Source organism: Nicotiana tabacum, chromosome 14 (genome assembly GCF_000715075.1).
Source record: "Nicotiana tabacum cultivar K326 chromosome 14, ASM71507v2, whole genome shotgun sequence".
Classification (NCBI taxonomy): Eukaryota; Viridiplantae; Streptophyta; class Magnoliopsida; order Solanales; family Solanaceae; genus Nicotiana; species Nicotiana tabacum.
Window position 1 is genome coordinate 110,992,093 of NC_134093.1, and position 111,680 is coordinate 111,103,772.

The 111,680-nt window shown below is 36.9% G+C and overlaps 4 protein-coding genes across 4 annotated transcripts; all 4 read right to left on the reverse strand.

The window, feature by feature from the left end:
- Positions 1-10,903: 10,903 nt before the first annotated feature.
- LOC142169091 (uncharacterized) lies at positions 10,904-50,729 on the reverse strand. The gene is made up of 3 exons (XM_075230298.1): positions 50,404-50,729; positions 11,063-11,279; positions 10,904-10,957 (listed from the first exon to the last, which is right to left on the reverse strand). The coding sequence occupies exons 1-3, from the start codon at positions 50,727-50,729 to the stop codon at positions 10,904-10,906; spliced, it is 597 nt and encodes a 198-aa protein (XP_075086399.1).
- Positions 50,730-81,557: 30,828 nt separating this feature from the next.
- On the reverse strand, positions 81,558-86,986 carry LOC107772960 (eukaryotic translation initiation factor 4E-1-like). Its single transcript, XM_075229869.1, has 5 exons — positions 86,622-86,986; positions 83,830-83,995; positions 83,584-83,718; positions 81,857-81,922; positions 81,558-81,778 (listed from the first exon to the last, which is right to left on the reverse strand). Exons 1-5 carry the CDS (start codon positions 86,867-86,869, stop codon positions 81,728-81,730), a joined length of 666 nt encoding a protein of 221 aa, XP_075085970.1. The 5' UTR covers positions 86,870-86,986; the 3' UTR covers positions 81,558-81,727.
- Positions 86,987-89,900: 2,914 nt separating this feature from the next.
- LOC142169092 (ABC transporter B family member 9-like) lies at positions 89,901-101,468 on the reverse strand. Its single transcript, XM_075230299.1, has 4 exons — positions 101,424-101,468; positions 91,581-91,700; positions 91,072-91,332; positions 89,901-90,545 (listed from the first exon to the last, which is right to left on the reverse strand). The coding sequence occupies exons 1-4, from the start codon at positions 101,466-101,468 to the stop codon at positions 89,901-89,903; spliced, it is 1,071 nt and encodes a 356-aa protein (XP_075086400.1).
- Positions 101,469-102,067: 599 nt separating this feature from the next.
- Positions 102,068-107,777, reverse strand: LOC107773302 (eukaryotic translation initiation factor 4E-1-like). Its single transcript, NM_001325156.1, is given in 5 exon segments — positions 102,068-102,417; positions 102,489-102,554; positions 104,441-104,566; positions 104,678-104,843; positions 107,470-107,777. Coding segments are annotated over 5 exon segments (657 nt in total). The 5' UTR covers positions 107,718-107,777; the 3' UTR covers positions 102,068-102,366.
- Positions 107,778-111,680: the final 3,903 nt, after the last annotated feature.

Genomic DNA, 111,680 nt, shown 5'->3' on the forward strand with positions numbered 1-111,680 from the left:
ACAGCAGGTGCAACTGCTCGGGCTCTGGACTGAGCTCTACCTCGGCCTATAACACGACCTCGGCCTCGACCTCTACCCCTGGCCATAGTTGCCAACGGGGGTTCTAATCCATGTCCATTGGTAAAGGTATTACGTGTTCTCAACATCTGCGAGAGAATAAGAGTAGAATGGTTCAATCATCGCTGATAGAATACAATCGCACGACATAATAAGAAAGAAGTGATATTGTTCCTAAATTTCATAACCTCTGAGAGATAAGTATAGACATCTCCGTACCGATCCTTTAGACTCTACTAAGCTTGCTCGTGACTCGTGAGACCTATGTAACCTAGTGCTCTGATACCAACTCTCATGACCCGAAATTCCCAACTTCGTACCGTGATGGCGCCTAACATTTCACTTGCTAGGCAAGCCAACGTTAGAATAATATTAACCATTTTAAAAATAATTTTAAATTTATTACTAACAAGGAAACAAATGTGGAAGCAAAGTTTGAAATATAGTGAAATAATTTATCAAAATAACGGTGTCTAAATACCATCCCAGAATTGGTGTCACAAGTGCACGAGCTTCTAGAATAAATACAAATAAAGGTCTGAATAAAATAAAGTTGTCTGAAAACAAACACACATCTAAAGTAAAGTAGACGGGGACTTCAAAACTGCGAATGTCGTGCAGTTATACCTCAAGTCTCCTCTGAATAGCTGAAATCCGAGCAAGTCTACCGTACGCCGCTAGGACTAACTCCAAAATCTGAACAAGAAGTGCACAGTATAGTATAAGTACAACCGACCCCATGTACTGGTAAGTGCTGAACCTAACCTCGACAAAGTAGTGACGAGGCTAAGGCGGTTCACTTACATTAATCGGTATGCAGTATTAATAACAACCACAAATAATAAAAATAAATCACATAACTCGTTTATTATAATTGAAACCAACGTAGCAGTCATAATCAATTATCATTTCCATCAATTCTGTTGTAGCGTGCAACCCGCTCTCATAATATATTCACTTTCGGTTCTGTTGTGGCGTGCAACCCGCTCCTCCAATATATTCATTTTAATCAAGTCTGTTGCGGTGTGCAACCCGATCCTCCAATATATTTATTATAATCAATTCTGTTGCGGCATGCAACCCGCTCCTCCAACATATTCATTTACGAATTCTTATAGAAGAAATTTCCCAAATAATTGCAACAATTTATATAAAATTATAAGACTACAAGAATACAATAATTATGATTTAATTATGAGATAAACAATGACAATTAGTAATTTATTATAGAAATCAGGGAGAAAATAGGCAGTTTAATATTTAATATGCTAAATGTCAAATAACAATTAAAACACATTAATTCAAATAGCATGTAACAATTAATGCAGGAATTCAAGAATTAATATTTTGACAAAGAATAAGAGAGAAACAATTATTATAATAATTAATTTATGATTAAAAATAATTTGTAATTTTTCAAGTAAACAAGCAAACAATTAATTTGACGACGTATAGACACTCGTCACCTCGCCTATACGTCGTTCACATGCAATTTACATAACAAATAATTTAAGGGTTCTATTCCCTCAAGTTAAGGTTAATCACGACACTTATCTCGCTTTGCAAATTTCAATCAATTACTCAACCACAGATTTTCCTTTAAATTTTCCTCCAAAAGCTTCAAATCTATTCACAAACAATTCGATATATTCAATACGAATCATAGGAATTAATTCTATATGAATTTACAAATTTTTCGGATACAAATCTGAAATTTATTAAAATATTCGGCAGTGGGACCCACGTCTCAAATCCCGAAAAACTCACGAAATCCGAACACCCGTTCCGATACGAGTTCAACCATACAAAATTTATCCAATTCCGATATCGAATGGACCTTCAAATCTTAATTTCGTTTTTTGAAAAGTTTTACAAAAATTCCAATTTCTTCCATCTAAATCCGAAATAAATGATGAATATAGATATGGATTTGTGAAATATAATTACTTTTGGTTAAAGAACACTTACCCAATTCAAAGTCGTGAAAATCCTCCTTGAAATCGCCCAAATCCGAGACTTAAAACTCAAAAATGAGTAAACATATCGACTTCCGAATTTATGGGTTCTGCCAAGTCATTTTCGCATCTGCGGACAAACGTTCCGCATTTACGGACTCGCATTTGTGAGACAAAGCTCACATTTGCGATGCCAGGCTGCCAGGTGAAGTTCCGCATCTGCGGACACCCCTGTCGCACCTGCGCATCCGCATCTGCGCAAAAGGGACGCACCTGCCAAGACCGCATCTCCGATGGAAGTCTCGCTTCTGCGAGCTTGCACCTGCGGTCAAAATTCCCCAGGTGCGGTTACACCAGAACCCAAAATTTCAGATTTTGCTTAAGTCCAATTCTTGTTCCAATTTCGATTCGAATCACACTCGGGGTACTCCGGACCCAGTCCGAATATACCAATAAGTCCCATAACATAATACGGACTGACTCGGGGGTCTAAAATCACGTCAAACAACACTGAATTTACAATTCACATCCCGATTCGAACTTTGAGTTTTAAACTTTCAATTTGCAAATCTCGTGCCAAAACATATTAAGTGAATTCGGAATGACTTCAAATTTGGCACACAAGTCATAAATGACATAACAGAGCTGTTCAATTTTTCAGAATCGGATTCCGTCTTCGATATCAAAAAGTCAACCCCGTGGTCAAACTTGGAATATTTAGCCTATAAATTGCTAGTTCCGTTAAAAGGTCATAACTTGAGCTAAGGACTTCCAAATTAAATTTCGGGCATACGCCCAAGTCCCAAATCACGATACGGAGCTACTGGAACTATCAAAATATTGATTCGGGTCCGTTTGCTAAAAATATTGACCAAAGTCAACTCACATAAATTTTAAAGCTCTATTTTATATTTTAATTTATTTTTCACATGAAAACTTTCCAGAAAATTTTACGGATTGCGCACGCAAGTCGAGGAATGATAAATGGTGATTTTCGAGATCTTAGAATACAGAATTACTTATTAAATTTAAAGATGACATTTTGGGTCATCACAATGATATTGATTTATGGCCGCAATTGCCTTTGATTATTATTGTGATTTTCTTAAAGTTGAAAAGAATTCTGTTTTGTTTCCACGAGGTATTTATTTGCCATTATTTGATTTAATTAAATGTGACATACTACTTGATTCATTTTTATTGTCATTTTATCTTATAATATTGTTTAAATATTTTACCATGCCATTATTTATTCTCCAGTAGGGACTGACCTGACCTCGCCACTACTACGCTTCTGCACATATTTTTGTGCAGATCCAGGTACATCTTATTAGACGCATCAGTAAACTTGTTGTACGAGGAGACTTCGATGTATATCTGTCAGCGTCCGCAGACTCCGGAGTCCCTTTCTATCTTACTATGTTGTCTTTCTTATTTTCTTTAGACTATGATGTATAGAGACATAAAGAATAAATTCTTAGAAGCTTGTGACTTATTTCTACCGGGTTTTGGGAGTTGAAATTGTTTGAATTATAGTTTAATTATTTCAGATAGTTATTATTATTCCGCATTTATAGGCTTACCTAGTATTAGAGATTAGGTGCCATCACGACATCCTACGGAGGAAATTTGGGGTCGTGACATTTACCCTTTTAAAATAGTCTTCACAATAGACAAAATTGTAATTTAATTTATATTTTTCTAATATTTAGAACTTTGAAATCAACTAAAATTTTCATTATTAAATCTTTACTTATTTTGAAATAAAATTATTGTCATAATTATATTTGAACTACTATCCTTTTGTGTATGAACTATGTATTATGTAGGACTTTTTCGTTTCCTTATAGTTTCTCACGGCAATTTCTATATAAAATATGTTTAGACATTCATTCTTCTTATAGGGAACTTATTCTTATAAGGAGAAACTTCTATTGATTGTAACTATTAAAAGCAAGAGGTATGTACTAAATTAATTTTTTTTTTAATTATTGAATGTAATTTTGAAATACTATTCAAAAATTAATTAAAAGAAAAATAATTGTTTGAGAAGTAATGGAGTTAAAAAAATTATCTATATTTTCTAAGTTATTTTAAAAGTACAAAGCCCCAATGCAAAACAACAAAAAAAATATTTGAATTAACTAATTAGAAAAAATCTTATTCAATTCTTTTCAAAATCTTCATTTAAGTAAAATTATTTTTTAAGTTGATAAAACTCCTAAGTTACATAAATTTAATTTCACAAGAAGAGCATTAGCGGTGAAAGAAATTAGAAAATAGAGCAAAATTAGCTATATCATAGTATTATTTGTTTCTTGTTTTCAGTATTAGGTAACAAAAATAACAATACTTTTCATCATATATTCCTACATAAGTCATCAAAAATCATAATAAAGCATATACGAATTTTTACATGGTAATATTCATTATTTATTGAACTATAAATTAGATCAACATTTATCAATTTTAGGAACTTATATTTTCTTTTAATAGCCCAACACATTATTTAATAATAATTACTTAATTTTGTAAGACCGTATAGTCACTTATATAGGGTAAACGCGCAAAACGCGTACCCTAAAACTAATATATATAAAAGAGGTAATTAGACAAGCTTACTTGGCGCCGTCTAAAGCCAAGAAACCTATTTATCTTTTTTTCTCCTTTTTTTGGTCTTTTCTCTTATTTTTTCTACTACTCTACCTTTTCCAGCCATTTGAAGAAATTAATTTTGCTCAATTAATATTAATATGATAACTGAAAACACTTCACCACTTAATGATATGGAAGTTGAAATGATACATCACCTTAAACATCTATGTAACCGACACTATATTGATCCTTCACACCTGTTTTTGCTATTTATTTTTGAGAATTTAATTACTTCTCCATTAAACTCCCCGTTACTCTCTCAAATGTAGGTACATTTATCTTAAACCTATAAAGAGGAGCATTATTTAGTGATGCAATAGTAGTACGACACATAACATGTCGTAGTGAAGTTATTGAGAAGAAGGCAGTAGAAAATGATCTTACTGTTACGATTGTAACAATATCATTTTTGGTATTTTTTTATTGATAAAATTATAAGTTTTCTTCTTTAACTATTCTCACAGTCTTCATCTCAACAACTTTTTTTTTTCCTTTTTTCTATTTCATGCAATAGTTCCATTTATATGATATGCAGGTTGTTTGGATGAATATGTTGCCTGTGTATCCTCTCCACAGAAGATAACATCTGAAGCAGGAGTGCAAGTAATTGACTTAAACAGTTTGAGGGAAGTCATTTGATAATTCTGTAATCTATTAACAAAAAGCGAAAAAAGATGATATAAATATGTAATTGTGTTGAGTGAGATAAGTAATTATTGGGGATTCTTCTTTGCTTCTTGTACCCAGCCAAAGTCTGTTGACATGTATGTAGTCCAATATATTTCAGAGATATCGAAAAATACAAACAAGATAATTTTCATTCTTTCAAGTTGCTTACAATACATATAGTAGTGCAATAGACTTCTCAAGTTTTATAGATACCCTATTATAGTTAGAAAGTTGTAAAACTAAAGAGTTTACTTTTCACTAAAATATCTTTAGCTGATTATTTCAAATATAAATATTATATAAAAACTATGGTTAGTAAAAGTACTTTAGTTGATTATCCATATATGAGCAAACGTTTTAACCGTATCTAAACTTTTTGTGCCTTTTTGTTTTTTTGGCTATTGTTGCAAAGTATTTTTGGTGCTTTATGTCAATACCTATAATTTATCTTTAATTTCCTCTATTGCACATATCTACGAGAGGAGGACCACGCTGGGTTGCCACATGCCGAAGAAACATGCAATTTAAAATAATAATTTAAGAAAAATGGGAAATTGAATCAAACATGCACAAACTCGCGTTTTGCAAACTTCTTCGGCTTCTTGCAATGATATATATATATATATATATATATATATATATATATATATATATATATATATATATATATATATATATATATATATATATATATATATATATATATTGTGTTAAAAATGTCTATCCTTATTAGGGTTTACTACTTTTAGTAATTTAGATAATTTAAGTCACATACATATATATTAAACTATGACTTTATTGGAAAAAATTCATAACCGCGCGAAGCGCCACTACAATATTTTAGGCCTATGTTTACCCGAAAAATGGATAGAGTTGAATTTATACGTAGTTTCAAGGATATGTGGCGTAACTTAATACAAATTGTAAGGATAAATATAAATATAAATATGGATTGCAAAGAATGCAAAATAGATAAGGTTGTAAAGAAAATGAATCTTAGGACTCAACAAGTAGAATCAATTTAAGAAACTTGAAAGAACGATTCTTTACTATGGGAGAATATAGTGTTTTTATTACAATGTAAGCCTGCGAGAACTTGTCTTTTCATAAATGATAACCATACTCTTTATAGTAGAGGGACCTTGCTCTAAGCATAATAAAAAATACTCAGTGGGAGACCCACGATAAATCAGCTTTTCCACAATTTCTGCCAAGATTCTCGCTAGTGGGATTGCAACGGCTTTTGTCTGTGAGCTCGATCTTGCCTCAAGCCCTCGATCTTGGTTTGAGCTCGATTCTGACTCGAGCCCTCGATCTTGGTTCGAGCTCGATTCTGACTTGAACTCTCGAATTGATTTGGGGTCAATGTTTGTTGGTCTCTGGATCATAAGCATGATAGCTTTACTTTGCATCATAGTTCTATTTGAATTCGAGCTCGATAACGATGTCGAACTCGACATGGATCGGCCCCTCGGGTTCGAGGCTTGTCTGTTCCATCTTCGGAATCTCACTTTCATCGATAATCGTTCGAACTCGATCGGACGAGCGAAAACCGAAATCTATTTCGACCGTATACAGCCCGCGATCACACTTTTTTAAGTTACGCTTAAAAAGTGTAACCAATAATATCTATGAGACCGTTTTCCAAGTGTGGCCTTTGGTTAGAGTCTTTGGCCACGAGTCCTACGCTTACAAAATGTTTTTAAAAAGTTTAAAGACTACGTTTTTTAATCGTTGCTAAATCATAATATTTTTAGCAACACTTCTTACTTATATGGCAACGTTTTTTCAGCGGTACTAAATTGTATAAAGTGTACCCTAAAGTTTCCTAAAAAAAATTTACCTTGAAAGTTTACCCCAATATTACGCGCGCGGCTATTCTCCCCAATTCTAAAAAATAGCCAGTAGAAAGTACCTTTTAGGAATAAGCCAAAAAAGAAATTAAACCCTAGAATTCAATCTTTTCCCAATCTTAGGTCCAAGACGCAAATACCTTCATCTCTTTCTGCAAATTCTTCCAACCTCCCATTGATTATGACCAATCATCTTCCCCGTTTTATTTAGATTTAGAGGGTGTTTGGCTAAGCTTATAAGCTGGTCAAATTGGTTTATATGCACATTTTGATTTATCTATGCGTTTGGTAATTAAATATCCAAAGTGCTTATAAGCTAAAATCAGTCATAAGTCATAAGTTGGTCACCCCCAACTTATGGCTTTTCAGCTTATACTACCTATGTTTCAGTTTATATGAACTTATTTTCTTTTTGGTCCGTTCCAAAAAGAATGACCCATTTCTAAATTTGAAAACAATATTGCTGAAACTTACAATTATACCCTTAATGAGAAGCTTTTATAACTACACAAATACTCTGGACCCCTTTTTGAATTGTTTGAACCACAAATTACAAAAGTCTTTATTTTTTCTTAAACTTCGTGCCTAGTCAAATATGTTCACATAAATTGGAACGGAGAGAGTAAGTACTTTTAGTTTGACCAAGGTTTTTACTAGTTTATCCTTAATAATATTTCTTAATTCACAAAATATTTTTCCCAAAATATGTTTTCTAACTTTCTTTTCATTCCATATTCTTTGTTCATCCTTTTCTTTACAAAGAAACTTTTTAATTTATAATCTTTTCTAAAGTTTTTAAGGATATTTTAATTATTTTAACAAAAGAACAACTTATCAATATTTTTCTACTAAACACATCAACTATTTATTATCAGTTTCAGCACACATATCCAGACACGTAAATGCTTATTTAAAAAATTAATTTCAGAACTTAAAAATATTTTTCAGCACTTCAAGCATATCAGTTATTTATAATCAGCTAATCCAAACAAGCTCTTAATACACAAAATTATGCTTATATAAGCCATCTGATTGAGAATATTCATTTTATTTTTCTTTTGATATATGATGCATTTGATTTTAGTTTACTACGGCAGAGGGGACAAGAAGATTGTCAAAGGCAAACACTTCAATCTCTCCTTTAGGAATGTAAGTTTTCCTGAGTCGAACTTTTGATTTTGCAGGTTTTCATATTTTGTTTTAGTTTAGGTTTTTCAGTGTTCTCTTTTTCTTTTTTTTAATTAATGGGGCTGAAAAGAAAGTAATTTTTGGTGTTGTATCAATTTTGGGTATCTTTGTATAGTCACACACATATACACACACACACACACACACACAAAGTTTTCAACTTTATTTTTTTAATTTCATATTTTTGGGCTGAAAAGAAGTACTAATATTTAAATTAAATTTCCGGGCATCAAAGTTTTCAACTTTTTCCTAATTTCGAATTCTTGAACTGAATGAAACTAACTTTTGTTGTGTAATTTGAGTATCAAATTTTTTAACCTTTTTCTCATATTCATGGACTAAAAAAAGTAATCTTGTATTTTAACGAATTGGCAATGTATAGAAATCTTAATACTGAGAGATGAAGGTTATTCAGTCAAATTGGTTCTTTTATATTTAATATGGATAAATATTATCTTAATTATTTGATATTTCCTTGAATATGGGAATATAGAAATTTGACACTGCTATTTGCACATTTCTTGCCTTTTCTTTTTATTTTTTCTTTTGGTTTCATGTTTACTATTTTTCCAATTCCTTTGAATACTGATGGGAATTTGATCCCATTATGTTGGTATGATAAATGCGATTATTTTATCTTTCAGAGGGGTATCTATATTGGATTTTTATTTTTTAAATTCGTCAATAAAGCTTATTAATTGGTGGATTTTGGACTAATTAGTATGTATACAGTTGAGTAATATCTTAACTCTTTGCCGAAAGAAAATTATATTACTTCCTGTCTTTGTTGTGCGGATCCTAATAATTTTACTTCTTTTGTCGAAGAAGATTAATCAATACACGTGAAGTTGGGTTTGGCTTTATTGAGTATAGTTATTATTAATACATTCATTATTGTATTGTATAATGTATAAGCTAGCAGATTTAGTTAGTGTTTAGCCTAGTTAAGTGGTTAACTTAGTCAATAAGTGGTTAGCTTAGTCAACATCTATAAATACTTGTACGGTTAATGAAATCAATACAAAGTTCTCATTACACAAACAATGTCGGTGTTTTCACTCTCTCTATCTCTCGCTCCCTTTCTTCTCTTCTATGAGAACACTCTAGAGAACTCCATGGAAGCCCTATCATTCTGAGCTTGCATGCAAAATTGTTAGGCTTAGCGTAAATGTCACGACTAAGTAAGAAAGTCTTATCATCATTTTACAACACATTATTTTGAAAACTTACCCTTGACTTTTAGGATTTATTTGCACAATATAGTTAATACATAATTACTATTATATATTTATTTTTAGGAATTCAAATGTTCCGTCCAAGCTAAGTAATAGTAAGTCGTGCTGCAAACGAAGTTCTTAATAGCTACCCAAAGTTGCAATAATAAGTCGTGCTGCAAGCTAAGATCTTATTATTATATTTCCATTCTCTTTAGCCGAAAAATACTTTTTGCGGAGGTGCTACATGGACAATTCTTGTTTGTTATTATGATTCTTCCGTTCAAAGCTTTCTGAATCCTTTGCATTAGCAGTTTTATGAAGGAATTATTTCTATGAAGGAATAAATGAAGGAAATGAGGAGAGAAGAAAAGCGAATTATTTTTAGTCAATTGATACACAACAATCCTGAATTTAATATTTTAGATATTCTAGGGTGTGCGGGATCTAACCTTCATTCACCTGTTGATGCAAGTAGTGCACGGAATGTGAGAGCACAAAATTTTCCCCATTCTTCTAGCTCAACTCATGCACCGGAGCTTGAAAAGGTATTTGTATTCCACGACCACAAAATAAACAATTTATCTTAACTTATACGAATATGCTTTTCTAAAATATTTGCTTTCGAAATATTAAAACAATTCAAAGTGTGCTTGATTCTCAATTTTTCTTAGTCTGGGGTTGCTTCTCTTGTTGTTCACCTACTTCTATTTTTTAGAGTTGAATTTATTTGATGTCTTCTTGGAAAAATTACATCTTCTCTAAAAAAATGTAAAGTGGAGCTATTCTCCCTAGTTTCTTGCAAGCAGGTCAATGTTGGTATCATTTTAGTATTTGTGACTTTTTTTTCTCTCCCTTTTGATTTTTAGCCCTCAACTCCCTACATTTATTTCAATACCAGTTTTATCTTTAAAAGGTAATGGTTAGGCATTTCTCTAAGTTTAAATTGAAAAACAACTCAATAAATCACTTTTGCTCAGTGATATGAAATTCTTAGTTATCAAGTAAGGTTTAACTCATGTTTTACTTTTCACAGCCATTTACTATGATCTGATGTGACCAACTTGATTTTGTTGGCAAGAGAATCCTGTTTTAATTACTTGGATTTGTATAGTTTGACTTGTGTTTAAATGAATTTATATCTACTCTAATGTTTTTGTCTTGGCATTATTGGTGCAAATCTATACGGCAAGGCTTAATTATTTCTAAGCAATTTAAAATTTAGGCATTAACTATAGAATCTTAAATTTTTAACAATCAATTTGTAATATTTATCTCTGAAAATCAAGCTTGGAAATCTCTTGCTTTGCATTTAGAGATCACGCTCTAGTACTTTTACTCTCTCAAGTTGTTTCAGCTCTTCTACCTGCAAGATACAAGCAAAATATTGATTTGAGGTTTATAAATCTGGTGAGAGATAGGCGGCCACTTCGCGATATTGTGCCAATTCCAGTTTTGAACTACCGCAGACTTGTTTCATAGTTTTCAACTGAGCGACAGACCCGACGCGACTGACAGATAAGCCGACGTTAATCGCAGGTCTAATTCCACGATAAAAGAGCTCTGTTTCCAAACAGATTTGTCCATCAGTAATGGGGATCACATTGGTGGAAATATAGGCCGATGCGTCTCCAGCTTGTGTTTCAATGACGTGTAAAGCGGTCAAGCTACCTGCAAGAATATCTATCCTAGTAGGAAGATGGAAAGAATATACTATACACTATAGGAGAGTCAAAGAATAGGCCTGTTGGAACTATATCAAGATGCAGAAATCATAAGAGAAGAAAAGTTCACAGAAGGTTGGGAAATAGTACGCCCGGTTCACCAGGTTCTACCACTGCAGGGCGTCTTTTTAATTCTTTTCTTTCTTTAGTTTCTTTCTTAAGTAGCTTATCCAGGAGTATTTAGTTTCTAAGATACAAAGCTATAGTTAGATGACTTTATAGATATGAAAAATTTAAAAGTGACTTTAGTGGGTTATTTTCATAACTTAGATGATCATTTAAAGAATTAATTCCTTTCTCTGTTATGAGCTCTTTTGCAAGTTTGATTTCAGTCTTTTCCAATTGAAGATGTTGATGTTGTTAGTAATGCATTTGACTTCATAAACACCATACATAGTTAAAGAAGTTTGTAAACGAAACTACTTGTAATCACACCTACGTATTTTTAGTAATGAGATAGATATCTTAACCCAATAAACAAAGTTGTCCACTTACGTTGTAGTTTTTGTCATAGTTTTATTAGTTCCTAGTAAGTCGAATATTGCTTCAACCAGTACTTACTAATATATTGGTTTCTTTCTAATTTTTACTTTCATTTTGAATGTGTAGGAAAATGCGGGTGATACAATTGAAAATGGCAGCTAATACTCAATTTGATCTTTTGAAGTAAATGATGAAGAATTTTTGAAACACGTGATATTTATTAGTCATGAGACTATATGAATGAATTCATTTTTGTATAAATCCTTGCTGTGCGTATATTGGAACATTACTTTATTAGTATGGATATACACAAAATATGTTTCTTTTTTGAGATTTATTGCAAGCATATGAAATTATTATTTTTTTGCTATATATTATCTAATTTAATGCTTGAGATTATAATATCTATGCGTGAAATAGATGTGATTACAACAGTTATGGCTCATACGGTAGCATATCGACAAATGTCATTATTATTACCTTCAAAATGTGACCATAGAGAGTACTAAAGTGGCATGTAAAATGACAAAATCGATGCTTCAAAATTGTTGCTTTAGAAGCCACGCTTCAGAAGCGTAGCCTGTAAGGTAACAAAGGTTACACTTCACAAGTGTAGCTTTAGGCCATGGAAAACGTTGCCATATGAGGTAATACAAGCGTGGCTTTTGTACCTTATCGGTCATATTTTTGAAGCGTGGCTTTTAAAGCAACACTTTAAAAGTATGGCCTTAGGAAAAAGGTTACAGTACTTTAGGCCATTCCCAAAAAGCGTTACTTTAAGATCGAAAAGTGTGGCCTTTGATCAAATGCCACAATTTTTGCTACTTTAGGCAACACTTTATAAGGGTGGCTAAAGACCTAAAATATTGTAGTGTGCGGACATATTTACTAGTTGGTTAAAAGGGGGGGGGGGAGAGGGGAGGGGGGAATTAAAAAAATAACCAGATTTATAACTGGTAATTTAAAAATAGTCGCAATTTCAAAAGTAATCAAAATCTAGCCACTTTTTCATGTAAAGATAAAATCTATACAAAAACACCCTTAAAAATCCGAAAATATTCCAACATATTATGCTGGTGTTTGAACTTTTTACATATGAGCTTCCAGCATAATGTGCTGGAATTTCATAATTTGTTGGAGTTCCAACATAATATGTAGGAAGTTTATATGCAAGAGCTCCATAATCTAGCATATTATGTTGGAACTTTCCGTGTGCTGGAATTCCAATATAATATGCGAGAAGTTTATACGCAGGAGCTCCATATATTATGCTAGAACTTTCCGTGTTTCAGCAAAACGGTGACTATTTTTTAATGATGTTGTAAACGCTAGCCATTTTTCTATTACCAATTCAAAAACTAGCTAGCTCGTGATATTTTCACTTAAATGAGGAATTATAAACCCAGATAAAAATGTAGGATTATTTCATCCTACGTTTGGTAGAATTCTTAGTTCTTATATTAGTAATCCCAATCCAAAATTGTTTCTACCACAATTATGATCTCTCTCATTTTTAGAAACATTTGTGGGGAAGTACAATTGGAGTACTTCCCAACATGTTAGCATATATTTTTTTTCTTACCTAATTTAGCTTATTTTGTATAAAATTTGAAACATCTCTTCACCTATTACCAGTGTATTAAAAAGATATGTGTTAGAAACTTATTTGTCTACCTGCACAAGATAGGGTAAGGTTTCGTCTATACTACCCTTCCCAAATCTCATTTGTGAAATTACACTAGGTGTGTTATTATTGTTATTGTTGTTGTTAGAAACTGTTTTGAGTGTATTTTTTATGATTATCATCATAGATTTAAATATTGTTGGGTGAATTAAAGTGAAAAACTAAAAAATCAATTATTGGGGTTTTTAAAAACTTGAAAACTCATAATTTGATTTTGTGGTTTGTGGAAATATTGACAAATTTGTGACCGGGGCTCGTTGGGATGTCATTTTGAAGTTGTGGTTAACCTTTGAACATGTTCGGTGAAGATTTAAGCTATTTGGTGATATTTTTGGTGAGCTGCAGGTCGTAGGAGACGAAACTTGTTAGGATCGGGAATACGGGTAGTGCGAAATTTAGCCAAACGACGGTATAATGATAATAACAAAGACAATGGAAGTTGATAATAACGGCAATTAAAGAATATAAAGAAGACACAAATTTAACGTGGTTCGGTCAAGGTGACCTACGTCCACAAGCGGGATGAGCAATTTTACTATACCAACAAGAGTACAAAGTTAGAGTAAATACTCTAATTAATCCCAAATACCCCAAGAGAATAACCTCACAAGATCACTCCAAAGAAAGGGTTCACACAAGTGTTTCCCAACACTCACTCTCTTACAAAATACTCTATAATGAAATAAAGGAGGAGAAAGAAAGACAAGAGTGAAAAACTATTGAATTGGTGTGTTTGCAAATGGGGAGAAACTCCTCTATTTATAGCAAAAAATCCTTGGCCTAATAATAGATATTATGTCATGAACCATAAATTTGTTATAATAGATATTATGTCATGGCAAATGTCATGAAAATTTGGCCATATTACAAAACTCAATTTTTCATATAACATTATACTGCATTATAATAAGTATATATAATATTGTATACCTGGTGTATAAATACTATTGCAAAAAAGGGGAGGTTATGTAGCTATAAACTTAACTATATGGCTACGTGAGTACAATATAATGTGTTGAGTTATACTTTTGTGCAAATCTCTTATATCGCAAAGAGAATGTGTGTTGTCCACTGACTTTATATCGCATTCGCCAAGATAGCAGGTGTTGTACCCATACAACAACACCAACAACACCAACATATCCGGTATAGGTGCTGTACTCATTTATCTATACTATATTAAAAGCATGAAAACCCTTAACGAAATATCGTTCGCCTTTTATATCCTTTAAAAAATAATTTCACACTAGACATAATAGTCATTTAATTATTTTTCTAATTTGTAGAATTTTGAAATCAACTAAAGTTCTACTTATTATACCTTTCCTTCTTTGGGCTACGTAAAAAGTATACCTCAGCCAACATGTAACTAACGTGTATATTTTATCATCCAAAGCAAAGCTAAACTTCAACTGATAGATATTCTTCAATAAATTTAAAAGCAAAAAAAAATTAAAAAAGACTTTGAATTGGATATTACATTACTTAATTTAATTTTAAAAATATAAAATCAGTAAGGCCCTTAGAGAAATAATACTTGCCTTTTATATCTTTTAAAAATAAAATTCACATTGGACAGAATAATCATTTAATTATTTTTCTAATAATAAGAGTTTAAAATTAGCTAAATATTGACATTATTTTTTTTTAATATTTAGGAATTTGAAATCAACTAAAATTTTACATAAATAAATATTTCCTTAGTTGAACTTCTATATAATGAGTCCTACATGCAAGCTATAACATGACATGTCAAAACAATTTTCTTTTCTGAGGGAAAAAAAAACATAAGGTTTCGTTTATCCTAATTTTGAAAGAAAATATTCAAATTAAACTAATTTATTCTACTCACTATTACAAAAGTATGAGGAAAAAAACAGGAAGACCAACAATTAATACTGTGATTACAATTAGTGTTAAGTAGATGCATATTTTATTAGCATATTGAGCATGAAAACCTAACAAAGCTAACGAATATAATGCTAATAAATTAGCATTTTCTAATTCCTTATGCTATTCAACGAGAATACAAATCATACTTGTCACGACCCCAAATTCCCTCCATAGGATGTCGTGATGGCATATAGTCTTTAATACTAGGTAAGCCTATCAATGCGGAATAATAATAAATATCTGAAATAAATAAACTACAATTCAAACAATTTCAACTCCCAAAACCCGGTAGAAATAAGTCACAAGCTTCTAAGAATTTATTCTCTATATCTCTATACATCAGAGTCTAAAGCAAATAAGGAAGACAACATAGTAAGATAGAAGGGGACCCCGGAGTCTGCGGACGCTGGCAGATATACCTCGAAGTCTCCTCGTACAGCTAGTTTGCTAATGCGTGGTCTGATAAGATGTAATTGTATCTGCACAAAAAGATGTGCAGAAGCGTAGTATGAGTACACCACAGCGGTATCCAATAAGTGCCAAGCCTAACCTCGGTAGAGTAGTGACGAGGTCAGGTCAGGCCCTACTGGAGAATAAATAATGGCATGGTAAAATGTTTAAACAATATTATAAAATAAAATGACAATGGAAATGAATCAAGTAGTATGTCACATTTAATGACACCAAATAATGGCAAATAATTTCTCATGGAATCAAAACAGAATTCCTTTCAACTTTATGAAAATCACAACAATTAATCGAAGGCAACTATGGCCATAAATTAATATCAACAAAGGCACTATCGAGGTACCACCTCGTAGTCCCAAATCATAAATAAATTCACAGTATCTCATTTCCTTATCTCACCGCGGGAGCCTTCATAATTTGTTTGAAAGAAAATATTTTTTCCGAAATAGCATCCCGCGTTTTAGCCATCCTTATCACACCGCATGACTTCTAGTAGTTTCCCCCTACTAGCCACGCATAGCCACCCTTATCTCACCGCATGCGTTTCATTACCCAGACCTTATACCACCGCATGCGTATCAATATCACAATATATCATAATTTGCACCTCAGGTGCTCAAATAATTTAACTTGCCAAAATAATTCAACAACAATATTTTTTCACAATAAAAAACTCACGGCTCATGTCAAAATAATTCAACAATAATATTTTTTCACAATAAAGAGCTCACGGCTCATGTAAAAATAATTCAACAATAATATTTTTCCACAATAAAGAGCTCACTGCTCCATCACAATGAGTACGAAAATCTTACAAAAATATTCAAAAGTAAATAATTCAGGAAAATAATATTTCAAAATATTTAATATATTGCTTCAATATCAAGTTTAAAAATGTCAAATACTTCATATTAATAATATTTAATTTAAAAAAAATCATCCTTCAAATAATACACAGAATAAAAGAAACCAAGTTCCAACTAAACAGATAAAATAATTAGCAGGAAAAGGTCAAGCAAATTTAAAATATAAATATTAAATCAATAATAAAGAATATAACAAAATGAAATAATTTAATTAATGCGCAACAATGATCTACACAATTTAAAACATAATCTTTCACATTTAGCCCGTGTACACACTCGTCACCTCGTGTACACGACTTTTCACACATTACAATTATCAATCCTAGGGGGGATTTCCCCCACACAAGGTTAGACAAGTCACTAACCCCGACTTGCTCCAATTTAACCAAGTATTATGCTTTTTTCTCGATTTTCCGACTCCGATCGACTCGTATCTAGTCATAATTAATTCGATACAGTCAACAAAAATTATAGTAATTAATTTCATAAGAAAATATTATATTTTTCAATAAAATCCGAAATTAGCTCAAATTTTGCCTGTGGGGCCCACATCTCGGAATCCGGCGAAACTTACAAAATCCGATAACCCATTCAATTACAAGTCCACCCATACCAATTTTACCAAATTCCGATAACAACTCGACCTCCAAATCTTAAATTTTCGTTTTTGAAAATTTTTGCAAAAATCATGATTTTTCTTCCATAAATTCACGGATTCATGATGTAAATGAGTATGGAATCATGAAATATAATCAATATAGGATAAGGAACATTTACCCCAATGTTTTCCCCTGAAAATAGCCCAAAAGTCGCCCAAGAACCGTGCACCAAAAATCCAAAACGAAATAAAGGAAATGATCATTTTTGGTCCTTAAGTTTCTGCCCATCCGTCACTAAAAGTTCATTTTTCATCACTAAAAGTCCACAAGAACTTGCTTGTACCAGCCTTCCTTCAATCAATCATAACTTTATGTACAAATGTCCAAATGATGAATGATTTAACTTTCTGGAAACTAGAATCAAACAAATACAATTTTCATGTTTTGAAACTTTTCCGATTCCTTATGAATTGCTAGATATAAGCTTCCAAAATCGGTTGCACGTATCAGAAATTTCTGGCGAAACTGCTCTACCAGCCTTCATTCATTCCATCATAACTTTCTATACAAATGTCCACATAATGAATGGTTTAACTTTCTGAAAACTAGAATAAAAAAACTACAACTTTCATGTTTTGAAAATTTTCCGATTCCTTACGAATTGCGAGATATAAGCTTCCAAGATTGGCTCCACGCACCAGACATTTGTCCGAAATCCATTCCGTTTACCTTCCGAAATCCACCCGAGACCCTCGGGATCTTAACCAATTATTACAACATATCCCAAAATACAATACGAACTTAGTCGAGGCTTCAAACCATATCAAACAACATTAAAACGACGAATCGCAACTCAAATCAAAATCTATGAATTTTGAACTTTCAAATTCTATATCTTGTACCGAAACACATCAAATCAATTCGGAATGACTTTAAATTTTGCACACAAGTCATAAATAACCTAACAGACCTATTCCAATTTTCAGAATCGGATTCCAACCTCGATATCAAAAAGTCAACCCCCCGGTCAAACTTCCCAAAAATTCAACTTTTGGCATTTCAAGCCTAATTCCACTACGGACTTCCAAATAAAATTTCGATCACGCTCCTAAGTCTAAAATCACGATACGAAGCTGTTGGAATCATCGAAATTCTATTTCGGGGTCGTTTGCACATAATTTGACATCCGGTCACTATTTGAACTTAAACTTTTAATTTTTCATCAAAATTCCATATCTCGGGCTAGGGACCTCGGAATTTGATTCCGAGCATACGCCTAAGTCCCAAATAATGATACAGACCTACCGGAATGGTCAAAATACTGATCCGAGTCTGTTTGCTCACAATGTTGATCAAAGTCAACTCAGATGAGTTTTAAAGCTCTAATTCACTTTTTAATTCATTTTCACCTGAAAACTTTTCAAAAATTTTTACGGACTGCGCACGCAAGTCGAAGAATGATAAATAGTACTTTTCGAGGTCTTAGAACACAAAATAAATTATTAAATTTAAAGATGACATTTTGGGTCATCACATTCTCCACCTCTAAAACAAACGTTCATCCTTGAACGGAGTTAGAAAAAGTACCTGAGCTGGTGAATAAGTGTGGATAACAGCTACGCATATCATGCTCGGTCTCCCAAGTCGCCTCTTCGACCGGATGACCCCTCCACTGAACCTTCACAGAAGCAATGTTCTTTAACCTCAACTTTTGAACCTGCCTATCCAAAATAGCCACTGGTTCCTCAACAGAAGATAGATCCTTGTCCAACTGAACCGAACTGAAGTCTAACACATGAGACGGATCGCCGTGATATTTCCGAAGCATGGAAACATGGAATACCGGATAAATCGCAGAGAGACTAGGTGGTAGTTTAAGTTTGTAAGACACCTCCCCAACTCGCTCAAGAATCTCAAAAGGCCCAATATACCTAGGGCTCAACTTGCCCTTCTTCCCGAACCTCATCACACCCTTCATAGGTGAAACCCGGAGCAATACCCGCTCACCAACCATGAATGCAACATCATGAACCTTCCAATTCGCATAACTCTTCTGTCTAGATTGGGCTGTACGAAGTCAATCCTGAATGAACTTAACAATTTCCAAGGCATCCTAAACCAAGTCTGTACCCAATAGCCTAGCCTCGCCCGGTTCGAATCAACCCGCTGGGGACCGACATCGCCTACCATACAAGGCCTCATACGGAGCCATCTGAATGCCTTGATTGGCAACTATTGTTGTAAGCAAACTCCGCAAGTGGTAAGAACTGATCCCAACCACCCCCAAAATCTATCACACACGCACGAAGCATATCCTCCAGTATCTGAATAGTACGTTCGGACTGCCCGTCCGTCTGAGGGTGAAATGTTGTACTCAACTCCACACGAGTACCCAACTCTCGAGGTACAGCCCTCCAAAATCGTGAGGTAAACTGTGTATCCCGGTTAGAGATGATAGATACCAGTACATCGTGAAGTCTGACAATCTCACGAATATATACCTGAGCCAGCAACTCTGAAGAGTAAGTAGTAATCACAGGAATGAAATGAGCTGACTTGGTCAATCTATCCACAATCACCCAAACTGCATCGAACTTCCTCTAAGTCCGTGGGAGCCCAACAACGAAATCCATAGTGATCCGCTCCCATTTCCATTCTGGAATTTCCAACTTCTGAAGCAATCCACCCGGTTGTTGATGCTCATATTTCACCTGCCGAAAATTTAGGCATCGAGCTACATATTCCACTATGTCTTTCTTCATCCGCCTCCATCAATAGTGATGTCTCAAGTTTTGATACATCTTTGCAGCACCCGGATGAATGGAGTACCGTGAACTGTGAACCTCCTGGAAAATCAAGTTGTGCAAACCATCTACATTTGGCACACATAGCCTGCCCTGCATCCGTAATACATCTTCATCTCCAATAGTGACTTCCGTGGCATCGCCGTGCTGAATTGTGTCCTTAAGGACAAGCAGATGGGGGTCATCACACTGACGTTCCCTGATACGGTCGTAAAGAGAAGACTGAGAAACCACACAAGCCAAAACTCGGCTCGGCTCGGAAACATCCAGTCTAACAAACTGGTTGGACAAGGCCTGAACATCCAAGGCTAAAGGCCTCTCTGCTACCGGTAAATATGCTAAGCTGCCCAACTCTCCGCCTTACGACTCAAGGCATCGGCCACTACATTGGCCTTCCCAGGATGATAGCGAATGCTGATATCATAATCCTTAAGCAACTCCAACCATCTCTACTGCTGCAAATTAAGATCTTTCTGTTTAAACAGATGTTGTAGACTTCGGTGATCGGTGTAGACCTCGCAATGGACACCGTTCAAATAATGCCGCCAAATCTTTAAGGCATGAACAATAGCTGCTAAATCAAGGTTGTGTATATGATAATTCTTCTCATGCACCTTTAACTATCTGGACGCGTAGGCAATCACCCTACCGTCTTGCATCAATACTGCGCCGAGGTCAATACGCGACGCATCACAATACACAATATAAGACCCTGAACCTGTAGGTAATACCAACATTGGGGTTGTAGTCAAAGCTGTCTTGAGCTTTTGGAAGCTCTCCTCGCATTCCTCGGTCAATCTGGTCTTAATAGTTGTTCATAATCAATTACAAAATCGTCAATTAACTTCATGTTAACAAAAATCTCATTTCAAACCTTCACAATACTGATAACGAGATACGAGTCATGAAGACCTCATAATTATTTACCCGAATTAATGAGTCACATTTAATGTCACTTGGGCGGGAACCTACCTCGTAGGTTAAAACTCAATAATTACAACACAAAATTGGCAAGTATGCAAAGAGAATTTCATATAGAATTTTCAAATAAACCTAACAGGCATGACTCCCTATTAGTACTATAGTACAAATTAAAATTCACAAGGGAGAACTTAAACACAAGAATTTTCCTCACAAGGATCTCGTCCTTATATAACTTCCACCGCAGCTCGTAGCCCGGTTTAAACATATCAGTTTATATTAAAATGCGAGGATCTCGTCCTCGGTTCTGAATCACAAGTAATACGCACATCGTGCCAATCAAAACTTTTCATTTGCTCCTTCTAAATAATTTTCGGTAAACAAAATCACAACACATAATGAACCCCACACCGGTAGGGCATATAATTCACAATTTGTAATTAATTATCCGTAAATTACCTAAAAACTTACCGAAATGAGTAACCGAAATCCACATTTAGCCTCACAGGTCTTATTAGTGACCAACATGGAATGATAGGTGTAGTTATCTCCATAGAATCTCCCAACAGGAGTAAACACATAAGTAGATTATAGAATTATGAAACTCACTCATAAGTGGAGCACAATAGGAGGACTCGACTTGATACTCAGAACCGAATCAAGTTAAGGAAATTATTCCTTTCTATTATATCAAGGTCGTACCTGTAACAATACCAACTGATGTAGCAACCTCCGCCATACCATAAAACAAATATATCAACAGCTGGGTCTCCACCTCTAGGACGTCTTCTACCCGTCTGTCCTCCACCCCTAACTGGTCGTGTGGGTGGTATAGTAACTGCAATAGGGCACGTAACCTGAGTGCTTTGATGAAATAAGTCTCTCCCAAGTTTGGGACAATTTTCTCATGATGTGCCTAATATCACCGTATTCATAACAACCCATTTGCGGGTTAGGCTGCTCATATTGAGTCTGTGCCAGATAACTGGAATAACCATTGTAGGAACTCATGTCGGTGGTGCATTAAAAGAACTTATTGGAGCACCCCGAGTAATCCGATGTGCGGACTGGGCTGGCCGACTGCCCGAGCCCCCGCCATAATGATTTATACTTGCAGAGTAGAATCCACTGAATCCCCCAGAACCTCGAGACGTCTTAGTCTCCTTAGTTTCCTTTTTTTTCTCACCCCGAACACACTCTAATATCTTGGCAATTTGTACAACTAACATAAATGAAGTATCAGCTTGTAGCTCCCGAGTCGTACAAAATTTTACGATAATAATTGAGTCCTTTAATGAGTCTGTGGACTCGCCCTCTGGTTGTAGGAAACAAAGTCGGAGTATGACAGGCTAACTTATTGAACTTGATGGCATATTCTGACACCGTCAATGGTGACCTGGCGCAACCATTCAAACCCTATGCGCCATGCATTATGGAGTGTTCGGGAAACAAACTCTTCCAAAAGTGTTTCTGAGAACTAAGCCAAGTGGGCGGTGTTGCATTGGCTGGTCTGCTCTCTTCATAGGCTTCCCACGAACACCGGTGGAGAATTATCTCTCCCAAGGCAAATTTCTTCTTTTGTTATGCTAACTCAACACTATTGAGCTGACCCATTTCTTAACATACTCTTCGATTCTTCTTTGGGGTAACTCTTACCCCTATTTATATACAACGATCACAAAAGTAGAGCTCCATACAGACAAATCTTGTCACGAACCACATAGTCCAGACTCTCGTCAACAAGTGTACTTCCTCCGAAGCACCCCAAAATCCGCGATAGTGACGTCCATGCTGAGTAGACCTTCTACAAATTTAGAGTTGTTTCTATAACTCCTTTGGTATTGAAGTATAGGATTATTAAAGAGGCGGACATACCGCAAGTCCCAACCTTATCCTCTACAAAATCTCACGCCTTAAACATGTGTAAATGTTAGGGATATAATACATGACCCCGCAATCCACCCATTGATAGTGGATGGCGTGAAGTCATAGGTCACAACGTCTGATGATCCACAATAATAACCTTCACAACTCGTATAAATCAACCAGATGCCAATGTCTGTTGCACCCCGCACATGATTCACTAGGTGATCTCTCAATACGCCCGCATCTTTAGTCGGAACCACATGTTAAGGCAATGTTTGAGCATCTCTAGCTCCCTCGTAGTCCATATGCGGCATCACGAACCGTTGACGCACAACTCATACCGAGTGCGCAATGTCATACACGAGTGGATACAAAGGAATATGAGATATATGTTTCAAGCTAAATCAATGCCGCACGATAAGGAATCAAAGAAGTGAATATTTTCCTAACAGTTCCATAGCCTCCCGAAGATAAGTATAGATGTCTCCGTACCGATCCACAAGACTCTACTAAACCTGCTTGTGACTCATAACACCTATGAACCTAGAGCTCTGATATCAACTTGTCACGACCCCAAATTCCCTCCGTAGGATGTCGTGACGACACCTAGTCTCTAAGACTAGGTAAGCCTATCAATGCGGAATAATAATAAATATTTGAAATAAACAAACTACAATTCAAACAATTTCAACTCCAGAAACCCGGTAGAAATAAGTCACAAGTTTCTAAGAATTTATTCTCTATGTCTCTATACATCAGAGTCTAACGCAAATAAGGAAGAAAATATAGTAAGATAGAAGGGGACACCGGAGTCTTCGGACACTGGCAGATATACCTTGAAGTCTCCTCGTACAGCTAGTTTATTGATACGTTGTCTGATAAGATGTAATTGGATCTGCACAAAAAGATGTGCAGAAGCGTAGTATGAGTACACCATAGCGGTACCTAGTAAGTGCCAAGCCTAGCCTCGGTAGAGTAGTGACGAGGTCAGGTCAGGCCCTACTGGAGAATAAATAATAGCATGGTAAAATGTTTAAACAATATTATAAGATAAAATGACAATGGAAATGAATCAAGTAGTATGTCACATTTAATGACACCATATAATGGCAAATAATATCTCGTGGAATCAAAACAGAATTCCTTTCAACTTTATGAAAATCACAACAATTAATCGAAGGCAACTAAGGCCATAAATCAATATCAACAAGGGCACTATTGAGGTACCGCCTCGTAGTCCCAAATCATAAATAAATTTACAATATCTCATTTCCTTATCTCACGGCGGGAGCCTTCACAATTTATTTTAAAGAAAACATTTTTTCCGAAATAGCATCCCGCGTTTTAGCCATCCTTATCACACCGCATGACTTCTAGTAGTTCCCCCTACTAGCCACGTGTATCAAGCCACCCTTATCTCACCGCATGCGTTTCGATACCCAGACCTTATACCACCACATGCGTATCAATATTACAATATAAAATAATTTGCACCTCAGGTGCTCAAATAATTTAACTTGCCAAAATAATTCAACAATAATATTTTTTCACAATAAAGAGCTCACGACTCATGTCAAAATAATTCAACAAACGGCTTATGTCAAAATAATTTAACAATAATATTTTTCCACAATAAAGAGCTCACTGCTCCATCACAATGAGTACGAAAATCTTAAAAAAAAAATATTCCGGAGTAAATAATTCAGGAAAATAATATTTCAAAATCTTTAATACGTTGCTTCAATATCAAGTTTAAAAATATCAAATACTTCATATTAATAATATTTAATTTAAAAAAAAGTAGCCTTTAAATAATGCACAAAATAAAAGAAACCAAGTTCCAACTAAACAGATAAAATAATTAGCAGGAAAAGGTCAAGCAAATTTAAAATATAAACATTAAATCAATAATGAAGAATATAACAAAATAAAATAATTTAATTAATGTGAAACAATGATCTACACAATTTAAAACATAATCTTTCATATTTAGCCCGTGTACACACTCGTCACCTCGTGTACACGATTTTTCACACACATTACAATTATCAATCCTAGGTGGAATCCCCCCCCCACCACAAGTTTAGACAAGTCACTTACCCCGACTTTCTCCAATTTAACCAAGTATTATGCTTTTTTCTCGATTTTCCGACTCCAATCGACTCGTATCTAGTCATAATTAATTCGATACAGTCAACAAAAATTATAGTAATCAATTTCATAAGAAAATATTACATTTTTCTATAAAATCCGAAATTAGCTCAAAATTTACCCGTGTGGCCCACATCTCGAAATCCGGCGAAACTTATAAAATCCGATAACCCATTCAATTACGAGTCCACCCATACCAATTTTACCAAATTCCGATAAAAACTCCACCTCCAAATCTGAAATTTCGTGTCTTAAACATGTGTAATTTTTAGGGAATCTTTCAGTACCACATATATACATTTCAGGCCAAAACTGATATAACACATGACCCAGCAATCCACCCATTGGTAGTGGACTCCCCACTCGGTGTGAAGTTATAGGTCACAACGTCCGATGATCCACAATAATAACCTTCACAGCTTGTATAAATCAACCAGACGCCAACGTCTGTTGCACCCCCCACATGATTCACTAGGTGATCTCTCAATGCGCCCGCATCTTCAATCAGAACCACACGTTTAGGCAATGTATGAGAATCTTAGGCTCCCTCATAGTCCATCTACGGCATCACGAACCCTCGATGGACAACTGATACCGAGTGCGCAATGTCATACATGAGTGGATACAAAGGAATATAAGATATATGTTTCAAGCTAAATCAATGCCGCACGATAAGGAGTCAAATAAGTGAATATTTCCTAATAGTTCCATAGCCTCTCAAAGATAAGTACAGACGTGTCAATACCGATCCGCAAGACTCTACTAAACCTGCTTGTGACTCATGACACCTATGAACCTAGAGCTCTGGTACCAACTTGTCATGACCCCAAATTCCCTCTGTAGGATGTCGTGATGGCATATAGTTTCTAAGACTAGGTAAGCCTATCAATGCGGAATAATAATAAATATCTGAAATAATTAAACTACAATGCAAACAATTTCAACTCCCAAAACCCGGTAGAAATAAGTCACAAGCTTCTAAGAATTTATTCTCTATGTCTCTATACATCAGAGTCTAAAGCAAATAAGGAAGACAACATAGTAAGATAGAAGGGGACTCCGGAGTCTGCGGACGCTGGCAGATATACCTCGAAGTCTCCTCGTACAGCTAGTTTACTGATGCATGGTCTGATAAGATATACCTGGATCTGCACAAAAAAATGTGCAGGAGCGTAGTATGAGTACGCCACAGTGGTACCTAGTAAGTGCCAAGCCTAACTTCGGTAGAGTAGTGACGAGGTCAGGTCAGGCCCTACTGGAGAATAAATAATGGCATGGTAAAATGTTTAAACGATATTATAAGATAAAATGACAATGGAAATTAATCAAGTAGTATGTCACATTTAATTACATCAAATAATGGCAAATAAATACCTCATGGAAACAAAACAGAATTCTTTTCAACTTTAAGAAAATCACAACAATAATCAAAGTCAACTGCGGCCATAAATCAATATCAACAAGGGCACTCCCGAGGTACTGCCTCGTAGTCCCAAATCATAAATAAATTCACAATATCTCATTTTCTTATCTCACCGCGGGAACCTTCACAATTTATTTTAAAGAAAATATTTTTCTCGAAATAGCATACCACGTTTTAGCCATCCTTATCACACCGCATGACTTCTAGTAGTTCCTCCTACTAGCCACGCGTATCAAGCCACCCTTATCTCACCGCATGCGTTTCAATACCCAGACCTTATACCAGCGCATGCGTATTAATATCACAATTTGCACCTCAGGTGCTCAAATAATTTAACTTGCCAAAATAATTTCTCAACAGTATTGTTCCACAATAAAGAGCTCACGACTCATGTCAAAATAACTCAACAATAATATTTTTTCACAATAAAGAGCTCACGGCTCATGTCAAAATAATTCATCAATAATATTTTTTCACAATAAAGAGCTCACGGCTCATGTCAAAATAATTCAACAATAATATTTTTTCACAATAAAGAGCTCACGGCTCATGTCAAAATAATTCATCAATAATATTTTTTCACAATAAAGAGCTCACTGCTCCTGTCAAAATAATTCAACAATAATATTTTTTCACAATAAAGAGCTCACGGCTCATGTCAAAATAATTCAACAATAATATTTATCCACAATAAAGAGCTCACTGCTCTATCACAATGAGTACGAAAATCTTACAAAAATATTCAGGAGTAAATAATTCAGGAAATTAATATTTCAAAATCTTTAATACGTTGCTTCAATATCAAGTTTAAAAATGTTAAATACTTCATATTAATAATATTTAATTTAAAGTAAATCAACCTTCAAATAATGCACAGAATAAAAGAAACCAAGTTTCAACTAAACAGATAAAACAATTAGCAGGAAAAGGTCAAGCAAATTTAAAATATAAACATTAAATTAATAATGAAGAATATAACAAAATGAAATAAATTAATTAATGTGCAACAGTGATCTACACAATTTAAAACATAATCTTTCACATTTAGCCCGTGTACACACTCGTCACCTCGTGTACATGACTTTCCACACATTACAATTATTAATCCTAGGGGAATTTCCCCCACACAAAGTTAGACAAGTCACTTACCTCGACTTGCTCCAATTTAACCAAGTATTATGCTTTTTCCTCGATTTTCCGACTCCGATCGACTCGTATCTAGTCATAATTAATTCAATACAGTCAACAAAAATTATAGTAATCAATTTTATAAGAAAATATTACATTTTTCAATAAAATCCGAAATTAGCTCAAATTTTGCTCGTGGGGCCCACATCTCGGAATCCGACAACCCATTCAATTACGAGTCCACCCATACCAATTTTACCAAATTCCGATAACAACTCGACCTCCAAATCTTAAATTTTCGTTTTTGGAAGATTTTGCAAAAATCTTGATTTTTCTTCCATAAATTCACGGATTCATGATGTAAATGAGTATGGAATCATGAAATATAATCAACATAGGATAAGGAATACTTACCCCAATATTTTTCCGTGAAAATCGCCCAAGAACCGTGCTCCAAAAATCCAAAACGAAATGAATGAAATGACCATTTTTGGTCCTTAAGTTTCTGCCCATCCGTCACTAAAAGTCCATTTTACGTCACTAAATGTCCATTTTTTGTCACTAAAAGTCCACCAGAAACTGCTCTACCAGCTTTCCTTCAATCGTTCATAACTTTATGTACAAATATCCAAATGATGAATGGTTTAACTTTCTGCAAACTAGAATCACAAGACTACAACTTTCATGTTTTGAAAATGTTTCGATTCCTAATGAATTGCGTGATATAAGCTTCTAAAATCGGCTCCACGCATAAGAAATTTCTGGCGAAACTGCTCTACTAGCCCTCATTCAATCCATCATAACTTTCTGTACAAATGACCAAATAATGAATGATTTAATTTTCTGGAAACTAGAATCAAACTACTATAACCTTCCAAAGTTGGCCCCATACACCAGAAATTTCTGCAACAGAAATTTCCAGCAGCCTTCTTTGTCCGAAATTCATTCCGTTTACTTACCGAAATCCACCCGAGACCCTCAGGACCTTAACCAATTATACCAACATGTCCCAAAATACAATAAGAACTTATTTGAGGCTTCAAACCACATCAAACAACATCAAAATGATGAATCGCACCTCAAATCCAAATCTCTGAACTTTGAACTTTCAAATTCTATATCTTGTGTCGAAACACATCAAATCAATTCGTAATGACTTTAAATTTTGCATACAAGTCATAAATGACATAACAGACCTATTTCAATTTTCAGAATCGGATTCCGACCTCGATATCTGAAAGTCAACCCCCCGGTCAAACTTCCCAAAAATTTAACTTTTGGCATTTCGAGCCTAATTCCACTACGGACTTCCAAATAAAATTTCGATCATGCTCCTAAATCCAAAATCACCATACAGAGCTGCTGGAATCATCAAAATTCTATTCCGAGGTCGTTTGCACATAATTTGACATCCGGTCACTATTTGAACTTAAACTTTTAAATTTTTATCAAAATTCCATATTTCGGGCTAGAGGCCTCGAAATTTGATTCTGGGCATACACCCAAGTCCCAAATCACGATACGGACCTACCGGAACTGTCAAAGTACTGATCCGAGTCCGTTTGCTCAAAATGTTGACCAAAGTCAACTTAGTTGAGTTTTAAAGCTCTAATTCATATTTTAATCCATTTTTCACATAAAAACTTTCCGAAAAATTTTATGAACTGTGCACGCAAGTCGAGGAATGATAAATAGTGCTTTTTGAGGTCTTAGAATACAAAATTAATTATTAAATTTAAAAATAACATTTTGGGTCATCACAATATGAGTTGTCATTAATAATAATAATAATAATAATAATAATAATAATTATTATTATTATTATTATTATTATTATTATTATTATTATTATTATTTCCAACAAATGACAACGCCCTATATTTATATATGTTAAGTTATTTGTTGTAAAATATTAGATCAACATTACTCATTTTTATACTTTATATTGTTACTTATTGTCACACCTCCTTCTTCCCGAGAGGAATATGGGAGTTTTTTCCAATTAAAGTGGCATTAATTGAAATGGGATTAATTATTTAATTTAGTGTCGCCACTTGGAATAATTTTATGGTGTCCCAAGTCACCGGTTTATTTAAAAATCCCAAATCGAGAAAATTGACTATATTTGTAGTCTGCGAACACAGAAGACCTGGTAAGGAATTCTGTTAACCCGGGAGAAGGTGTGAGGCACTCCCGGATTCTGTAGTTTTAGCACAGTCTCTTTAATCATACCTGGCTTAATCGATTTATTTAATTACGTATTTTAAAACCTAAGTGCATTTGACCTTTTACCTCTTTTAATTATGGCATTTATGGATTTAATCTTTGAAAGAGATTACATGTGTGTAAGTTTGCTTTGTTTGAGGCACTAAAATCATGTCACGCGAACGTGTACACAATTAATTGCATTTGATTAATTTAAGATTGTTTGGCCGAAGTTGCACGAACGCATACCTCGAATTAATTTTGGATATCGGGATCATGTCACGCGGACATATACATAATCACGATAAAAATCCGCGCCTAAAGCATTTCTACGAGTGTTTAATTAAGGCATTTTATTTACTACGATTGTTTGACCATGGTCGCGCGAACATGTACCTTAGTTTGTTTTTGACATCATAACTATGTCACGCGTGCGTGTACATAATTGTAATAATTAAGTTGATTATAAATACCTTAAGTTATGCTTACATCTCTAAACTAAATACTCTATGTCATATGGCTAAGAGCAAAGGTTCGATACTAGGTGATATATTTGTTTGTATTAGATAGGGCCATCCTATGTTTTATCTGTCAAGTAGGCCTAAATTTAAAGTTTGAGGCCTGATAAGGACTGAGTCCAAATGAACTCTAGCCCAAGACATATATTTGGGCCTAGCAAATGAATTCAGTTCAAAAGAATTTTGGCCCACTTGAGTCTAATTGACTTTGGCCCAATGCATATTTTAAGGCAGCTAGATGAATTTAGTCCAAACGATCTGGTGTCACGACCCGAAATTCCCACCTTCGGACCGTGATGGCGCCTAACATTTCACTTGCTAGGCAAGCCAACGTTAGAATAACATTATCCATTTTTAAAATAATTTTTAAATTTATTAATAACAAGGAAGCAAACACGGAAGCAATTTTGAAATAATTCATAATAATAACAGTATCTAAATACCATCCCAGAATGGGTTTCACAAGTGCACGAGCCTCTAGAATAAATACAAATAAAGGTCTGAATAAAATAAAGCTGTCTGGAAATAAACACACAGCTAAAGTACAATAGACGGGGACTTCAGAACTGCGGACGCCATGCAGTTATACCTCAAGTCTCCTCTGATAGCTGAAATCCGAGCAAGTCTATGGTATGCCGCTGGGACCAACTCCAAAATCTGCACAAGAAGTCGCAGAGTGTAGTGTCAGTACAACCGACCCCATGTACTGGTAAGTGTTGAGCCTAACCTCGACGAAGTAGTGACGAGGCTAAGGCGGTTCACTGACATTAACTTGTACGCAATATTAGTAACAACAACAATAATAGGAATAAATCAGGTAATTAATTTATAATAATTGAAGGCAACTCAGCAGTCATAACCAATTATCATTTCCATTATTACTGTTGTAGCGTGCAACCCGCTCTCACAATATATTCAGTTCTGTTGCGGCGTGCAACCCGCTCCTCCAACATATTCATTTTAATCAAGTCTATTGCGGCGCGCAACCCGCTCCTCCAACATGTTCATTTTAATTAAGTCTGTTGCGGCGTGCAACCCGATCCTCCAATATTGACTTTTAATAAGTTTGTTACAGCGTGCAACCCGATCATCTAATATTGACTTTTAATAAGTCTGTTGCGGCGTGCAACCCGATCCTCCAATATTGACTTTTAATAAGTCTGTTGCGGCGTGCAATCCGATCCTCCAATATATTCATTATAACCAATCATGTTGCGGCGTGCAACCCGCTCCTCCAACATTTTCATTTACGAATTCTTATAGAAGCCAAATAAATGTAACAATTAATATAAAATTACGAGACAACAAGCATACAATAATTATGGTTTAATTATGAAGCAAACAATGACAAATAGCAAATTATTATGGAAATCAGGGAGCAAATAGGCAGTTTAATATTTATTATGTTAAATGTCAAATAACAATAAAGGCACATAATTCAAATAGCATGTAACAATTAATGCGGGAATTCAAGAATTTATATTTGCAAAGAATAAGAGAGAAACAATTATTATAATAATTAATTTATGATTAAAAACAATTTATGATTTTTCAAGTAAACAGGCAAACAATTAATTCGACGACGTATAGACACTCGTCACCTCGCCTATACGTCGTTTACATGCAATTCACAAAACAAAAAATTTAAGGGTTCTATTCCCTCAAGTCAAGGTTAACCCCGACACTTACCTCGCTTTGCAAATTCCAATCAATTATTCTACCACAATTTTTCCTTTTAAATTTGCCTCCGAAAGCTTCAAATCTGTTCACAAATAATTCAATATATTCAATACTAATCATAGGAATTAATTCCATATGAATTTATAAATTTTTCAGATAAAAATCCAAAATTCATTAAAATATTCGGTAATGGGACCCACGTCTCAAATCCCGGAAAAACTCGCGAAATCCAAACACCCGTTCCGATACGAGTTCAACCATACCAAATTTGTCAAATTCCGATATCAAATGGACTTTCAAATTTTAATTTTTCGTTTTTGGAAAGTTTTACAAAAATTTCAATTTCTTTCATCTAAATCCGAAATAAATGATGAATATAGACATGGATTTGTGAAATACAATCATTATATGATAAATAACACTAACCCAGTCCGAAATCATGAAAAACTACTTAGAAATCGCCCCTTAGCCGAGTTATATTTGAGGGTTTGTGAAAAATGAAAAAAATCCCGTTTTGGTTCTGTTTTAAGACACAGGGTTCAGGCCTTCTTCGTGTTTGCGAAGGGCCTGTCGCATTTGCGATGAGTAGCAGCCCGTGGCTTTCGCGTTCGCGAGTCCTCCTTCGCGTTCGCGAGTCCTCCTTCGCGTTCGCGAAGGTTTCCCTCCCCTGGCCTTCGCGTTCGCGAGGCATTGCTCGTGTTCGCGATGAAGGAATGATCGACCCTCCCCCAGGTGTGCCTAACACTACGCATTCGCAAGGAGCTCATCCCGTTCGCGAAAGGGTAATGCCCCCATCGCTTCGCTTTCGCGACCAAGCCTTCGCGTTCGCGAAGAAAAAAACTTCAGCTGCCCAGTTTACCCTTTGCGTTCGCGAGAGTACCTTCGCGAACGCGAAGAAGAACATGCCAGAACATCTGTTGCAGCAAAATACCAGATTTTCAATGTCCAAAACATCCAGTAGCCTATCTGAAACCCACTCGAGCCCTCGGGGCTCCAAACCAAACATGCACACAAGTCCTAAAATATCATACGAACTTGCTCGCGCGATCAAATCGCCAAAATAACACCTAGAACTACGGATCGGACACCAAATCAAAGGAGGTTTTCAAGAAAACTTTAAAACTTATTTTTTTACAACCAGACGTCCGAATCACGTCAAATCAACTCCGAATCTCACCAAATTCGGCAGACAAGTCATAAATATTATAGTGGACCTATACCGGAATACGGAACCAAAATACAGACCAGAGGTAAATAAATCCAACATCAGTAATTTCTTAAAAATCATTAAGCTTTCAAGCTTTTAATTTTTCATCAAAATTCCATAATTCGGGCTAGGGACCTCGGAATTCGATTCCGGGTATACGCCTAAGTCCCAAATCATGATACAGACCTACCGGAATTTTCAAAACACTGATCTGGATCTGTTTGCTCAAAATGTTGACCAAAGTCAACTTAGTTGAGTTTAAAGCTTTATTTCCTATTTTAATCCATTTTTCACATAAAGACTTTCCGGAAAAATGTACGGACTGCGCACGCAAGTCGAGGAATGATAAATGGTACTTTTTGAGGTCTTAAAACACAGATTTACTTATTAAATTTAAATATGACATTTTGATTCATCACATTCTCCACCTCTAAAATAAACGTTTGTCCTCGAATGGAGTTAGAAAAAGTACCTGAGATGGAGAAAAGGTGTGGATATTTCTCCGCATGTCCGACTCGGACTCACAGGTAGATGCCTCTACCGGATGACCTCTCCATTGCACCCGAACTGAAGGATAACTCTTTGACCTTAACTGTTGGACCTGCCGGGCTAGAATAGCCACCGGCTCCTCCTCGTAAGTCAAATCTTTGTCCAATTGGAGTGAGTTGAAATCTAACACATGGGACGGATCACCATGATATTTTCGGAGCATAGACTCGTGGAACACCGGATGAACCGCTGATAAACTAGGTGGTAATGCAAGCCTGTAGGCTACTTCACCCACCCTTTCAAGAATTTCAAAGGGTCCGATATACCTAGGGCTCAACTTGCCATTTTTTCCGAACCTCATTACACCTTTCATAGGTGAAACCCGGAGCAATATTCGTTCTCCAAGCATGAATGAAATATCACGAACTATACAGTCGTCATAACTCTTTTGCCTAGACTGAGCTATGCGAAGTCGATCCTGAATAATCTTGACCTTATCCAAGGCATCCTGTACCAAATCGGTACCCAACAACCGAGCCTCTCCCGGTTCAAACCAACCAACTGGCGATCGGCATCGCCTTCCATATAATGCCTCATATGGAGCCATCTGAATGCTCGACTGGTAGCTATTATTATAAGTAAACTCTGCAAGTGGTAAGAAATGATCCCAAGAACCTCCAAAGTCTATAACACAAGTGTGAAGCATATCTTCCAGTATCTAAATAGTGCGCTCTGACTGTCCCTCTGTCTGTGGATGAAATGATGTACTCAACTCCACCCACATGCCTAACTCACGTTGTACAGCCCTCCAGAAATATGAGATAAATTGCGTACCTCGATCTGAAATAATAGACACGGGCACACCGTGAAGGCGGACAATCTCACGAATGTAAATTTCAGCTAACCTCTCTGAAGAATAGATATAACTGTCATTGGAATGAAATGGGCTGACTTGGTCAACCTATCCATAATGACCCAAACTGTGTCAAATTTTCTCTGAGTATGTGGGATCCCAACAACAAAATCCATAGTGATACGCTCCCACTTCTACCAGGTCTTTGATGCTCGTACTTAACTTGCTGACAATTTAGACACCGAGCTACATGTGAAACTATATCCTTTTTCATTCTCCTCCACCAATAATGTTGCCTCAAATCTTGATACATTTTAGCGGTACCTGGATGAATAGAATACCTGGAACTGTGTGCTTCTTCAAGAATTAATTCATGAAGCCCATCCACATTAGGCACACAAATACGGCCCTGCATTCGCAGAACTCCATATTCCACCACAACAATCTGTTTGGAATCACCGTGCCGCACCGTGTCCTTAAGGACAAGTAAATGAGGATCATCATACTGCCTCTCTCTGATGCGCTCATATAAAGAAGACCGAGCGACTGTACAAACTAGAACCCGACTGGGTTCTGAAACAACTAACCTCACGAACTGATTAGCCAAAGTCTGAACATCTGCAACTAATGGCCTCTCACCAACCGGAATATACGTAAGACTGGCCATACTCACAGCCTTTCTACTCAAAGCATCGGCCACCACATTAGCCTTTCCGGGGTGATACAAAATGGTGATATCATAGTCTATCAACAACTCCAACCATTTTCTTTGCCCCAAATTAAGATCTTTTTGTTTGAACAGATACTGAAGGCTATGATGATCAGTAAATACCTCACACGAGACACCGTAGAGGTAATGCCTCCAAATCTTCAGCGCATGAACAATGGCTGCCAATTCTAAGTCATGAACATGATAATTCTTCTCGTGAACTTTCAACTGCCACGACGCATATTCAATTACCTTGCCATCTTGCATTAATACTGCACCAAGCCCAATGTGAGATGCGTCACAATATACCGTATACAATCCTGAGCCTGTGGGTAATACTAATACTGGCGTCGTAGTCAAAGCGGTCTTGAGCTTCTGAAAGCTCAACTCATACTCTTTTGACCATCTGAATGGAACACCCTTCTGGGTTAGTCTGGTCAATGTGCTTGCTATAGATGAAAACCCTTCCACGAACCGACGATAATAACCTGCCAAACCAAGGAAACTCTGGATCTCTGTAACCGAAGTAGGTCTAGGCCAATTCTGAACAACCTCAATCTTCTTAGGATCCACCTTTATGCCTTCTGCCGATACAACATGTCCTAAAAAGGCAACTGAGTCTAACCAAAACTCACATTTTGAAAACTTGGCATATAACTGATTATTCTTCAAGGTGTGAAGCACACTTCGAAGATGCTGCTCATGCTTCTCTTGACTGCTGGAGTAAATCAAGATATCATTAATGAATACAACCACAAAAGAATCCATATAAGGCTTGAACACCCGATTCATCAAATCCGTAAATGTTGCTAGAGCATTCGTCAACCCAAATGACATTACTAGGAACTCGTAATGCCCATACCGAGTCCGAAAAGCTATCTTAGGGACATCAGATGACGTAATCTTCAACTGATTCTGTTGTCCCTTCTACAAATATCCGCTGTCAAGAATTCCTAGTGATGTCCATAGAAGGGACATCCGCACTGGGATCGCGAATATAAGCCAAATAGGCTAGACATCCTTTCTCTACCATACGCCGAGCTTTCATATAAGATATAACCCTGCTGGCAGAATGGCCAGGAGTTCCTTTCCACTCTAATCGAGGTAACCCCGGCATAGCTAGGGTCACTGTCTTGGCATGACAGTCCAATATAGCATGATAAGGAGACAGCCAATCCATACCCAAGATGACATCAAAATCTACCATATCAAGAAGTAGAAGATCCACACTAGTTTCAAGATTACCAATAGTAACCACACATGAACAGTAGACATGATCTACTACCACAGAGTCTCCCACCAGTGTCGATACACACACAGAAGCACTCAGAGAATCACAAGGCACAACCAAATATGAAGCAAAATAGGAGGACACATAGGAATAAGTAGATCTTGGATCAAATAGAACTGAAGCATCTCTATGGCAAACTGGAATAATACCTGTGATCACAGCATCAGATGACTCACCCTCAGGCCTAGCTGGAAAAGCATAAAATTTGGGCTGGGCCCCACCACTCTGAACTGCATCTCTAGGATGGCCTCTAACTGGCTGGCCTCCACCTCTAACGGTCTGACCTCCACCTCTAATGGCCTGACCTCCACCTCTAATGTCCTGACCTCCACCTCTAGCTGCCTGACCCCTACCTTTAGCTGGCTGAGCAGGCGGTGAAGCAACCGGTTCCGGTATGATGGCACGAGAATCTTACCGAGATCTGTTACTCGCCAATCTAGGGCAATATCTCCTGATGTGACCAATGTTCCCATTCTCATAACACCCATCCTGATGTTGTGGCTACTGAAGCTGAAGCTGACCAGATGAGCCGGATAACCACTGTAGTAACTCTGGAGTGGTGGTGCACTGATAGGAGTTGAATGTGCACTGAATACTAGCTGCCCAGAGTAAGGCATAATAGGACCGTGATTCCCTGAAGCACCGGGAGATACATGAAGTGCTGAATGAAATGGTCTGGGAGGAAGACCCCTACCAAAATTACCCCGGCCTCCAGACGAGGCACCACTGTAACCACCAAACTGACGAGGCCTCTTATCGAACCTCTGCCCTCTTTCCTGTGCAAGAACCATCTCGATCCTCCTTGCGACATTAGCAGCTTCTGAAAAGAAATATCATTTCCGGTCTCCTTGGCCATCTGAAGTCTGATAGGGTGAGTGAGTCCCTCAATGAACCTCCTCACTCTCTCTCCCTCCGTAGGTAGTAAAAGGAGAGCATGATGGGCCAAATCTACAAAACGGGACTCATACTGAGTAACAGTCGTACTGCCCTACTGTAGACGCTCGAATTGCTTTCGGAATTCCTTTCTCAGTGTGATAGGGAGGAACTTCTCCAGAAATAGCTGAGAGAACTGCTCCCAGGTAAGTGCAGGCGATCCGACTGGTCGGGTCAATGTGTAATCTCTCCACCACCTCTTGGCGGAACCCGTCATCTGGAATACAACAAAATTAACTCCATTGGTCTTAACTATACCCATGTTTCGCAAGACCTCATGGCAGTGTTCAAGATAATCATGTGGGTCCTCAGAAGGTGTACCACTTAAGTGAAATAGAAAGAGATTAGTGAACTTATCCAGTCTCAATAAGGACTTAAAAGACATGGCGGGCCTATCACCGGTCTGTTCCCCAACAACTAGCTGAACTACCCCAACTGGAGGGGCTGCTGGAGCCTGATCGTGGGGAGCCATCTGCTCCGGAGCGGGAGTAGTGGGAGTTTATGCTCCTCCCCCAGCCTGTTAGATGGCTGGTGCCACTAGAAATGTACCATTATGGGCCACACCCTCCATAAGACTCACCAATCGGACTAGAGCGTCCTGAAGCACTGGAGTGGCTATGAATCCTTCCGGGACCTGAACTGGTCCAACTGGTATATTCTGAACTGGAACCTCCCCCTGAAGGTCCACCTGAGGTTCTACAACAGGTGCACCTGCTCGAGCTCTGGACTGAGCTCTACCTCGGCCTCTGCCTCGGCCCCTAGCATGACCTCGGCCTCAACCTCTACCCCTGGCCATAGTTGCCACCGGGGTTCTGGTCCCTGTCCATCGGTAGAGGTATTACGCGTTCTCACCATCTGCGAGAGAATAAGAGTAGAATGGTTCAATCATCGATGATAGAATAAAATCGTACGGCAGAATAAGAAAGAAGTGATATTATTCCTAAACTTCATAGCCTCTGAGAGATAAGTACATACGTCTCCGTACCGATCCTTCAGACTCTACTAAGCTTGCTCGTGACTCGTGAGACCTATGTAACCTAGTGCTCTGATACCAACTGTCACGACCCGAAATTCCCACCTCCGGACCGTGATGGCGCCTAACATTTCATTTGCTAGGCAAACCAACGTTAGAATAAGATTATCCATTTTTAAATTTTTTTAAAATTTATTAATAACAAGGAAGCAAATGCGGAAGCAATTTTGAAATAATCCATAATAATAACGGTGTCTAAATACCATCCCAGAATTGGTGTCACAAGTACACGAGCCTCTAGAATAAAGACAAATAAAGGTCTGAATAAAATAAAACTGTCTGGAAATAAATACACAGCTAAAGTACAATAGACGGGGACTTCAGAACTGCGGACGCCATGCAGTTATACCTCAAGTCTCCTATGATAGCTAAAGTCCGAGCAAGTCTATGGTACGCCGCTGGGACCAACTCCAAAATCTGCTCAAGAAGTGCAGAGTGTAGTATCAGTACAACTGCCCCCATGTACTGGTAAGTGCTAAGCCTAACCTCGACGAAGTAGTGACGAGGCAAAGGCGGTTCACGTACATTAACCTCTATTGCAATATTAGTAACAAAAACAATAATAGGAATAAATCAGGTAATTCATTTATAATAATTGAAGGCAACTCAGCAGTCATAATCAATTATTATTTCCATTATTTCTGTTGCAGCGTGCAACCCGCTCTCACAATATATCCACATTCAGTTCTGTTGCGGCGTGCAACTCGCTCCTCCAACATATTCATTTTAATCAAGTCTGTTGCGGCGTGCAACCCGATCCTCCAATATTAACTTTTAATAAGTCTGTTGCGTCGTGCAACCCGATCCTCCAATATTGACTTTTAATAAATCTGTTGCGACGTGCAACCCGATCCTCCAATATATTCATTATAATCAATCATGTTGCGGCGTGCAACCCGCTCCTCTAATATTTTCATTTACGAATTCTTATAGAAGAAATTTTCCCAATAAATGTAACAATTAATATAAAATTATGAGACAACAAGCATACAATAATTATGGTTTAATTATGAAGCAAACAATGACAAATAGCAAATTATTATGAAAATCAGGGAGCAAATAGGCAGTTTAATATTTATTATGCTAAATGTCAAATAACAATTAAGGCACATAATTTAAATAACATGTAACAATTAATGCAGGAATTAAAGAAATTATATTTGCAAAGAATAAGAGAGAAACAATTATTATAATAATTAATTTATTATTAAAAATAATTTATGATTTTTCAAGTAAGCAGGCAAACAATTAATTTGACGACGTAGAGACACTCGTCACCTCGCCTATACATCGTTTACATGCAATTCACATAACAAACAATTTAAGGGTTCTATTCCCTCAAGTCAAGGTTAACCCCGACACTTACCCCGCTTTGCAAATTCCAATCAATTATTCAACCACAACTTTTCCTTTTAAATTTGCCTCCGAAAGCTTCAAATCTATTCACAAACAATTCAATATATTCAATACTAATCATAGGAATTAATTCCATATGAATTTATAAATTTTTCGGATAACAATCCGAAATTCATTAAAATATTTGGCAGTGGGACCCATATCTCAAATCTCGGAAAAAATTGCGAAATCCAAACACTCGTTTCGATACGAGTTCAACCATACCAAATTTGTCCAATTCCGATATCAAATAGACCTTCAAATCTTAATTTTTAGTTTTTGGAAAGTTTTACAAAAATTCCAATTTCTTCCATCTAAATCCGAAATAAATGATGAATATAGACATGGATTTGTGAAATACAATCATTATATGATAAAGAACACTTACCCAGTCCGAAATCGTGAAAAACTCCTTAGAAATCGCCCCTTAGCCGAGTTATAATTGAGGGTTTGTGAAAAATGGGAAAATCCTGTTTTAGTTCTGTTTTAAGACACATGGATCAGGCCTTCTTCGCGTTCGCGAAGGGCCTGTCGCGTTCGCGATGAGTAGCAGCCCATGGCTTTCGCGTTCACGAGTCCTCCTTCGCGTTCGCGAAGGTTTCCCCCCCCCCCCCCCGGCCTTCGCGTTCGTGAGGCATTGCTTGCGTTCGCGATGAAGGAATGATCGACCCTCCCCCAGGTGTGCCTAGCACTACGCGTTCGCGAAGGGTAATGCCCCCATCGCTTCGTGTTCGTGAAGAAAAAAACTTCAGCTGCCCAGTTTACCCTTCGCGTTCGCGAGAGTACCTTTGCGAACGCGAAGAAGAACATGCCAGAACACCTGCTGCAGCAAAATACCAGATTTTCAAAGTCCAAAACATCCCATAGCTTATCCGAAACCCACCCGAGCCCTCGGGGCTCCAAACCAAATATGCACACAAGTCCTAAAACATCATACGAACTTGCTCGCGCGATCAAATTGCCAAAATAACATCTAGAACTACGAATCAAACACCAAATCAAACGAGGTTTTCAAGAAAACTTTAAAACTTATTTTTTTACAACCGGACGTCCGAATCACGTCTAATCAACTCCATTCTCACCTAATTCGGCAAACAAGTCATAAATATAATAGTGGACCTATACCGGGCTCCGGAACCAAAATACGAACCCGAGGTAAATAAATCCAACATCAGTAATTTCTTAGAAATCATTAAGTTTTCAAGCTTTTAATTTTTCATCCAAATTCCATAATTCGGGCTAAGGACCTCAGAATTTGATTCTGGGCATAAGTCCAAGTCCCAAATCACGATACGGACCTACCGGAATTTTCAAAACACTAATAAGTTAACTTAGTTGAGTTTTAAAGCTCTATTTCCCATTTTAATCTATTTTTCACATAAAAACTTTCAGGAAAAATGTACGGACTGCGCACGCAAGTCGAGGAATGATAAATGGTGTTTTTCGAAGTCTTAGAACACAGAATTACTTATTAAATTTAAAGATGACATTTTGGATCATCACATCTGGGCCTAGTGATCATGGAGTCCAAATGGCCCTGGCCCAATACCGTGTTATTAAGCAATCAATCAACTAAACATATTTAATTCAGAAGGGTTTGGGCCTGATGATTGAGTCCAAATGACTTTGGCCCAATTTGTATTTTTATGAATAAATAAATAAAATTAACTAAATACATTTGGGCCTGATGATAATGAGTCCATGTGACTCTAGCCCAATTTTTATTTTTATGAACAAATAAATGAAATTAACTAAAGACATTTGGGCCTGGTGATAATGAGTCAAAGTGACTTTGTGTGATGACCCAAAAGGTCATCTTGTGTTTTAGAACTCGAATCTGCACTCTTAAGCCTTAAAACTCTTATTTTTGACCCTCCTCGATTTACGTGCGCAATCCGGGCATGTTTCTAGAAAGCTTCTATGTTGAAAATTGATGAAAATAAGAATTTATGCCTTAAAAGTTGATTTTAGTTGACTTCGGTCAATATTTTTGGTAAACGGGCTCGGATCCGTGTTTTGACTGTCCAGGTGGGTCCGTATCGAATTATGGGACCTGGGCGTATGCCCGGAATCGAATCCGGAGGTCCCTAGATTGAGTTATGAATTTTATAAAAAAATTAAAAGTCTGAAAATTATTTATTTTTAAGAATTGATTGAGGTTTGGCATTGTTAGTATCGGGTTCGTATGTTGGTTTCGGAGCCCAATACAGATTCATTATGATATTTAAGACTTGTCTATGAAATTTGTTGAGAAATGAAGTTGATTTGATGTGATTCGGATGTTCAGTTGAGAATTTCATTTGATTTGGTGCTAAAATAGGAGTTCTAGTTGTTATTTTGGCGATTCGTCGCGCGAGCAGGTCCGTATGATATTTTTAGACTTGTGTGCATGTTTGGTTTGGAGCCCCGAGGGCTCGGGTGAGTTTCGGATAGGCTACGGGATGTTTCGAACATAGAGTTTCTGCTGTTTTGCTGTTGCTGGTGCACAGGTATTTTGTGCTTCGCGATCGCGAAGTGTAAACTAGGCTGGGAGGTAATTTCTTCTTCGCGAACGCGAAGGACCGGTCACGAACGCGAAGCATTGGGGGGTGATTCCAAAACTAATTACATATTCGGGCTCGGGGGTGAATGGGTAAATAGATTTTAGTCCGAACCTCGGGTTTTGACCAAGCGGGCCCGGGGTCGATTTTTTGACTTTTTGGAGGAAATTTTGGGAAATTTAATTTATGCAATATAATTGATTTCTTTAGAAATATTTGATATTATTGAGTTATTTTTGAATAGATACGAGTGGTTTGGAGGTGAATTCTAAAGGAAAAGCTGTGATTGAGAATTGAGTGGCCTTTGGAGCGAGGTAAGTGTCATGTCTAACTTTGGCTTGAGAGAATAGGTATTATGTGTTTATTTTCTACGTGTTTGGTTGTTAAATACGATGTATAGGTGAGGTGACGAGCATCTATGCGTCGTTGTCGAGTCATAGCTTGCGAGTGAAATTCTATTCTTATCTATTTTGTAGCCTTAAATTCTACTATCCATCTTAGCAGGTTATTTGAAATGTTGGGTGACTTATATCTGGTTTCACTGAGATTTGGTAACTTTCGAATATTGATTCAGGTTTGAGGTTGCATTGTGCTATTGATTATGGGTAAAATATTGGTTTCTTTGTGATACTCCTATTTATCCGTTGTTATTGATTCTGTGATTTGTGAGGAGGAGTGTAAAGCACAAAGGGTGATGCCGTGCATGCATTATTTGTATTGTGAGGAAGAGTGTAAAGCACGAAGGGTGATGACGTGCCATGATATGTGAGTGTTAATGCACGAAGGGTTATGTCGTGCCGTTCTATTTATTTATTTGGTGAGGTTGAGAGTAAAAGCACGAAGGGTGATGTCGTGCAGTTTTCCTTTGCTATTTTATTTGCTCAATTCGTTTAAGGATTTTCGGTTTAATTCTGTCTTTTTATTATTCTCACTCTTTATCTTGTATTCACCCACTGTATGTCTCCTTCCCATTATTTCTGCGTTATTTCTTTATTTACTGTTGTTGCCACTAACATGATTATACTGTTCAGGTTATATGTGGGTGTCTTGTCCTAGCCTCGTCACTACTTCGCCGAGGTTAGGGTCGACACTTACCAGTACATGGGGTCGGTTGTACTGATGTTGCACTCTGCACTTTCTGTGCAGATTTTGGTACCGGCTCAGGTTGATCGAGATTTTGCTATTGGTCCGCTGTCCGGAGACTCAAGGTAGATCTGTCGGCGTTCACAGACCTTGAAGTCCCCGTCTATCTTTTATGTCCTACTGTTTTCTTTCATTCAGATAGCTGTATTTCTTTCAAACTACTACTTGTAGTAAATTCTAGAATGCTCGTGAATTGTGACTCCAGATCCGGGTGGTAGTAATTAATACAGTTTTATGATATTCCGCATTTATTATATTTTATCTTAGTTAATTATTGTTAATTACTGAATGGGAATAAGAAAATGGTTTAATGATTCTCTAATGTTGGCTTGCCTAGCAAGTGAAATGTTAGGCGCCATCACGGTCCCGTTGGTGAAAAATTTCGAGTCGTGACACTCTGGCCTAACTCAATGTTATTAAGCATTCAATCAATTAAACACATTTAATTCAGGAAGGTTTGGGCCTAATTATGAGTCTGGGTGACTCTGGTCCAATATCCATTTGTGGACAAATTACGCAAAAATGATTTGGACCTAATGACAATGAGTCCAAGTGACTCTGGCCCAGTGCATATTTGTGTGAATGAGTTTTGAAATTAAAATTTGTAACAGCAAAATTATCAGATTTTTACTTATATTTTTGTTTATCTAAAAAAAAGTTAACAGGGGTCTTGGGATACGAATAAAATAAATCGAAATTTTGGTTAATTTTTAGATAATTTCCTACTGATTGCCTATGCCTCTTAGTAACTTATGTTAAAGTGCTAAGTTTAAGACTCATTGTGTATTTAAAACAAAAATCAATGCCTTTACTTGAATTATCAATTTAATTTATCAGCCAAAATTTCAGAGTACAATCTCATAGACCCAATTGATTTGGGCTTGAAAATGTACCCTGATGGTTATTAAGTTTGCTTGCAAAACCTAGTTTTTCATGACTTAGAACTGATGGAATCCGATTTACTATATTTGATTGTTTCAAATGAAATGGTAAAACTACTAATTAAACCAGCCCATTGTAAAGGATAGTATAATATAAAAGCTAAATTATTACATTAGTGATAATAAATCTATCTATTACTACTTTAATACATTTTCTAAAAATGTGCGTGTGTGTGTGTGTGTGTGCTGTTTTGGCTTCTACTATTACACGCGCACATACAGATTCTATGAATATATAAAGCTTTAAACAGGTTTTTTACAGTTTTAAGAACATTTTAACATGAAAGTTATCATGACTTAATGACTAAAGCAGTATGAATAACTAACCACTCTCAACCAAATAACTTTATGCAATATTCAAATAGAACACAGATTTTTTACAACCAGTAGAATCATAGTTATGTAACAACAAGAGTTAAACATTTACATTGTTTAAGAAAGTACCTTGATAACAGCAGAAACAAATAAGTAAGAAAATAAGTCTCTGAAAGCTTGAAGTAAAGCAGCAACAATGAAACCCAGTAGAATAAGAAGACGACCAGATTTTAAAAATAGGAAAGGAATGTATATTTTTTTATTCTGTAAGATCAAGGTTTATTTTCAGAAGTTTTTCCTTTGAAAGAGAGCTAAATCTCAAAGCAGTCTATAATGTGTATTCCGATCTAGAATCAATCCCCCTCTAATGAAAAAGGAGGAGTGTATTTATAGAGTGAGGGAGTGAAAAGGGATGAGAATTAGGATAAAAAAGAATCTTCCAGAATTCCCTATAAATTAGGGAAATGGCATCTTTCTTAACAGAAATGGACAGTTGTCCAATTTTTAGTACCTTCCTTATCTCAGAAAAGGGACAAGTGTCCAATTTCTAGATATTTTTGGATCTTATCCCTATTATCCTACTCAGCATTGGGACAGTTGTCCCTATTCTAGAAGTTTCTAGTATTTTCTGAATAATTTTCAGAATCAGGATTCCAAAACTGACCTTTAAAGGTCTTGGAATTACCTCAAAACTAAGGGGGGTAGGAGTCGTTTGGACATTTATATACTAAATGACAGGCGAGTTCTGAGTCGTTGGATCTTGTGAAGATCAACGGCCATGATCGTCTGGCACTTAAACAGCGCCGTTTGGTTTAGTGATGGGGCGGACTAGTTATGGGTATTGGGCTTGGGTGTTTTGGACCGCGTATGTGGGGATTGGGCTGATTAAGATTGGCCCAGTCTGATTTTTAAGGCTAATTAACCCCATTTTATTTATTTAACTTTTATAATCTATTTAATTTAATCAAATCCTAAATTAAGTGCTAAATTATCTTAATTTGTAAAATTAAACCACCTATCTATTTGTATTATTTTCATAATTAGTTAATCTTCAATTATTAAAAGAAAAAATTACTTTTTTTAACGCTAAAACTAAAAATGTCAAAAATAAACCATTTTTGTGATTTTCTTCTAATAATATGATAAAATCATGTAATTAAGTGCTAAATTCAATTGAAAACCTAATAATGCTATATGATTAGGATTTAAATATTTTTTGTTGTTTTCTATGATTTCAAAAATGCTAAAAATGCGTGAGAAATGCAACTAAATGCAAATAATTGCGAATAATTAACAAAATAAAAAATAAAATAAAAAATAAATATGAATAATTTATTTATTAATTTGGTAGGAATATTTTGGTAGGGTAAAAATTACATGCTCACAACTGCCCCTCTTTGCTCGAAAACACGAAGAGTTTTCGGGCAAAGACAAAGTGAGCAGTCATGGACCAATTTTACCCGTTTTGTTACTCCATGGGAAGTGTTTTGAAAATTGTTTGACCGAACCTTGCTTCAAAGGTTGCCTACATATTCTTGGCTATAAAGGAATCAGGTCAGTGTAGTTCTGGAAGTTTTGGTAGCTAGGACTACCGGACAACTATGATTTCACTGCTGTTACTGCTGCTTAACTCCTTATTACACCCAAGTAAAAAAATGAAGAAAACTAACTAAGCCTATCAGCTACGAGTTACAAGATTCCTATCTATAAATTTTTCGAAGCTTGGTCTTGAGTCTTGTCTAGCTTTTTATGCAGACTCTGATCTGAATCTTGATGCTTGTTAGCTGCAGGTGCTGGTTCAATCTTCTTCCTCTTTTCGGATCAAGATGGGACATGCTAAACTTGGGACTTCAATCTCATCTTGAGCAGCCCATATCTTCTCCGCTTCTGTACTTTGGGTTTTTCTTTTTATTCTTTTATTTATTCCGGATTGAAACGTCTTCTTTTGGTCGTCTCGAACCCAGTACTTTAAGGTATAACCTGCTCAGGAATCAAAACAAACGAACGAAATCTTTTGCCCCAGTTTGCACTATGAAAATTTTGTGAGTTATTGTAACAAAATTCTATACTACTTCATTATCGAAAGTGATAAAAAGACGGGAATGGTGTACCTGGAGTAAATGTAGACTAGGGAGTGGAGACCCTATGTCTAAAAGTAAAATTAACTAGGGATTGGAGACCCTATGTTGGGAAAAATCACCACGTTACGCTGGTATCAACTAGGGAATGGGACCATATGTTGGAAAGTCATCAGGTTATGCTGGCATCTACTAGGGAGTGGGACCCTATGTTGGAAAGTCATCAGGTTATGCTGGCATCAACTAGGGAGTGGGACCCTATGTTGGAAAGTCATCAGGTTATGCTGGCATACTAGGAAGTGGGACCCTAGGTTGGAAAGTCATCAGATTATGCTGGAATCAACTAGGGAGTGGGACCCTATGTTGGAAAGTCATCAGGTTTTGCTGGCACCAACTAGGGAGTGGGACCCTATGTTTGAAAGTCATCAAGTTATCAACTAGGGAGTGGGACCCTATGTTGGAAAGTCATCAGGTTATGCTGGCATCAACTAGGGAGTGAGACCCTATGTTGGAAAGTCATCAGGTTATGCTGGCATCAACTAGGGAGTGGGACCATATATTGGAAAGTCATCAGCTGGGGATCATAGACCATAGTTTTGAATTATTTTCAACATCATTTCTTGTTTTCTTCCTTTATTTTCAGAGGATGAGTGAATGTGGGAAAGAATTTTGGAGGAGACTTCCCTTTTGAAGCTGTTGTTGCAAAGTTGTTTCCGGCCTTTGCGCGGTTTTCCTTTTGGTTGCCCCTGTTTTTTGCAAGGTTGCTTTCGGGTTGCATCTGTTTCCTATTTTCTTCAACAAAGAACAATTTGTTAGTTTGAAACTATGGTTGGTTTTGTTGCCTTGATTATTTGGTCACTCAATCTTGTCCCGTCTTTTGGACGAAGATTTTGATTGCCTATGGCTCGCTGGGGATTGGTTTCATTTCTAACCCTGGAGATCTTGACTTTTCCAAAATCTTACCAGGACGGTTAATCACATGGGACTTAACCTTCTTTAACTTTATTTTGCCTTTGTGGCACTTTGACTTTAATCCCTTTCCTTTCGGGAATTCTTGATTTCGATTCATCAGCTATCATGGCCGGTCGAGGTCGACTCGATGCACCTGCCGAGGCTGGGCACTTTTTGCATACTAGCTTTGTCTCAATTTAGAATAGAATTAGACCGAAAAGGGTTGAAAGAAAAACACACAATGGAATGGACAAATGAATTTAGACAAGAGGTATCCCTTTCGGGGAAAGGAAAGAAGGAATTATCTGGAGTGTATGCGGACTTCGATGAACATGACATGCCTCTTGGACTGGATGCCTGATTTGTGCAAACCATCCGACTCCCAAAAATCCACCATAACTTATACCTCAAGATTGAGAAACCTTGTCCAGGGTTGTGTCCATGTCAGCGACCAATTATCCTTTTTTGATCAGTGGTGCCCTTTGCGGGTTTTCACCAGCTAACCTCTCTCATTTCTCTTGTCACAATCGCCTTGTAGTGCTCTTTGTGAGTTTTGTCACAATCGCCTTGTAGGCTCTCTCATTTTCAATTTCTTTGCTTACCATCACCTCATGTGCCCGTGTGGGTTTTCACCAATAAGACTCTCTCATTTTATTTCTCTCGTTTGGGTTGTATCATATCTGAGTAACTGTATCCTCCAATTTTGGACATCTTTACCGATTGATCGGAAGGACTTGAATGGATTTGGGTAGAATTTGAATTGCATTACAACCTTGGAAACTTTCAGGCAAAAGCGCCGCCAAACCACTATAAATTCTGCCCATGTTTCATCTTCGGGGGAATTTAGATTTTTATTTTGGTATGACTGAACCCCAGAGTGAGGCTGCCTATGTATCCTTTCGGAATCAAGTCGAACGTAGTTCAAGGAAACATTTTGTTTTTGTTTCATTTTTGTTTTGATCTGATTTTTTTTTTTGATAATCGAACTTTCAGGTTCCAATGAGGGTGATCAAAGAAGAGTAACCGGCTCAAAGGGTTTACAAAAGTTGATAGTGTTTGTGTAGCGAGAATGAAAGCCTTCATCATCCCAATCGAAGAGTATTAAGACTGCGAAAGGGGTTAAACATAATACCTTTAGACCGCATCCGCATTGACAGTTGTTTTGGGGTCATTCCCTTCAATGTCTCCCAAGTACAATGCCCCTTTTGGCACAAGTTTTCTTATAATGTATGGACCTTTCTAATTCGGAGCAAACTTTCCTTTTGCTTCTTCATGAGGCGGGAGAATACGTCTAAGAACGAGTTGCCCCACTTCAAAGTTTCTAGGCCGTACTTTCTTGTTGTAGGCATGGGCCATTCTTTGTTGATACAACTACCCATGACAAACTGCGGCCATCCGCTTTTCATCAATCATAGTTAATTGTTCCAGCCGAGTTTTGACCCATTCATCATCCTCGATCTCTGCTTCAACAATGATTCGAAGAGAGGGAATTTCTACTTCTGCAGGTATTACGGCTTCAGTGCCATAAACCAATAAGTAAGGTGTAGCCCCAACTGATGTGCGCATGGTTGTGCGATATCCCAATAATGCGAAAGGCAGCTTCTCATGCCATTATCTAGAACTTTGAATCATTTTCCTGAGGATCTTCTTGATATTTTTGTTTTCCGCTTCAACGACGCCATTGGCTTTGGGTCAGTAAGGGGTAGAATTATGATGCGTAATTTTAAACTGTTCGCATACCTCCCTCATCAAATGATTGTTCAGATTTGCAGCGTTGTCGGTAACGATAGTTTTTGGAATACCAAAACGACAGATAATATTGGAATGTACGAAGTTCACCACTGCTTTCTTGTTGACGGCTTTAAAAGTGACCGCTTCGACCCATTTTGTGAAGTAATCAATGGCAACCAAGATGAATTTGTGCCCATTTGAGGCTTTCGGCTCGATCGGCCCAATAACATCCATACCCCAAGCAACGAACGGCCACGGAGCTGACATAGGATGCAATTCTGAAGGCGGTGCATGAATCAGGTCATCGTGTATCTGACACTGACGGCACTTCCGGACAAAACTGAAGCAATCCTTTTCCATGGTCATCCAGTAATAACTTGCCCGCAGGATTTTTTTGCATGGACATATCCATTCACGTGGGGGCCGCATACTCCTGAATGCACTTTGTTCATGATATTTTCAGATTCTTTGGCATCCACACACCTTAAAAGATTCAGATCTGGAGTTCTCTTATACAACACTTCTCCACTTAAGAAGAAACTACTGGCAAGCCTTCTAATGGTTCTTTTTTGGTCTCCATTGGCCTGCTCACGGTATTCTTTTGTTTTCAAGAACCTTTTAATATCATGATACCATGGTTGGTCATTTGGTTCTACTTCAACCGTGTTGCGATAACCATGTCTTTCTTGGATTTGAATCTCCAACGGGTCAATATGGACCAAGATATGGCAGCATTGCAGCTAAGGTAGCTAGTGCGTCAGCTAACTCATTGTGGAATCGAGGAATATACCTGAATTCAACAAATTTGAACCGTTTGCTGATATCTTTCATATGTTGTGTATATGGGATAAGCTTGATATCTTGAGTTTCCCATTCGCCTAGTGCTTGCCGAATTATCAAATCAGAATCTCCCATGATTAATAATTCTTCTACATCCATATCAATTGCCATGTTCATGCCCATGATGCAAGCTTCATATTCAGCGGTGTTATTCGTACAGAAGAACCGAAGTCGGGCTGTGGCCAGATAGTGCTGACCCGTGGGAGAAATCAAAATTGCCCCAATCCCAACACCCTTTGTATTTACAACCCCATCAAAGAACATTTTCCAAGTCATAGTGTCTTCTGGATTACTTCAACTGAATTCACTTCCTCGTCTGGGAAATAAGTGCTTAGAGGTTGGTATTCATAATCAATCGGGTTCTCAGCTAAATGATCGGTCAGGGCTTTGGCTTTCATGGCCGTGCGGGTGACATAGACAATGTCAAACTCAGTGAGCAGGATTTGCCATTTGGCTAGCCTTCCCGTTGGCATCAGTTTTTGGAATATGTACTTTAGAGGGTCCATTCTGGTTATGAGGTATGTGGTATAGGCCAACAAATAATGTCTAAGCTTTTGAGCGACCCAAGTTAAGGCACAAAAAGTTCTTTCCAGCAAAGTGTACTTGGCTTCATAACCAGTAAATTTCTTGCTCAAATAGTATATGGCTTGATCTTTCTTCCCGGTCGCATCATGTTGTCCGAGGACACAGCCAAAAGAATTCTCTAGAACTATTAAGTACAAGAACAAAGGTCTTCCAGGCTCAGGCGGAACCAACACCAGCAGATTTGACAAATATTCTTTGATTTTGTCAAAAGCTTCTTGACACTCATCCATCCATTTAATCGCTGCGTCTTTCTTTAGCAGCTTAAATATGGGCTCACATGTGGTAGTAAGCTGAGCGATGAACCTACTGATGTAATTCAATCTTCCCAGCAAGCTCATGACCTCTTTCTTGTTTTTCGGAGGTGGCAGATCTCGGATAGCTTTTATCTTTGTTGGATCTAACTCAATACCCCTCCGACTGACTATAAACCCCAAAAGCTTCCCATATGGAACTCCGAATGCACATTTAGTTGGATTCAATTTCAAATCATACCTGCGCAGGCGCTCAAAGAACTTTCTCAAATCCTTCACATGGTCTTCCTGCGTTCTGGACTTAACGATCACATCATCCACATACACCTCAATTTCCTGGTGCATCATGTCATGGAAAATGGCAGTCATAGCCCTTATATAAGTTGCCCCGACGTTTTTCAGGACGAATGGCATGACCCTGTAGCACTAAGTGCCCCATGGTATGGTGAAAGTTGTCTTTTCTGCATCTCCTTCATCCATCAGGACTTGGTGATACCCAGCATAACAATCCACGGAAGACTGTATCTCATGTTTGGCACAATTGTCGACAAGGATGTGGATGTTGGGTAATGGGAAATTGTCCTTAGGGCTTGCTTTGTTCAAATCTCTATAGTCCACACATACTCGAATCTTCCCATCCTTCACTGGTACTGGGATTACATTGGCCAACCATGTGGTGTATCAGGCTACTCAGATCACACCAGCTTTTAATTGTTTGGCAACTTCTTCTTTAATCTTATCGTTGATGTTTGTTTTGAATTTTCTTTGCTTTTGTTGGATAGGTGGACAACCGGGATAAGTTGGCAACTTGTGTACCACTAGATCGATACTTAGTCCTGGCATATCGTAATAAGACCATGCAAACACGTCTTTAAATTCAAACAAAAGTTGGATCAATGCATCTCTAGTTTTTTCCTCGGCGTGAATGCTTATCATGGTCTCCCTGACCTCTTCGGAACTGCCCAAATTAACTGGCTTGGTTTCATTTAGGTTTGGCTTAGGCTTATTCTCAAATTGTTTCAATTCTCGATTTGTTTCCCTAATAGCCTCATCTTCATCATATTATGGTTCTTGATTTATTATTTCACAAATAGACAACGTTTTAGGATCTGTGCATGAAGTCCGCAAGCATGTCATGCTATTTAAGCTTGCATTATTAGAACTGAAAAGAGAAAGATAAGAAAAATAGCAAAATCAGAAAGAATAACAGGGACAGATTCATAGATGATGAAATATTAATTTCATTTCATTGAATTTAAATATAGGAGGGTTTACATCGGAATTTGAAAAGACAACAAAAACTAAAACATTCGAGTTACACCCTGAAATAACTCGGAATACAAAAAAGATGGCAAGACTGAACTACCGGGATTCCCGCCTGACTGGGAATGGAGTAACCTACCAGTTTTGCAATTTAGCATTGGGTCCCATGTATTGCACCTCAGCAGTGCTCGAGCCTTCGCCCGGTTGTACCATGTAGACTTCATAGAGCATTCACCTCATTGCCTCACAGATGTCCTCAATTGCTTTGGCTGTGAAGGCCTCCTTTTCTTCTTCTATATACCTTGGCTTAACAAATGACTTGGCGAGATGCGGGGCTGGCTGAGGCAGGACCCATCTATTTTTCTTACGTTTATCGGCCCATTTTTCGTCGGCACTGGTAGCTTGGAAACCTATTCCAAAGAACTTCTTATTGGCAGAAAAGGTAACGGGCTTTGTGACGCCTTGTAAGGATACCCCTAGCCCTTTCCCGAGCTTGTACCCATGTTTGATCATCTCACCGGCGATCATGATTGATGCGCTTGATAAACAGGGTTGAGGACATGGGGTTCCTTCTTCGCACTGGTGTGCGACTATGATTTCAAAGGCTTAGTAGACGATATGTTCACTTCCCTCTCTGGCCTCCAGACATGGGACTGATGGGTCCCTGTAGATTGACTGTTCATCTTCTCCATGGACCACTATTTCTTGGTTCTCATGTTCAAACTTGACTATTTGATGGAGAGTAGAGGGCATGGCTCCCGCTGCATGGATCCATGGTCTTCCTAACAGAAAGTTATAGGAAGTGTCCATGTCCAACACTTGGAATGTTACTTCAAAATCTATGGGGCCAATGGTTAGGATTAAGTCAATCTCCCCTATCGTGTCCCTCTTGACACCATCGAAAGCACGCACGTAAACATTGTTTGGTTTGATCCTTTTAGTTCTAATTTCCATCCTCTACAATGTTGATAGAGGGCAAATATCGACTCCGGATCCTCTGTCCAACATAATCCTTTTTACATAATATCCCTCACACTTGACAGTCAAGTGAAGGGCCTTGTTGTGGGTGGATCCTTCGGGAGGCAAATCATTTCGGCTGAAGAAGATTCGGTTGACCTCAAAAAATCGCTCTGTCATTCTTTCTAACTGTTCAATCGTGGTCTCAATTGGAATATATGCCTCATTCAGTGTCTTTAGAAGCACCTTTTGGTGTTCGTTTGAGCTTATCAGTAGAGACAAGAGTGAAACCTGGGAAGGGGCTTTTCGCAGTTCATCAATTATAGCATACTTCGAGGTTTTCATCTTCCGAAAGAATTCCTCCGCTTCTTCAGCATTTACAGGCTTTTTGAGGGGGAAATGCTTCTGCTTGGTTTTGTTCAGCTCTTTTGGGTTATGATACTCCCAGATTGGTTTGTTTCATTCACTTCCTAACTTCTTTCCCTTTATATGTGACAATTGTCTGATTGTAGTTCCAAGGGATGATAGTAGTGTCTTTTATGAGATTTTGTGGCATGCGGCTAATGATCAAAGGCTCATCCAGCCTAGGTGGAATGACTGGCCTCCGTGCCACGTAAATCCCTTTTGGTATATACATCTTTGGCAGATTTGGTGTGGTTTTCCTCTGCTCCAATCTCTTGGGAGGGCTTAACATGAGTTGTCCCTTTCTGGGGGCTCTTGGGACGTAAAGAATGGCCTCTTTGGAAGGTTTTGCCCCTGTCTTTGCTTCCCCGTCCTTTTCTTCATTTTGGGGAGTGGAATTCATCTTTTTCTCATCCCCGACCTATTTTGCCACTGCTTTAGGTTTCTTCTCTGAATCAGCAATGGAAATAATCGCTTTTAATGCAGGGTCAAATTCTTAGTCTTCACAGATCATCCTGATGACCAACCCGTTGTTATGGGCTGGTAACGGGTTGTTGGTTACGTTGGGGACTTTCTCATCCCTTAACACTACCCTCTTCTATTCGATCAGGTTCTCGACTGCTTTCTTAAGGGTCCAACAATCTTCAGTGCCATGCCCTTCCACCCCGGAGTGATAAGTGCACCTGATACCTGACCTATAAGTTATAGATTCTGGGTTCTGTCTGTTTGGAGGTACAGGCTACAACATGCCCATTTGGACTAATTTAGGGAAGAGGCTGGAGTAAGACTCACCAATGGGGGTGAAGTCAGTTTTCCTGGGTGGTTCACGAGGACGGGTGTTATATTGGTAATTGTTCTGAGGTAGACGGGGATTATACGGAGCTTGGTGAGGAGGATTGTTTCTTGGAGGTGGAGCTCTGTTTTGGTTGTAATGTTGTTGTGGCCTGGTGTATGGTTGGGCGTTCATTACTGCATAAGGATGAGGGGCCATAGCATAGGTTGCATCATGGTGGGGATAATAATATTGCGGGGCCCTGGAAGGTGGACCAGAATAATCCTGGGGTCGCCGAGAGTTTCTTAAGCTCGAAACAACCATGGCTCCCTCTTCTTTTTTCTTCTGGCTTGCTAAACCTCCCGAGCCGCTCTGAATGGCTTGGGAAGTGGGTCTTAGAGCTGATTGACTTAAGATGCGGCCTGGTTTTAGGCCGTTCTCTACCATTTCTCCAATTTTGATGGCCTCCGCGAACGGTTTTCCCATGGCAGACATCATGTTTTGGAAATAATCAGCCTCTTGGGCCTGTAAGAAGACACTGACCATCTCAGTCTCATCCATCGGGGGTTTTACACTGGCCGCTTGTTCACGCCATTTGATAGCATATTCTTGGAAGCTTTCTGAGGCTTTCTTTTTGAGGTTGGATAAAGAATTTCTGTCCGGAGCTATGTCCACGTTGTATTGGAATTGCCTTACAAAATCCCTGGCCAGGTTATCCCATATATGCCAATGGGAGATGTCTTGGTCCATATACCACTCAGAATCAATTCCGTTGAGGCTCTCTCCAAAATAGGCCATTAACAGCTCCTCTTTTCCACCATCACCCCTCAACTGGTTACAATACCTTTTTAAGTGAGCAATCGGGTCTCCATGTCTGTCGTATCTTTCAAACTTTGGTGTTTTGAAGCCAATGGGAAAATGCACGTGAGGGAACATGCACAGATCCGCATATGAAACGCTCTTCTGGCCACTCAAGCCCTGCATGTTCTTGAGGCTCTACTCGATGCTTTACTTTTTTGTGCTATCTCCTCTTGTTCAGGGTTTCTCACGACTTTCCCATGTTCTATGGGAGACTCAAATTATGGGTGCTGAGGTTAGGAATTTAGGGTAACCCGAGCGGTGTCCAATTGGAATCAGGGAGCTTGGAAAGTAAAAGTTGATGGTTCGAAGGTTTGTCGAGGCAGTGTTGGTTGTGCCATGCTCTAGGTTGGTGGTGTTGTGAACACGGTAGATGGTATTCCTGAAGATGGTGCCTGGGGGCAAACCTTAGAAGGCATTCTAGTGAAGTTTGTTGACATGGTGGGGAACCCAAATGGCATGAATGGGTTGGCTACTGAGATAGGGACATTGGTAGTTCCTCCCGTCCTCGAGATCAACTCGGGGAAACCAGGGATAGTACTGGGTGGCTCCCTGCCATTGGACCATGCATCCAACATTTCTAGCATGCGGCATCTTAACCGCCTATTCTCCTCAGCAGTTGCTGACTCAGGATGTGGGATAACTAATGTAGGGCTATCTTCGGACTCAACGATAAGTAGATGACTCTCTGAGGCCATGGTGATACTTTCTTTAGATCTCGTGAAATAAGGGTGTGAAGCCAGATTACCACCACAAAACCAACCACCTAAAAATAGAACCTGTTCTTTTTAAAGCACACACAACAAACCAGTTAGTTTGAGACATTTAACACATAGGGAATCACATATTGGGGATGTAATGCACCTAAACAGTTAAACGTTTTGCTAAGATATTTTGCAACGGCTGCGTGTTATATCCCAGCTTTATTGTCTCTCTCCTTTGCTTTCTTAATTACTTTCTTTTAGGGTTATGATCGAATCCTACGTGGATTGTCTACGTATCATGACACCGCATGAATCAAATCATTACGTAGTTCAGGGGATAGATATAAAGTAACAAAGTGCATTTTTTCATTTCATTAATAAAGGATATCTCTTTATTTTGGGTTTTTCATTACAGGGAATTAAAGTACTAACAACAATACATACTCAAAACAATTTAAAACTCTAGAAAGCAGTAAACTAAACACTCAAAAATTGGTTAATCAAAAGTACATGAGAGCTTCTACTGGTCTTCTTGGAGCCTGTGGGGCATTAGTTGGTCTTTGCACGGGCCTTCGCGCAATGTATTCCTGAAGATGGTCCAAGTCATCCATTACTTGGTGGACGAAGGTCATCATAGAAGCGAAAAACATGGACCTAGTCATGTCTTCACACTCGTGACATTTCATCTCGACATAGTCAGCTATTTCCTTGATCCTAGTTCTGATGACTCCTTTCTCTTGAAGCAGACGCCCAATCTGTTGTGCCCGGGCTTCCAACACTTGTACACTTGTGTTGTTTTGGTCCTGTAGCTGTTGCACGCTTTCTACTAGTTGGCAGATTAGTGTGTAACAATGCTCTTTTTCTGTTTTGAAATCTTTGGTTTGCTGGACCATTTCATTCCCAAGGGCAAACAGCTTTTCCTTTAGAATTGTTATTTCTTTGCCATGTGTCTGTCTCAAATGGTGGGCCTGTTCTTCTGCTCCCTTAGCTAGTTTTGTTTGAGCATCTAGCAAATCCTTTTCAGTTTCTATCAAGTCAGCTGCATAGTCATGGACCTTCATTATTAAGTTGTTGATGATCTTTTCATCTCTCTCGCTTCTTACAGGCATTTCGGCAGCTATCCTCATATTCCGGAGTTGGGCTCGGAGCGCATTGTTCTCTCGGGTTAACTTTCTCTTTTCACCTTCAGCTACCTGTTTCTCATTTTTTCCTCCAAGGCATGGATAGTGGCTTGATATTTCTTTTCTTTTTCTCCCCAGGCCAACCGTTCTTGGATCTTGTCATCAAAAGCTTGAACATGAGGCCTTTTGGTGGGCCTTTCTGGCTCGGGCTTTGGTTCCTCATCAATGCAATTCCTTTTCTCAAACCATGCGGCATAGCCCGGATCTACTTCACCTCTGGAAAGATCGGGTACTTGAGTATCCTCTTTCAAGTATTGGCACCCATTCCAGATTTGTTGAATTAAAGCTTCGGGAAGTGGGGCTTCGGGATATAGCTCAATAACTTGGACACTCAAGTCTTCATCCTCATGTACTACTTGATATCTTCCCAATTGCCTCAGAACCCTTTGGGGTGCATATGGTTGGATACTTCGCAAGCCTATCAATAGTAAATAATTCTTTGTGGTTGACATATATATAACTTCCCTCACCGGGAGCCATTCTAAAGTCCACTCAATCTGATTTGCCTTTAAAGCTCTCAAGTGGGCGATCCAAGCTTCAACCCCTTCCGGGGAGTTGTAGTTTTTCACTCTTTCTTCATAGCTGTCAATGAAGTTGCTCTTGCTTGGACCGTAGTTCATAAATTTCGGATGATGGCAAAGATGTTCAATTAACCACATTTGTAGAAGAATGTTGCAACCTTCAAAGAATGTCGCCCCCGACTTACACTGTGTCAATGCCCGATAAATATCCGACAATATTAGTGGAGCGAGTGTGTGATCTTTCTTGTCAGTTAGGACTTGTGCAATTCTGGCCATACGAATATCAACTGTCCCCTTTACATTTGGGAAGATCATGACACCCAGAAATGCCACTATGAAGGCAAAACGACGGTGAACTTTCCAAGTATCTTTGCTTTGTTTGTTGTTCAACCTTTTTTCACGCGTTTCAAATCCCTCTGGATGCCCATACTGGGAGTATAGGAAGTAGAATGAGCAGCAGCCCTCATTCACACGGTTCTTTCTTATTTGCTTACTGATGTTCATGATATCAAAGAAACAACGCACTGATATGGGCCTCGGGAATATGAGTTGTTGATTTCTCAAACCCCGACCAAAACCTGTATACCCCGCTATTTCCTCCAAGGTGGGAGTGAGCTCTAAGTCTGAGAAGCAGAAGCCATTACGGACAGGATCCCAAAAGGTCACTAAAGCCTTGATTAGGTCATTTTGTAGCTTAACTTTCATGATATCGGTGAGAGCACCCAGATGTTCGACTACCCAGTCTTGACCCTCTTTGTCTAAATCATACCACCACATTTAGAGCTGTAGCGGAGCTTGCTCTACGGCATTCAATGGTGGATTCTGGACGGTATTCATTCTGTACCTGTGAGCGGGTAGGGTTATGGTTGACTCTAATTTTGAAAGACAAGACCAGCAGAAGTAAAGGTGTCTATTTGTGCAACCTCGACCAAAATGGTCATTTTGCAATAGTGGCCCCTTCATACTTTTGAATAAAGTTTTGAGGTCGAAGTAAGGCACTTTTTTGGGAGAAGTGATGATTTATTGACAGACATGTCTGTTCTTAGCGAAAATAGCCCTTTGATAATTTAAAGGTATTCCAAGGCTATTCCGGCAAAAACGGTGCAAGACTTAACCGAAGCTGGGTCGATTTTATTTTTGATCAATGGACACACTTTATTTATTTGATTGGAAAAAATTAGGGTCGGCACCAATGAGGTTTGCCTACGTATCTCACATCCGGTGAGAATCACACCCACGTAGTTCGGTCAGTTTTGACAAAATTAGAAAAGCATGATATTGATTTACTTTTATTTTTGAAATGCATTTTCTTTTTCTTTTTCAAAACATTTTGGCAGAGTTTCAAGGCATTTTCAAATACCGGGATTTTCAGGCCAGGGTGAATTTTCTATTCTACCTCACTCTTGGTTTTTTTGTTGTTTTTCTTTCCTTAGTCGGTCAACAAGCAAGCCGAAACAAATGAAGGCACATGTAGTAGGTAAGATGCATCAGGATGGTCTTCTGGGTACACATGTCCTAGATGGACCCAACCCATGTGTTGCATCCCCTAAGTCAAATGCACGTGATGCAGATAAGCATTCCTACTAGGGATCCAGCGTGAGGCTATGTTATTCTAGGTTTAAACCTGGGGTGTGTTCTAGACATGGTTTACCCAAGCGGACAACTTGAGCCGAGGTGGGAGCGACGTACCGGGAGCATGAAAGTCTACCCGGCCTAGTGGCTGATCCATCCTTGTTTTATTTGGTATGACCTCTAACAAAAAAGTGGGCCACGCGTACGTGTGCACCATATTTTTAGAAGACTCGGAAGGGAGGCGTAAGAAGACAGTTTAATACAGTTCAAATAATATTAAAGCGGTACATGAGCGGCAATTAGCACATTTGGCAGACAAAATATAGTAATATCAACAATCAATAAAGCCAAGTAAAAATCACAATAACAAGCTCGAATTCTTGAACCCTGAACAAGAGATTCTGGGTTCGATCCCCACCAGAGTTGCCAGAGCTGTCACACCTCCTTCTTCTCGAGAGGAATAGGGGAATTGTTTCCAATTAAAGTGACATTAATCGAAATGGGATTATTTATTTAATTCAGAGTCGCCACTTGAAATAATTTTATGGTGTCCCAAGTCACCAGTTTATTTAAAACTTCCAAATCAAGAAAATTGACTCTATTTGTGGTCTGCGATCATAGAAAACCGGGTAAGGAATTCTTTTAACCCGGGAGAAGGTGTGAGGCACTCTCGGATTTCGTGATTTTAGCATAGTCGCTTTAATCATACCTAGCTTAATCGATTTGTTTAATTACATATTTTAAACCTAAGTGTATTTGACCTTTTACCGCTTTTAATTATGGTGTTTATGGATTTAATCTTTGAAACAGATTACATGTGTGTAAGTCTGCTTTGTTTAGGGCACTAAAATTATGTTACGCGAACGTGTACACAATTAATTATATTTTATTAATTTAAGATTGTTTGGCTGAAGTTGTGCGAACGCATACCTCGATTTTATTTTGGATATCGAGATCATGTCACACGTACATGTACGCAATCACGATAAAAATCCGCGCCTAAAGCATTTCTACGAGTGTTTAATTAAGGTATTTTATTTACTAAGATTGTTTGGCCATGTCACGACCCAAAAAATTCCCTCCGTAGGATGTCGTGATGGCACCTAGTCTCTAAGACTAGGTAAGCCTATCAATGCAGAATAATAATAAATATCTGAAATAAATAAACTACAATTCAAACAATTTCAGCTCCCAAATTTCAGTATAAATAAGTCACAAGCTTCTAAGAATTTATTCTCTATGTCTCTATACATCAGAGTCTAAAGCAAATAAGGAAGACAATATAGTAAGATAGAAGGGGACTCCGGAGTCTGCGGACACTGGCAGATATACCTCGAAATCTCCTCGTACAGCTAGTTTACTGATGCGTGGTCTGATAAGATGTACCTGGATCTACACAAAATGATGTGCAGAAGCGTAGTATGAGTACACCACAGCGGTGCCCAGTAAGTGCCAAGCCTAACCTCGGTAAAGTAGTGACGAGGTGAGGTCAGGTCAGGTCAGGCCCTACTAGAGAATAAATAATGACATGGTAAAAATAGTTAAATAATATAATAAGATAAAATGACAATGGAAATGAATCAAGTAGTATGTCACATTTAATTACATCAAATAATGGCAAATAAATACCTCGTGGAAACAAAACAGAATTCTTTTCAACTTTAAGAAAATCACAACAATAATCAAATGCAACTGCGGCCATAAATCAATATCAACAAGGGCACTCCCGAGGTACCGCCTCGTAGTCTCAAATTATAAAAAAATTCACAACATCACATTTCGTTATCTCACCGCGGGAGCCTTCACAATTTATTTGAAAAAAAATATTTTTCCCGAAATAGCATCCCGCGTTTTAGCCATCCTTATCACACCGCATGAGTTCTAGTAGTTCCCACTACTAGCCACGCGTATCAAGCCACCCTTATCTCACCGCATGTGTTTCAATACCCAGACCTTGTACCACCGCATGCGTATCAATATCATAATATATTACAATTTGCACCTCAGGTGCTCAAATAATTTAACTTGCCAAAATAATTCAACAACAATATTTTTTCACAATAAAGAGCTCACGGCTCATGTCAAAATAATTCAACAATAATATTTTTTCACAATAAATAGCTCACTGCTCGATCACAATGAGTACGAAAATCTTACAAAAATATTCAGGAGTAAATAATTCAGGATAATAATATTTCAAAATATTTAATACGTTGCTTCAATATCAAGTTAAAAATGTCAAATACTTCATATTAATAATATTTAATTTAAAGAAAATCAACATTCAAATAATGCATAAAATAAAAGTAACCAAGTTCCAACTAAACAGATAAAATAATTAGCAGGAAAATTCCACGCACCAAAACTTTCTGGCGAAATTTATGCAACAGAAATTTCCAGCAACCCTCTTTGTCCGAAATCCATTCTGTTTACCTTCCGAAATCCACCCGAGACCCTCGGGACCTTAACCAATTATTCCAACATGTCCCAAAATACAATACGAACTTAGTCGAGGCTTCAAATCACATCAAACAACATCAAAACGACGAATCGCACCTCAAATCAAAATCTATGAACTTTGAACTTTCAAATCCTATATCTTGTGCCGAAACACATCAAATCAATTCGGAATGACTTCAAATTTTGCACGCAAGTCATAAATGACATAACAGACATATTTCAATTTCCAGAATCAGATTCCGACCTCGATATCAAAAAGTCAACCCCCGGTCAAACTTCCCAAAAATTTAACTTTTGGCATTTCAAGCTTAATTCCATTACGGACTTCAAAATAAAATTCTGATCATGCTCCTAAGTCTAAAATCACCATACGGGGCTGTTGGAATCATCAAAATTCTATTCCGTTATCGTTTGCATATAATTTGACATCCGGTCACTATTTAAACTTAAACTTTTAATTTTTCATCAAAATTCTACATCTCGGGCTAGGGACCTTGGAATTTGATTCCGGGCATACGCCTAAGTCCCAAATCACAACACGGACCTATCGGAACTATCAAAACACTAATCCGAGTCTGTTTGCTCAAAATGTTGACCAAAGTCAACTCAGTTGAGTTTTAAAGCTCTAATTCATATTTTAATCCATTTTTCACCTGAAAACTTTCTGAAAAATTTTACGGACTGTGCACGCAAGTCGAGTAATGATAAATAGTATTTTTCGAGGTCTTAGAATATAAAATTAATTATTAAAGTTAAAGATGACATTTTGGATCATCACAGACCATGGTCACACGAACATGTACCTTGGTTTGTTTTTGACATCACAACTATGTCACGCGTGCGTGTACATAATTGTAATAATTAAGTTGATTATAAATATCTTAAGTTATGCTTACGTCTCTAAACTAAATACTCTATGTCATATGGCTAAATGCAAAGGTTCGATACTAGGTGATATGTTTGTTTGTATTAGATAAGGGCAGCCTATGTATTATCTGTCAAGCAGGACTAAATTTAAAGTTTGAGGCCTGATAAGGACTGAGTCCAGATGAACTCTAGCCCAAGACATATATTTGGGCCTAGCTAATGAATTCAGTTCAAAAGAATTTGGGCCTGCTTGAGTCTAATTGACTCTGGCCCAATGCATATTTTAAGGCAGCTAGATGAACTCAGTCCAAACGATCTGGGCCTAGTGATCATGGAGTCCAAATGGACTTGGCCCAATACCGTGTTATTAAGCAATCAATCGACTAAACATATTTAATTCAGAAGAATCTGGGCCTGATGATTGAGTCCAAATGACTTTGGCCCAATTTTCATTTTTATGAACAAATAAATGAAATTAACTAAAGACATTTGGGCCTAGTGATAATGAGTCCATGTGACTCTGGCCCAATTTTCATTTTTATGAACAAATAAATAAAATTAACTAAAGACATTTGGGCCTAGTGATAATGAGTCCAAGTGACTCTGGCCCAACTCAATGTTATTAAGAATTCAATCAATTAAACACATTTAATTCAGGAAGGTTTGGGCCTAATTATGAGTCTGGATGACTCTGGCCCAATATCCATTTATGGACAAATTACTCAAAAATAATTTGGACCTGATGATAATGAGTCTAAGTGACTCTGGCCCAGTGCATATTTGTGTGAATGAGTTTTGAAATTAAAATTTGTAACAGCAAAATTATCAGATTTTTACCTATATTTTTGTTTATCTAAAAAAAAGAGTTAACAGGGGTCTTGGGATACGAATAAAATAAATTAAAATTTTGGTTAATTTTTAGATAATTTCCTACTGATTGCCTATGCCTCTAAGTAACTTATGTTAAAATGCTAAGTTTAAGACTCATTGTGTATTTGTCACGATCCAAAATCCAACTAGTCGTGATGGCACCTAATCCAACCCGCTAGGTAAGCCAATTATCAACTAATCTAATTTCAATAATAATTATTAAATCAATTTAAGTGAATAAAGGTCTTAATCTTGTACAATCCCTAAGAACCGGTAGTACAAATCATGAGCTTCTAAGAATAGAGTATACAAAGCGGAAATAAAATAAATACATAGTCTGTTTGAATAGTACATAAACAAAGCTTTTATAAATCTAAGGCTACCATGAACAAGAGGCAGCTACAACAGGAACGCAGGTACATCTACAAATCCCGCAACCATCGAGCACAGCAACAACAACAGTCAATATCTGCACGCAATGTGAAGAAGTGTAGTATTAGTACAACCGACCCCATGTACTGAGTAAGTAACAAACCTAGCCTTAGGTTAAAAGTAGTGACGAGCTTCTACCAAGGTCGGGTCCAAAACAACTAATTCACAACAGTTCATAACGACATAAAGCAAATAATACCATAAGTAACTCAGAGATAAATGCTCAGTCACATTATGATTTCAGAAATAGTAGTTCTTCCTTTCAAGTACATCAGTGAAAATCCAAATCTTTTGCCAAAGTTACCAAAAATGTGAATACGTTTGAAAACAGAAATTGTTCCAAAATTCTTTCAATAATAAATAAAATATCTCATTTTCTTTCCGGATAACCAGTGTAAAACAAATGCATCACTATGCCCATCTGTCAACATGTGTGAGAAATCATGAATAATGTGATACCGTACAGCATGAGGAAAAACACATCTCTATGCATATATGTCATGTGTGCATGCCAATGCAATGTATCTCAGAGATTGCACTCATGTACTCACACTCTCTCAGAGTACTCAATCTTATTGTCTCGTATTCTCTCTCATTGTGCTCATCACACTCAATCACTCAGCGCTACACAATACCTACTGTGGCGTGCAGCCCGATCCCTGTTTATAGTCAACTGTGCTCACTGGGGGTGTGTACAGACCACGGACAACTCACGTGCCATAATATAAATATATGGATCCGCACGGCCAACTTACGTGATGCAAGGCAAACTCATGTGCAATAATAATATAAGGATCCGCACGGCCAACTCACGTGCAATATTAATATAAGGATCCGCACGGCCAACTCATGTGTTGCACGGCCAACTCACGTGCAATAATAATATATGGATCCGCACAGCCAACTCGCGTGCTGCACGGCCAACTCACGTGCAATAATAATACAAGGATCCGCACGGCCAACTCACGTGCTGCACGGCCAACTCACGTGCAATAAGAAGCCAATAAGGCATGCTACAGGTGGGCAACCCCGATCCATATAATAGTAATAATATACATAAAGCCAACATGGCCTGCTGCGGCATGCAGCCCGATCCCAAAAATATCCTCACAATCAGGCCCTCGGCCTCCCTCAGTCATCAATCTCTCCAGTCTCTCTCTCATGGGCTCACAATGTCATAAGAATAACCCAAAATGATGATATGATGTATCAATAAATAATAACAGAGACTGAGATATAATATGCAAAGAAATGAATATGACTGAGTATGAATTTTCAATTTAAAATAAATATTTCACATCAATATGACCTCTTTGGGTCCCAATAATACTGGCACATAGCCTCAACATGATTTTTAATATACTTTTTAGTTCATTTTCTTTAACACATAAAACTGCATGGAAAATGTCAAGATTATTTAACTACAAAATTCCACAGAAACAATTATTTCATAATTTCTATAGTGCACGCCCACACGCCCGTCACCTAGCATGTGCGTCACCTCCCAATGATTTACATAATACATACATTCAGGGTTCATACCTTCAGCTCCAAGATTAGAAGAGTTACTTACCTCGAACAAGCCAAATCCAATGCCGAGCAAGCTAAACAATGCTCCAGAAATCTCATTATGTGCGTATCAACTTCCAAACGGCTCGAATCTAGTCAAAATAATTTGATTCAGCCCACAAAAATTATAGGAATTAATTCCATATCAAAATACTAATATTTTCCAAAAATCCGAAATTGCGACCCAAAAATCACCCGTGAGGTCCACGTCTCAGAATCCGATAAAAATCACAAAATCCGAACCCCCATTCAACCACGAGTCCAACCATATAAAAATTACTCAAATCCAACCAACACTCGGCCTTCAAATCCTCAATTTAAACTAAGAGGGTTTTCAAACTTTTCCAACTTAATTCACCAATTAAATGATAAAAACAACCATGGATTCGGGTAATTTAACCAATATTGAGTTAAGAACACTTACCCCGTTGTTTCCTCTGAAAATCGCCCAAAATTTGCCTCAATCCAAGCTCCAAATCGTTAAAATTGAAAAATGGGACGAAGTCCCATTTTTGAACTTAAACTTTCTGTCCATGCCTCTCTTCTTCGCGAACGTGACATGCCCACAAATTTAACTCTTTGCGAACGCGACCGTGGCTTCGCGAACGCGAAGCTTTACCAGCTCAGACCTTCGCGAATGCATAGAACAAGGACTCGGGGTCCCCAATCGCCTCACTCCTCTTCGCGAACGCGACACCTCTCACGCGTTCGCGATGCACACACAGACCATACCTTCGCGTTCGCGTTCGCGTTCGCGTTCACGTCCTCTCCTTCGCGAACGCGAAGAACAAAACCTCACACTCAGAAAACACTCTGCGCGAACGCGAGGGCCCACTCGCGAATGCGAAAGAGAAAATCAGAAAAATGCAGCAACAGATCAGCAATCTCACCAAGGCCAAAAATGATCCGTTAACCCCCCGGAACTCACCCGAGCCGCTCGGGACCTCAACCAAATATACCAACAAGTCCTAAAATATCATACGAACTTAGTCGAGCCATCAAATCACCTCAAACAACGCTAAAATCATGAATTGCACCTCAATTCAAGCCTAATAAACTTTGAAACTTTCAATTTCTACAAATGACACCGGAACCTATCAAATCACGTCCGATTGATCTCAAATTTTGCACCCCAGTCATAAACGATATAACGGAGCTATGAAAATTTTCAGAACTGGATTCCGATCTCGATATCAAAAAGTCAACCCCCTGGTCAAACTTCCCAAAAATTCAACTTTCGGCATTTCAAGCCTAACTCCACTACGGACCTCCAAATAATTTTTCGGACATGCTCCTAAGTTCAAAATCACCATACGGAGCTATTAGAATCATAAAATTAAATTCTGAGGTCGTTTACACATAAGTCGACATCCGATCACTATTTTAACTTAAGCTTTAAAGCTTGGAACTAAGTGTTCCAATTCATTCCAAAACCTCACCGGACCCAAACCAACTGCCCCGGCAAGTCACACAACAATTGTAAAGCCCAATTTGAGCAGTAAATAGGGAAACGGGGTTGTAATACTCAAAACGACCGGTCGGGTCGTTACAGTATTTAAAACAAAAATCAATGCCTTTACTTGAATTATCAATTTAATTTATCAGCCAAAATTTTAGAGTACAATCTCATAGACCCAATTGATTTGGGCCTGAAAATGTACCTTGATGGCTATTAAGTTTGCTTGTAAAACCTAGTTTTTCATGACTTAGAACTGATGGAATCAGATTTACTATATTTGATTGTTTCAAATGAAATGGTAAAACTACTAATTAAACCAGCCCATTGTACCGGATAGTATAATATAAAAGCTAAATTATTACATTAGTGATAACAAATCTATCTATTACTACTTTAATATATTTTCTAAAAATGTGTGTGTGTGCTGTTTTTGTTTCTACTATTACACGCGCACATACAGATTCTGTGAATATATAAAGCTTTAAATAGGTTTTTTTATAGTTTTAAGAACATTTTAACATGAAAACTATCATGATTTAATGACTAAAGCAGTATGAATAACTAACCACTCTCAACCAAATAACTTTATGTAATATTCAAACAGAACACAGATTTTTGACAACCAGTAGAATCATAGTCATGATACAGCAAGATTTAAACATTTAAATTGTTTAAGAAAGTACCTTGATAGTAGCAGAAACAAATAAGTAAGAAAATAAGTCTCTAAAAGATTGAAGTAAAGCAGCAGCAATGAAACCTAGTAGAATAAGAAGACGGCCAGATTTTAAAAATAGGAAAGGAATGTATATTTTTTGATTCTGAAAGATCAAGGTTGATTTTCAGAAGTTTTTCCTTTGAAAGAGAGCAAAATCTCAAAGCAGTCTATAATGTGTCTATAATGTGTCTGTAATGTGTATTCCGATCTAGAATCAATCCCCCTCTAATTAAAAAGGAGGAGTGTATTTATAGAGTGAGAGAGTGAAAAGGGATGAGAATTAGGGTACAAAAGAATCTGCCAGAATTCCCTATAAATTAGGGAAATGGCATCTTTCTTAACATAAATGGACAGTTGTCCAATTTCTAGTACCTTCCTTATCTCAGAAAAGGGACAAGTATCTAATTTCTGAATATTTTTGGATCTTATCCCTATTATCCTACTTAGCATTGGGACAGTTGTCCCTATTCTAAAAGTTTCTAGTATTTTCTAAATAATTTTTAGAATTAGGATTTCAAAACTGACCCTTAAGGGTCTTAGAATTACCTCAGAACTAGATCGATTTTGGGCCTGAGTTAGGTGACTCTGGGCCTAAGGACTTTGGGCTCTTTTAGCTTTCACAAAGCTATGGGCCTATCTATTCATTCAGACAGGCCCAATTTATGAGCCAAGTAGAACGGGCCATTTCAGTGAGGCCCAGCTCTTAACCAATCCAAACAACAGTAAAAAAAAAGGGCAATTAATTTAACAAAAAATAAAAAATAAATAAAAAAGCAGTAATAATAAAAATAAACTCATAACTAATAAAGATAAAACATAAAAATAAAAATAGAAAAAAAAAGGTAAATAAAATAAAAAATAACAACACATATTAAAACGCTTAATAAAAAATTAAGGAAAATAGAATATGTCTAAGCACTGATTTTATATTTTTTTATTTAAGATTGTTTAATTTAAACAATTTAACCAAAATATGAGACAGTAATAAATAAATAAAATTAAAAACAAGAAGAACAGTAATTGACAATAAACACAAAATATAAAGATGAAAAATAGAAAATAACATAAATAAATACCAAAAAAAGATCTAGCCGCTAAAAACCCTCATGCCAAGACTCCCGTCTGGGATCTGAGATCCTTGATGGGAGATCTTGGCAGGAGGATTATTAAACGGATTAGGTTGAAAAATAGAAAATAGATCTAGGGTTTCGGAGACCCTAGATCTAAGATCTAGGGTTTTTGGTGGGTTTTTTGGGAATTTGGTTGGTAGGGTGAGGTTCAGGGAGGTGAGGAGAGCGTATGGTATGAGTTTGAGGGATTTTGGAGGTCCACCGTCGCCGTTGGCGATTTACAGCGGCGGGATTAGGGTTTCTGGGATCTAAGATCTAAAATCTGTCGATTTTGGTGGGGTTTTGGGGGGATCAGTTATTATGGTGGGATTCTAGAGGGTGAGGAGAGTGTATAGGGTAAGTTTGGGTGGCTTTGGAGGTACACCACCGCCGTAGGGCGATTTCCGACGGCGGCGTGGGAGGTGTGTATTGGGGCGGCTAGGGTTTGGTTAGAGAGAGGTGAGAGACGGGGTCATCTCTAGGTTTAGATATGTGAGAGAGGGGGATGTGACGAAATGAGGGGGTAGGAGTCGTTTGGACATGTATATACTAAATGAGAGGCGAGTTCCGAGCCATTGGATCTTGTAAAGACCAACGGCCAGGATCGCCTGGCACTTAGTGATGGGGCGGACCGGTTCTGGGTATTTGTCACGACCCAAAATTTTCCACCGACGAGACCGTGATGGCGCCTAACATTTCACTTGCTAGGCAAGCCAACGTTAGAAAAATCGTTAAACCAATTCCTTATTTCCATTCAGTAAATAACAATAATTAACTAACAACAACAACAACAATAATAACACAGTAAAATCCCACTAATGGGGTCTGGGGAGGGTAGTGTGTACGCAGACCTTACCCCTACCCCGAAGGAGTAGAGAGGCTATTTTTGAAAGACCCTCGGCTCAAAAAAAAATAAAAAGACAAAATGACAATAATTAACTAAGATGAAATATAATAAGTGTGGAATATCATAAAACTATATTAATTACTACCACCCGGATCTGGAGTCACAATTCACGAGCATCCTAGAATTTACTACAAGTAATAGTCTGAAAGAAATACAACTGTCTGAATGAAAGAAAACAGTAGGACATAAAAGATAGACGGGGACTTCAAGGTCTGTGAACGCCGACAGATCTACCTTGAGTCTCCGAACAACGGACCAGTAGCAAATCTCGATCAACCTGAGCCGGTATCAAAATCTGCACAGAAAGTCCAGAGTGCAACATCAGTACAACCGATCCCATGTACTGGTAAGTATCGTGTCTAACTTTGACATGAGGGAATAGGTATTGTGTGAGTATTTGCTTCGTATTTTGTTGTTGAATACGATGTATAGTTGAGGTGACGAGCATCTATGTGTTGTGATCGAGTCATAGTATGCGAGTGAAATTCCATTCTTGTAAATTTATAGTCTTAAATCTTGTTATAAACGACCCCGGAATAGAATTTTGATGACTCCAACAGCTTCGTATGGTAATTTTGGACTTAGGAGCGTAATCGGAATTTTATTTGGAAGTCCGTAGTGAAATTAGGTTTGAAATGGCTAAAATAGGAATTTAAGTTTGGAAGTTTGACCGGGGAGTTGACTTTTTGATATCGGGGTCGGAATCCAGTTCTGAAAATTTTAACTGCTCCGATACAAACTTGTCACGACCCCAAATTCCCTCCGTAGGAGGTCGTGATGGCATCTAGTCTCTAAGACTAGGTAAGCCTATCAATGCGGAATAATCATAAATATCTGAAATAAATGAACTACAATTCAAATAATTACAACTCCCAAAAACAGGTAGAAATAAGTCACAAGCTTCTAAAAATTTATTCTCAATGTCTCTATGTATCAAGGTCTAAAGAAAAATAAGGAAGCAACATAAAAATGATAGAAGGGGACTCCGGAGTCTGCGGACGCTGGCAGATATACCTCGAAGTCTCCGTGCGCATGTAACTCACTGACGTCTAGACTGGTAAGATGTACCTGGATCTACATAAAAAGATGTGCAGAAGCGTAGTATGAGTACACCACAGCGGTACCCAGTAAATGCCAAGACTAACCTCGGTAGAGTAAGTGACTTGTCTAACCTTACGTGGGAGAAATTTCCCCTAGGATTGGTATTAATTGTAATATGATGAAAGTCGTGTACACGAGGTGACGAGTGTGTACACGGACTAAATGTGAAGGATTATGTGTTTAAATTATGAAGATCACTATTGCACATTAATTAAATTATTAAATCTTGTTATATTCTCCATCATTGATTTGATTTGTATACATTAAATTTGCTTGACCTTTTCCTGCCAATTGTTTTACCTATTTGGTTGAAACATGGTTTCTTTTATTCTGTGCATTATTTGAAATTGATTTTTTTAAAATTAAATATTATTAATATGAAGTATTTGACATTTTAAATTTGGTATTGAAGCAACGTATTAAAGATTTTGAAATGTTATTTTGCTAAATTATTTATTCCTAAATATTTTTGTAAGATTTTTGTACTCATTGTGATGGAGCCGTGGGCTCTTTATTATAGAAAAATATTATTGATGATTTATGTTGGCATGAGCCGTGAGCACTTTATTGTGAAAAAATATTGTTGATTTATTTTAGCAAATTGAAATATTTGGGCACTTGAGGTGCAAATTGTGATATACTGTGATATTGATACGCATGCGGTGGTATAAGGTCTGGGTATTAAAATGCATGCGGTGAGATAAGGATGGCTTGATATGTGTGGCTAGTAGGAAAAACTACTAGAAGTCATGCAGTGTAATAAGGATGGCTAAAACGCGGGATGCTATTTCGGGAAAAATATTTTCTTTCAAATAAATTGTGAAGGCTCCCGCGGTGAGATAAGAAAATGAGATATTGTGAATTTATTTATGATTTGGGACTACGAGGCGGTACCTCGATAGTGCCCTTGTTGATATTGATTTATGGCCATAGTTGCCTTCGATTAATTATTGTGATTTTCATAAAGTTGAAAGGAATTCTGTTTTGATTCCACGAGATATTATTTGCAATTACTTGGTGTCATTAAATGTGGCATACTATTTGATTTATTTTCATAGTCATTTTATCTTATTAAATTATTTAAACATTTCTCTATGTCATTATCTATTTTCCAGTAGGGCCTGACCTGACCTCGTCACTACTCTACCGAAGTTAGGCTTGGCACTTACTGGGTACCGCTATGGTGTACTCATACTACGCTTCTGCACATCTTTTTGTACAGATCCAAGTACATCTTACCAGTCTAGACGTCAGTGAGTTACCTCCGCATGGAAACTTCGAGGTATATCTGCCAGCGTCCGCAGACTCCGAAGTCCCCTTCTATCATTTTTATGTTGCTTCCTTATTTTTCTTTAAACCTTGATACATAGAGACATTGAGAATAAATTTTTAGAAGCTTTTGACTTATTTCTACCGGATTTTGAGAGTTGTAATTAATTGAATTGTAGTTCATTTATTTTAGATATTTATGATTATTCCGCATTGATCGGCTTACCTAGTCTTAGAGACTAGGTGCCATCACGACCTCCTACGGAGGGAATTTGAGGTCGTGACAGTATTGGGCTTGGGTGTTTTGGACCGTGTATGTGGGGATTGGGCTGATTAAGATTGGCCCAGTCCGGTTTTTTAGGCTAACTAACCCCATTTTGTTTAATTAACTTTTAAAATCTATTTAATTTAATCAAATCCTAAATTAAGTGCTAAATTATCTTAATTTGTAAAATTAAACCACCTATCTATTTGTATTATTTTCATAATTATTTAATCTTCAATTATTAAAAGAACAAATTACTAATTCTAACGCTAAAACTAAAAATATTTCTTCTAATAATATGATCAAATTATGTAATTAAGTGCTAAATTAAATTAAAAACCTAATAATGCTATATGATGAAGATTTAAATATTTTTTGTAATTTTTTATGATTTCAGAAATGCTAAAAATGCGTGAGAAATGCAACTAAATGCAAATAATTGCGAATAATTAAAAAAATAAATGAGAATAATTTATTTATTAATTTGGTAGGAATATTTGGTAGGGTAAACATTACATGCTCACACTTATTAATTTTTGTCTATGAGCTATAAGGCAAACCTCTTCTTTCCAAAAGACCAAAAAATTAAAATTTTAATTTGTTTTATTTACTTGTTGATAAATGTATTTTTTATAATATTTGTTTGTTCTGATTTTAAGTCATAAAAATAAAAATAATTTTCATAAAATACTCTCGCAAAAGTTCTCATAAATCACAATAAAGTACATAAGACTTATAAGAATTATTTTTGGCGGGATTCCTTTTCTTATTGAGCTAACTAAATGAGATCAACATTCATATTTCTTAGAACTTATACTTTCTTATTTAATATTTACTTTATAAGTCAAACACAAAGTTTAATATATAATGACGTGAAGTACACGTGCAACGCACGTACACAAATGCTAGTACTATATTAAAAGTACGAAGGCCCTTAGCGAATTGTCGTTCGTATTTTTTGCCCCTTAAAAATAGTGTTCACATTGGACAAGATTGTAATTAATTATTTTTCTAATATTTAGAATTTTAAAATCAAATAAATATATTCTTATTAAATTTTTCCTTATTTGATCTATGTAGAACTCCTAATATTTAAGAGTTTGAGATTGAGTAAGATTTTACCTCAAAATTTTCTATAAATTAGGCCAAGTAATAACACCTCACTTTTAACTTCCCTTCACGTTAAGTTATGGATTCCAACAAGGAAATAGGACCGAAATCTATAGTTATTTCTTTAAAGAAATACTTTTATAAGGTAAAATTTTAATGAACTTTAAAATTCTAAATATTATGAATTTCTACCTAATTCAAATAAGAAAAGATTTAATAATTTTTTAATTTAATTTTAAAGTTACAAATATTACGACCCAAAATCCTAACCTGTCGTGATGGCGCCTATCTCAGTACTAGGAAAGCCGACAACACCAATAACCCACGATTTTCTTTAAGTTTGAAAACATAATGTTTAATACAATACCAAAAGTCTAGCAAATTCCGACACAACACTAAAAATACGAATCACACATAGATTCAAGCCTAATGAACTTTGAAACTTTCCATTTCTACAAACAACGTCGAAACCTATCAAATCACGTCCGATTGAGCTCAAATTTTGCACACAAGTCATAAATGACATAACAGACCTATTAAAATTTTCCGAATCGTATTTTGACCCCGATATCAAAAAGTCATCCCCCTCCCCCCGGTCAAACTTTCCAAAACTTTAACTTTCGACATTTCAAGCCTAATTCCTCTACGGACCTCCAAATAATTTTTCGGACACGCTCCTACGTCCAAAAATTACTATACGGAGCTATCAGAATCATCAAAATTCAAATCCGAGTTCGTTTACATATAGGTCCATATCCAGTCACTTTTCTAACTTAAAATTTTCAATTATGAGACTAAGTATCTCATTTCACTCTGAATTCTTTTCGGACCCGAACCAACTAATCCGGCAAATCACAAAATAACTGTAAATCACAATTTGAGCAGTAAATGGGGGAACGAGGTTATAATACTAAAAACGACCAATCGAGTCGTTACATTCTCCCCCACTTAAACATACGTTCATCCTCGAACGTGCCAAGAGTTGTTCCAAGCCATCAAATCACTATTCCACCTTACCACTCGCGTACCCCTGGGTGATCCCACGTCACCCTATTCCACATAGGCCTGACAATACAATACAACTGGAAATCCTTAATTTAGCCTTAGCCCAAAAACCTTGGAATTTAATTTCCAACCTCTAGAATTTCTTTTCAAGACACGAATCTTATATTTACACACTGTATAAGCCTAAACAAGTTGTACCCAGCAATAACCATAATCCCAGATACAATAGTATTATATACTACACAACTCGCATACTCGTAACACCATCTCTGATCACAGTAACTACTCAAAACCAACCAAGTACTAGTATAAAACCCCCACAGTCAACATAACCTCATTCCACAACCTTCGTACACTGCCAATGATGAAAGAAACAATTAAAAACACATAACCACTCATCAGATCAACTAGCCATGGAGCTCTCTCGCCCCAACCAAAACCATAACCCTCTTGAATATACCATAATCAAGCTTGATAGTACTCATTCTAGGTCCAATGACCTTATATTATTAAACATAACTATCTCACAGACACGCCACATCAATATAACTCCAGCCACCACTGCCCAATCCGTGTACCCAAATATAGGAGATGTATCAAGGAAGAGAACCATATTGCAAGTTCAACAAGCACCACCACAACCACCATGTTACAACCAACTCCTCAAATTTCATGAAGAGGATAACCGTAGGTGCATGTACACAATTCCTCAAATACGCTGCTCATGTAATTTTTATCGTAGAGGAAGGAAAGCAATGAAATCCGATAAATTATCAAAGAAATAAAATTCCCACACACGGCACGGATAACTCACGTGCCAATAATATGAATCGCCTGACATGGTCACAGGCCTCCAGTCCCAGCATATCATACATGAGCAATTAAACAAGTACACTTGTATATGATAATGAAATAAGATTCTCATGCTCCTGGACTGGTATAAATAGCACGCCATAGTCTAAGCATGTGCAAAGTCTCCTATCACACTTCAAATGTGCAAGTTAATGCGGAAATAGTAACTACCCCGTTTATTCAGGGAATCATCTTCTTTGTAACCTCAAGTATAGCCCAGATAGTTCTCAACAAAGGTACGAATACGGAAAATGTTATAACTTTACGCTTAACAGTTAACTCTAGGCATATTATAGCCTAAGCATTCTTCCGATATGAATACTTGCTCTAATGCCCGCACATGGGCTCAAACCTCACATATATGCACACTCATAGTGCATAGCTATCACAAATAGTTAACGCAACTAGCTCCTCCACTGAGTTAAAATAAAATACTCACCTCAAACAGGCCGCAACCTGAAACAATATACTTCTGAGAACTCTCAGTCTCCAAATTCATCAAATACATGAATCACCGTAACTGATCCCAACTCCAGCACTAGAATGACTAACACATCTTCCATTCACGATTTTCCCATAAGGAATACTTTTATAATTCTTCTGTGCCATATAGCGATAATTTGAATATCAGCAGTCTATCAACCAGGTGAGTACTTCAATACCAATGAACATATGTAAGTCAAAACACAATGCGCCTTTTGAAATGCACACCCTTCTCAGGGATTACCGAGCAGTTATAACATTCATCTAATTATCTGAAATTAACTATTCTGTCCAAAATTCGTGATCTTCCTTTCAAGAATGAACTGCCACCTTGTACATGTAAATCTTAATCCCGCGCCACACACCACATCTATCCTGTCATCATGTGACAAGCACGAGAATCTCATTATCAACTTTGGGTAACCATCAAATTACATACCCGGTCATTACGTAGCCTCCATCTTGCTTCCTTCTAGGAGGAATTCATAATACACAACACATTTCCCATACCAGTAGAAAATATCCGGTTCAAACCATGGTAGAAACAATCAAGAACACTTTGAAATCTGTTTGCACATAACCAATCTATAAAAACTGAATTCCTCTAACTCGACCAAGCCACGTAGGTTACCAAACCCAAGAATATTGCTACCAAAATATTTGTAGAGTCTCACCACATCATAATTACCCCAAAAGAGACGGACATGCCATTACCATACTGGTCTCGCCTACTACTCAGTGGTCCTGTTTACTTGAGTTTCTTCTGAATTATCCTCAAGTTGATACTTCTCCTTATTAGAACTCCACGATCCTTACCTAAAGCTCACTACCAGACGTCCTAACATAAAATCGCTTCACCCTAATGCCCATAAATTCATATATTCTTCTTAAGCACCTTCATAAGTAACACAATCGAAACGTCCACTCTGAAAATACCTTATGTGAATTTAAAATTGTTCTTCTTACCCTTCTTACACTGAAATGTAGAATCCATAGTCATACCGAATTACCGTACGTCCCGATACCATCCAATGTAAGTAACCAATTCTAGTGATATACAAATTCGAAACATTTTCAATTGCTACATATACATTTTGAATCCATTAGAACCTTCTAGAAAGTCCTCCACTCTACTCAAATCTAAATTACACCGCCCGAACGAGCCGAAAGACACGTGCTCCCTTAGCTTGACCACACTGAAAGAAGTAACCCTGCCTTAACGTTACCAATCAAATTCATACTTTATGCGTACTACATCCAACAATAACAACTCGATCATCCCAGGATTTTCATATACTCATAAGTACAGTATAACCTGTATTCGGGAATTTCTTTACTCGAGTCATCCTCGATCTCAACCTCTGCAAGTCATAACTAATCCACAAGTATGCCTCGTACCAAAACAAAAATTTAACACATAACCATGAAATCAAATTGTCAATAGCAGGCTCCCCCACTTAGCCTTAAGCTGCAATTATATAAAATTAGAACCCATGAGGATTTTTCCTTCTCAATTATCAAGATCTTGCACCGTTAACCCGCCAAATTTCTCGAAGTCTTTTGTTAAGCTTTTCATGAACATTCTGAATTGCCAACCACAGTCACACACTCAACCTCTTATCGGGTAGCAAGTAATATTCCTTGTAGAAGCTTCATCAACATCATGCCACCGCTAACTGCTAACAAGAGATAACCCACCTGTGGAATTCCTTACCGACATCTCCCAACGACACTGCACTGGGTGCAACGACCACGTAATCAGTAAAATCTCCTGAGCTCATGCTCGCCCACCATTTGTATAAGTCTGCACTTTTCCTTTTGACATAAACTGAAAGTTCAACAATACCTTCTGAACTCAAGTCATATTGTGCCTGAAACGATAATCAGATCTTCACATCCCTCTTCATTTCAAACAAACTCCTTTCTGCCATATTCAATCTTTCTTCGTACAATAATCATCACTCCAAATAAAGTCCGTAGGCCAAATTACATTCTATCACAATTCCAAACCGTTCTACACTTTCTCAAGGCACGCGACTACCCTACCACAGAATCCATATGCTAATCTGCCATTCTTACTTCGGTTAAACCATCTCCTTTAAGCAACTTCTCAACCTCTACTTCTCCTACTTGACCTGCTAGTACTTCAACCACTACGAAATACTTCCCGTCATGTCTTCCCTCATACTTTGCTGTCCGACTATTGCATCAAATCAAAATGCATCTCTGTCGTACCTGAACCAATAAAATGTTACCGACTCTAAGCCTCTTCGAAGATCATCCTTCTTGAGCCATCAACATTAGAAATGCCCATTCGCAACCATAATTACTACACAAGCACTTGCTCTTCTTGACTCCAAACTCATTGACAAGACATGAAAATTTAATTTGCCCCACAATTTGATAACGTGAAAGATCCTTCAATATACTCACAACTCGAGACTGTACGTCACATCAAAACGAAAATAAAGCACCTAATGGCCTTCCTTTACATTTCAAGGAAACACTTCTCGTCACATTTAAATCGTCTTAACACATCCCGCAGTTACATCATACTCATCACAAAGCCATTCCACCGCTCATCGAGCCATAAATTCCACTCGTAGGGACTTACCGGACATATGAGTCCAAATATACATGTTACAACTGAAGCTACCAAGCCTAAGTTGCGATCTAAACCTGGCCTCAAGTCCTCCAGACTGGCCCATCACCAGAACATGGAATACACGTCTCAAACATCATTTATGGAATCACAAGCCGGCGATGCACAGCTGATACCGAGCGCTCATGTGCGCATACGAATGTGTGGAAGGAATTCAAAGAGTTATGTTTCAAGCTGAATCAATTCCGCACGATAGAATACAAGAAAGTGAAATTTTTCTAAGGGTTCTGCAGCCTCTCAAAGATAAGTGCAGATGTCTCCGTACCGATCCGCAAGACTCTACTAAACCTGCTCATGACTCGTGAGACCTATGTTACCTAGAGCTCTGATACCAACTTGTCACGACCCAAAATCCTAACATGTCGTGATGGTACCTATCTCAGTACTAGGCAAGCCGGCAACACCAATAACCCACGATTTCCTTTAAGTTTGAAAACATAATGTTTAATACAATACCAAAAGTCTAGCAAATTCCGACACAACACTAAAAACATGAATCATACATAGATTCAAGCCTAATGAACTTTGAAACTTTTTATTTCTACAAACAACACTGAAACCTATCAAACCATGTCCGATTGACCTCAAATTTTACACACAAGTCATAAATGACATAACAGGCCGATTAAAATTTTCAGAATCAGATTTTGACCCCGATATCAAAAAGTCAACCCACCGGTCAAACTTTTTAAAAATTCAACTTTCGGCATTTCAAGCATAATTCCTCTACGAACTTCCAAATAATTTTCCGGACACGCTCCTAAGTCCAAAATCACCATACGAAGCTATCAGAATCATCAAAATTCAAATTCGAGGTCGTTTACACATAGGTCCATATCCAGTCACTTTTCTAACTTAAAATTTTCAATTATGAGACGAAGTGTCTCATTTCACTCCGAATTTCTTCCGGACCCGAACCAACTAACCCGGTAAATTATAAAATAACTGTAAATCACAATTTGAGAAGTAAATAGGGGAACGGGGTTATAATGCTAAAAACGACCGGCCGGGTCGTTACAATAGCACGAAGGCCCTTAACGAAATGTCGTTCGTCTTTATTGCCCTTCGTAAATGCATTTTATGTTGGATAAAATTGTACATATAAACACAAATTAGAAAACCCAAATTACAATTACTTATTTATAATATTTTTCTTATAATTTTTAGATCATTGCATTTTGCTTCATGCAACGTCTATACTGTAATGTCTATATTCTTATTGCTTACTGTAAAACAAAAATTTGGTTGAAGGGAACTACATTAATGGTCAAGTTCTTTTTTTTTCTTTAACTTGCTTTGTAAGTTTCTTTCTTTGTTTCTAATGCACTTTGAATTTGAATTTTATTCTTATTATATTTGTGAGTGTTTCAGTTATAAAATAATTCCTAGATTTACATGTCAAATATCAGCTTTTATAGTTCTAACTTTTTTATGTTGTTGATTAAATGAACAGTTGAGTCAATCTAAGTTATCAATTATGGTAACTGTTTTGTTTTCCACTCTTATATAAGACGTGATTGGCTTATTTTAATTTATGGTATTTGGTCTTATTTTAATTTTATTGTATTTGGTTATATATACATGTATACCTTTGTACAAAAAGACTTTTTGCAGCAATTTAAGCTTATATTGTTAAAAAACATAATTGTGTACTTTTGGGATGACATCGTCTAATAATCCTCTTATATTCAGGATTTTTACAGTCTAATGGACATATAAGTGAGTAAAGTTGAGGTAAGATATCCTCTCTATATTTCCTTCCAAGGATCCACAAAGAAAGTAACAAAAATAAGCTATCAGGGACGACGAAAATTTGAATATAAATCGAGACTTTATATATAATTTTAATGTATATTTTTAAATTTTTTAATTTTATAACGATTGACATGCAATACATGTGTATTACGGTGTAACATATAATGCAACCATAAAAAAACACGAACGTGCACTTGCACTTACATAAGCTTTGATGTTTTTGCATAAGTTAAATAAATATTTTTATGATGCATTATGTCAAAATTTTATTATCGCTCCACAGAGACTGCACGTAATCAGTCTTTTTTTTTTCCTTTAAATATAGATTTCATATTGAAAAAATTATTATTTAACTATACTTCTAACCTTTAGAATTTTGAAATTAATTAAGATTTAGCTATTAAAATTTATCTTATTTGAATTTATGATAAACTCCTAATATTTTATAATTTAAAATCAAATGAGATTTTACTTATTTTTCCTTAAGCTTTTATGAAATTTTGCTTTTGTATTCTTTTATGCCGTCTCTCTGTTGTTTGTGAATTTTTTTTCTTTTCATTTTTTGTCAAGGCATTTATTTTAGTACAATTATTTATTATTAAAATTAATTTAAGATGTAACTTACTTTTATTTTAAATATAGTTTGTATTCATACAAACGACTAAATTGGTAAACAAAATAACAATCCTTTAAAACTTTATATTAGCACCATTTTAAAAAGAATCTCAACCTTATTCGGATTTTTTAATTACTATGCACTTACGCGTTCTACTTTCGCATATTAATTAATAAATTATATCATGATATAGCATAAAAGACAATGAAGGAAACTTTTACATGGGGGATGTGGTTGGGTTTCATCACAATATCAACAAAAAATAAACTTTTTTTTAGAACTTATATTTTTTTTAAATATTTGTTCAATAACTCAAACACATTATATAATAATATGTACATAATTTTTTAAAAATATATATTTATTGACATAGGTACACGCGGAAAACACGTACCCTAAAACTAGTCTGCATAATAATTTAGAAAACGCTTATAACCACTTTAATTTCAACCATGATATAAATGGTGGAGAAAAAAGAAAAACTAAAAAGGTCAACCTAGATTTTATTCTTTAAAAGTTTATTGCGAAGGCATTAATTCAAAACCGAACAACTTTCTTCAATTAAAAGTACAAACACTAATACAAGAGGTACTCAAATTGGCAGCTTATCAAATGTATAGATGATTGTACAAACAAAGCTAGTGTCTATAAACTTTCCAGTACAGATTCCGTTTTTTACATTCCCCCATTGTAGCAAGAAAACTATACCGTATAACGATTCTTGGCACCTTTGTCGAGCCTCTTTGCGTCGTCCTGCAAAAGAAGATGATTATGAGTCTTGCAAATTATGAAAAAACGATTTCAAGGCATACCATAAATAAGATGTCATACATGAAATATGAAGCCAATCGAGTCGCTATAATCTAGAAACTCCTTCCATTGCTTACCAATGCTAACCTGCAAATAGAAGTTTCAAGAGAACAAGCTTGATATCAAGTATTAACATAAAAATTAACAAACTGGTAATAGCTGAAAGGATTCAATATTGTCAATGATGCACAAAAGGGGATCCACTTGCGAAATTAGACTAAAACGGCCTGGTATTTCAAATGGATGAGGCCATCAAAAAAGGGGGAATCGGGAACGTCGACCATTATATATTCTAGCAGAAGGGAGTACGTGCACTGGAGAAAAAGAAACTAAGGGAAAGGGTGACAGAAAAAGGTATTTTATCACGCATAAAATAATACTTAACCCTTGGGACCACCAAGGGATTCCCTCTGCCCTTAACCAGGTCTCAGGTTCGAGCCCTATGAATGGAGAAATATATGATAGGGAGTGTTTACCTTCTAGAAGGCCCTACGCGGCAGGAATTCCAATTAGTCGGGTCAGTGAGTACCGGATACCAAATTGTACACCAAAAAAAATACTTAACCTTTGGGATAAAAGAATTGCAAAGACTTTTTGAACCGGCTGCAGATCTTGGAATGATGCCAGAATCTCCTAACACTAGATACTTGGTAACGACATATCAAGCAGGAATGCAACAGACTATTTGACAGCAATATCACGGCTTCACAGAAATAACATCCTACACCTGGACCAGTCCGCAACATTATCTTTTCCTCTGTAAGTTCTCTTTATCCAAGCTTCACACAACTCAATTGCCAAAGAAGCAATAATTTATCGCAGACAAATTAGCACTTTGCTTCATACATAGGCATATTTCCTTTTGGCTTCCAGCTATATATATTTTTCATATAGTAATTCACTATCAAAGGCTAAAAAGTTTGACAAATAAACCGGGTGCTGAAGTTTGAGGTATCCTCTATTATCTAGAATGTAAACAAAAGTACAAAACCGTGCTATACATCTGATGACTTCCCCTCTAACTTCCCCAATGATACATGTATGACATAGGGTACTATACATCAGTTTCTCGTTGTCAAAAGAAGTTATGTCAGGAATGAAACTCTATATATATATATATATATAGCTTGCCGGCACCTCGACTATTCCACTAGTATATGCTACCTCCCACCAGTACAGGTACCGGGTAATTCTACCCACCAATGCTTGGATATTGGAAGAAATCACCTAGTATTTTTGCTTCCGCTGGGATCTGAACTTTAGACCTCAGGGTTCTCAACCTACTTCATTGACCACTAGGCCACATCCGTGGGTGCAATAGTCGCTGACATTATATTACAAGTTATCTTATGACATTATTGTCAAATGGAATCACAAGATGGTATAGATGATGTATATCTTGAATAAACATCGGCACTGCATTATGTACACAACAAAAATGTCTGTCCACTTGGTCAACGAATACGACAAACCTGGTCTTTGACATCAAAAATAAAAAGTACTCCCTCCATCCATTTTAAGAAAGAAAAAAAAGACTTTTGAAACTTGTAGTCTAAAACAAGCCATAGATATTTGTGTGGGCTATATATCATTTCATTAAGTGTAAAATGGAAAGTTCAAAGTTAAATTATTCCTAAATATAGAAGGGTATCACTCTTTTTGTAACAAACTAAAAAATAAAGTGCATCACATCAGTTGAAGAAACGGAATACTATAAATAGGTAATTCACTGGTAACAAGCAAATTACCTGAGCTGTTTCATTTACAGCATTCTTGGTCCATAAAGCTATTTTTTCTCCCTTAGCACGGCCAGCACGGACACTAACTACTGCTCCACAAATTTCATCTCCATGATCGAATTGATGTCCAATCATTGCCAGCAGCTACAATAATCCCAAATGAGAAAATAAGAGTTAAGAAAATACCAAGGGGAAAATAACTTTACTAGAGTGCGCCCTAACATTAAGAACTGAATTAAAATATCTTTAGCATACCGTGTATAGCCAGCTGGTATCAGATTTACCCTTACTAAAGCTCATTGTCCACTTCCCTCCATTCGCACATACAGGATCTTCCCACTTTGGCTCAATTTTATGCTTAAAACAATGAAAGTCTGCTCCCGTAACTAACTTGCTTGGGTGGTTGATATTATTGTAAACACTGTTTGCAGAATTTAAGCGAGATGGTTCAAGGATTTCATCAAGAGCTAACAGGATAATAGCATTTGAAAACATCTAATCCAAGATGCAGAATATCAAAATAGGCATGACATAGTCCAAGTTGTACAATAACTCAAGTGCCTTGAGAAATTAGACTGATAAAGAACTCACCAAACAAGGTGCACGCATCCTATGTTGCGCGGACTCTTCAAAATCTTTGCCGCACCCGTATCAACACGACATGGGTGTGGGTGTGGAATCCACACCGGATTAGGTGTTTATAGTTTATTAAAAGAATTATTAGATTTAGTTTAATAACTTTAATTAATCGAAATATATACTTATATATGTAGTAATATACATTTATTGGTTGTATCCCAACACCTGTACCCGTACTTGAATTCATATCCCCGAATCCTAAAATTTATGTGATGACAGATCCGGCCTTTAGATCTGCACCACTATGGTATACCCGCGCCCGCATCCGAGCAACACAACATGCATCTAAGGCAGACACCAATTTCAAATCATCACCACCTAACTCAAACCAGACAACTTAAATAACCAAGAATGACATTGAAATACTGGTCTGCAGCTACGTTTAGTCTCATCAATCTAGAGGGGAGATCAGTGTAATTTTAGCCTAATTAAGGAATAGAAAAGCAGATATCTTTATCTTTTTAAATGAATAATCAGCTTGGTATATGAAGACAAATGCACATAGAGACGTCACAGGTAAGAACTTAGGGTGTCAAATGGGCGGGTCAAAATGGGCTGAGTTAATAAATGAGCGGGTCATTGATCCGCCCAAAAATTACTTGGGCTGAGATTGGTTGGGCCAAGATGGGCTAAAATTTGGGTCATAGCCCAACCCGCCCAACTCTTACCAAACTTTAATTAATATGTGTTGTTTTCTTATGAATTGTATAATACTAAATAAGACTTTTTCTTTTCTTATGGCCATATATAACATATCAAACAAAAAAGAATTATTTTTAAGATATTCTGGCAAAGTTACTCATGGATCAATTTGGGCTAAATATCAGTACAACTTTAAAAGGGTTGAGATGGGTTGGGTTGAGTTCAACAAATGGGCGGGTCAATAAACAGCCCAACCTTGAGCGTGTTGGGCGGGTCATTGGGGCTTGGGCTAAATTTGACAGCCCTTTATATGTGCATTTAAGAAAAGTAATAATTGGTACTTGGAAAATAGTAACTATAATATCCTGCTTAGGAGAGAAAACTAAAACCAAAGCATTATCCACTACCTTATTAGCTCAAAATAGTGCCTGCAACATATCCTTAGTTGCTAATATGGATATTTGACTAACAGGTCAGATGTTCTTATATTGGAAGCAAAAGAACTACCCGACAATATAACCGAATTGAAGTGATTCCTAGACAAGGTGGTGAACCGAAGAGAATGAACTTTTAACAAGTAACTTTTACTTTCCTAGAACTTCTAGGGTCATTCTTTACCCCATCCAAAATGTCTCAATCTCTTTTCATATTTGCACTTTCCCTACTTTACACCAGATAATTCTCTGTCTTCCAACCACCAAAGAGGATATATCTATTCATTGAAAGTTAAATGTAATGAGTTCGATCCATTAACCAAAACTAAAATTGGTAAGTAACTGAGAGAAAAAATTCCATTTTTTAAAGTAACTAACTGGAAAAGTCAGTTACACATTACAACAGCATCAACAAAGCAATGTAGGTACTAATACAACTTGCATAAATTTAAGCTCAAACCAATTCAGGCACTCCAAAGTAAGATTGCCCCTCGTTGCTGCATTAACTGAACACCAAGGAAGGTAACAAAAAATGCAAGGACAGGAAAAATCTGATAATTGTGAAACAAAAGTTCCTTAAGCTGAAAATCAAACAAGATAGTCCCTCCGTCCCAATTTATGTAATGTTGTTTGACTGAGCAACAACAACAACAACAACATACCCAGTATTATCCCACACCGTGGGGTATACGGAGAGTAGTGTGTACGCAGACCTTACCTCTACCTTGTGAGGATAGAGAAATTATTTCCAATAGACCCATTGTTTGACTGAGCATGAAGTTTAATAAGGAAAAATAAAAACTTTAAAACAAGATAGACATTTGTGTGGCTACAAATCATCTCATGAACAGTACAATGAGAAGTTTAAACTTATTATTTCGAAATATATAAAGGTGTCTTTTTTTTTAACAGATTTAGTGTCACATAAAATTGAAGATTTCAGCCAATTTCCCCTATATGAAGGCAGATATTCAGGAGCTATTCAAAACCATAATTCAACAAAATCCTATAGCACCCACAAAATTCTTGAACAGTAAAACCCCATGATTTACTTACAACCAAAGAACACAACAACCTAACACGAAATATAATACTCGCTCCGTCCCAATTAACATGACTAGTGTTTGATTCGGCACGGAGTTTTAAGGGGGGAAAAAGGATTTTTTTTCATCTAAAATGAGTGATACATTTGTGTGGCTATAAATCACATTAAGGGTAAAATAATATTTTAAAACTAAATTATTACTAAATATAGAAAGATATAATTTTAAGGATACTAAAAAGGAAAGACTGTTATCTAAATTGGAACAGAGGGAATATGAAAAGGCTTACCCCCAAAAATCTTCGATAGTGGAAAAAGTGTAAACTTCGCGAAGGAAGCTACCCCAAGCAGCTTGTCTAGATTTCGTATTTTTATCATACCAAAAAGTCCAAGAATTCTCCAACAGGTGCTTAGCTTTGATTTCTTTGCTCAAATACGACGCCGTATCATCTGATTCCCCCACGATTTCTCCTTCTTCAGGTCCATCGTCGGCTACTTCTACTTCATCTACCCGCAATTTCTCAGATTCCTCTGCCATTTTCGTGTGTTTTCTAGGTTGTAGCTTGCTTTTTAGTAATAGATTTTAGTAGGAAAAGGGGCACTTGTAGTTCTTCTTTGGTTCAAGACTTCCTTTTCCTTATTTTGGACGGTAACTTGAAATAATGAGAAATTTTCAAAAACCAATATGTCATTATTAGCTTGTTATAGCTATTATTTATTAAATTACTTCATATAGCTATATTTTCAGTTGTTATATACTATATTCGATGTATTTTTACTACTGTATTCATGAATACAATAGCAAAACTCAGGCGAAAAACAGGAGAGTCCAGCTAAGCAGAGAATGTATTCGGCTGTATTCGCGAGCTGTATTCGTGAATACAGTAACGAAATTTGAGAAAAAAAAGGTTTTCATCTGTTTAAAAATGGTAAGTGAATCAATTAACGCGATAGACTCCTAATATAACTCAACAAACTCAATTATAACACATAAAATTTATATTTTCAGTTATAGAAAAAATTCTCATCAACCGAAAATCACCCCAAAAACAGAGCAATCTTCAGAGATTCAATTCATCCTTTCTTTTTTTTAGTGGTATCTTTACTAAAATATTTTTTAGTGATATCTTTACAAATAGATTTATATATTGAAATTATATAATTACATTGAATACAGTTAAATACATAAAAATATATTGAATACATGAAGTATAGTAGGTCATCTATAGTGCAAAAATATATGAATACATACTGCAATTACATTTGAATACATATATACATATATGAATACATAAATTATATTAATTAAAAAAATATATGAATACATTCATAGAATACAGCGAGACACTGAATACAATAAAATACATGAAATATAGCGAGATACATTGAAATACAATGAAAAAAAGACAGTGAATACAATAAAATACATGGAATACAACGAGATACATTGAAATACAATTAAAAAAAAAGGTAACAGACTCTTTAAGTTCCTCATCCCTAAACTCCGTCCCCAATCCACCGATATCCAGGCCGCTGCCATGTGGAGCGTTGCCGCCGGTTAAATGAAGACAGTTGTTGAAGAAGCACCAATTTAAAGGATCAAACGAAAACTAGAGACAGAACTTCTTCAGATCTCACAAGGCAAACATGAACAATCAATGCAAAATTTAAGAAAAAATTAAAATGTGTAACACAACTGTGTGAAAGAAATCGCCGGCCAGAGGAGGAGGTTAGGGGTGACACAACAAGGAAGGGGGGAAGTGGTCGCTGGCCAGATCTGTCATTGGCGGAACACAGCCCCTGCTAGGGTTTCTAAAAGCAGGGGAGGAAAACTTACGAAAAAGAGAAGAAAGAGGAAAGAGAAAGGAGGAGAGAGCGAGATAGAAAAATAATACACGCGTATTTAATGGTTTAAAGGTAGGAAGTAGCCATAAATAGATATTTTGTTATAAAAATTAAAAGGTAGCTATAGGAGATAATTTTTTAAAAGAGTATTTATTTATAATAAATAAGGTATCAACCTTTGCTATATGAGGTAAAATTTCCTAAAATAATCTTTATCTGAGACCTAAAGTTCAAAAATAGCCATTTTTGAACTAGTAATTAAAAATTAGCCACAAATTCAAAAATCGTTAAAATAGTCTTTTAGTTTGGATTGGTAACTTAAAATAATCTTCTACCCGAAACGGTGGAATATTAGTGGCTAAATTTCAAAAAAAGCAATTCTTTGGACTTGTAATTGAAAATAGACATTGATTCAAAAGTCATCAAGAAATAATCCCTTAAGTTTGGACAATAACTTAAAATAATCTTTATTCGAGACTATGGAATATTAATAGATAAAGTTTTCAAATATATCTATCTTCTGGACTTGTAATAGAAAAATAATCTCGGACTCAAAAGTCATTAAAAATAGTCCTTTAAGTTTGGACTGTCGTAACTTAAAATAATCTTTATGCAAGACGGTAGAATATTAGTGGCTAAAATTTCCAAATATATCTATTCTCTGGACTTGTAACAGAAAAATAATCACGGACTCAAAAATCATTAAAAATAGTCCTCTAAATTTGGACTGTAACTTGAAATTATATTTATCCAAGACGGTAGAATATTAGTGGCTAAATTTCAAAAATATCCATTTTTTGGACTTGTAATTGAAAAATAACTACAAACTTAAAAGTTATTAAAAATGGTCCTTTAAGATTGGACTGTAACTTAAAATAATATTTATCCAAGACGGTGAAATATTAGTGGCTAAATTTTAAAAATATCTATTTTCTGGACTTGCAATAGAAAAATAGCTACCGACTCAAAAGTCATCGAAAAATAGTTTCTTAAGTTTGAACTAAACTTAAAATAATTTTTTTCCAAGGCAGTGAAATTCTAGTGGCTAAAGTTCAAAAATAGCCATTTTTCTGGACTTGTAATTCAAGGATAGCCACAAAATAGCTAAATTTTGGAATTCATGACATTGTTATGGATTTGGAACTTTAAAATGTGAAACTTCATGAGAGTATCTTGGATGAAATCCAGGATACTATCATGAAATTTATTTCTTTTCTTTTCTTTTTTGTTTGAAATCCATGACACTATCATAGATTTTGAAAACCAGGACAATATCAGAGATTTTTCACTTGTTTAAGTTCGATTCCACATGATAGTAGTGTTTTCACTTCTAAAATGATTAAATTTTAACAAATTTTTAAATTGTCTATTTTTTAAACCGGTCCGAAGATTGACTAACGCGTACAACTTTTACAAGATTAGTTGTGTTTCAATATGCAAAAGAATGGTGTGACATTTTAAAATTTAGTGATGGTCTTCATGTCAACGTGCAGCTAATTTAATTCATTGATAAATTCTAGGAGTGAAATGTACGGAAAAAGTATAAGAACTTTCTCATGCTTTAGTCTTAACCCTGGCCAAGCCCATTTCTTATTTCACTATACAATCTGCAAAATATAAACTTTAGGAAGATAATAATGTAAACATTTCCATATTATTAAAAAAAATGATAATATCCAACAAATACAAAATCTTTTGCCATGCTTAAAGCTAGAGTTCTTGAATTAAGTTGCTCTGGTCTGAAGTGCAACCAAAGACGCATATACCCCTTGAGGATTGTTCATGAGCATATCATGTGTTCCCTTCTCAGCAACAACACCATTTTTAACTAGTGCAATAACATCTGCATTTTTAACTGTCATTAGACGATGTGCAACGACGACAGTTGTTCTATTCACTATCACTCGATCTAACGTTTCTTGTACTATACGTTCTGACTTTGTATCAAGAGCGCTAGTCGCCTCATCAAGTAGAAGTATTTTCGGATCTTTCAATATGGCCCTCGCAATGGCGATTCTTTGCTTTTGTCCACCGGATAATTGAACCCTTCTTTCTCCAACTGTTGTATTATAACCATTAGGCAATGAAGATATGAAGTTATGTGCATTTGATGACTTTGCTACTGAAATGATTTCCTCTTCACTCACTTCTCCTTCTCTACCGTAAGCAATATTAGAACTAATTGTTTCATTGAATAGTATTGGCTCTTGACCTACCAATCCCATTTGTTGCCTTAACCATCTTAAATTGAACTTTCTTATCTCAACTCCGTCGAGATATATGTTACCTTGCTCAGGATCATAAAATCGCTCTAGTAGGCTTATAACTGTTGACTTCCCGGAACCACTTTCTCCAACGAGCGCAACTATCTGCAAGCAATTTTAATACATTGTCGATTTTAAGTTTGATGCATTTACACAAACAAGCCACTTATAAGGTAATTACAGATAAATTTATGTGATAAACATTAATTGAAAACCTATAATTAAAAATGGTGACTAACCTGATATCATATGTTGAAATTCATTTATACAATCTTTACGCTGTCAGCGTACATAACATAAATCCTTATCGTAATAGTTAATACTCCCAGTGTCTCATTTTACTTGAGCTATTAATTACTTGGAGAACTAGATGGACTTTCTTATTTTCATGTACTATATTTTCATGTAAATAGTTTGCAAATTCATAGTAATATTTATTTTCAAATGATTTAAAAACCAAAAACTGGCTAAACCTTTAAATTTATTAAGCATTCTTAGTGCTAGATTTTAAAAAGGGTCAGTTCGGTGTACAAAGCATCCCGCATTCATGCATGGTTTGAGGAAGGATCGCATCCTTAAGGGTGTAATGTAGACAGGACTATACGAAGAATTGATGAAATATGAAAAATACCTTTCCAGCAGGAATGCTCAAGAAGTCTCTGAAGATTTGCATGTCTCGTCTTGTGGGATATCTAAAGCTAATATGCTGGAGTTCGATATTGCCTTCGATAACATCTAATGTAATGCCCTCATTGCTACTAGAATCAATTCTCGGTTTGCTGTCGAGTATTTCGAATATTGAAGCAGCAGCTCCTTTACTTTTACTCAGATCAGAGGGAAGGTTGCTAAGAACAGAAAGCCCAATCGATGCCATCGTTAAAGCAAAAATGACCTGCAAAAGAAAGTTGTTTAGGGAACTCTAATGTTAGTTATGTTTATGTTGTGTCCACTGACAATATAAAGAATTTTTACACTATCGGATTAAGTTGAGCTACAATAATAGGCAACTCTTCATATCATATAATAACGTGGTGAATAGATTACTAACATGTTATAATCGATTAAATTGCTCTTATATTATAAAAGTTATTTGCACGGTCAGTATATACGACTTAAACTCAAAAAGTTATAGATATATACCTTAAAACCTTCTGAGAATCTCGCTTTGTCATGCTTCACAAGAACGGCTCCAAGGTAGAATGCTAACGCATAAAGGCAGTACAACACGAAATTACTAAAACCTAAACCAACTCCGCCTTGCTGCAGCACCAAGTCACCGAGTGATCTCATCACAGATACTTGATTCCTCTGTTCTCGCATCCCATACAGTGGATGTTCGGGCGTCTCAAATTATGGAGAATAGACGAGGAGTAGGTCGTTTTGGAAGATCTAGACCCAAGTGTTCTTATTGTCACAAACTTGAACACACTCGTGAAATCTGCTATTCCTTACATGGTCGTCCATCTAAAAATGCTTACATTGCTCAGACCGAGACTACAGGTAACCAGCGATTTTCTTTATCTAAAGAAGAATATAATAAGCTCCTTCAGTATCGAGCAAGTAAGCAGACATCTCCACAAGTAGCCTCGGTTGCCCAAACTTCTGTTGTTGGTAATTCTTTTGCTTGTGTTTCCCACTCTAGTACTCTTGGACCATGAGTCATGGACTCAGGCGCTTCTGATCACATCTCTGGTAATAAATCACTTTTATCGAATATTGTATATTCACAGTCTCTTCCAACTGTTACTTTAGCCAATGGATGTCAAACTAAGGCAAAAGGAGTTGGTCAAGCTAACCTCTTGTCTTCTATCACCCTAGATTTCGTACTTTATATCCCTGGCTGTCCTTTTAGTCTTGCATTTGTTAGTCATTTGACTCGTACCCTCCATTGTGGTATATATTTTACTGATGATTCCTTTATTATGCAGTACCGCAGTACGGGACGGACAATTGGTACAGGACGTGAATCAGAAGGCCTTTACTACCTTAACTCACTCAGTCCTTCCACAACATGCCTAGTTACAGATCCTCAAGACCTAATCCACAAACGTTTAGGACATCCGAGTTTATCCAAACTTCAGAATATGGTGCCTAGTTTATTTAGTTTGTCTACATTAGATTGTGAGTCGGGTTAGCTTGGGAAACATACCCGAGCCTCCTTTTCGCGTAGTGTTGAGAGTCATCCAGAGTCTGTTATCTCCTTAATTCATTCTGATATATAGGGTCCTAGTAGAGTCAGTTCAACCTTGGAATTTCGTTATTTTATTAGTTTTATTGACGATTACTCAAGATGTACTTGGCTTTTCTTAATGAAAGATCATTCTGAGTTATTCTCTATATTCTAGAGTTTTTGTGCTGAAATCAAAAACCAATTTGGTGTTTCTATTCGCATTTTTCGCAGTGATAATGCCTTAGAAGATTTATCTTCTCAGTTTCAGCAGTTTATGACTTCTCAAGGAATTATTCATCAAACATCTTGTCCTTGTACCCTTCAGTAAAATGGGGTTGCAGAGAGAAAAAATAGGCACCTTATTGAGACTGCTCGCACACTTCTAATTGAATCTTGTGTTCCGTTGCGTTTTTGGGGCGATGCAGTTCTCACAACTTGTTATTTGATTAATCGGATACTTTCATCTCCTATCAAGGATCAGATTCCGCATTCAGTATTGTTTCCCTAATCAGACTTATACTCTCTTCAACCTCGTGTTTTTGGGAGCACGTGTTTTGTTCATAACTTAGCCCCTGGGAAAGATAAGTTAGCTTCTCGTGCTCTCAAGTGTGTCTTCCTTGGTTATTCTCGTGTTCAGATTGTTATTCAACTTATCTTCGTAGGTACCTTATGTCAGCTGACGTCACATTTTTTGAGTCTAAACCTTTCTTTACTTCTGCTGACCACCATGATATATCTGAGGTCTTACCTATACCGATCTTTGAGGAGTTTACTATAGCTCATCCTCCACCTTTGACCACAGAGGTTTCACCCATACCAACCGTTGAGAAGTCTAGTATTTTTCCTCATAGTTCCCCAACCACAGGAACACCACTCTTGACTTATCATCGTCGTTCGCGCCCTACATCAAGCCCAACTGGTTCTCGTCCTGCACTTGACCATGCTCCTACTGCGGGCCCTACTCCTAATAAACCGATTGCACTTCAGAAAGGTATACGGACCACATTTAACCCTAATCCTCATTATGTCGGTTTAAGTTATCATCGTCTGTCATCTCCTCATTATACTTTTATATCTTCTTTGTCCTCGGTTTCCATCCCTAAGTCTACAGGTAAAGCGTTGTCTCATCTAGGATAGCGACAGGCTATGAGTGACGAGATGTCTGCTTTACATACAAGTGGTACTTGGGAGCTTGTTCCTCTTCCCTCAGGTAAATCTACTGTTGGTTGTCGTTGGGTTTATGCAGTCAAAGTTGGTCTCGATGGCCAGATTGATCGACTTAAGGCCCATCTTGTTGCCAAAGGATATACTCAGATATTTGGGCTCGATTACAGTGATACCTTCTCTCCCGTGGCTAAAATGGCTTCAGTCCGCCTTTTTTCTATCCATGGTTGCGGTTCGTCATTGGTCCTTCTATCAGCTGGACATTAAGAATGTCTTTCTTCACGGTGATCTTGAGGATGAGGTTTATATAGAGCAACCACCTGATTTTGTTGCTCAGGGGGAGTCTCGTGGCCTTGTATGTCACTTGTGTCGGTCACTTTATGGTCTAAAGCAGTCTCCTCGAGCCTGGTTTGGTAAGTTTAGCATGGTTATCCAGGAGTTTGGCATGACTCATAGTGAAGCTAATCACTCTGTGTTTTATCGGCACTCTGCTTCAAGTCTCTGTATTTATCAGGTAGTCTATGTTGATGATATTATTATTACTGGCAATGATCAGGATGGTATTACCAATCTGAAGCAGCATCTCTTCCAACACTTCCAAACTAAGGATCTAGGCAGATTGAAGTACTTTATAGGTATTGAGGTTGCCCAGTCTAACTCATGTATTATTATTTCTCAAAGAAAATATGCTTTAGACATTCTTGAGGAGACAGGGATGATAGGTTGCAGACCTGTTGACACTCCGATGGATCCAAATTCTAAACTTCTGCCAGGACAGGGGGAGCCACTTAGCGATCCTGCAAGCTATAAGCGGCTGGTTGGAAAATTAAATTATCTCACAGTGACTAGACCCAACATTTCTTATCCTGTGAGTGTTGTAAGTCAGTTTATGAATTCTCCATGTGATAGTCATTGGGATGCTGTTGTCCGCATTATTCGGTATATAAAATCGGCTTCAGGCAAAGGGTTACAGTTTGAGGATCGAGGTCATGAGCAGATCGTTGGGTACTCAGATGCTGATTGAGAAGGATCACCTTCTAATAGACGTTCTACATCTGGAAATTGTGTTTTAGTATGAGGCAATTTAGTGTCCTGGAAGAGCAAGAAACAGAATGTAGTTGCTCGGTCTAGTGCAGAAGCAGAATATTGAGCAATGGCTATGGCAACATGTGAGCTAGTCTGGACCAAACAATTGCTCAAGGAGTTGAAATTTGGTGAAATCAGTCGGATGGAACTTGTGTGCGATAATCAAGCTGCCATTCATATTGCATCAAATTCGGTGTTCCATGAGAGAACTAAACACATTGAGATTGATTGTCACTTCGTCAGAGAAAAGATACTTTCAGGAGAGATTGCTACAAAGTTTGTAAGGTCGAATGATCAACTTGCAGATATTTTTACCAAGTCTCTCACTGGTCCTCGTATTGGTTATATATGTAACAAGCTCGGTACATATGATTTGTATGCACTGGCTTGAGGGGGAGTGTTAGTTTACAGCTATGTACATAGTGTAATCTTGTCCCACATTGGAATAGGAGTAGTATGTCCTTGTATAGTATAGCTATAAATAAGGACATCTTGTATTGTATTGAACATCCAATATCAATAATATATTTTCTCCCGTGCTTTCTCACAGGGCTGACCAACGCCCCAGCAACATTAGCACTTGATGAACAGTGTATTTCAGCCCTATCTTGACTCATTCGTCATTGTGTTTATTGATGACATTCTGGTGTACTCCCGGAGCCGGGGGATCATGAGCAACACCTGAGGACTGTGCTCCAGACCCTGAGGGACGAGAAGTTTTATGCAAAATTTTCGAAGTGTGATTTCTGGCTAGATTCAGTGGCATTTTTGGGCCATGTGGTATCGAGTGAGGGGATCAAGGTAGATCCGAAGAAGATTGAAGCAGTGCAAAGTTGGCCCAAACCATCCTCAGCTACGGAGATCCGGAGTTTTCTTGGCTTGGCGGGGTATTGCCGTCGTTTTGTAGAGGGTTTCTCGTCTTATGTGGCACCTATGACCAGATTGACCCAGAAGGGTGCTCCGTTCAGGTGGACCGAGGATTGTGAGTAGAGCTTTCAAAAGCTCAAGACTGCTTTGACTACAGCCCTAGTGTTGGTGTTGCCTACTGGTTCGGGGTCCTATACCGTATATTATGATGCGTCGCGCATTGGTCTCGGCACAGTGTTGATGCAGGACGGTAGGGTGATTGTCTACGCGTCTAGACAGCTGAAGGTGCATGAGAAGAACTATCATGTCCACGACCTCGAGTTAGCAGCTATTGTTCATGCCTTGAAGATCTGGCGGCACTATTTGTACGGTATTCCTTGTGAGGTTTTCACCGATCATCAGAGTCTACAACATCTATTTAAACAGAAGGATCTTAACTTGCAGCAGCGGAGATGGTTGGAGCTGCTTAAGGATTATGACATCACCATCCTCTATCATTCCGGAAAGGCCAATGTGGTGGTCGATGCCTTGAGTCGCAAGGTGGAGAGTTACGAGAGTTTAGCATATCTACCAGTAACAGAGAGGCCTTTAGCCTTGGATGTGCAGGCCTTGGCCAACCAGTTTGTCAGATTGGATGTTTTCGAGCCGAGCAGAGTTTTGGCTCGTATGGTTTCGCGGTCTTCTTTATATGATCGCATCAGAGAATGCCAGTATGATGACCCTCCTTTGCTTGTCTTTAAGGACACAGTTCAGCACGGTGATGTTAGAGATGTTACTATTGGGGATGATGGGGTATTGAGGATGCAGGGTCAGATTTGTGTGCCTAATATGAAGGGCTACGCGAGTTGATTCATGAGGAGGCCCACAGTTCGCGGTATTCCATTCATCCGGGTGCCGGGAAGATATATCAGGACTTGAGGCAGCATTATTGGTGGAGGAGAATGAAGAAGGATATAGTGGGGTTTGTAGCTCGATGCCTCAACTGGCAGCAGGTAAAGTACGAGCATCAGAGACCGGGTGGATTGCTTCAGAGGTTAGAGATTCCAGAGTGGAAATGGGAGCGGATCACCATGGATTTCGTAGTTGGGTTCCCACGGACTTCGAGGAAGTTCTATGTTATTTGGGTGATTGTGGATCAGCTGACCAAGTCTGCGTACTTTATTCCAATTGGTGAAAGTGAAGTGGAGAGGTCAGCCAGTTGAGGAGACTACTTGGGAGACCAAGCGGGAGATGCGGGGCAGATATCCACACCTATTTGAGACTCCAGGTATGTTTCTAGACACGTTCGGGGACTAATATTTATTTAAAAGGGGAGGATGTAACGACCCGGCCGGTCATTTTGAGAGTCTTAGCCATGTTCTCCCATTTACTGCTCATTTTGTACTTTATAGCTGTTATGTGACTTGTCGGGGTAGTCGGTTCGGGTCCGGTGTGATTTCAGAATGAAATGAGACACTTAGTCTCAAGGTTGAAAACTTAAGTTAAAATGTTTGTCCGGATGTTGATCTTTGGGGTCAATCGGATGTGATTTGATAGGTTTCGTTATCGTTTGTAGAAATTGGAAGTTCAAAGTTCATTAGGCTTGAATCTATATGCGATTCGTGTTTTTGATGTTGTTCGAGGTGGTTTGAAGGCTCGACTAAGTTCGTATGAGGTATTAAGATTTGTTGACATGTTAGGTTGAGGTCCCGGGGGCCTCGGGTTGATTTCAGATGGTTAACGGAACGATTTGAAGTTTGAGAGAAGTGTTGAAGCTCACCAGCTTCTGGTGTAATAGCACCTGCGGAGTGGGGGTCGCAGGTGAGATCTCGCAGAAATGAGGAGTGAACCGCAGAAGCGGAGCTGGGCTGGACTGGGCAGGGCGCAGGTGCGAGGGTCTAACCGCATCTGCGAGCCCGCAGGTGCGAGCAAGGCTCCGCATATGCGGAATTGTGAGGGGGGCTTATTTCCGCAGAAACGGGTAGAAGGCCGCAGAAGCGCCTCCGCAAGTACGGAACCTGGAGCGCAGATGCGGGCCTGGGGGACTTAAGTGATTTCCGCAGAAGCGGGGAATTGACCGCAGAAGTGGTTTTGCATGTGCGGATACATGGCCGCAGGTGCGAAAAGCCTGGGCAGAATGTTTAAAAGCAAGGGTTCGCGATTTTGACTTTATTTCAAGCTCGGTTTAGGCAATTGTTGAGAGGGTTTTCGAGGGGATTCTTGAGGTAAGTCCCTTGTGCTTATTTTTGATCAATAATATTGTTTCCCCACTGATTTTCCCACCTAGTTGGTGTGTATTTAAGGTGTAAATTGGGAGTTTGAGGCTAGGAATTTTGAGAGTTTGATTTGGGGATTTGGGGGACGTTTTGGTGTCGGATTTTGATAGATTTGGTATGGTTAGACTCGTGGTTGAGAGGGCTTTCGGGTTTTGTGACTTTTATCGAATTTCGAGACGTGGGCCCGGGGGGCGACTTTTGAGCTAATTTTTGATTTTGATTAATAACTTAGCATTTTCTTATGGAGTTGATTCCTTTAGCCCGTATTGATTATATCGCATTGTTTATGGCTAGATTCGAGGCATTCAAAGGCCGCTTCGTGAGGCAAGGGTGTGTTGGAGTAGAGATTTGCTCGTATTCAGGTAAGTAACAGTTCTAAATTTGGTTCTGAGGGTACGAAACCCCGTATTTCATGTCATGTATTTGGTTTTGAGGTGACGCGCATGCTAGGTGACGGGTGTGTAGGCGTGCACCGTAGGAATTGCGACTTGGTCAAATTCCGTGGAACCGTGTAGTTATATAATATGTTGTTATTTGTACATTCTCCATGTATTAGAGAAATTTAACCCCAAATCATGTTTAGACTACGTGTTGGCATTGTAGAGACCCACAGAGGTCGTGTACATGTCGAATTATCCGCTAAATTATTGTTTGAACTCAGTCATAGTTTATTTGTATATTACATCTCAGTCTCTATTGTTCATTTTTTATGCATCATATCATTGATGTCTGGGCTGTTGATTATGATTTTTGAGAGCCTGGGAGACTAGAGAGGTTGATGACTGAGTGAGGTCGAGGGCCTGATTGTGAGGTATTATACTATAGCACGTGAGTTGTCCGTGCAACACGTGAGTTGTCCGTGCGGATCCAGATATTATACTATAGCACGTGAGTTGTCCGTGCGGATCCAGATATTATATTATAGCACGTGAGTTATCCGTGCATCACGTGAGTTGTCCGTGCAGCACGTAAGTTATCCGTGCAGATTATAGCGCTTGGGCTGAAGAAGCCCCTCCGGAGTCTGCACACACACCCAGTGAGCACAGGTACCTATTGAGTGAATGGGAAGGCTGAGTGACTGTGGCCCTGAGAGGATGCATTTGATCTCATTATTGTTGCACTTAGGTGCCATGTATCACTGCCTTTATAATTTCTGGAAGATATTACACTCTATTTCAGTTGAACTTGACATGAAATTACTGTTTTGGCCTTAATTATCGAACTTGAAAGCATGCCAACTTTCTTATTTGAAATCACTGTAATTGAACTATAACTGTGAAGCTCGTCACTACTTTCATTTCTTTATTTAGTATTGTTACTTGCTGAGTTGGTTGTACTCATACTACACCATGTACTTTGTGTGCAGATCCAGGTATTCCCGGACGCAATGGGTGTTGATTTTCGCGCACGCTTGATCTTCTAGAGAATTTGAGGTAGCTGTCGGCGTTTCACAGATCTTGTTTCTCCTTCCCTATCTTTTCGCTTATTATATTTAGTTTCAGACTATATTAGACAGTGTTTTTCAGACTGGTGATGTATAGATGCTCATGTACTCAGTGACACCCCGATGTTGGGAATTTTTGTGTCGTATTTTGGATTTTCTATCCTGTTTATGAGAAGTTGTTATCATTTAAACTGTTTAAAATCTGTTTTCTGTTAAGTGTTGGAGTCATTTCATAAATATCGGCTTGCCTAGTACCACGCTAGGCGCCATCACGACAGGTTAGGATTTTGGGTCGTGACAGCAACTAAAGAGGTAGCGAGACTAAGCGCAATTTCAGGAAGAGTTAGACCTCCATTTAGGGCGAGACAAAATAGGCGGGCACGGTCGATCTGGTGTCCGAGCCGATTGGTCAGACAAAAACTACTTCACTTATTATTTTAATATTATTATTTTAATATTAGATGCATATCCCAGAATGAAATAGAAAGAACGCGAAGCGCTAGAAAATCATCTTATGACAATATTATATGAAATAAAAAATAATAATAAAAACAATAGAAATAAAAATAAAAAACACTAGAAGTTCTTAATATTTTATCGGGAAAAGGCCCAAAAATAACCTTGTGGTATTCGAAATGGATCAATTATAACTTCCGTTTAAACTTGAGTCCAAAAATGACCCTGCCATTATAGAATGGGTCTAATAATGCCCTTGTGTTATTCGAAATGGATCAATTATAACCCTCATTTAAATTTGAGCCCATCAATGACCCTGCCATTAAAGAATGGGTCTAATACTGTTATTTCTCTCAGTTAGTAATGATTAGGGGTGTAAAATGAATATTTAAAAACCGACAGAATCGTGCCGAACCAATTTTTAGATTTTTTTTAATAAAACCGTAGGTTTTTATATAAATCTATAACCGTACCGATAATTAGAGTAGGTTTTTTATTTTATAAAAATAAACCGAAAAAATATCGAACTGTACCGAATAAATTTACATGTGAAACATATATTTATATATTAAGTTTAAAAATAATAATGTATTAAAATTTGTACATTATTTATATTAATACATTATTATTTATAAATATAAATATTAGACTCATTCTTTAACGACATGGTCATTAGTGGGCTCAAATTTTAAACTTATTCGACTCATTCTTTATAAATATTAGACCCATTATCATTTTTAAACTTAATATATAAATATCGAACAGTACCGAATAAATTTACATGTGAAACATATATTTATACTGGGTCTTATAATAGGTCTGATATGTTTACATGTGAAACATATATTCACATGTAAATTTATTCGGTACGGTTCAATATTTTTTCGATTTATTTTTATAAAATAAAAACCTACCCTAATTATCGGTACGGTTATAGATTTATATAAAAACCTACGATTTTATTAAAAGAAACCTAAAAATTGGTTCGGCACGGTTCTGTGGGTTTTTAAATATTCATTTTACACCCCTAATCATTACTAACTGAGAGAAATAGCAGTATTAGACCCATTCTTTAATGACAGGGTCATTGGTGGGCTCAAATTTAAACGAGGGTTATAATTGATCCATTTCGAATAACACAAGGGTATTATTAGACTCATTCTATAAAGGCAGGATCATTTTTGAACTCAAGTTTAAACGGAAGTTATAATTGATCCATTTCGAATACCACAACTCATTTTTGGGCCTTTTCCATATTTTGTCCTCGCATATAAATCTCTAAAAGGCTGAACAACAACGAGAAATATGAAATACGTACCCCAAAAGTCTTCGACAGTCGAAAAAGTGTAAACATCACGAAAGGAGCTTCCCCAAGCAGCCTGTCTAGATTTAGTCATAGGATTATCAAACCAAAAAGTCCAAGAATGTTCTAATGGGTGTTTCGCTATGATTTCTTTTCCCAAATACGACGCCGTATCGTCGGATTTTCCCATTATTTCTCATTCCTCAGGTCCATCGTCCACCACCTCTCCTTTATTCACCTTCAAGTTTTCAGCTTCCTCCGACGTTTTTGCTTCCCCTGCCATTTTGGTGTTATGTACTTGGCTTTGGTGGGAAATGGGTATTTAAATAGTTTTTTCGTTCTAAGACTTTTTTTCCAACTTTAGACAACCAAATTAGTCCCTTAAGTTTCTTCTTTCTTTTTTTTGGCCCTTAAGTTTGGACTATAACTTAAATCAGTCTTCATCCGAGATGGGAATTATAATACCACAATAAAATATAGGATTAGTTTATCACACGTTTTGATAGAATTTGTAATTCCTGAATTAGTAATCCCAAAGTTGTTTATACCATAATTATAAAATTAGCCTATACTTTTTTGCTTATCTACTTTAGTCTATTGTGTGTCAAATTTGAAACATCTTTTCACCTATTAGCAGGGTATTAAAAAGATTTGTGTTAAGAACTGATTTGAGAGTGACATTCATATTTATCAATACATATTTAAACGTTGTTGGGTGAATTAAAGTGAAAAAAATAATATGTTAAAAGTTATGACAAATTGATGAATATGGTTTGTTGAGGATGCCATTTTTCAATTGTGATAAAAATTGAAGCGATTTTTTTGGTGAGTTGAAGCTCGTATATAAGTTGTGGAGAAAAAATAAAAACGAAAAATGCCAACTTAGATTTTATTCTTTTACATCTTGTTTGGATGGTTGTTACCTATTGTATGGTATCGTATTGTTACTTTAAATACAATATTTGTTTTGATACATCAAAACGATACAATACAATACGATATGATACATTATGAAAACGATACATAACAACTATTCAAACAAGTTGTTAGAAAAAGAGGCAGGACTAAAACTGTCAAGTGGCAGCTTATCATATGATAGATGATTGTACAAACAGAGCTAATGTCTATAAACTTTCCAGTCCAGATTCTGTTTCTTGCATTCCCCCATTGTAGCAAGAAAACTACACTGTATAACGATTCTTGGCACCTCTGCCGTGCCTCTCTGCGTCTTCCTGCAAAAGACATGAGTTTAGCAAATTATGAGAAACTGATTTCAAGGCATACCATAAATAAGATGCCATACATGAAATATGAAGTCAATCGAGTCGCTGTAATCCAGAAACTCCTTCCATTGCTTACCAATGCTAACCTGCAGAGAGAAGTTTCAAGAGAACCTGGTGAGAATTGGTTAGTTTATTTCCCGCGAAAATGCAGTTCCACGACTTGTTGTCTTGTTCTCTGTTTTTTTCCACTTCTTGTATTCAATTCTATTGATTTTTAATCTAACAATGAACTTCAGAAACTTGATTTCCATGTTAAAAATCTGAAAGACTTTCTCTGGTGAAAGGATTTTCGGTGTTTTCAACTATGGTTATTTATTAAACCCAAAACATGATGTCAAGTACTATTAACATAAAAATTAACAAACTGGTAATAGTTGAAAGGATTCAATATTGTCAATGATGCACAAAAGGGGATCCACTTGCGAAATTAGACTAAAACGGCCTGGTATTTCAAATGGATGAGGCCATCAAAAAAGGGGGAATCGGGGAACGTCGACCACTATATATTCTAGCAGAATAAGGGAAGGGGGTGACAGAAAAAGGTATTTTATCAAACATAAAATAAAACTTAACCCTTGGGACCACCAAGGGATTCCCTATGCCCTTAACCAGAGGTCTCGGGTTCGAGCCCTATGAATGGAGAAATATATAATAGGGAGCGTTTCCCCTTTAAGAAGTCCCTATGCGGCACGAATTCCGATTAGTCGGGCCAGTGAGTACCTGGTACCAGATGGTACACCAAAAAAGAAAATACTTAACCTTTGGGATAAAAGAATTGCAAAGACTTTTCGAACCGGCTGCAGATCTTGGAATGATGCCAAAATCTCCTAATAACACTAAATACTTAGTAACGACATATCAAGCAGGAATGCAACAGACTATTTGACAACAATATCACTGCTTCACAGAAATAACATCCTACACCTGGACCAGTCCGCATCATTATTTTTTCCTCTGTAAGTTCTCTTCATCCAAGCTTCACATAACTCAATTGCCAATGAAGCAATAATTTATCGCAGACAAATTGGCACTTTGCTTCATCCATAAGCATATTTCTTTTGCTTCCAGCTTTTCATGAAAGTAATTCACTATCAAAAGCTAAAAAGTTTGACAACTGTGCTATATGCCTATATATCTGATGACTTCCCCTCTAACTTCTAATATCCCCAATGTTACATGTATGTCATAGGGTACTATACATCAGTTTCTAGTTGTCAAAAGAAGTTATGTCAGGAATGAAACTAATACACACACACAAAAAGAAAAAAACATACACACATCAAAACTAATAGTAGCCGACATAATCATTATTACTATTATTAATATTTTTATAACCGGGGTGTCAACTCCAGCTTGTGCGTAGCGTACCTCGACTATTCCACGGGATACCTACTACCTCTCACCAGCACAGGTACTGGGTAATTCTACCCACCAAGGCTTGGATAAACAGAAAGAAATCATCTAGTGCTTTTGCCTCCATTGGGATTTGAACTTGAGACCTCATGGTTCTCAATCCACTTCATTGATCACTAGGCCACAACCTCGTTATCTTATGCATTATTGTTAAATGGCATCACAAGATGGTTTAGATGATGTATTTCTTGAATAAACATCAGCACCACATATGCACACAACAAAATTGTCTGCCCGCTTGGTCCACGAAAATGACAAACCTGGTCATTGACGTCAAAAATAAAAAGTACTCCCTCCGTCCCATTTTTTTCTCATTGACTGGGCACGGAGTTTAAGAAAGAAATAATAACTTTTGATACTTGTGGTAAAACAAGCTATAGATATGTGTGGCTGTAAATCATCTCATTAAAGGTAAAATAGAAAGTTCAAAGTTAAATTGTTCCTAAATATAGAAAAATATCATTCTTTTGAGGACGGACAAAAAAAGAAAGTGCATCACATAAATTGGAACAAAGGGAGTAATATAAATAGGCTATTTCATTGGTAACAAGCAAATTACCTGAGCTGTTTCATTTGCAGCATTCTTGGTCCATAAAGCTATTTTATCCTCCTTACCTCGGACATTAACTACTGCTCCACAAATTTCATCTCCATGATCGAATTGATGTCCAATCATTGCCAGCAGCTACAATAATCCCAAATGAGAAAATAAGAGTTGAAATAATATCGAAGGGGAAAAAACTTTACGAGAGTGCGCCCTAACATTAAGAAGTGGATTAAAATATCCTCAGCATACCGTGTATAGCCAGCTGGTATCAGATTTACCCTTACTAAAGCTCATTGTCCACTTCCCTCCATTCGCACATACAGGATCTTCCCACTTTGGCTCAATTTTATGCTTAAAACAATGAAAGTCTGCTCCCGTAACTAACTTGCTTGGGTGGTTGATATTATTGTAAACACTGTTTGCAGAATTTAAGCGAGATGGTTCAAGGATTTCATCAAGAGCTAACAGGATAATAGCATTTGAAAACATCTAATCCAAGATGCAGAATATCAAAATAGGCATGACATAGTCCAAGTTGTACAATAACTCAAGTGCCTTGAGAAATTAGACTGATAAAGAACTCACCAAACAAGGTGCACGCATCCTATGTTGCGCGGACTCTTCAAAATCTTTGCCGCACCCGTATCAACACGACATGGGTGTGGGTGTGGAATCCACACCGGATTAGGTGTTTATAGTTTATTAAAAGAATTATTAGATTTAGTTTAATAACTTTAATTAATCGAAATATATACTTATATATGTAGTAATATACATTTATTGGTTGTATCCCAACACCTGTACCCGTACTTGAATTCATATCCCCGAATCCTAAAATTTATGTGATGACAGATCCGGCCTTTAGATCTGCACCACTATGGTATACCCGCGCCCGCATCCGAGCAACACAACATGCATCTAAGGCAGACACCAATTTCAAATCATCACCACCTAACTCAAACCAGACAACTTAAATAACCAAGAATGACATTGAAATACTGGTCTGCAGCTACGTTTAGTCTCATCAATCTAGAGGGGAGATCAGTGTAATTTTAGCCTAATTAAGGAATAGAAAAGCAGATATCTTTATCTTTTTAAATGAATAATCAGCTTGGTATATGAAGACAAATGCACATAGAGACGTCACAGGTAAGAACTTAGGGTGTCAAATGGGCGGGTCAAAATGGGCTGAGTTAATAAATGAGCGGGTCATTGATCCGCCCAAAAATTACTTGGGCTGAGATTGGTTGGGCCAAGATGGGCTAAAATTTGGGTCATAGCCCAACCCGCCCAACTCTTACCAAACTTTAATTAATATGTGTTGTTTTCTTATGAATTGTATAATACTAAATAAGACTTTTTCTTTTCTTATGGCCATATATAACATATCAAACAAAAAAGAATTATTTTTAAGATATTCTGGCAAAGTTACTCATGGATCAATTTGGGCTAAATATCAGTACAACTTTAAAAGGGTTGAGATGGGTTGGGTTGAGTTCAACAAATGGGCGGGTCAATAAACAGCCCAACCTTGAGCGTGTTGGGCGGGTCATTGGGGCTTGGGCTAAATTTGACAGCCCTTTATATGTGCATTTAAGAAAAGTAATAATTGGTACTTGGAAAATAGTAACTATAATATCCTGCTTAGGAGAGAAAACTAAAACCAAAGCATTATCCACTACCTTATTAGCTCAAAATAGTGCCTGCAACATATCCTTAGTTGCTAATATGGATATTTGACTAACAGGTCAGATGTTCTTATATTGGAAGCAAAAGAACTACCCGACAATATAACCGAATTGAAGTGATTCCTAGACAAGGTGGTGAACCGAAGAGAATGAACTTTTAACAAGTAACTTTTACTTTCCTAGAACTTCTAGGGTCATTCTTTACCCCATCCAAAATGTCTCAATCTCTTTTCATATTTGCACTTTCCCTACTTTACACCAGATAATTCTCTGTCTTCCAACCACCAAAGAGGATATATCTATTCATTGAAAGTTAAATGTAATGAGTTCGATCCATTAACCAAAACTAAAATTGGTAAGTAACTGAGAGAAAAAATTCCATTTTTTAAAGTAACTAACTGGAAAAGTCAGTTACACATTACAACAGCATCAACAAAGCAATGTAGGTACTAATACAACTTGCATAAATTTAAGCTCAAACCAATTCAGGCACTCCAAAGTAAGATTGCCCCTCGTTGCTGCATTAACTGAACACCAAGGAAGGTAACAAAAAATGCAAGGACAGGAAAAATCTGATAATTGTGAAACAAAAGTTCCTTAAGCTGAAAATCAAACAAGATAGTCCCTCCGTCCCAATTTATGTAATGTTGTTTGACTGAGCAACAACAACAACAACAACATACCCAGTATTATCCCACACCGTGGGGTATACGGAGAGTAGTGTGTACGCAGACCTTACCTCTACCTTGTGAGGATAGAGAAATTATTTCCAATAGACCCATTGTTTGACTGAGCATGAAGTTTAATAAGGAAAAATAAAAACTTTAAAACAAGATAGACATTTGTGTGGCTACAAATCATCTCATGAACAGTACAATGAGAAGTTTAAACTTATTATTTCGAAATATATAAAGGTGTCTTTTTTTTTAACAGATTTAGTGTCACATAAAATTGAAGATTTCAGCCAATTTCCCCTATATGAAGGCAGATATTCAGGAGCTATTCAAAACCATAATTCAACAAAATCCTATAGCACCCACAAAATTCTTGAACAGTAAAACCCCATGATTTACTTACAACCAAAGAACACAACAACCTAACACGAAATATAATACTCGCTCCGTCCCAATTAACATGACTAGTGTTTGATTCGGCACGGAGTTTTAAGGGGGGAAAAAGGATTTTTTTTCATCTAAAATGAGTGATACATTTGTGTGGCTATAAATCACATTAAGGGTAAAATAATATTTTAAAACTAAATTATTACTAAATATAGAAAGATATAATTTTAAGGATACTAAAAAGGAAAGACTGTTATCTAAATTGGAACAGAGGGAATATGAAAAGGCTTACCCCCAAAAATCTTCGATAGTGGAAAAAGTGTAAACTTCGCGAAGGAAGCTACCCCAAGCAGCTTGTCTAGATTTCGTATTTTTATCATACCAAAAAGTCCAAGAATTCTCCAACAGGTGCTTAGCTTTGATTTCTTTGCTCAAATACGACGCCGTATCATCTGATTCCCCCACGATTTCTCCTTCTTCAGGTCCATCGTCGGCTACTTCTACTTCATCTACCCGCAATTTCTCAGATTCCTCTGCCATTTTCGTGTGTTTTCGATGTACTTTGCTTGCTTTTAGCTATAGATTTTAGTAGGAAAAGGGTACTTGTAGTTCTTCTTTGGTTCAAGACTTTCCTGTTCCTCAATTGGAGTGTAACTTATTTATCCAAGATTATTTTTTGATGATATTTAGAAATTAGTCATTATTTATTTTATACTGAAATTTTAAACTAAAAAGTAAGGATAATTCTCAACATTTTTTTTCTAAAAATTTGACCTGAAAAATTAAAATTTCGAATACACTGGCTAATTCATTGATAGCAGTCTTTAGAGTGGCTATCTAGTATCATTTAATATTAGTGGTTAAAGTTAAAAAAAAAAAATAGCTATTTTTGAACTAGTAATTAAAAAATAGTTTCAAATTCAAAAGTAAAAAATAGTCCCTTAAGTTTGGACCGTAACTTAAAACAATTTTTATCTGAGACAGTGGAATATTAGTGCCTAAATTTCAAAAATATCGATTTTTTTGGACTTGTAATAGAAAAATAGTCACAGACTCAAAAGTCATTGAAAAATAGTCCCTTAAGTTTGGACTGTAAAATAATCTTTATCCAAGGCGGTGGAATATTAGTGGCTAAAGTTTCCAAATGTATCTATTCTATGGACTTGTAACTAGGGGTATTCAAAACCGAACCGAAACCGAAAACCGAACCGAAATCGAAGCTTAATGGCTTATTGGTATCGGGTTAACGGTTTAACGGACGGGGAACAGATTAAAATTTTTTTATTAACGGCTTATCGGTTTGGGGGCGGATTATTCAATTTTCTTAACGGATAATCCGTTAACCCGTTAAGAATATATATATTAAATATCAAAAACCCTTCCACTTCTTCCACTTCTTCCAGCTATTAGCTAAGCTTATTCTCCCACCCTACAACAAGATTGTTTAAGCTGCTATCTATGGTTCACCTCTGCTTTTGTTTTTTTAAACTAATGCATGTTGTTTATGTTTAATAGAAGAACAATAGTGTTGTGCCACAACTTTTATCCCACAATATTGACGATAGTACTGTCTTGAATTATGTTCTGGGGAAAGAGCGCATTTGCGTTTCCTGTAAATTATTTACTGCTTATAATCATCCCTATTTCTATACATAACTGTCTTTTGCTCGGTGTTGTTTGTATGGTTAATGATATAGCGTGAAATGCCTGGTTGAGAGTTTAAGTTAGAAATTTGAAGCTGTTGTTTGAACTTTGAAGTTGCAGAAACTCAAGCATTGTTAGGTGTTAGCTGCAGGCCAAACATTTCTGTGTAGACTGCTTACTTATGGATTAATCATTTTGAAATATGTATTCTGGACTCACTTTGAATATAGACTGGAATTTCCTATTCTGAATTAATATGATAGGCGTTAACAAACATATGTATGTCTGGACTCATGTAATATAGTCTGCTTTGGGATTTAATGGTAGGCGTTAACAGACATGTATGTCTGGACTCATATGTAGTCTGCTTTGAGATGTAATGTAGCCTACAATTACAACACATGACACACTACATCATTCTTATGTAGGCGTTAACAGACATGTATGTCTGGACTCAATGTGTAATTTTCTATTCTGAATTTGTATGCTAGGCGGTCAGCAAATAGTTAATGCACGCAATATAGATTGCATTAGGCCGATAAACCGCCCGATAAGAGCTAAACCGATACCAATCCACCCGATATCTTATCGGGTGGCTAGCGGATTAATACATTTAAAAATCGATAACCGTTAAGCCAAACCGTTAAGAGTAATTAACCGTCCAATCCGCCCGATAAGCAGTCCTAATAGAAAAATAGCCACATACTCAAAATCATTAAAAATAGTCCTTTAAGTTTGGATTGTAACTTAAAATAATCTTTATCCGAGACTCTGGAATATTAGTGGCTAAAGTTTCCAAATATATCTATTCTCTGGACTTGTAAAAGAAAAATAATCACGGACTCAAAAGTCATTAAAAATAATCCTCTAAGTTTGGAATATAACTTAAAATAATATATTTATCCATGATGGTAGAATATCAGTGGCTAAATTTCAAAAATATCCATTTTTCTGGATTTGTAATTGAAAAATGGTCACGGACTCAAAAACTATTAAAATAGTCCTTTAAGTTTGGACTGTAACTTAAAATAATATTTATCCAAGACGGTGAAATATTTGTGGCTAGATTTCAAAAATACCGATTTTCTGGAGCCGCAATTTAGCATTTTGCTAAATTGCGGCTCCAATGCTCCCCCATTTCTCCAAAATGCGGTCACATTTTGCTAAATTGAGGCTCCAATGCTCCCCCATTTCTCCAAAATGCGGTCACATTTTGCCAAATTGTGGCTCCAATGCTCCCCATTTTTGGCTGCAAAATGGGGGATGAATAGTGTTACTCGGATAAATAGTATTTGAGGGGATGAATAGTGTCATTCCAGAGTGACACTATTCATCTCCTCAATTACTATTTATCCTTACTTTATTATTATTTTTATTATTTAACTCTTTTAATTTATCTCTTTATATATACATAATTATGTTTATGTAATATCTGTATAATATTAATTTTATATCTTAACTTTGGCGTATAATTTTGATAAATTAATTTTTGTGCATTTATTATTTTTATGTAAAATTGTAAGTTAACTTTATTATAAGTTACAATTGTACAAAAAATATATAATCATCTCAAAAAATGAATGGTGCAAATATAAAATATTAGACGTTGCTAAAATTGAAAGGTGTGAATATAAAATATTAGATGTTGCTAAAATTGAAAAGTAAAATTTGAAAATACATTAAATTAAAATACATAAAAATTAAAACTACGGTAAATAGCATAATAACTTAGTAGGGACTTATGTCGTTTCCAGATACACCAAAATTATCATAGTATTGAGTGAATGGAGCCGAGGATTGTTGTGGTTGTGACTGTAAAAATTGTTGACTTCTTTTATACATTATTCGTTGTTGTTCTTGTCGCAAAAATTCACGATGAGTCGGATCGACAATAGAATCCACATCGATCATTAAATTATATGTGATGAATATGTAAAAAAGAAAAAAATATAAAATTTCTTTAATAAAAATAAGAAAATAAAATTTAAATAAAAGATAATAATATAATATTAAAGAGAGAGAAGAATATAAAATAGAATATTTTTTTTTGGAGTAAAAAATTGAGTAATGGTTGGAGTAACTTTACTCCATTTTGGAGGAGAAAATGGAGGCAAGGGTTGGATATGGCCTCATAAGTCATTGAAAAATAGTCCCTTAAGTTTGGACTAAACTTAAAATAATATTTTTCCAAGACGGTGGAACACTAGTGGCTAAAGTTCAAAAATAGCCATTTTTTGGACTTGTAATTGAAGGATCGGCAAAGGTTTGAATATACCCCTCTACTTTCGAAAATTGTCTAAGAATACCCCTCGTTATACTATTGGGTTATCTATACACCTGCAGTCATACTTTGGATTCAAATATACCCCTCATTTAAATAAAGAGACACGTATCATCGTCATGTTGACCAATTCTAAAAATCTCCTAATTAATTAAAAAGACTCATTATCCATACCCGAAAAGTAATTTTCTAAAGCAATCTTTTTTGTAAAAACTAAAAAAAACTGAATTTTTTTTTACTAAAAACTGGAAAGAAAAAAAACGAAAATATTTTTTTTCCAGTTTTTACAAAAATATTATTTTAGAAAATATTTTTCAGTTTTTAGTAAAAAAATAAATCAGTTTTTTTTCAGTTTTTACAAAAAAAAATTGCTTTAGAATTTTTTTTTCGGGTATGAATAATGAGTCTTTTTAATTAACTAGGAGATATTTAGAATTGACCAACAGGACGATGACACGCGTCCCTCCGTTTAAATGAGGGGTATATTTGAACCCAAAGTATGACTGCAGGGGTATAAATAACCCAATAGTATAACGAGGGGTATTCTTAGACCATTTTTAAAAACACATGGGTATATT

What these genes read in the sequence shown, in the direction of transcription:
- LOC142169091 (XM_075230298.1), bottom strand. Translation starts at nt 50,729, where the DNA reads ATGACTTGGAAAATGTTCTTTGATGGGGTTGTAAATACAAAGGGTGTT. An exon ending in TTCAAATTTGTTGAATTCAG is followed by an intron (nt 11,280 to 50,403) that starts GTATATTCCTCG and finishes TCTTCCTACTAG; the next exon opens with GATAGATATTCTTGCAGGTA. An exon ending in AGTTGAAAACTATGAAACAA is followed by an intron (nt 10,958 to 11,062) that starts GTCTGCGGTAGT and finishes TGTATCTTGCAG; the next exon opens with GTAGAAGAGCTGAAACAACT.
- LOC107772960 (XM_075229869.1), bottom strand. Translation starts at nt 86,869, where the DNA reads ATGGCAGAGGAATCTGAGAAATTGCGGGTAGATGAAGTAGAAGTAGCC. An exon ending in ATACCAGCTGGCTATACACG is followed by an intron (nt 83,719 to 83,829) that starts GTATGCTAAAGA and finishes GGATTATTGTAG; the next exon opens with CTGCTGGCAATGATTGGACA. An exon ending in CTGTAAATGAAACAGCTCAG is followed by an intron (nt 81,923 to 83,583) that starts GTAATTTGCTTG and finishes TTCTATTTGCAG; the next exon opens with GTTAGCATTGGTAAGCAATG.
- LOC142169092 (XM_075230299.1), bottom strand. Translation starts at nt 101,468, where the DNA reads ATGGCAGGGGAAGCAAAAACGTCGGAGGAAGCTGAAAACTTGAAG. An exon ending in AGGAAGCTGAAAACTTGAAG is followed by an intron (nt 91,701 to 101,423) that starts GTGAATAAAGGA and finishes TTGGTGCTGCAG; the next exon opens with CAAGGCGGAGTTGGTTTAGG. An exon ending in GATTCTCAGAAGGTTTTAAG is followed by an intron (nt 91,333 to 91,580) that starts GTATATATCTAT and finishes TTTCTTTTGCAG; the next exon opens with GTCATTTTTGCTTTAACGAT.